Source organism: Urocitellus parryii, chromosome 9 (genome assembly GCF_045843805.1).
Source record: "Urocitellus parryii isolate mUroPar1 chromosome 9, mUroPar1.hap1, whole genome shotgun sequence".
NCBI classification, from domain to species: Eukaryota; Metazoa; Chordata; class Mammalia; order Rodentia; family Sciuridae; genus Urocitellus; species Urocitellus parryii.
The window spans coordinates 17,284,395-17,428,573 of NC_135539.1; the positions used below are offsets into that span (position 1 = coordinate 17,284,395).

Consider the following 144,179-nt stretch of genomic DNA (forward strand, 5'->3'; position numbering starts at 1 on the left):
CCTTGCTCTGTGCTCCAACTCTAGCTCCACCTCCTGCTCTGGCCGTGCCTTCTCTGGCTCCACCCTTTCTCTGGCTCCACCTCCTCTTCTGACTCCAGCTCCTAATCTGCCTCCTGTTCTGGCTCCAGCCCCGCCCCCCGTTCTGGCTCCATCTCCATCTCTGGTTCTGCCTCTTAACTCTAGCTTGGCCTCCTGCCACTTAAATCTAGCTCTGCCTCCTGCTCTGGCCCCACCTCCTCTTCTGGCTCCACCTCTGTGTTCCGCTCTGGCTCCACCTCTGTGTTCCGCTCTGGCTCCACCTCTGTGTTCTGCTCTGGCTCCACCTTCCTGCTGCCTCCATTCAGCCCCTGCAGGAGACACCTCCTTCCTCTGGACTGTCCACCTGCACCCTCAGCATTCTAAGATGTGCTCATGCCCATGCGCTCTCATGGCTCCTCCCTCTCAGCAACATCTTTGTTTCTATGACTCATGTTAGTTCTCCAGGGTCCAGGTCGGTTTATGTGAAGAGTAAGCCCTCAGTATTTACCTGGAGGACACAGAATGAGTTACCATGACCTGGGCTCAGTGCTAAGGGTGCGTATGTGGAAACGTTCATTGCTGATGCGCACAAAGGATGAAAACAAGGTTGGTGAAGTGCTCTTCCACATACCAAACTCGCTCTTGTGCCAAGAGTGTCATTAGCAATGATGTTTCAAAGTGTGTGGCAGATAGGCCTTAAGGTGACCCTCAATGATCCCTACTCCTGTGGTTCACACCCTTGTCTAATTCCCTATCCTTGGGTATAGACAGACCCTGTGACCTGCTTCTGCCAGAACATAGTGACGGTGATGGGATACGTTCTAGTCAACTTTCTCACTGCGGGGACTAAAAGACCTGACAAGGATGATTTGAGGGGAAAAAGTTTATTTGAGGTCTCATGGTTTCAGAGGTCTCAGTCCATAGATGACTGTTGTGGCTTGGGTGTGGTGTGCCCCAAAAGCTCATGTGTGAGACACTGCAAAAAGGTTCAGAAAAGTCAGGATTAACCCAGTCAGCGAATTAATCACCTGATGGGATTAACTGAGTGGTAGCTGAAGGCAGGTGGGGTGTGGCGGGAGGAGGTGGGGCACTGGGGGCGTGGCTTTGGGGTATATATCTGCATCTGGCAAGTGGAGAGGTCTCCACCTCTCTCTGCTTCCTGACCATCCTGTGAGCTGCTTCCCTCTGCCACACTCTTCCACCATGACGTTCTGCCTTATCTAAAGTCCCAAGGAATGGAGCTGGCTGGCTGTGTACGAAGACCTCTGAAACCATGAGTTCCCAAATTAACTTTTTCTTCTCTACAGCTGTTCTGGTTGGGTCTTTTAGCCACAACAGTGAAAAATCTGACTAGAACAATGACCAACTCCATTCCTTGGGGCCTGAGAGGAGGCAGAACGTCATGGCGGAAGTGTGTGGTGGAGGCAAGCACCTGAGGACACGGCACTGGGAAGCAGAGAGAGCTCTGCTCTACAAGGACAAAATAGAAACCCAGAGACATCCCCTCACGGACCCACCTCCTCCCGCCACACCCCACCTGCCTCCAGCCCCCACCCAGCTAGTCCCTATCAGGGGACTGATTAATGCACTGATTAGGTTAAGGCCCTCCTAACCCATTCATTTCCCTCTAAATTTCCTTCATTGTCTCACGAATGAGCCTTTGTGGACACCTCACATCTAAGCCCTACCAGGATGTCACCGTTGTTACATGTTGTTCAATGAATGGTGACCTCAGTCTGTCTTGCTGGGGGACCACACATGTCATAGGGGAAAAGTGGAAGCCACTGGTCTAGAAACATCCCAGTCAATGAGTAGTACTGCTGTCTCCTGTGAGACCCCAAGACTGTAGGTCCCAGAGACCACCTGGAGTGAAGACATAGCAGGACGAGGAAGATCCTAAAAGAAGAAGAGGGTGAAGGCCCCAGAATATGGTGGGGAATGGTGGAAGTGGGCCTCAGCAAGAAAAACCAGGAGGAGGCTTTGATACCTTCAAATATGAACTCACTGGGAACTACAGCCCCAAGAAGAACAAGGGGTCCATCCATGAGACCCCTGGGAACCAGGGCCATAAGACAGTCCAGGGATTGGGTCATTCCAACCACCTCTGAACTCTTGGAGTGACCACGGGGCAGAACCCAGCACAATCAGGGCAGCCAGGGTTCCTCTCTGAACCTCTGTGGCCTTCAGAGTACTGGACTAAACGCATGGGTGCTGAGCTGCAGGGCGTGGGGAGGGGAACAGCTCGGACACTGGTGTTGTAGCGGAGGCAGAAGGAGCAGGGACAAAAGGTCTGCCACACAGGGCTAGAGCATTTTAAGAAATTGTGAAAGAAGAAAAGGAAGCAATCAGGAAGTCAGAAAACCAGCAGGATCTTTCTAGAAACCAGCACCTTTCTGGATGGCCAGGGTGGCTGGCTCTGGATTCAGATTCTGGCCCATTTAGAGCAGTGGGGAGGGGAAAAGAGCCTGCCAAGGTGACAAGCACAGCAGGAGGGACTGTGGGCTCCAGAATGACAAAGAGGATCCACCCTCAGCTGACACAGTGACAGCTCAGAACATCCAATTCTGAGCCACCAGGCCCCTGCTGGCTCATCCCCCCAAAGATGATTAACAGTAGCTTCTGTTTGGTATTTACCTTTGACCCATCAAATAGTTTTCATTTTTACGAAGACTGGAGCTGTTGGGTCAGGAGAGAGCCACGAACAACAGAATAAAACAGAATAAACTTGAATGATGCCCTTAAAATGAGGGTTTGGTGTGTCCTGTATCAGAATCATCAATAACAAACACCTGCTGCAGGCAGGGAGCATGTCAATGCTGTCCCCTTGACAAGCACGTGTTCCGCGTCCCGCATCCCGAGTGCTCGGCTCGGGCATCCCAGTGGAGACCTCTCCGGAGACATCTCCAAGGTGCTGCAGACAGACTCCGGCCGTGCACAGCTGGGCGCCGTGGAGAAGGGGCTGGACACTGAGCCCCAGCCTGCACAGAATCCTCCTAGGCAGCGTTTGTTCTATAGCTAAGGGGGAGGAAGGAAGAGTGCGTCTGGAGCAGACAGAAACTTAACATATGGGGGGGTCACAGGTGCAGATTTTCAATGCAATTAAGTGTGGAGAGTGCTCTGGGGGCACTGGGAACTCAGAGGAAGAGAAAGCTGCGGTTGCTCCTGTCAAGCCAGGTTTAAGTTCATGATAAAAGGAAATTCAGTGTCTCCCAAGCCAGGGACAGGCCACTGACACTCCCAGCTGACAGTTCCAACAATGGATGGCCCTAGCAGTGTGTCCCCCTTTGTGCATATGTGGCCCTGGGGAGGGGTCTTCATGAGAACAGTGGTCCAGACTACAGCCTCATTTGGCTCCAACTCCCCACCTGCTCTTCTCAAGGGTTTCAATCCTGGGAAAGACGTGGCAGGGCAAGAAGGCATCCCAGTCCCTGAAAGGGGGACTCCTGTGGCAGTTAAAGCTGCTGATGTACTTCCTGGCCCTGTGGAGGCCAAGTCTCTGAGAGTGAGCACCCCTAGTCTATGTCCCTCGAGGGACAAGAAAGGGGATGGGGACTGGTGAGACCCCGAGAGCAGCCTGAGCCACAAGACACTCAGCCTGGAGGTCTGGGGGAACCTGGTGGCCTTTTTCACTGCAGCGACTTCACTCTATTTTTTCAAGTGCTTTGAGTTACAATTGGACCTCCTAAGATGACCCATCAGCAATTCTACTTGGCTAAGTGACAATATGCACCCACGTGTGTACGTATACACACACACAAACACACACACACTCTAGTCTGCGTCCAAGAATTATCAAATTTTCATATAAACCACAGAATATATTTAATTCAAATTAAACATGAAACTAGAATAATGTTCGGTCCTTATCAAGGAGCAATTACATTGTTTAAAAAAAAAAAAAAAAAAAGACAGTACATTTCTCTACATTCTGGCAATCTGACAAGGCACAAGTCACGTCCAGTTTGATGAGGTGACAGATCCAGCAGTCACCATCGATGCTCACGGTTCTGAGGGGACTGGGAAGACACAGACCAGACTTAATACAAAACGGTTCTGCAGCAAGTCTGCAGGAGGGGCTCCCTCCTGGTACATGAGGGTGAGCGCCCCAGTAGCAAGCAGCACTGACCTGCATGGCTGAGGGTTTTATTAAATAGACGGCGCGTTGCTTCTCGTTCGCTCCGAGCTGCTGTGGGTGCCACCTGCGTTCACAGCAGTGGCCAAAGCTTCCTATGCACTGCTCGGCAGGAAGGCTGGTCCTCTCCTGGTTCTTCTTTGCTTTTGACTTTTTGCCATGGTTGCCCTCCCAGGTAAAGAAAGCCAACTTCTTCAAGACCCAGGTCATGCAGCTTTGAAGTGTGGGCCTCCACGCTCTCCTTGGGCTGTGCAAAAGGCCAGGTCCTGCGTGGGAGGACCTTTCTCCTCCACTGAAAGCTATTCACTGTCTGGTCTGCCCAGCCTGGTTCCGGCCCACAGGGTGGGGGGGACGGCTGGGAGCGGCTTTCTTCACAAGGCGGTACTTTCCGTGTCATTGTCTATATCCAGCAGAATGTGGCCGGGCAGGTCTTTGTTTGCGGAGTCTGAGTGCATTTCAGAAAAGATGCTGCGAAGCGGTTCTGAAGCCCTAGAATTGGTGTCTGGACAGAAAACACAAGGAGACATGGTATCAACGAGGGGCGACGTGTGGGAGCCCCGGGGACGAGGCTGGGAAGGTGAGTCAGCCCATGCACACAGTCCCCTGCTAGAGACCTCAGCAGCCCTGAGAAGTTGAGTCAAGCCTTGGAGATCCCAGAAAGTGGCCCTCATGGCACAATCCCCTCTGGTGTTCCTTCTTGTGAGCCTGGGCAGCCCTCAGAGGATTTTTGACTGAAGAAAGGAAACCTCTTCCTTATCAAGGCCTCTGATGCACTAGATGAAATCTCCTATCAGCAGGGATTCCTCCTGTTACCAATGCTATGACCTCAACCTTGGGCTAGCAAAATTTGGGGTTGAATTATTTGGGTTGTGGGGCTGTCCTGTGCATTATAGGATATTGAGCAGAATCCATGGACTTTACTTTATTAAATGCTAGATGGCTCTTTTCCCCTAGGGTGACTGTCTTGACAGTCTCCAGACACTGTCAAGTGTCTGCTGGGGGCCCAATCATCCCTGGTTGACAATAACTGAAGTAGACTACCAAATCTCCTATAAATATTAGTTTTCTCTAATACTTATATATCAAATTCCCTTTTCATGTCTTATTATGTTGGCTGAAATTCTTTTAGTTGATCCCCCCTCCCCTCCCCTGCTCTCCAGTGCTGGGGATGCAACCCTGGGCCTCATACATGCCGGGCAAGTGCTCTACCATGAGTTATACAAGTTCCCAGCCCCAGAATTCCTTTTAGTAAGATGGAAAATATATGGTTCTCAAGCCACTGTCCCTCATGCTCATGCTGGTAAGACACCTTCATCCACCACAGCTCTCTTCCCAGAGAGGTTAGTGGGTCCTAAATTCATTCATTCATGAACAAATACTAAATATTTACTGAGCGCTGACCACATGCCATGTTCTACCTGCTGAGGACACAACAGTGAACAATACAGACACGGTGTTAATGAAGCCTGTGGACAAGTGGGGGGCCCAACCCTAAGGTTCCGTGTCAGGTAGAGGTGAGCTCTAGCAAATTATGAGAAAAGCTCTGTTAGGTATTTGAGGGAAGAGAAATGTTTGGCTATGTTGTGATTTTACTTTGGCAGGTTAGAGCTGTCCTGGAGGGTGCGGGGAGGGAACCACATGGAAGGTGGGCTTGCTGGAGCACTTCCCAGGTGGGCTGAAGACGGCTCTCCCTGCTCTTGGCACCGGCTGCCCCTGCTGGAGCTGTTTCTGATAGTGTCTCTGTCTCCCCCGCTCCTCATCCACGCAGACACAGCAGGCAAATGCTGGTGTACCTTCTCACTGCCCTGAGACTCACCCCTGTCCCCAACCCCTTCCACACTCCTGTCCCTATAGTTCTCCCTGGGGCACCCCTTTCCTCACAGTGACTTCTAGGAGGGTTGGCAGACTTGTCCCTCAGGGTTTGCTGTGCATCACAACTCAAATTCCTAGATTTATGGAGGAGCCTGGGTGTTAAAGAATTCAAGCGCTCAATGTCATTTCAGACAATTTAGGTCTTAAGATAACTATAAATCCCACTGCACTGGGCTGAGGCGCTCTGTACAATGGCACCGTCAGAAGCAGCCTGTGTGCACAGAACTGAGGATGTCTCAGAATGGTCCTCAGCAGAATGGAAGTCAACAGGACAGAGTGCACATCTGTCTTGTTCACAGTACATCCTCAGTACCTAGAAGCACCACTGACAAACAGCAGACTTCACACATCGTGGTTGGACACTTGGATGGCTGCATGGAAGAGTCACCCTGTGTGACCAACTCTCCCTTCTTAAATGTCCTTAGGCAACTGTAGCCAGGACTCAAGGCAACAGTGGAACAAAAAAACCACTGGAAATTGTAAACCCTTTCCCTGTCGTCCCGACCCAACAATACAGATGGTGCCAAGCAGCAGTGTTTCCTCTCAGCCCCCAGAGCTGACAAGGAACCTGGGGGGCATGCGTGAGGCAAAGACCCTGTACATACGGACTGGGTTTCTACTTGTTAACATCTATATTTACATATAAGACCTCACACATCATGGACAACATCTCCATTTTTACTTCTCTGAATTTTTCTATTTATAATGAAGACAATTCTATATCCGGGGGAAAATGTGTAGTAGGGCCTAGGGAAATCCCTCAACCTGCTCCTGTCCGTCCCCCCGGCTCCCCAAGCCCCTTTCTCATTCTTCCGTGTATCATTTTGTGAAAGCAAACAGTGGGTCTGTTTGCACACAACAAGGAGGAAGGAGGGAGGCAATGTGTGCAGCGAGGATTCTGAGAGGGAGTACGCCGGTCGTGAGGACTCACTGGACTTGCTAAGTGCTCCCCATGCACCCTGCCAATCAACCCTCACCACTCCACTGGGGAGAGAGGGGAGGCAGACAGCCGCTCAAGGGCTCTGCTCCTTGTCCCAGGGGATGGGAGAGTGCAGGTCTGAAGGGATTGAAGCCACGTGGCTAGAGTCTGGCTATGATCTACATAATGCTTTTTCTCCTCCCTAAGGGAGTGTGGGAGCTCTTCGGTGAGGATCCTGAAAAAGAAGACGTCACCTGAGGAGCTAATGGCTTCAGTCTTAAACTTTCTGGTGCATTGTAATAAAAAGGAGAAAAAATTATTTTAAAGACAAATGAAAGAATCCAAGTCTCTCCAACCCTCCGCCTATGAATATATACACCATCTGCATTCCAAGAAGGGCTGGTCTTTGTGCATATTGCTTGGAATTAAGTTCACAACAGATGCTAACGACCACCAAGAAACTGGAAAAGAGACTCCCAGTAACCAGACTCAGCCCAAAGGCAGAATGGAGATGGTTCATCCTGGGTTTGGGCCTCTGACACACGTAGCCCAGGTCCTCCTGACCTGAGTGTCTCCCTCCAGGAAGCAGGCCCTCTGAGGGCCTATACTGGCAACCTGATACTTAGGGTATGATTCTAGGACAGTCGGTCACCCTTGCGATTTTGAGTGCGTGCTTTTGGTCATAAATCTATCTTTCAAGAGGGCAAGGTCATCTGAGAGCAAGTGGATCCAAATCCACTCTTGAAATGAAGAGTTTCCGGCTCAGCTGCAGAGTGGACAAGCCCTACCACCACTGTCCATCCTTCAGCTCTGACCCAGGGACCACAGGCACGGCTGCCTTCTAGGCCTCACCACCCTTAAGACTACAAGCAATATCCTTATCCATGAAAGACACTGACTCAGCTTTTTATTATTCTAGGAGAGGTTCTGCTCAAGTCTCACTGGATACTTAACTTGACACGATTTCTCTCATCTACTTGTTAAAAGTAAACTGCCAATAGAAGAACAAGCCACTTAGTACTGATCCATCTGCTAGATGAAATATTATGCTGTCATCTAACATAGATGGCAAAGACCACAGATGTAAAATAAAATAACACAGGATTAAAATCTGTATACGTCAAAATAATTGTCACCACACACCTCCTTGCCTTCAGAAAAACCAGAATTTTTAAAAAGTAGAATAAAAATAGGCTTCCCCAATTAGAGAACTGTAAGTTCTTATTATTTCTATTTCTCAAAATTTCTTTTTATATCCATACTATTTTTAAAGAATGTATTATTTCACAATATAAAGAGTTTGATTTTTAAAAGAGGACGCTTGGAGAGCCAGCAAACTGTCCAGTATTATGGGCATTTGAGAGTGACTCCGTCATTGTGACCCTGGGTATTCTCCTAACTCCTCTCCCTACAGTAGGAAATGTCTTCTCCTGCAGGGTATTGTCTTTCTAACCCACAAAAACACTAATAGGAAAACCAAGTGGTGCATGAAATTGAAATATGGACACAGGAGCCCTGCTCCTGACCTCCTGGCTCTGGGTCCTAGAAGGCTGGGTCTAGGCATGTAAGTTCTATAAACGTTGACTTAGGAATCCATCTAATATGTAACTTTGATCTAAAACATTTTCGTTTAGATAAATGTAATAAACAACTGCCATGGATTTGACCCTGTGTGTTATGAACTGTAACAGGTGCTTCCTATTTCACCGAGAATAAGTTCTACCAGGTGTCATCAGTTCTACCAGGTGTCACCACTTCCGAGGTCAACCAGGTTGTCCCCTGCCCAGTGTAACAGAGAGCTAAAATGCTAAGTCAGGTATGCTTGACGGTGCAGTGTATGTTGTTTCTACTACACCTCAAGCCTGTTCAATAGAGGAAAGAATAGAAGTCACAGAAGTCATGAGGCCGGCCCTGTGGCACCTGATCCACATCTGTGCACACATTTAGTACTCAGGATGACTCACAGCAAGCATGGACAAGCCGCCCTCCTTAGTGCATGCACTATTAGTAGGGGTGCAAGCAGGCAGGGTTAGGGAGACTGGTTAGTAACAGGCATTAGTGCACAAATATGATCAGACAGCAGCAAAAATGCTTTGGCCAATCAGGTGCCTTTTCCTTACCATTACATATTCCAATTTCAGTTCTGACTGAATATGGCAGGTCATACATCTAAATTATTTAATGAAATGTTTAAATTAGAATACTCTTTGCTAAAACTTATTAAACACAGCAAGATGAACACTGTTCCCTTGGGAAGTTAAAACCCTACTGATCCTCCATTCTCCAGAGCTCTGCTCTGTGCTGAGCTGCCAGGCACTGGCCACCAAGCCTGCATGGCAGCAGTGATCCCCGGAGAGCTGACCTTGATCCCAGAATCCTCGTATCAGCTCTTTGAGATGAAATACTCTAAATGAAGGGCCTATTTTCAGGAAATTGTCCATCTGAAGTTTTCCAAGTGAAAACAAGATGCCATGGTACAGGACCCTGCTCAAGGAAGTTACTACCTTCTGTAAAAGCCCAGTGCTATGTTCGAGAATCACTAATAGGCAAGCCAACCCCTGTGGGCTCCTGGACTCTAACTGCTGGCTCTCTGTGTACATCCAAGGGCATCCAGAGGATTGTAAGATGTTAAAGGTTAATTCTGTAATACAAAGACAATTGTGGTGACCTGGAGTCTTGTGTTAGGAGAACTCACAGCATAGACTGGCTTTTAAATATTTAGCTAATATCTTATGGAAAAGTTACTTTTAAGTAGGAAATTTTGCCTAATAATTACAAAGCACAGTGAATTGCAGTGTTGTAGCTGATCAACAGAACAACCTTCTGGCATAAACACAACCCAGGTAAGAACCCTATTAAAGGAGACATGGAATTCTGGTTTGTAGTCTTCCATCTAAATAAAAACAAAAGATCTAGAAATAAAATGTTGGTGTGCCACAAGTACAAAAGTGTTAATCCTTAAACAGTGATTATGGCTCAGTTACTTTACACTGTAAACGATTTCCACACCCACTGGGCACTCCCAGACTCAGGTCAGTCACCAGGTAATAAGGAAGGTGGGCTCGGGCCTGTGGCTCCCCCGTGTTTTCAGTCACACTCTAGCCTTCCCTTGTGCTGCCTATAGGAGTCTTGCTCGAGCAGAAGCTGGGGTGCTCTTACTGCATGGCCCATAAAATGCTTCTGGCTGTGATGAAGGCAATCACACTCTTAATGAGAGGCTTCTGCTGAGCAAATGTGGGTTCAAGGGCAGGTTCACAGCGCCTTTTAAAAAGCTCATTGTGGTTTAAGAAAGCAAAATGTAGGCATGCTGGATTACAAAGGGATTCCAAGGAATTCAGTAAAGGATCTTGGGGGAAGACTGGTTTTCCCCCCTGGTCGTGAGAATTTCAGACATCAATTAAGAAGCTCCATGCAGTTAAGATTGCACTTAAGATTGAAAAAAATAAAATAAAAATAAAATAAAGCTAGGACTTAAGGGACACAAGTTTTTGTGCCGTTGTCACTTGAGTCCTCTTGGTTGGATGCTGATGAGTCAATCAGTGGGAGGCCAACTGCACTGGAGGCCAACTGCACTGGGCAGAGCATCGGGCTGTGTTACCAACAGGAAAGACAAGTTTTAGCATCCTCCGTGAACAGCTTGAAAGCAGCTCTCCCTCTACTGACATCTACGCCCGGATTTGGAGCACTGCAGCTCAAAGTGCTTCTGATAAACACCAGAGGAATGTCCACATGCTATGGCACGGACGGCCTGCTGACTGCCATAGCGCGGGTCAAGGGCCACTCTGGAGCACAAAGTCCAAAGCACATACACGAAACATGGCTTAGCAGGAGCATTGGAGCTGCGGTCAAGCTGCTTGGGGGGTACAGACCTTAGTCCTGGACACTTTCCCCACCTGTGAGGGCACTAGGAAGGACATCTATTGGGAAACAAACAAGCAAACAAACCATTGTGGCTTTGTGGTTTTCAAAATAACACTGGTGTCATAAGAAAAGTCATTAACCATTGATAACATGTGCAAACGAGGCATCACATTCCTGGGGGGAAATAAAGCTATTGACAGATTATTTGAAGTTGGTTAACCTTATCATCTTGGGTCCCCATTTTGGGTGCACTGTTGGCTCATTTTCCACTGAGAAGCCACCTGGGATGGTTGGAGAGCCCAGAGGAATATTTCAGTGGCTTCTCCAAAAAAGCCTCCATTTGAATAATCTACAGCTAGAAGAATTGATGTGGAGCTACTAATGCCATTTTTAAAACACTAAAAATCTATTCATACTTAAAATTAAATATTGAATTTGAGTATCTGAGATGAAAATGGTTTTTAATATGATTAAAGAAAATGGTTGTGTTCTAGAGTTCCTGCAAGAGATCCCATTAGGGGTCTGCTCCACTCACACAACCATCCCCTCTCAAAACAGGCTGGCACTGGGGCTGCAGGGAATCTCAGTTCTTCCCTCTTGTGCCACTGGAAGGTGGCACTCTGCTAGGATCAGGCTCTGAGACCTGCCTTCCAGCACATTCAACTTGGCAAGATCAGGATTTTTAAAGTTATACCTGAAATTCTTCATTCACTATGAATGTCTTTACTAAGAAATGATCCACCTGGATTAAAAGTCATCACATTTAGAAACATGCAAATGGAGATAGGTTTGACATATGTAATACAACTAGAAATCTTGAACCAACTTCAAGGCCAGGCTGTGGATTTCAGTTTTGCAGGTCACGTGACCTGCCACGACCACACCACTCTGCTGTTCTAGCACAAAAGCAGCCAGAGACCAGATGTGACTGCTGGGCGTGGCTGTGTGCCAATAAAACCTCAACGGCACCTGGCTGGGGGCCAGCATGGTTGGCAGGGGAGAGTGACTCCTACTTACCTGTCACTATTTTGGAAGCTGTTGGTGCTGCGCTGCTGAGGCTGCTGTCCCCGGCAGAGTGGGCGCCAGGAGGATGGGGGGGCGGGGGCATGCTGGGTCGGTTCCTCGGCTTTGGTACTGGCCTGGGTCTCGGCAGGGTTCCAGCATGTGTCTGCGAAGCCTCAGGGTTACTCACCACCTGGGTCTGAGCAGCTGGCAGGTTGGAGTTCTGCTTTCCTAGGGGTGGAGTACTGGGGGGTGTTGGCGTCTGAGGAGGGGTGTGGGGTGGCTGCTCGAGTCCGTGCTCACTGGGCAGTGTCATGGAGGTGGGTGGGCCCTGGCCGCTCGGTTTGCTGTGCCCCTGCGGCGTGGCCTGGGTGGGCGGCTGTGGCGGCGGGTGGCTGGGTGCTTGTATTGGAGACAGGCTGCTGGAGTACCTCCGGGGTGCAGAGAGCTGGGAGGTGGCCGAGGGCTGGCCTGGGGCTGGGCCTGTGTGCTGTGGGGGAGGAGACGGACTTCGAGCGGATGGCTTTGGTGACAGGCTGGGTGGAAGCTGAGACGCTCCTGGAGCACTCGGGCCCCCGTGATGGCCAGGAGGCGGGTTCCCCGGTTTTGGGGGCGCTGGAGCAGGTTTCTTAACTGCTGCACAAAGGAGAAAAAAGAACTTTTAGTAATAGCAGCAGAGTGACAGCCAGCACCACCTCAGCAAGGAGCAAGGCCAAGGAGCTTGTCCCTGGAGACAGGGACAAGCGGTGCTGACCTCATGTGCCTGCTGGGAGGAGGGAGAGTGCCTCTGTCTCCCTCTCTAGGACCTGGAGCCCCGGTCCAGCCACCAGAAGGCCAGCTGACCACACCAAGGGAGGGACTTCCTTCCAGACGCCTGACCACCCCTCCTCAAGTGGCCAAAGTCAGACCAACACAAGGGAAGACTGAGACAGCGACACAGACCCACAGACCAGAGGAAACCATGAGCATTCGGCACTGGGCCTCCAGGATGGGGAGACAGATGTCACTGGAGTTTAATGAACAGCTGGGAACCAGACTGGTGCCTTAGTTGTGATAAAATGTACCCTGGTGACGTCAGACAGTGACGCCAGGGGAAGCGGGGTGGAGGGGAGTGGGAACTCAACTGCATGGTAAATCAAAAATCATGACAAAACCAAAAATGTATTTAAAAAACATTAAGTGCATTATACACACTCGACCCTTTGTGACCTGTCATTTTAAAAAGATCAGAGGCTGCCACACCACCAGGGAAACGCTGCTCCAGGCCCCTCCCTGGGTGCCCCAGAGCATGGGAAGAAGTGGGGGAGCGGCATGGTGGCCCCCCTCCCCACAGTGGCCTGACCCCAAGCCGTCTCCTCCCAGAGGGCTTGACTTACTGTTAATAACTGAAATTCTATCGATTCCAGAATAACTTGGGTTAACGGATAAATAGAGATAAAAGTACAAATAAATCTGGAAAAGCTGCCTTAGAATTATTTCTCTCAAGAGAGGTGATAGCCATCTCTCTCCTCCTGACAGCTGAGGTTCTGGCTGGGAACTTGACACGGAGGAGGATGGGATGGAGAAAACAGATCTGGAACCTCGTTGGTGTCCGGGAGAGGCGGGCAGAAACCAGGGACCTGAGCATTTCATGATTTCAGCTGAGAGCTCACTGATCCCACAAGAAGGGGAGAAGGAAATGAAGGACACAGAGGAACACGAGTCACTCTCCCAACATCACCTGCACCATCTGAGCACTGTTAGACCCATTTCACAGTGGAGAACACTGAGCAACAGAGAGGGCAAGCATTTCATAAGAGGTCACACAGTGAGTAAATGGCAGAACAGAGATTCACACCCGTGTCAGTGGACTCCCTGGACTCTTTATCCTCTTTCTTCTTCCTACACTGCTTGGGTCCCTGCTCCCTGCTCACAGAGCCCAGAATTCAGAGTTGATAAGGGTGAAGTCTGCTCTGCTATGTTAGCCTAGAATTTTTGATACTGGAACTCAGAAGACCTTTTCCCACAGAAAAAAGCTAATCAGCTTATAAAGGAAGAGATCTCTGGAATATCAGTCATACCCTGGTTGCCATAAGCAACTTTTAAAAAAGGTCCAATTTTCCGTTTTAAGTAATATTTACTTAATTCATATTGAATGAAAGTCATTCCTGACATTTCAGGGTACAGTGCGACTCAGGAGAGAAGCGCCACAGCAGAGTGGCAGGGCTATGGGTGGGGCTGGGGAAGACCTGCAGAAGACCAGAGAGCATGTGGGAGGCGGGGTGGAACCGCCTCCAGGAAGCCTGAGAGCCTCGGCCAGGGAAGAGCCAGGGAAGAGGCGGGGCCTGGAAGCTGAGGCCCCTGGGGCCAGGCAGGCAGGCTCAAGTCAAGGGTGCACATGAAGGCGGCCTGAGGGTAGGAGGGCCTTCAGAAGGACAAAGGAGCTGCCCCACGTGCCTCCTCCCTGCAGACCTCCCAAGGTCTGCGATGCTGTGCAGACCTGGTGCTTCCACTCACAGGGGACTCACCGAACTTAACCCTCGCGATGTCCCCTGAGGTCGGCACCTTTATTTCTGGGTCAGCAGCCTTCAACTAGCCGACTTTAGGCAAAAGCCAGAACTGAGCCCCCAGAGCCTTTCCCCACATCACAACTGCCTGCGGGTGCGAGCAGCCCAACTGCCCGCTGAATACCTCCTTCCTGTGACCACCACTATCCCCAAGTGACCTCGTCACAGTGGGAAGCCTGCAGTGGCCATTACTTGTCACCTTCTGGTAGTGCTACTCTGCGCCCCCACTGCTCCCAGGCCCTCCCATGGCCGCTGGCCTGCCCCGGGCTCACCCGGCTGGGCAGCCGCCTTCCAGACTGACCACCTCTGCTTCTCACTGGAGCAGGATGGGACCCTGCAGACAGCTGGACCAGTCACTGAGGTGTGTGCCGTGCAGTCACCCGGTTTACGTGTCAGGAGCTCAGCCACAAAGCAGGAGCAACAAGGCCTGAGGAGAGCCCGGGGAGGTGGGGACATGGGCTGCGGCCACCAGGGCGGGTCATGGTCCACACACGTCTGAGCCTGAGCACCCTCCACGCTGACTGACTCTGGCCAAACACACATTCTGGGGTGGGGTACAGAGGTGGATAGGTCAGGCGGGTGCCCCTCAAAGCTGGGCAAGCTCAGGGCAGACGGCTGTGCAGGGGAGCTGCCCTCAGGGAGCGTGGGGAGCACAGGAGCAGTGTCGTCAGAAAGCAGCCACCACAGACTGAACACAGAAGCAGCCGCCCTGGACACTGAATGTGGCCCCATGGACACTGAACTGGACACTGTTCCTAAACTCAAGCCAGCAGCCGAGAACAGATCTGATAAGAGAAAACACTGGCTCTGCTGGGTCAACGCACCTCCACACAGGGGCCCAGGAGGTCCTGCTCCTGCGTGGTTTTTGTTTTTGCTGCTCTAAGGCCCTGATCCTGGAGTAGGACAGATGACTTCCTTGTGTGGTGCTGCGGCCCACTCCTGCCTGTGGTGGACTTCCTCTCGGTTCTTCTCTGTTGACCTGCCTCTTTCTGTTCACAGGGGCTGACACATGTCTTGCTGTAACTCCCCTGCACCTGCACATATAACCTGTGCAACATTATTACATGCTTAGTGCTATGGCTGGAGGGTGTCCCGCTGAGTGTGTGTGCTGGAGCTTAACTCCTTGGTGTGGCCGTGCAGGGTGAGGCTGAGGGGGAGCCGCCACTGCCCTTACTGCATGAGAAGTGAGCTACACAGGATCCCTACAGATGCCCACTTGCTCTTCCACTTTCCACCAGGAGCTGAAGCAGCACGAGGCCCTCACCAGAAGCTGCATAGATGTTGGCAAGGTGTCCTTGGGCTTCCCAACCTCCAGAACTGTGAGCCAAAATAAACCTCTGTCCTTTACAGAGCAGCCTGCCTTGGGTATTCTGTTATTGCAACAGAAAATGGACCAACACCTGGCTATTTGTGTGGCATTAGAATTTTTTCCTCTAAGGACTCTTGATGTTTATATGCTCATCATTCCAACTAAGTATAGAGTTTTGTTCAATGATAAACTGTGTTGATTCTACTTTCCCAGTCCTGGTTACAGAGAAGATGATAAGAAGAATATGGACTCAGCAATATGTTCCTCACTACATGAAACCAGCACCTGCTACAATAAACTTGTTATTTTTTGAGCTACTAAAAACTACAAGTCACTTTGCAGTGAGGCTCATCCATAAACTAGCTGCTAGGATGCGGGCATGGCGGCTCCTGTAGGACTATCAGGCTAAGGAGCACCTTCACTGAGTCAGGCCCCTTTCTAGACCATGATCTCTGACCTCAGCACTGCTGACAACCTGGGCCGGGTGCTCTACAGGGTGTTCAGCACCATCCCGACCCTCTGCCCACAAGATGCCAACAGTAGCCCTCTCTCCACCTATCACCACAAAAGTGCCTCCAGATGTTACCGAATGTTTCAGGAAGGGGGGACAATATCACCTCTAGCTTCTCTAGACACACTCTAGAGGCACTCCACCCCCAGACTCACAAGTGTGTGCCGTGCAGTCACACTTGTGACTACTCTGTGACGAGCACAGGACAGGGCTGGGAATGCTGGAGAGTTTGGGACAGGTGAGCACTCAGCTCACTAAGAGGTCTTTGAGGAGCTTCAGAGGGCCTAGAAATAAGCTACAAAGAAACTTGTAGATCGAGAAAAATGCTCTAAAAAAGAGTATCATCATAGAGAATGACTTGTGTATATGGTAGAGAGAGAGGTTGGTTTCACAGAGGAAGTGACCCTTTAAACTGAGGCCTGAGAAGGATCACGTGGAGATATGGGACAGAATGTTCCAGAAGAAAAAACAACAGGTGCAAAAGTTCTAAGGAATGACTGAACTTAGCACATCCAAGGAACTGAGAGCGGAGTGCAGAAAGAAGAGAGTAAAGAGGGGTGCTCAGAAGTCCTGGCTAGTCCAACAGGGTCCAGGAGGGAGGGGGCAAGGAGGCCACAGGTGAGCGTCACCAAGAGATGGCATGGTCTCTATGTTTGAAAGAGACACCTCGTTGCTGGGTGGACTGAAGGGGCTCAGGCAGGAGCCATTCATGTTGTCAATCAGGACCCAGGAAGCCCTGACCCCAAATCAGAGGCATAGTGACTCCCAGCCCACAGAGCTCAGCAGTGCAGACCCTGTGCTGGGTCCCCGTGGGAGCGAAGGCCTGGAAACTGGGAGTGTTTCTGGAGAAAGAGCTTTCTACTGGTTAAGCTTGGAAGCTCCTAAGGGAAACATTCTTAAATGTCTGCTTTTCTGCTACTTTCCCCCTATTTTTCTTAAATGCTTTTTCTCTTTCATGACTAATTTTCCTACTTGCCATTTTATAACAGATAAGGAAAAGATCTGTCCCGAAGCCCCACAACCTGGACCCTGGCACCAACCTGGGGGGACTGAAGCCTTCCGCAAGGGCAACGAGCACAGAGGGTCACTTACCCCGGCGCAGCGTGTGAGGGCTGGGACCAGCAGCGTTGTGAGCTGGGCCGACAGAGAGCTGATGGGAGCTGGCACCTGCCTGGGCCTGGCTTTGGCCACTGGTCATTTGACTGCTATTTCTCCCTGGTGCAGGGACAGCTGCAGATACAGAATCCTTGGGTTTTGGAGGACTAAGGGGAGTAAAAGTCAAGTTAGATGTCAGACGTTCCCTGCTAGAAGAGCTAAACATAGTATAAAATACAGTCATCCCTCAGCATCCCAGGGGGGTTAGTTCTGGGAACCCCTGTAGACACCAACATCCAAGGATGCTCAAATCCCCGATATAAAAATGTGTAGTATTTGAATATAACCTACCTATAACATCCCATATACTTTAAATCACCTCTAAATTACTTCTAATACCTAATGCCATGCAAATGCTGTGTACACAGTTGTACTGTATTGTCTAAGGAACGACAAGGAAAATTGTCTACATTTTTAAAAAGTACAACATAAGAAATATTTTAAAAATATTTTTGATGTGTGATTGGTTGGATCTGTGAGAAGAGAACCCCATGGAAATGGAAGGCCCAGTGCGTAAGATTCCAAGGGCGATCCTAAGGTGGGGAGGGTCTGGTTAACTAGCAGGCCTGGTCCAGTTAGGAGGCACATTTCAGGTCTCGGAATCTGTTTGACTGGGTGAATTAATGGATGAGAGAATGAGTGATAAATGCCAGGAATACTATACCTTGACAGACTTGCTACACTCAAACGCTTGCTAGTTAGCACACTGCGTGACGACAAGCAAACGACACATGAACAGTGACAGCTACACATCACGCAGGTGAAAGGCAGTCCATCATACTTCTAATGCCTATGGCCTCCAGTTTACAGCACCAGAGCAGAATGGCAAAGAACGCAAGCACACGTTGCCTTCTTTTGAAAACAGAAGGAAGCAAGCCATTTGCAGTCTTTTGTTCTGCCCTTTGCCAGTTAGGGGAGTGAGAGCAAGTCTGGTTCACTCTATACCAGAACGACTCTTGGACATGAATGCCATGCCCAAAGGCCACCACCTGCACGAAGGCTGGGCATCCAGCCTCCAGTGCCAGCAGAATCAGCTCCCTTACCTGCTGTCACCCGGGCTCAGCCCCTGCTCCAGTATGCTCGCAGGGGAGGGGACTGTCCCACCCCCTGAGCTGCTTTCAGCCCTAGAGCTCTGGGAAGGGGGCTCTGGGCCTGCTGGAGCCGAGGTGCTGCCGTCCATGGGCGGGAGCGGTGGCTGGAAAGCGGGGGATATGTGCTTTCTATTTAGAGTGCCACCCCGCCGGTGGGCCTGGAAGTCCATAAGCTTCACACCAAAGCTACAGAGAGAAGAAACAGTCAGCACAGCACACAAGCCGACTACCGGACAGAAGCCCACAGTCCACATGTGTTAAACCACACATGGGAACAGCCGCCCAAGTTGCAGGGATGTGACGAGGACTGTACACATGGCCATCCCCAACACCAAAGCAAGCAATTCAACTTAGCACTAGACCTGAGCAAAGCCAAAGGGCCTGGAATGATCAAAGTCCTTGATCCACCTGGTGTGAGTGAGCGGCTGAAAGCGAACAGGCAGGCCTCCTTGAGGAGCCATGCTGAGGGGCCTGCTTCCCTACTCCTCACTCCACCTCAAACCTGCCTGGGAAACGAGGCGGCAGCGGGATCCTGAAGTGGGCAGTGTAAGGCTGCCACACTGTCAGCCTCTTCACTGGGACAAAGGCAGAGACTTGCTTCCTATCCTAGTGAAGAGGCAGAGGCAGGATGTGCAGAGGAAGGGTGCTGGAAAGAGCTAGTTCTGGGAAGGAGATGGCGGCTGGAGGGTGAGAGAAGGAAGTCTCACTTTCCACTTACGCCTGCAGGTATATAAACTTGAAACCTCTTTTTCTCAGTTCAGAAAATAAAAAAAAGATGCAAGCGTGTCAGAGCTCATGTTCAGCTGGCAGGGAGAGTCCACCCAGGCAGGTAACCTGGAGCTGTGTCACGTGATAGGACTTGTAACACCACAGTTTGTGGCTTCAAATATAGAAAAGCTAATTTTGTTATAGACAAAATAACATTCACCAGGAATCACTACTTTAAAGTGTGGATGAGGGTTCAGGTAATGAAACTTCTACATTAAAAAAAAAAAGTGAATTCTGGCCAGGCATGGTGGCACATGCCTTTAATCCCAGCAACTCAGGAAGTTGAGTAAGTTTGAGGCCAGCCTCAGCAACTTAGTGAGAAATTTAAAAATAAATAAAAAGGACCAGGGATGTGGTTCAGTGGTAGGACATCTCTGGTTTCAATCCTCAGTACTGCAAAAAAAAAAAAAAAAAAAAAAAAAGACAACTCCCACACACCTCTCTATAAACTTTAAGATTGGGCAACAAGTACAAGAGCGTGTTGTTTAGTTTTAACGTCAACTATTTCTAGTGACATTATCACCTAGGCACAGGACAAGCAGGTTACTTCACACAGGCCTCCTCACTCGAGCAGTTAGGATGCCCTGGGATACAGGACATCTCATCACACACACGGGACAAGCTGGCATCTGAAGCCAAAAGGCATAGTCTCAATTACCCTTGACCATCTCACAAACTGCCCACAGAGACTAGTGTGGACACACTGCCTCTTACCAAACTGGAACAGCCACATTTTCCCCCCAGAACTGGCAAACAAGGTGATTTCTCCAGCTGAACACCAAGTTCAGTGGTCGGCTTCCACTGCGAGGCCAAGTAACACCAACAATGTGCCTCTTTTAAACAGAAAATCACCACCTCCCTGTGAGATGTGGCTTGTTCTCACATACAGTCATGGACCACAGTCCTACTTGTCAACTGGTTTTTCCTTCCTCTCTTTTTCTGCCAGTCCAACGCATTTAGGTGAGCTTGTGAGGTGTGTGTGATGCCATGGCGCTGTGGAGGGTGTCACGGGCCATCCGGAAAGCGCAGCGCACACGCACGGTTAACTGATAAGCCACATCCCTACTTCTTGATCAGACTAGTGCCTGGAGCGACCTGCATCCTGATTCCTGAATGGTCTGACTCTGATCAGTCGAGGGTGCACAGGAGCTAACAAGGGCCCCATCTTCCTCACTGCCACCCACTCTGCTTGCCTGGGCAGTCTGAACGCACCTCTCCTTCTTCACCAAGTCCCCTTCCATCACCGCCATGCTGGCCGGCCGCTTCCTCTCCAGAGTCCCCGAGTCAGAGTCGTTTCCAGTGTGGGATGAGTGATTGGAATTTGGGGTGGCGAGAGGCACGAACGCTTCTGATACATTAAACTCCACCTCTGCAAGAGAAACCAACAGGAGCATGAGACACGGGGCAGGGTGGGGTGGGGGGCCAAAGCACCCCATTTGAACAGGAACCTCGCCCTTCAGTCCTCAAGCCCTCACTGCTTCACAAAGTGGCAGCCCTGGCACTGTCACCTGAAGAACACTTGATCAACCCAGAGGGAGGTAAAGAGAACCAGAGACAGGGAGGGGGCAGGAGTCAGAATGGAAGTCCCACAGCTCTTCTGCTTCTCTTTTTGTGAAAAGAAATCATGGAAAACAGAAGAGGACCACGAGTGCACATTACTTATTTGATCATCAAAAATGTGAGGAATACTTACACTTTGATAGAGAACAGAAATGAAAGGACTATCAAGGGCTGCTTTTGCAAGATTCCTTTCTTGGAGAGAACTCTTGGGCAGAAGGCTGACAGTCACTCAGCCACCGTATCCTTAGGTGACCAACATGAGGGAGGCATGATTCTTGAGGACAGGGAGACAGTGGAGAAGAGATGAGCACCACCCTGGAGTGAGGGGGCTCATGCTGCTGGGGACATGGGAAGGGAGGCTGCTCTAGGGAAGCCGGGCTGAGGTCTGGACCCTGCACACACCCAGCCAGTACCCACCAAGGAAGTGTGGGAAGCTCTGTGGGTCCCAGGACTGCAACAAGGTAGCTTGAAACTCTCTCCTCTGCGAATGACACCCCAATTCCCTGACACGGTGGACTCGGCTCCTCACTCACGGGCCCCAGTCGCCCCTTCCTGCTTTATCTTCCACCTCTGCTCAAACCCAGCCATCTAGCCAGAGAGACAACAAGCCCTCTTTCCCCCCTGGAAGGTTCCTGGATACTCAAGGTCATTTCTTCTCAAGAGCATTCCCTGGCTCCCTTTTCCCGTGCCTGAGTCTGTCCCCTCTCTCTGGCCCCTCCTTCTAGTAATTTATCTGTTGCACAGCTGCCTTCTCCAGGGGCCCAGTTCCTCCGGGGGAACAGTATGTCTCATCAGCAAGCACACAGCAGTGTATTCACTAAATATTGGCTGAATGTTTTAGTGAAACCAAGTGAAGACAAAATAAAAGGATTATCAGTATGTCAAAAAGGACCGAAGAGGGGAAAGAAGTGTGAAAAGGAAGCCAGATGATCTGGGATCACTATGAAGACCTGCTGAACCATCGCCCACTGCCTGGCAGCCGAGGAACTGAAGTGGTGATTACCTTCAGGGAAGAACCAGTCTGCGTGCTGGATGATGGGCTCAATCACTGCAACCACATGGACGGATGTGGCCGCTGCCATTTCAGCCAGTGTTCTGCAGAGGAAGTTCACAAAATGAAAATGCTTCCCCGAGGCAGCCTCTGACTTTGAGATTGTGTCAGGGCATTTCCATTATTTTTAAAGGCTAAAATATTTAAATACACTGGAAAATGAAATCCACAAGGTCCTAACCATCTCCCAGGAGGAAAAATGACCCCAACTCAATTATTCCTCCTCAGCCTGCACAGGGTCCTAAGAGCAGTGAAGCTGGTTTCAAGATGGGCAATGACAAGGGTTGCCTTTTCCCCCTGGAGCCACATCATACTAAGACCTAAGATCATCTCAAACCACTTTTGCCTATAATGTCCCCAAGAATATGTGCTGCCACAACGTGCCCCAAAAAACATGAGCTCCCAGCGCGACGCTGAAGACCACCTGCATACACCTTTCTAGACCCCAGATGACTGCCCAGAAGTTGAAAGTGTCTGGTGCCAGATCACAAAAGGAAGAAAATGAATAATTATTATTATATAAGGGGAGGGACGTAGCTCCGTCAGGAGGGCACGGGCTCGGTCCTCAGCAACACCCCCCAGATTCCTTCCTGGTTGAGTAGGCTTTTGCTTAAGGGGCTTTCTGGTATCTGGTAGAGAGCCAAAATTACCAACTTTAAGTGCACTGCTTCTTGCTCTGTTTTCATATTTAGAAATTCCTTCTCTGTCCCGAAAGTTACAAAAATGTAACCGTATTTATAAGTCTTTTTTTTTTTTTTTTTTGGAACCAAGGATTGAACCCGGGGCACGCACTTCTGAGTCACTTAACTTCCCAACCCTCTTTATTATTATTATTATTATTATTATTATTTTATTTTAAGAAAGGATCTTAGGTTCTTAGAGCCTCACTAAGTTGCTTAAGTCTTTAATTGGCCTGGAATTTATTTGCCATAAGATATGATCAATGTAGCTAACTGTATATTTACTTACCTTAATTTTGCTTTATGATACTGAATCTTTACTGAATAACCTTATAAATATTTTCTGAAATACGATGGGGCATACCCGAGGGGGTGGGTGCAGGTGCCAGCTGCAGGACAACACTGGTTCACCCAAGTGAAGCTCGGGGGCCACTCCCAGCCGGGCTTTCCCTGTGCTTCTCAGCTTCAACTGTCTCTTCATCAGTGCTGCCATGGAGCTTAGTGAAGTCAGTGATGTGGAAGGCTGGCAGAGTGTGACACCCAAAATACACCCCTATGGCCTGAAGCTTATTTTGAAGTAAAGGCATTTGAAAAAGGGTCCATGAACAAAGGACACTCTGATTTTCCCTTTTCTTCCTCAAGTACGAGATAACTACTCGAATGTGAAAGATGTCCTCTCCAAAACCAGGAGGAAACAAACATTTTTATCACCAGGGTGTCGAGGTAGCAGGAAATCTGCACAAACCAACCTGGTTCCACTCATCTTCATCTTCTGAGTCAGGGCCCACAATGACCAGCCAAGGCCCTTTGTCTTGTCATGCTTGCACAACTTACTACTTTTGTCCAACTCAGTACAAAAGCATCCAGCTCTAACCACCTCTTTGAGTCTGCACTCTCCTATGTGGGGCTACTACGTCCATGTAAAACCTGTATAGTTTCCCCTTGTTAATCTGCATCATGTCAACTTGATTCTCAGGCCAAGCCAGAGACCCTAAGGAAGTAAAGTTGTGTGTTCGTTCTCTCTCTCTCTCCCCCCCGCCCCCATCCTCTCAACACTGTACTATAGGTGCCGAGCTGCCTGGCTGCCCAGGAACAGGGACTCTTGGAGGACAGGGACAAGACTTATATATTTTGTGTCACCAGCATCTGGGACAGTGCTCAGCTTACAGCTGTGCCCTGAGAATATCTGCTGAATGGAAAAGGCAACTTGAAAACACCCTAAAGAACATCTTTATCTAAAATGCATACCATGAGTTATCAGTCCGTTTACCCATCAGGCAGAAGGGAGGAAGTGAAGTACTATGATATGGGAAGTTTACTTACCCTTCATTTTTGGCCCATAACAAATTAGGGCCTAACACGATTGCAATGTTGCTAGGAGTCATTTTATTAATGTCACTAGTCTGAGCGAGCTTCGCAAGGAACTTGATTAAATACCTATGGAAAAAGAGAAGGGGCAAGCACATCACCTCTGAAACAGCGGCAGACATGACCCTTCCGTCCTGTGCTCAACCCCAGCTCACTCAAGGGCTAACTGCAGAGTTCCCACATCAGAGTCTGGCTCAGGGAAAGCATTTTACATATCTCTCGTGTAATTTGTTTTAGAAAAGTGAAAAATTAGGGCTTGAAAGGAAAAAATAGCTTAACTGTAAATCTCTTTGATGTACGCACTCCTTGCTATATATTTTAAACTTAGTTCTGATTCATATCGTATCTATTCTATCCCTAAATATATTACATTGTGACTAACAATGGGCTCAATATATATATATATATATATAATATTTTTTTTTCTTTTTCTTTTATTGATACCAGGGATTGAACTCAGGGTCACCTGACCACTGAGCCACAACCCCAGCCCTTTTTTTGTATTTTATTTAGACAAGTGTCTCCCTGTGTTGCATAGCACCTTGCCATTGCTGAGGCTGGCTTTGAACTCGTGATTCTCCTGCCTCAGCCTCCTGAAGCACTGGGATTACAGGTATACGCCACTGTGCCCGGCACTCAATACATTTTAATATAGTTAAAAAAAAAAAAAAAGCCTAGCTATACCGCTTAAAGGAAACTGTATTTGAAAACTTTACTTTGCAATTATGAAAATATCCAATTTACCAAATAGATATATGCTCTTATGTGCAAGGACAGTAGTATAAAAACATTAGGAATAAACTAGCTCTATCAGGAGCTAGTTAAGTGAATCACAGTATTCTGACAGTGGAATACCATATAACCATACAAAATCATCATGTACTGACACTGAAAAATCTCCAACAGGTATTCACTGCCAAGCAAAGAAGGCAATGGTACACACTACCATTTGGTTTTTCAAAAAGTAGGCAATAAGAGAAAAAATATGTGTGTAGAATGAATACATGAACGTATGTGCTTGCATGTGCAGTGACTCTTACTGAGAAGAACATAAGAAACTATAAACACTGACTGTGTCTCAGGAGTAGGACTAGGTGGCTGGGGGACAGGAACAGAAGACTTTTTCAATGTGTACATTTAGTTTTGAACTATGTCAATATGTTCCGTATTTTTAAAAAGTACAAATTATAGAGCACAATACGCAAACTGAAAGGTCAAATTCCCACATACTAAGAACTTTACTTGAGTTCCCATCATAATGCAGTGAACAGATTAAGAGTGTTGCAATTTCAAGCTGTGTATTAAATTAATCAATGAGGAATATTACAGATACCAGTTCACTAATGAGGCAAGGTTCAGACGTAAGGTATTAAAAGGAAAGAATTAGTTTAGTTTAACGACAGAGCCCAAAACTAAATTCAAGTCAGGTAATATCCTGGGCATATTGCCGGTCTTTAAATAAGTCATGTTGGAAAAATTCCTTGCGTTTTAAATTAGTTTCTTTCCCAGAGCCACCTCTCCCCCTTGGTTCTATGCTCCTTCAAAGTTATGTATTAAGTAAGTCAAAAGGAAAAACAGTGCTTAAATTCCTGAGGTTTATCCCATGGTAAACTTTCTTAGAAACACAACCATTTAACAAAGTAATATATACTCTCCACAGTAGGGTGGTTTGTGCTCTATTTATATATGAAAGACATTACAGAACATATCAGTATCCTTAAACTTTGCAGTTTACATACTGGATAAAATTAGACTCCAAACCGAACTCACAGTTGCCCAGACTTCACAAGAATTATTCTGCAATATCTGCAGTAGCAAAATGACAAGAGAGCTTACCTATTAGCGCCAGACGTGCTAATGCTACATCACATGCGTCATAAAATGTCCATCAACCCCCACTCCCAGCAGCCCCACTTTCCTCCCCAAAGCTTTCTAATGGGCCAAGTACACTTGAGTTAAATGGCCTCTTCGCAGGGATTAAACCCATCTTCACTCCGGGACCACTGCAGCATGCAGACTTGATTTATAGAATGTCAATCATACATACCTAAAATTAACAAAATTCTGTGGTGGCAACTTCTGACATGTTCTCCATAAATCTTGAAGTTTTTTGTCCTGATCCTGCACACTGATAAACAAATTTTTATGTATAAGAATTTATTAGAACACATATTACTGACACCTGTATTCATATGCTGCTGTAGGTTGGACCTGAAGTGTCCCCCAGAGGCCCAGGTGTTACTGGCTTGGTTGTCAGCCCTGGGCCTTGCTGGGAGGTGTGGGAAGCTTTAAGAGGCAGGGCCTAGTTGGAGGAAGCTGGGTCACTGGGGAAATGTCCCTAAGGGAGCTACTGAGACCCTGGCCCCTTCCCATCTCTCTCTCAGCTTCCCTGGAGCCATGAGGTGAACAGGCTTCCTCCACCACAGGCCCAAAGACAACAGGCTAAGCGACCGTGGACTGGAACTTCTGAAACTGTGACCAAATCAGCCTTTCCTGCTTTAAGCTGATTCTTTCAAGGTTCTGTCACAGTGACGGGAAGCTGAGTAAACACTACATCAACTGTGCAGTGCCTGTCACTGTATTCCACAGCTGCAAAACAGCACAGACAGAATTAAATACCAACTAACTCCCTCCTTAGCGCAGGAAGTCAACCTCACCAAGACTCAAGACTCCTGGTCTGCAAAACAGGATAAGAGTGTCGATTCTGCTGAATGGTTTCAAGGCCTCAAGGGAATAGCCTTGCTAAAGCCCTGAGACCAACACTTGGCACCAGGAGACAAGACACCCGAAGATTCCATCTAGGCAATGTGTAGATTTGTAGGTGGTTTTCCTTATCCATGTGCAGTTTGGCCACAGATCAGTCGCCAAGTGCCCAGGCACCCAGACTTCTGGAGACGTCTTAATCACTAATCTGCTTCAAGGCTCCAAGCCAAGAAACTCATTCTGCTGGGAAGCAGTTATAATAGCTCTTGCACTACACTGTTCTAAACACAAATTTCCAGAGACCAAAAGGGGATGGAGCAGAGCCCTGGAGCAAGTCAATTCTGCACACTAGGAAAGAGAGTGCTAGCAGCTGACCACACTTTCTGGTGAGTCACAGGAAAGAGGTTGAATACCTCAGATCCCAGTACAGGAGCCACCAGAATGGAGGCCATGTTGGCAGTTCTCAACTACAAGAGTTGATACAGCAAGACAGACACCTCTTTCACAGAGTTATTCCCCTAAGAGTTTTGAAGTCTTAGAATAGAAATGAGATATGATATTAAGATGATTTAAAGAGGCCACCCAGTAAAAGAAACCGCACCTCTGTCCCCACCTGGCACTGACTGTTGGGTTCATTTAATTCAGTTGCAGGCCAGGCCCAGGCTGGGTTCCAAAGATTTGACAAGTTTAAGAACTTTAAAACCTCTCTAAACTTAAAAACCTCACCATCCGCTAGGGTAAAGTCTCTCATTTCACAATTTCAGAGAAAAGCTCAAAATACACAGATCTGGATGAAGGGACACGGGATGGACTCACAGTCTACCCAAATGTAACGGATGAGAACAAATGGCTTGCATGACAGGAACAGTGACTGTGTCTACAGATGGGGGAAGGGGACAGCAATGGAGGTGAGATTTGCTCCTCTTCCCTTAAATGGTGAGGATTTAGGCCCTTAGGTTAGGAAATGAGCCAGAACCCTGAGGGGAAAGAACTGTGGAGGTGGCTAGCTGGGTGAGGAGAAGCTGCTGCGATGCTCTAAATAAGGCTGATCCTGCTTAGGACCAATGATTGCTGGAGATGGTGAAGCTGGGGTGGAGGGGAAGGGACACAGCCTTTGGGTCAGCAGATCTGGGTCAGCAGTCTGCCAATAACTTGCTACTACCTGGCCCTACTCCTTCCCAAGCCCCAGTCCCTCTGTCTGTAAAATGAGGACAGCAATAACATCAGCCTTTAATGATGCTAAATAAGGATTCCAGGAGGTACTAGGTGTAAAGTGAGGACAGTCCTGGGCACCTGGTAAACACTCAGTGAACATTAATTGGTGCTAATAATGTCCCTATTACATGGTTGCACAGCTGAACCTATAGGCAGCTTGACAGGCACAACTGCCACTCAGTCACCTGTGATACCTGGCCCCAGTTACAGGGCTTTCTTCAATAGAAAGGGGATTTGAAATCAGCCAGTTCATCAATGTAGATAAAATCAATCTTCAACCATGTAAGTCTCCCAAACATAAACCAATGCCTAAGCTGTGACTTTCCTGTAGTAATAACAGTAACACTCAATAGTTTTACTCTAATATAAACAGAACTGGGACACATGGCTTAACAAGCTTACTATTTTAATGTTATGATACCATTATGTTATAATGACTTACAACCTTTGTTTTCTTTAAACTTACCTTGCCACTTGTGTCCACTCCTCATACAGATTAAAAGTCATCAGAGGTTCAGGCAATTCCCGTAGGTAGGACTTCAAAGCACCTGAAAGCGTTCGCATTCTGAGTAAGCAAGGCAAGGCCAGAAATCTCTCTGGGCATATCGTTTTGCAAATTGAAAATATCTCAATTACGATCTTCCAAGGTGCATAAGACAAACCATAATTTGATAGGAGGGTTAGGGAATGACATGTTCACAAAAGGCATTCAGTCCCTTGCAAAAACATATTGAGAGATCAGGAGAAAATAAGATGAACGTTAACGCCACCCTCTAACAGCCAGGTAGATGTGGGTTGTAAGGGTGAAAGAGGGAACCCGAGTATGTCTAAACATATCCACATCAATACATAAGCTCCCTTTACCTCTGTTTAATGGCGGGGTGGGGGGTGGGGGGTACACACAACAATAAACAATAAAAAGGAGAAGAGTTGTATGTTACATCACACATCAGGGAATTTTATCAGAATGACATTTTATCGTTTTGTCACTTCAACCTCTAATTGAAACTGGAGTCCTAAGTGCTGGCCTCCACCGCCTGGAGGGCAGCTGGATCTGCAGACCCTCTTTGGCGCTCACCTGCTACAGCATGGGGGTCTGAGTAGAACTCGTCCAGGTGAGAAGTAGAACAATCCAAAGCGGCTTTCAGCTTCTTTAACTTGGAGGCTCCAGCCCCGATTCGGAAAAGGCCCTGAAGACAAAGACAAATTTCGAGCATGAAATTCAGGTGGTGAGTGACAGCCAGGGATAGCAGCATGGCCAATGGAGCTTCAACCACTGCCACCGCCACCTCTGAGAGCAGCCGCAGTGCAGCCTCACAGGGCCCTGGAGGTGGAGAGGCTGAGGGCACACCCAGGGCTCGGCGACAGCAGAAGGGAGCCGGTTTCCCTCCGATGCCTGCACTTGCCTGCCTCCTCACTAAACACCTGCACCTGTCAGAACTCCATCTGGAAGCTCTTTGACTTCCTCAAGATTTATGCTTCCACAATGCTGACCAATTTAGGAAGTTTTTTTTTTTTTTTAAATTGACATCTTAAGAAAAACCGTTAAGAAATATTGCTATTCACTTTCTCTGCCCTAAATGTGACTTTGGAAAAGGAGAAAAACACATAAAGCATCAACCAAGAGAGGTGGGCGCACGAGGGTTACAGGAGTTAAAGACAGGGCAGGGTCCAGCCTCGGTGCTCCTGACGACTCTTTCCTGTGAGCTGTCCTGGGCACTGTGGCAGGTTCAACCACAGCCCTCCCGATGCCAGATAACCACCAAAAATGTCTCCAGAGCTTGCAAATGGCTCCTGGAGACCAGAGCTGGCCTCATATGAGAAGGACCAGGCTTAGGCACTCAAAGTTGAGGTTGCACTGTAAGAAGTAAACAAGTGGCCTTGATCTGGGTGCTGAGTGCATCAGTCAGTTTATTCTGTGAAAACTCACCAAGCTGCTCACCCACAATAATGCACACTTTTCTATATGTTTGTTATATATCAATAAGTGTTTTTTAAAGGAAAAAAAAAAGACTTGTATTTTGCCTCTGCCTCTGCCCAGATGGGAAATTCCTGTGTGCTGACATCCCTACCTACACAGGGAGAGGAGTGAGAACTACCTGCTGGGTTCCTAGGGATTTTTATTTTATTTTTTTGTAATGATGCCATAAAATACATAAATGTACTCTCTTCAAAAAAACATTGCATAGTCGGGTGCAGTGGTACACACCTGTAATCCCAGCAGCTCGGGAGACTGAGACAGGAGGATCACGAGTTCAAAGCCAGCCTCAGCAAAAGTGAGGTGCTAAGTAACTCACAGAGACCCTGTTTCTAAATAAAAAAATACAAAATAGGGCTGGGGATGTGGCTCCGTGATTGTGTTCCCCTGAGATAAATCCCCAAGAGCTGCTCCCCCGCGAATTGTATAGCACTATACAGATGTGAGATTCTTGCTATAGGCGCCTACTTTAAAAAACTAAAGCTCATGGGAGCTCTGATCCATTCATGCATCATGGAATCCATGACTGCCAATTAATGAACAGTTTACAATGAAACAAACAGGACAGCAAATAGAGTATATAAGAAACAGAAAAAATAAAAATTGTTCTGTGAAATGTGCTTCACTTATTATATATAACAGGTTTGATATATAGGGTCTCAATCTAAAATGTAGGTCATGGTGACAAAAATTTGAAAACACCATTCTATACAATCCCAGCAGTGGTTGTGTAAGAAAAGTGGTGGGGCAGGGGTGGCATCGTGCTATGGGCAGAAAAGGGGGCACAGAGACCTGGCATGCAGCCCAGACACCCTCACCTCCTCCTTCATGCCCGTCTCCAGGAGCAGCATGACACAGGCTTCGATGGGAAGCGCGATCTCACGCCCACTCCGCTTCAGGTGCTCTTCCAAAGGCGTCCCAAAGGCTGGCTTTTCTGCCCACTTATCTAGAGCAGCAAACAGGTCAGTAAGACATCTGGTGACCCCATGCATCACCATCATGTTCTCCTCAAAACCCCAAAGAGGATCTTCTAACAGAATGGTAGCTGGGGCTCTGGGAAAGAGGGAAGCACTTGTGCTATCTGCTTTTGTTATTTACCATTTACCACAGCACAGACTGTGTGCCAAGCTAGGGCAGTCCCTTGTGGAACAGAAGCCCTGAGTGCACACACACACAACACCAAGGACAAGCTTAGCTGCCCAGCAGGAGCGACCACAGTGCCCCTGCACCTGTACCACGTGCTGTCAACACACAGTGGCTGGTGGCCTTGCATGAAAACAGAGGATGCATGTGAACATACTGTTTTCACTGAAAAGAAACTTATTCTAGCCATGCAGAGCAGCACTGGCCTCCCAGCTAGAGGAGAAGAAATAGACTCATTGAATGTGAAAACGAAAACCATTTCTTAAAATGTCAAACATGAGTCAAGTGCTTCTTTCTCTCGACTGGAGATGGTCAGGCAAACTTGTGTCAAATAGGACATCTCCACGACAGGCAGGGCTTCAGAACGCCGCATTCCCAGGCAGGTCCAAGGCATTCGGAGTAGAAAGACTACACCATCTGTGGCTCCTAAGCAGCACAGGCCAGGCTGCCGTGACGGCACCCAGCAGGATTTCAGGTACTGTCAGGTCATATGCCTGCTTCATTCCACAACAGATTTGAGCAGCTTAGCAGAAATACATACAATAAGGCAGTCAAACAGAAAGAAGAATTCATAAAATGGATATGCTGAATGAGAGTAAGAAGGATTTGGCTGGCGTGGCCTGCATGCCTGTGGGAACGGCCGAGATCTAGAGCTTCTGGGAAGCACACAGAGGTCCAGGGGGAAAGCCCACTGGGGGAAAACACTCAGAGAAGCACTTGGATCTGTCCATCCTGCTCGGCACCCCCAGTGGGCATCTGTCCAGTCACTCTGCTGTAGAAGGCTGGTTTGAAGAAGGCAATGACTGACTCTAGTGCGTTCTCTTACACCTTCACCTACCTCGTGGAGGGGACAGGGCCTCACACAGTCTGCACACAGGGGAAGGAAGAAAAGCAAATCCATGGGCCTGAGAGCTCATGACAGACAAAAACTAACGGGAAGAGCAAGTGGGGACAGACTGAAGAGAAGAGGCGAGGGCAGGAGAGGCCAAGAGCCAGCCACTTGCCACCCTCAGAACTGCAGGAGCCCTTCACCTCTGGCCTGGCCCCACTCCAGCCCCAGGGGAAATTCTAACAGAAAAAGCCTCTTGGGGGGCTGACCCTTCCCAGAAGACAGAGCTCTAGGACACTCAGATCTCTCCCTGGCACTCTGTCCCTTTTATCTGAAGAAATGATTCTGAGAATGGCCACATGAGCCCTCTCCTGGGGGATACACCAGAATCATCAGGGGACTTCTGCACATGACACCAGCCATCATCTCCACCACATGCCCATGCTCCCATCATCAGCTAGAACTTTCTAGTAAACACTGAACAGAGCATGCCCCATCCCTCACCCTGGTGTAATGTGGGCAGCGGGTGCAAGTGAGAACATGGCCCTAGAGACAACTCCCATGGCAAACTCCAGCACAAGTGCTACCCTTTCAAACAACAGGCCTACTACGTGCCAGGCACTGCAGTGGACACCCAAGTTGTCAGGGACTCCCTCCCAGCATGAGAGCAATCGAATTGTGAAGATAATACAAGACATACATGGAAACATGTAACAGTCACTAACAAGACGTGACAGTCTGCTAAGTCATGGCAGGTCAATGGTATAGACAAGAGTCGAAAACACAGTGTCTACAGGGACCACACAGGCCGCCCAGGTGCGTGAACCAGGCTGAACAGCCATGGTCTGCAAGGGCAGCAGCAGCCACTCCTGGGGCCAGACCAACGTCTCTGGGCAGGGCAGCAGACCCAGTAGCACCAGGCCTTCTAAGCCTCCAAGAGAAGGCAACAATCAGGACTGCTGCACAAAGGCATCTGGTTTTCACATGATGGCAACTAATTAAAAAATAATTTATTTTTAATGAGATGCAGTTGTTTGTGACTTCTGGTGCACATCATCAACACGAGAACAATTCAGGAGACAAAGCGTTCACTGCTGGCTTTGGTGGTCAGAGAAGGCTTCTCAGAGTAAGCAAGCTTGGAAAGGTCCCAGAAGATGGCGGGATTAACTGATCAAGAGCAGGCAAGCACATCTTGGGGAGGGCAACAGGCTGTGAAAGACCAAGGACTGTGAGTCTGGAGACATAACTCGTCCCAAAGCTCCCACCAAGGAGATGAGAGTACAGAGCAGAGGGGGACAGAGGGGCATGGGGACACAGAGGAAGGCAGAGCACAGGGTGAAATGGACGAAGCCCAGGAGACAGGTAAGAGGAAGGGGAGTGGCACCAAGGCTTCAGAGCTAGATGGTCTGGAGAAGGTAGCATTGAGGGGACACGGAGGGGGCAACCATAGCTGGAGTCAGATCCCTGAGCTGAAGGGAAGCTGCATCAAAGGAACAGAAATTTAAGATGCAGAGGAGGGGATTCTCAGGGAAAAGGGACAAGTGGACAGGGAGAAGAGCCCTGGAGCAAGGACAGACCCCAGCCAGGCTGACCTCAGATGGGAACACAAGTGAAGAAACAGAGTCCCACCAATGAAAGCAGACAATCAAGGGGCAGGAGGAAAGAAATTTTAACAAGGAAGAGATGCCCAGGGCATGTCAAATGCCAGCATCTGGCAAAAGGTACCTTGGGAATTGTAATTTTTTTTTTTTTTTTTTTTTAATAGCAGAGTGGGGTAGAATCCAGACAGCAAAGGGCTAGGGGCAGGAAGGGGGTGAGAACACGGGTGGCTAGGGGAGAGGAGTCAAATGGCCTACAGAGGAAGGAAGGAGGCCAAGAATAACAGGGTGCCCTGTCAGGACAGGCAAGTCCCCATAACCGTCAGAGCACTGAATGGTCCCCAGGGGCATGGGGAGCTGGGGTCAAGTTACACGATCTTCCTATAGCAAGAACTTTAGCCCCTCAAAGGCTGAATGATGGAGTCTGCTACTGTGCCCCAGGCAGGGCCCAACCCACAGTGGCTATCTCATAAATACCTGCTCTTGGGTCTCGAGTCTGCCCCTCAGAAGCCTGAATGTCACAGTGACTCAGTACCATCATCCACAAACTAGAAAATTAGATGATTTAAGAAAATGAGGGTAACTTGTCCTGTTAACACGGAACCAGAACCGGAGACTGTTGAAGCCCTACTAGTCAAGACAGAGAATCTTCTAATTCTATCATCTAAAAACTTCCAGGCTCACAACCAGGACCTGTTGTAACCTCCTGAAGTTCAGTGGAAATGACACATCTTCCTTAAGGGTGCCTATGCGCTCACCCACAGAGCACCCACACTCCTGCCCACATTCTTGCACAACTATGTGGTCACCATATTCAGCACCTGGCCTGATCCCCTTTCCGCTTAAAACTGAGGATTCTGCAGGGAGAACCAAGACTCTACACGTCAGGTCTACATCACAATCAAAACCGTCAGCCTCTGTATACATGGGTTCTGCATCTACAGGCTCAACCAACTACAGATTGACAACCGGCATGTATGTGTGTGTGTGTGTGTGTGTGTGTACACGGATCCCTGTTCTGAACTAAGCATGTATAGACTTTATTTTCTTGCTATTATTCCTAAATAATATAGTGTGACAACTATTTTTTCAGAGTTTACATTGTAATGTGTATTACAAGTAATTCAGAGATTATTTGGAGTTTAGGGGAGAATGTAGGTAGGTTATGTGCAAATATTATACCATTTCACTTAAGGATTTGGGTCTCTGAAAGGGGTCCTGGAGCCAATGTTCCCGTGGAAAACAAAGGATGACTTCCGAGTACTAGACCCAAACACAACAGAGCAATTGCTGCCTGTCTGCTGGCAAACACCCTGATGGTAAGTAAGAGACGTAGAATCAAAGCTATAAAAGCTTAAATACATCAGGGGAAAGGTCAAACCACGCATGATCCGGGCATATATCTGCCATTTGCTTGAATAATTTAGCAAAATATTAGTGTTAATATGAACAAGAGAAAAGACAGAAAGGGTTTGAAAAGTGCGGTTGGTGTCTGGTGATTCATCACACTGAGTGATCAATGAGGTAGCATTGAAGACCGGCTTATAATATTCTCTCCTGGAAAATCTGAAATAAAGTTTCCCTAGAATGGATGCTCTTTGAGTCACAGGGCCAGAATTAAGCCCAACAAATGATTGATTTGGAAAAGCATAATTAGATGCTAGAATTATTCAAGCCAACAGAAGACAGAAAAACATATGCACACTCCCCAAAGGAGCCAGTTTTACCTTCAACTGAATGAAGGTTTCAGAAGAATAGCAAATGTTCCATTAGTATGTTAATTTGGGTTTGGAAGGAATTAGAGAATGCTGCAAGAAAGATGAAATTATGTTGGGACATATATCCTCTTAGCAGAGAGGCTAAATCCAAAGGAATGCATGCAAAGGAGTCAGGGCAAAGAAGAAAGGCAGAAGGGGCAGAGGCAGGAGGAGGCATCGCCACACGCAGTTACATTACCTTGATGGGCTCGCATTTCGGGAAGGGCCTTTTCTAAGACTGCTAATGCTTTTCTATGGTAATCTGCTTGGGCTTCTAATAACTGAGAACAGACCCACATTCAAAAACAAAAGTCACGTTAGCGTTGGATGGACACAACACAATGGCTGAGCAAACTAAAAACAAACTCTTTTGCAAAATAGCTAAGATGACTCAATTTTTTACAACAGGTTAATACCTTGTCAATGGGAGGTACTTACCGTAACAAAGAATTTGCCTAACTCCCCTTCCTTGGCCATGAAGTTGTACATGTCTGCTGCAAGTTGATCCTAAGTAAGAAAAGAGAAGATCTGTCATTGAAAAGAAATGAAAGAAAATGGTAACTGAGGAGAGTCTCTGTGAGTTCTCAGACCAAAAGGTAATGAAGAGAGGCACAGGTTGAAGTCTTCAGCTAACTGTACAAGCACACATGGGGACAGCAAGAACATATGAAGGGCTGCTGTGCCGTGAGCTCCAGAGCATGCTGTTCAGGTGCTATCAGGAAGCAAAGGTACACAGCACCGCTCAGGGCCTGTTACCAGCTGAGGAAAAAGAAGACGGGGACAGTCAGGTGCCACAGTGCATGCCCGTGATCCTTGCAATCTGGGAGGCTGAGTCAGGGTCACAAGTTTGGGGCCAATCTCAGCAACTAAGCAAGGCCTTAGCAACTTGACGAGACCCCATCTCAAAGTAAAATATACAAGGGACTGGTTAAGTGTCCCTGGGTTCAATCACCAGCATCCCCCTATCCCCTCAAAAAAAGTGAGAAGAAAAAGTATATTTTTATTGCTGTATGTCTGGAAGGTCAGACATGGTGGTGACCCTAGTAATCCTACCTACTTGGGAGGCTAGGGCAGGAGGATCTCAAGTTTGAGGCAGCCTAGACAAATTAGTAAAACCGTGTCTCAAAATAAAATTCTAGGATGCAGCTCAGTGGAAAAGCACTTGCCTAGCATTCATAAGGCTGGAACTTAGCCCCCAGTCCTGAAAACCACCATCACAACAAAAAACCTGGGGATGTAGCTCAGTTGGTAGAATGCTCACCTTGCATGCACAAGGCCCTGGGTTCAATCCCCAGCACCATAAAAAAGAAATGAAAAAAAAAAAAACTGGAATAAAAAACAAATATTAGAAAGAGCAGTTTTCTTCTGATAGGCAGAGGAAGGAGAAAGGTGGAAGAAAGACTTCACTCCTCACTGTTTACTGTTTTATACTTTTCAATATTTGAACTAATATAAAATAATTACTTATGTAAAATTTAATGATCTATTAATCAAACCATTGGATATACATTTCTAATCTTATGTGTATAGGAATTCTACCTACACATAGAAAAACATAAATTGGGAAATACATACATACATACACACACACACACACACACACACACCCCTACCTTGTTTGTTTTGAACTTTTAAAAATGTCCTGCCTTCTATTTATGGACACCATGTCTTTATTTATTTATTTTCATGTGGTGCTGAGAATTGAACCCAGTGCCTCACACATGCCAGACAAGCACTCCACCACTGAGTTACAGCCACAGCGCTTTCTATTTTTGACATGAAATTGTGCAAATTATTGTGAAGACCCTTTCGTTCATGATAAACCTGGAATTCCAGTTGTATGTAACATCCTTTCAGAATAATTGGGAAAGGAAGAGCAGCATAACCACCTTCCCCACCATGCCCTCCCTCCCCCCACAAAAAAAAGAGAAGGAAAAAAAGAAACAAAAAGTCAGAAAGCTCAGCATGAATGGCAAGAATGGAAGCTGGAAATGACCTGGATTGATCTGTGCCACCACGGTGGCCAAGGTGTGTGGACCTGGCTGTCACATGGGGCCAGCAAAAATGAAGCCTGAGGCATGGTGAGCAAGGAAGCAGTGCAGACACTATTTCACACAAAGGTAAGATTCCCAAAGAATTACCCTCAACAGAGGGAGGTCAAAACAAATTACTCATCAGCACATGGAAATCTTAGGGAACTTTAAGTATTTTGTATTGGGCTCTGAATCTAGGAAAGAAAAACAAAGCCCTTGAAATTTCAAAAACATACCTGCTTTTATGAGGGATTAAAGTTTGAATTTACTATATTTACAGCCCAGGAAATTCCAAACTGAAAAAGTTTGATTAAAAATAGATCTAAGGGGCTGGGGATGTGGCTCAAGCGGTACCACACTCACCTGGTGTGCATGGGGCACTGGGTTCGATCCTCAGCACCACATAAAAATAAAATAAAGATGTGTGTCCACCGAAAACTAAAAAATAAACATTAAAAAAAATAGATCCGAGCCGGGTGCAGTGGGGCATGCCTATGGTTCTAGCAATTTGGGAGGCTGAGGCAGGATTTTGAGTTCAAGGCCAGCTTCAGCAACTTAGTAAGGCCCTAAGCAACTTAGTGAGACCCTGTCTCAGAAAAATAAAGGGGCTGGGGACGTAGCTCAGTGGTGAAGCACCCCTAGGTTCAATTCTAGTACCCCCCCCCCAAAAAAAAAGACCTGAATTGGTAATAAATACTCTCTAGGACACTCATTCTCAATCTCAATTTGAATTCTCAAATTCACTGAAGACCAGTTTTTTACCATTTTGAATAGTATTTGGAATAAACACACACACACACACACACACACACATATATATATATATACACACATTGATAGATGCATAGAGAATAAGATCACTTAACCAACTAATTAATTTGGAACTTGTTTTGTTTTGTTTTTAATTTTAAAAAATTTTGGGTATTTTTTGGCTTAGGGATTGAATCCAGGGGCACTTTACTACTGAGCTACACCCCCGTCCTTTTTCATTTTGAAACAGAGTCTAAGTTGCTAAGACTGGCCTTGGACTTGAGTTCCTCCTGACCCAGTTTCCTACATCACTGGGATTATAAGCATGCACCACTGCATTTGGCTAAATCTTATAATACCTGTTCTAGTAAACCTATACAATTTTACTTTTATATTTTTATACCTATTATATAGTTTTAATTATCGTAACTTCATGTAATGTCTTGCAATGATTTTGTTTAAAACCGTGATCTTTATTTTAAATAAGCTTAGTCAAGTTTTTAAATATACCCCACTTGAATACTTTTAAATAATGTTTTATTTTGATTATAAAATAGTATAGTCTTGAAAAATAAAGAATATAAAACTACTTTTAATATCATTCAGAATATTCTGATGGAAGTTATGTAAAACATTAAATAATTTGCAATATTTGGCTTTTATTCATCATTTGCCAAAAAAAAAAATTGACACGTGTTATATTTATTAGGGAATTCTTGTACCTTGCACTGTTCTACTTTATTTCCAGCTTCATCCATCTCTTCCTTTAAGGTATCTATTTTTGATGGAAGCCCCTGAAAGTTGGTTCCTGAAGATTTGTGAGCTTGGTTCCACCTGCAAAACAAAGGGGTAGCCAGTCTGAGAACTAGCTATACATACTCAACCTTACAGGGTCAGGACCTAAGGAGATCGAGCCTTCCCCCACACTGACTGTACCTGGGATCTGATCAGCACCCAGGATGGCTGCTTCTTTTGAGTTTAGCAGACAGTAGCTTCCCCCATGCCAGGGTTCCCCTACTGCTGGGGCTGAAGTTTGCTTTGAGCATAACCCGACACCTGCTCACACAAACCCCTGTGCTGGAAAGCCATCTGTGGATTGTCTTTCCTGTAGTGCCCAGTTGTGGAATCCTTGCTACAGAGCACCTCTTGCTCTCCTGCTTTGATCTAGAATGTCCCCTGTGCCCCTGGGAACCAAATCCTACTCTTGAAGACTACTTATGATGCATTCTCCTAATATCTTGACCTGGGATTATTTTTTGTTCTGGCTCTTACCAGAACTACCTTTCAATAATATAGTTATGGGGGCATTAGAAACACATACAGTAACAACAGGGGGACAGGTGAAGAAGAATAATCAAAGATCAGGGTTTTCAAATGTGCTTTGACCTTCTGTTTGTACAGGAATACATCTGCTGCTACGTAAAGTTCTAACACTTCAAATCTGAACACAGATATTATATAGCTGCAGCAAAAAAGACCCACACTAGCAACTCCTCAAACTTCCCAGACTGTTGTATTGCCCCCAAAACAACTTGTGTCCACTTCACACTGCTGATACGGTACACCAAAAGGCTTCGGCAAGGCTGCCAAGGCAACACTGCAGATGCTGTTTCAGAAATATGTGGGCTTCAGAGTCCACCATGCGGCTCCAACTGAACCACCTGTGACCTCGTTAGTAACCTAGCCTCTCTCGGCCTCAGGGTCCTCCTCAGTAAGACTGAGATGATGAGCACTGTCTGCCTTGCAGAACTGCTGTGAGGAGGGAAGGAGAAATCAAACACAGGTGTGCATACAATGGACTCCTGCTCACCATTAGTTCTTATCATTTTCCTATAGGGAAAAGTAAGTAAAAGTAAAGAAGAAACATTCAACTGTTTCCATGTCTCCAACACCTACTTTGGTTAACAGAGTGAATAAGATCAAGAATCAGCATTGAGGGCAGGGATGTGGCTCAGTGGCAGAACATTTGCTAGCAGTGTGAAGCACTGGGTTCAATCCTCAGCAACACATAAAATAAATAAATAAAGTTATTTTTTTAAAAAAAGAGTCAGCCTTAAAATCCTCTCTGGGATACACATACTTGAGATGTATAATTCCTGGCAGGTAGGACAGCTATAATATTGCTCAACCAACTCCAGTGTGGGAGCATTGTTTAATCACAGCCTTATTTAATTACTCATTAGAACATTCTTCCTTCTCTTGAGCAAAAATGCACAACATAGCAGCCTGTACTCTCTGCTGCAGTCCTGTCACACAGAATTCTAATGACACACATACCCATGATAAGGAGACGGCAGACGGTGCTGTCCGAATCCTACTCTGCCATTTATTCTAAGGCATGAAGAAAGTCAGACAGATGAAGTATACAAGTCCCTTGTCTGTAAAACAAGTCTCTTCTTAAAATTAGGGGATGTCACATTGGCCCCAGGCCCTGTTTCCTCCCCAGCTAGCATAGAGGGACCTCTGCATTTAGTGTCCAGCACGATGTCTGCACAATTGATTGCTGAAAACAAAGCAAATGAACAGGATTGGAGGAGAATTGAGCCAATGTACTGATGCTCAGCACATGGCAAGCACCCGGTAAGTGACCCTCGTAGTTGACCACTGCACTATGACTATCTTCATCCTACAAGAATGCCCACACGGATCTTTTGTCATTTCAAAGAGGCTTAAATAACAACATTTTTTAATAACTGGTTTGTACATTTCATGTCCTGGGCTGCTTTTTTCCCAAAACCAGTGGATTTTAAACCAGTGATACATCCAAGACTCAGTGGCATCTGAGAAATAAGGGAATGAAGAGTCATCACAACTGCTCCCAACTCTGCAGACAAAGCCCCTGGCTCAGAAGCACTCCAATGGTAGCTGATCCCCATGTTCCTGCCAAGCAAAACCGATCACATGTCCTTCACAGAACTGCAAGGAAGGCGGAAAGATCTGATGAAGCAAGGGTCAGCATGGTCACCTGATTTACAGCCAAGCTCATTCATTTATGCACTGCCCATGTCTGCTTTTATTTTTTGCAGTGCTAGGAATAGAACCTAGGGCCTCCTGCAAGCAACCCATGGCTGCTTTTATGCTACAAGAGCAGAGTTATGGGGTTATACCAAGGACATCGGGGTCGCAAAAATATTTACTGTCTGGCCCTTTATGGAAGAAGTTTTTCAGCCATTGTAACGAAATTTGAGAATGGCCTCATCTCAAATTTGGTTGTCTCCTTATTTCCAGTTCTCATATGCCCAAGAAGAAAGCCTGCCAATCACTGATACAAACGCCATCAAGAGCAGATGGTGGAGGCAGTCCTGCCAGGGACCACCTCACGCTCCACTGAAGACATCAACTCATAGGTCACAGTCCTGTGGACTTAGTTACTTGGGTTACATGAGACCCTGCTTCCCGAGGGCAGCATTTCTTGATCATGAAGGGTAATTATAGGTACACGAAGTTTGTGACTTGGCGGGACCTGTTTATTTTATATTCCACAATTCCAAGAGCTGTTCTTAGAATGGCAGCCCCCTCCTCCTGCTAAATACATTTACTTAACTTTGCTTATTTTCTGTTTCCTTTCACCGTGGCTCGTAAGGACAGAATGTTCTAACAACACCCCTCCGCCATGCTGGGAGAATGAGACCCGGAGGAGGGTAGGCAGGCTGTGACTGGGGCAACAGCCCTAGCTGTGATTCACAACAGAGCCATCTTGTTCTACTAGTAGTCTTTCTCTTGTCCATGGTAGGGTGAGTGACTCTAGGGAGGTGACATAATAGTATTGCATTAGTGGCCACCTTGACAACTTCAACTTACCTGGCTCGGACCGAGTCCCAGTCCAACACCAATTTAGCCAGCTGTTTCCTCTGTTTCTGGATGTTGGGAATCTCCACCTAGAGGGAAGAACATATCAAATGAGGTGCACTTTGGATTTTTAATTTATTTACAAATGTTTTCTCTTAGGCAAAAAATTTTGCAACCTCAGTTTACTCTCATTTCCTAAAAGAGCGGCTGATCTCTGTTAACACTACAGACATGGGATGCGCTCACCGCCCAGCCCGTGCCAGCCTCGGTTCTGTGTCCAGGGCACAAGCACCCACCTCTGCTATGCCATAGAGAGGGTCCACGATCTCCTTCTCAATGAGGACCTCGTGCTGAGAGAGCTCCAGAGCCAGCTGGTGCTCAGCGTCTCCGCAGGTCTCCAGCATCTTCCTTCAGAGACAAGACAGCCAACAGGCCAGCACCAGTTAAGCTGTGGCCGCCACTCTGCTTGCCATGTGGCAGGATCACAGCAGAGAGCTGCCCAACAGCCCTTAAAATATTATACATTCAGGGTTTCCCCTAAAAACGTGTGTCTACAGATTTGTGCTTTAAAATGAAGATGATTATCTCGGGTGTGGACCCTGTGCTGGGAGGAGGTGGGGGTGTGAATTGTGAGGTCGCAACTGAAGAACTAGGTTCTCATGTCAGGTGGAAAATCAAGTGTTCTCAAGTTACCCTGGAAGTCTTCTAAAGGAGACATAAAGTACACCACAGTTTCACGTCTGCTAGTGAGTGTAGCCTTAGTGGCGTATCCTCCAGAATTAATGCAAAGGCTGATTCTTCTGTGCAGATGAGGTGGCTGGCCAACACGGAAGGGCCAGTCACATGAGTGTAGCCTTAGTGGCGTATCCTCCAGAATTAATGCAAAGGCTGATTCTTCTGTGCAGATGAGGTGGCTGGCCAACACGGAAGGGCCAGTCACATGAGCCTCAAGTTTGCTGTTCTCCTGTGAACACACAGCTGCTGTCATATGTGCACATGCAAATGATGCAACTCCACTGTCGCTGGTCCCCTTATCTCCTTTCCTTTTTGCCCTGCCCCTCCAGCTCCCTATAAGTTCTTTTGGCATCAGAAAGTGTGCAGCCTGCTGTGAGGTAGCCATGGTGTCATAGTTAAGCTGCCTGAGTTTGAACGCAGGCTTTGCTATTTTTCTGTGTGGTTTCTGGCAATGTTCTTACCCTCTCTGTTGGCCAAGGTTCACATCTGTAAAGTGGGAGCATTCATGTTACCTACCTCCCAGGTTGTTTGGGGGATTAAATGAGCTATTCTTTGGGAACACACTCAGCACAGGGCTGGCGCTCTGGTGTGAGGACAATGGCAAGAGGATAAAGGGAGCGCAACATGGAGACACATTCAAGCCTGAGGGAGCAGGGGTGGGCACATGCCATCCTCCCAGGGCCAGTGCTCTCAAATGTGGAAGTTCAGACAGGACAAGAGAAGGCGCAGAGCAGGAGCAACAGAGCTAGGGCGGTGAAGCCCAAAGACCGTGGCAGCAGGAGGCAGGGCCCTGTACAACAGAGGGCAGACTGGAGGGCAGTGGGGGAAGGCGCACACCGCACAACCCAGACTGCTCCTGCCAGACTCACTATGTGACGAAAGCCCCCTGTGACCAAAACGCAGCCCCCTTGGGGGAGGAGGGAGAAGGGGGATGGCTGCCAGGCACAGGAGGGCAGCTGGGCAGGGGGGGTGACGCCTGTGTCCTGTGTCCTAGGACACAGTGGGCAGCTATGGCTGGCAAGTGGTTGTACATTTCAAAAGAGCCAGAACAGGGCTGAGGCTGGGGCTCAGGGCCAGGGCGCCTGTCTAGCACGTGTGAGGCACTGGGTTCGATCCTCAGCACCACATAAAAAGAAACAAATAAAATAAAGGCATGATGTCCACCTACAACTACCAAAAAAAAAAAAAAAAAATTAAAAAGAGCTAGTAGAGAGGGTTTTAAATGTTTCCCAACACAAAGAAATGACACCTGTTTGAGGTGACAGATACGATCAGCACACACTGTACATGTATTCAAATGCCACACTGTACCCCATAAACATGCATAATTATGTGTCTGTTAAAAACAAAAAAGTATTAAAAAAAAAGAAAGATAAGTCAGACATAAAGTTTTAAGATGAAACAACCAAGGAAAATCTAACTAGTTCAGAAAATACACTATTTTGAAACACCCACCACTGATATTTTGGTGACCACCCTTAAAGGAAGTACCTCTTCAGCACTGAAAGGCACTGAGAGAGTTTAAGTTGACACCTGGAACAGGGAAGGGAGCCAGTTGTTCATACCCCAGGCTTAGGGGAATAAACATGGCCCTGTCACTGGTGAGTTTTTTTTTTTTTTTTTGGCAGTGCTGTGGACCCAGGGCCTCCCTCCTACTGGGCAGTTTGCTCTACCACTGAGGCATATCCTCAGCCCCCATCAGCTACTTATGCTAGTGACTCTACCACCACTCCAGCCTGACACCCAGGAAAAGATTCTCCAGCTACCCAGAGGCTCAGACCCACTTTCTCCTGCAAGGTCGAGGCCTTCTCCTGGCGGATGAGCCACGCCACCATGCTCATGGCCCCTCACCCACCCACAGGTGGTGCTGGAACACCACCAGCCCACGCTTCTTCCTGACCCAACAGCCACTCCTCTCTGAAAGCAGCCGACTCTTACCCCAGGAGAGAGTCTTCCAGCTGAGTGGATGCTTCTTGCATATTCTGAGAGAGAGCTGTCAGAGGGAGTTTTTTCTGGAAGAAAGAAAACAGCATGTTTTTTCATTATTATTTGATGCCCCTGCTTAATGATCTGCTTCAGTCACTGGCCATTGATCTCTCCCTCCAGGCACACTGCATGAGTAAGAGGCAGCGGGCGCCAGCTCTGGTCTCACAGACCTCACTTGTGTCGTCTCACCTCTGTGCCTAAGTTAGGGGCCGTCTGTCAACCAAGCAGATAATTCAACATCAAGTGGCTGGTGCATAGGGAGTACTTGTAAACATTAAGTAAAACATTAGCGGCTATTATTTCTTGTGGCTGCCATTACTATCACTAGTTAATCAAATGCATGTAGGTTGAGTAGCTCTCATCTGAAATGCCTGGGATGAAAAGCGTTTCGGGTTTTGGAATATTTGTGTAGACTTTCTGGTTGACATCCCTAATCCAAAAATCTAATATCTAAAATGCTATGAAATCTGCAACTTCAGATTACAGAGCATTTTGGATTTTGGTTCAGGGATGTTCAGTCTGTATTGTGCTCCATACCCAGCCCTTATTCTTCAAATGCTCATCACGAGTAATGCAATGAAATGGTCAATTTCAAAAATTTGTGCTATAACATTCTTAAACTGGGTCTTAATTTGGCTATAATCCTAAAATTTAGTGATAGTTAAATATCTAAAAGTAAGCCAGCTAAATATTCAAAACAAAGCGTGGAAATGTTTTTAGGCACAAAGCAAATCATTTTCCTATTAGTGGTTTGTTTTCTTAGCCAGCAATGACCACAGGAACACCTGACCTCTATAATGAAAAGAACTCAAAAACCCAGAAAGATTAAGTGGCACTTTGCAGTGGGGAGGGAGAGCCACACCTCTGTGACCATGGCCTGAGCCCAGTTCCTGAGCCCAGTCTTCACTGCTGGCTGGTGGCTTATCTCAGAACACTGGCAGGAGAGGCCAAGAAAGCAGCAGGTCGGCAGGGTGCAACACTACCACCTGCTAAGAGAAGGTGCTTCAACGTGCAGCACCACGGGTCACTGTGCCTTCCAAGCAGAAAGGGCACTCAAGCCCAAGACACAGGGTCCATTCAGCGCATCACTTGACTTCTGCCTCTGAAGGACTCACTCTGATATACTTGTGCACACACCAGCTGGTGGCATAGAGGATAGCCCTGGAAGATTAGCCAAAAGACTGCTAATGCTGGTGACTGAAGGATAGCACAGTGTGCCTAGAGGACAAGGTGGCAGACACTTCATTTTATGTTCTTTTGAATATTCTGTGGTCTGATTGTGCAACTGCACAACATATTCGAAGTAATAAATTGAAATTTAAGAATAAATAACAATAAGGGCTGGGTTGTGGGTCAAGTGGTAGAGCGCTTGCCTAGCACTTGTGAGGCACTGGGTTTGATCCTCAGCACCACATAAAAATAAAATAAAGATATAGTATTCACCTAAAACTAAAAAATAAATATTTTTTTAAAAGAAAAAACAAACAACAATAAACATATCTACCCATCTCCCTTCCCTCCAAGTTATTTTCTAAAAAATAAACAATGGACTCCTTCTGCCCCATGAGGAGGCTGCTCTTGGCTCCCCAATCTTGGACTTGAAAGATATGAGAATAGTAGAGGACAATTCCTATGTTCTAGTTTTTCAAAAGGCGGTCAACTATAAGATAAATGTAATAATAAAAAAAAAATACACTTTCTCCAACTCTGGAACTCCATAAGTCTGTGGGATTTTTTTTCATAATTCAAGATGCCAGTCTGGTAAGTAGTCTGTGGCTTCCATGCCCTGACCACAAAGCCACAGTCCTGCTTCCTGGAGTACGTGAGTGAGGAGATTCTGCTGGATATGTACACTCGATAGCAAAGGTGTCGCCCACCAACACTCAACTCCACAGAAGGCCTCAGGCTTCCTAGGGGTGAGTAGCTACCACCAGGGAAGAACGTAAAATCTCTTAAGTCTCAATCTGTAAAATGTATGAAAATTACAAATAACAAAAATAATTCTAAGGGAAGCAGGGAATGGGAGTAGGAAAGACAGTGGAATGAATGGGACATCACTTTCCTATGTTCATATGTGAATACACGACCAGTGTGACTCCACATCACGTACGACCATAAGAATAGGATCCTTATTAGAATAAGTGATACGCTGTGTATGTAGGATATGTCAAATACAGTCTCCTGCCATGTATATCTAAGAAGAACAAATAAAAGGAAAAAAAGAAAGAATTAATTAATTCAGGTCTCCTGTGACCCACAACATAAGCTGGACCATGTTAAGAAGGCTCAGGCAGAGAAAGCCACCAGCTCCACCTCTCTTCACACTCAAGGGAGCTCCTGGCAGGGCTTTTGGGAGACCCCACTGAGTTTTCCAGAGACTGCTGTGACTTTCCTCTACTGCATGATCTCTGTGGTCACCATCCTCTCCCACCGTTGTCATGGGGATTGCTCTTCCCTCCACTCTGAGCCCTGTCTTTGACCTTTGTTTCAGGATGAAAAGAGGAAAGCTAATGCAGTAGGCTTCAGAAATGAGGGCCAGGCATCTCTGTTCCTGCTTCCTGGAAATGCCCACCACTGCCAATAAGCTCCCCCTTTCCCAGCACAGGCAGGACCTCCTCCAGGAAGCCTACCGGACTGCCCCTCCTCCTCTGGTGCCCACTCTTGGCCCCGATTACCCACTTGCATGTATCTACCCCCCAGGCTGTGAACACTTACATTTTATTCATCTCTCTAGAACTCATACATAGAAGATATTTGATAAATTATTTTTATACCTTTATTTTATTTATTTATTTTTATGTGGTGCTGAGGATCGAACCCAGGGCCTTGCATGTGCTAGGCGAGCACTCTACCACTGAGCCACAACCTCAGTCCCATTTTTATATGTGTGTGTGTGTGTGTGTGTGTGTTTTTTTTTTTTTTTTTTTTTTTTTTTTGGTGCTGGGGATTGAACCCAGAACCTCGTACATGCGAGGATAGCTCTACCGACTGAGCTATAACCCCAGCCATTTTGTTTATTTTTAATGAATGTATATGACAGTTGGGCAGCAACTTGAAGCAGACAATAGGAACAACAGGACATAAACTGTGAAAGATGATGACATCTTTGGAGACTACAATGAGAGAAAAATGAGAATGAGAGAAAACGGGACAAAGGAGCTGATAGGCAAAATGGGATCAGATTATAAAGGTTTAAGACATGCTACAGAGCGTGGACTTTGTCCCAAGCAATGGGAACCACAGCACTGAGGGGCACTGGCCGCATGGAATTACTTCACCAGGCACTAGAGAACATTCAGCATCTTGATTCCCAGCCTCCAAATGCCAACAGTGTCCCCAGTCCTATAGCAATGCACACTGACTCAACACATTTCCAAATATACCCAGGGCTGTTTCTGGTCCCTAAGCTAAAGGCCCACTAAGCTAAAATTTGCTTTTAGGCAGGAGGATGACACATTTGATTTGTGTACTAGGCAACTGACTCTGGCGATCAGGTTGGAGACAGAATGGAAAGGAAGGAAATCAGAGGCAGGAAACAGCGCAGGAGGTGACCCAACAGCCCCGGCAGTGGTTCATCAGGTCTTGCATCAGGGCAGAGGTAGGAGCAGAAGTGAGGAATCTAAAAGGTATCCACAGGGAGAATCAAGGGCCTGTGAGTCAGGCAGCTGTGGAGGGTAGAGATGGCATAAAAGGGAACATGCAGTAGCCCCACAGTTGTATGTACTGACAGGTTCAAGAGCATCAGCACATGGCGAAGAATTGGTTGTGTGTGCTAACAGATAGAGTCTAGGGCTGGGATTTTCTGCTTGTTTGACAATGACTGAAAAGTAAACCCACTAGCTAGAACCCGCAAAAACAGAGGTGGCCCAAAGAATGTGACTTGGAGAGCAGGGAGAAGCACCTGAGAAGGCAACAGTAAATAGCTAGACACAGCTGCTGCTGAGGCAAGAGAACGAGGAGCAGAAGGCAGTGGGCGAATATCGGGGCTGGCTCAGGGGCAGATGGGCAGCAAGCATTTCTGGACCACAGGCCATGTGCAAATGTCTTTTTTTTTTTTTTTTTTTTTTTGGTGCCAAGGATTGAACTCAGATACTAGACCACTGAGCCACACCCCCAGCCTTATTTTGTGTTTTATTTAGAGACAGGGTCTCACTGAGTTGCTTAGTGCCTTGCTTTTGCTGAGGCTGGCTTTGAACTCAAGATCCTCCTGCCTCAGCCTCCCCAGCCACTGGGATTACAGTGTGCACCTCGCCAGCCAAACATCCACTCTTACCAGACAAAATTGCATAATTCTAACTATTGTGGAAGGGAGGGATAACCCTGGTGTCGAGGTGTATTACAAATATCTGTAGGAAATACAAAAGAAGGGTGATAGATATCTGTATAACTGTTCTTCCTTTTGAGAAATCTAATGACAAACAAAACATAGCAAATCCTAGCTTCCCAGTGAACTGTCACTTGAATGTGACCCAACTCATAAGGATGGTGCATGCTTGTAAGTCAGGAGCCTGAACACAAAGACAGAAGTGCTAGGTGAATACACACTGCTGGGTCTACTGGTGGCCCAGAGGTCCCAAATGCTATGAAAAATGGCATGCAGCAGTAAACACAGGATGGCTCTCCCAAAGGCCACCGTTCCTCTCTGTGATAGTACCCTGGTTTTTCTTAGGGATTTTTTCAGCCTCAATAAAGCCTGTGAGCAGAAAGTAGACACAGCCCAGGCTCCAGGGCTGGCCCAACCAGTTTAGGTCAACCAGTGCCTCCCTCCCCTCAGCCAGCCTCACCCCTGCCTACGGTAACTAGGGAATGTGGCTTGACACAGATCAATGCAATGGACAGGAATTTCTATCTGGCAATGGCGTGGGAAAAGGCACTTCCTTACTCCACCAAGAAAACTACTAGAAGAGTTTCTGCTGGAACACACAAGAAGCAAGAAGCCCAGGAAGGTGCTGGTGCCAATTTGCAGCTGTGAGGTGCCTGTCTCAGATAAAACAGGTGTAAAGAAGGTGGGGGAGAAGCACGAGGCTGAGGTTTTGGTTGTATTAATTATTGAAATGCGAGGTGAGCCCACCTCAACCCCATTCCAATTTCTGGACTTCTCCTTTCTGAGTCAACTTAAGTAGCATTCAGATTTTTGCCATCAGGGATTCCCAACTGACATGTCCATTCTCTTATCAATGACAAATGGTTCAAATCCTTAAAGGCACTTGGAAGAGATTCAGGGGGAGCTGGGCTTTTAGCCTGGTGATGTCTTAAGCAAGAAAACAATGCTATGGCCAGGGAGCGTCACAGGACAAAGGGTGACAGAACATACCCATCCAAAGTCAACCTGCCAATGCTACTTGGGAAAAACCAGTCAGTCCAGGAGGAGATAAGCCCCAAAAGACAAGAAAGGTGCCTTGCTGTGGGTCACATCTGATACTCACATGTCTTCTCTCGGCATCGGTGCCATGCTGGCCCTGGAAGCATGCCATGAGCCGCTTATGGGAATGGTGACACATTGACCGCACAGTGTCCAGGCGCCGCTCGATCTGACAAGGCAGAAACAAAGAGTTGTTTGCAAGGCCTGAAGACAAACTCACCTCCTTCCACCTGTCTGCATGGAGGCAGGAAAAGCATTCTGCAGTAAAATCCTACAGCTCTTGTGTCTGAGTAGAAATGGCTCCCACTCGCCACTCCGGGATTCTCACTGTGGACATTCTGGGCTGGGCAGCTGCAGGTTGGCAGGAGCCAACAGTGTGTTCAGCAGCACATTGGCCTCTGCCCATAGTACACCAGTAGCACCCACTCTCCAAATTGTGACTACCAAAAATGACTGCAGATATTGTGGGATGTCTCCAGGAGGGTGAAACCACCCTGTTGAGAACCCTGACCCTCCTGTACTGAAGGCTTCGGAGGCCTCTGTCTGCAGGCTAAGGGGACAGTCCCAGTTCAACCTTACTGTCAGAACAAGTGGTGGCTGTCCGTCCACCCGCTATGCACCAGCAAAGCCCTGAGTGCAACCAAGCAGAATTGCAAATGACCAGTCCAGGCCCAGACCCAGTGCCAAGTGGGAAAAGCTGTCACAGAGACAACCAGAGCCTGGTCTCCAGCACATGGCAACGGAGCCTTCCACACACAGGACATCAGACTGACAAATCAAATGTTCCACCATTTAGACTCCTGATCAATGCTCAGAAAACTATTCCTTATTGGGTTTGGAGTGGGTTTTGTTTTGAATGAATCTCTAGAGCAGAATAGATGGCCAGCAGTAAGAACCATGACTTGGGGACCCACACGTTGTGAGAAGCTTCCCAAAATACTACTACTGGGATATGGCTGTTTATGGCAAAGAGAGCGGCTTCTTACAGGAAGGAATGCCAGAAATGTGCACTCTGATGACTCACCAAGGAGCACAGGCCCTTGGGGATGCTTTCTATTTTAAAGAAAAATCAACAAATTCAAAGCAGAATACATCTTGACTCCCTCACAATATCTTACCCCATGAGATATTTTGTGCCTCTTTCTCAAAGGTCCCCACAACACCAGCAGCTTTGCTTCAGGTCTGAGCCCCAATTACCAAGACCCAAGTCTCACAATGGCTTTCCTTAATTCCATTTTTATTTCCACTAGAATGTCAACACTGCAAAGACAAGAGCCCTGTCTGCTTTGTCCACTCATCTCCCAGCCAGCGTCTGCACTCTGTCTGTCACAGGATCAGAAGGCACTCGCTTGACATTTGTGAACAAACTGGAGGCAAATCTGCTGAGCCCCTGTGCCAGGTATTGGAAAAATAACAGTAAGTCAGTCCTGGCTTCTCCCTCCAGGGATCCATAGTCTCGCAGGGCAACTTCACACAAACAAAACAAAAGGCAGCCCTTAACCACGCCTGTCATTCCAGCTCTTGGGAGGCTGAGGCAGGAGGCAAATTCACAGCCAGGCTGGGCAATTTAGTGAGACCCTGACTCAAAATAAAAAATTTAAAAGGGCTGGGATCTGGTATGTAGCTCGGTGGTAGAGCATCCCTGGGTTCAATCCCCAAAACAAAAAAGGAAAAAAAAAACCTTCATATTATTCTAACAGAGATCTAAGAGATAAGTAGGAAATCAAAGAGAAAACCGAGGGGCTTTTCGCCAGGCACACAAGCCGGCAACACGCACCTCTGTGGCTTGGTGTGGTGGTAAGAACAAGTAGTCACACTGCCTGGTCCGTGATCAGTACTTTCCACAACTCACTAACCCTCCTAACAACCCCACAGTGTGAAGACTGCCAAGACCCTGGTCGCAGAGGCGTTGAAACTGAGGGGAAGGTAAGAAAACCACGAGGACACAACGCCAGTGAGACACACCTGGGGCGGAACCCAGAGCTCACGCTGGTCGCCACTCTACTCTCCACATTAAAAACAGCAGACCCCAAGGTGCGGAGACCTCTGTGGCAGTGGCGGCAGATGTGGACTCGGAACCTGTGCAGTAGGGCAGGAGTTTCTAGAGACCGGCAACCCTTTCAGATGCCAGTGACTGTCTGCACAAAGGGACAAGGATGAGGACTGTGCCGACCTGCAAGGTCCTCTGCCTGTCTCAGGACCTCAGGGCTAAGTGACATGATGCATATGACTGATATGGGATGTGAAGGGAAAATACCAATATGAAAACCTACTTTGGTTAACATTTAAATGGCCCAACAGTATTTCTGAAAGTCTGAAAATTATTTTAAAACATGAAAAGAAAATCAACAAAAAAATAATGAGTAAGATTCTTTAATAAGTCTTTACAAAATTCTATCCTCTAATTTAAAAAAAAAAAGATTCTATCCTCAAAGCAAAAAAACCTTACAAACAAACAACGGGGGGGGGGAGAAGAAAAACCAACAAGTGGGGTGCAGTGGTGCATATCTGCACCCCCTGCAACTCAGGAAGCTGAGGCAAGAGTATCACAAGCTTCAGGCCAGCCTAGGCAACTTAGCAAGATCTTGTCTTCAAATAAAAAGGGCTGGGGATGCAGTTCAGGGGCAGAGCACAGGCCCTGGGTTCAATCCTGAGCACCAAAAAACAAAAAAAAATCAAATGGCCCTCTGTTTCCAAGGGTTCTGCATCCACTGATCCACCATGTATCAAAAATGTTTGAGAGCCAGGCACAGTGGAGCACACCTGTAATTCCAACAACTGAGAGGCTGAGGGCAGCCTTAGCAAGGCCTTAAGTTTTAGCTAAAGGCCTTTGTTTTAGCTAAAGTCGCCCTGAATCTAAATATAATACAAAATAAGGTCTGGGGATGTGGCTCAGTGTTTAAGTGTTCCAAGGTTCAATCCCCACTACCAAAAAAAAAAAAAAAAAGAGGGCTGGGGCCATAGCTCAGTGGCAGAGCGCTTGCCTAGCATGCGTGAGGCACTGGGTTCTATCCTTAGCACTGAATAAAAAACTAAACAAATAAAAGCATGCTGTCCATATACAAGTATAAAAAAAAAAATTTTAAAAGAGACACAGAGAGAAAGAGAGAGAGAGAGAGAGAGAGAGAGAGAGAGAGAGAACAAAATTCCATCTGTACATAATATCCACACTTTAATTTCCTGTCCTTATTCCCTAAATAATACAACTATTTATACAGCACTTGGACTGCATTAGGTATTATATGAAAATAAAGGGGGGTGTGCAAAAACTAGGACACTTTATGTTTGGGGTAAGCACAAATTATGAACCCGTTGGGGAGCCTGGAAACAATCTGCTCGTGGACACCAAGGAACACAGTGTTCTACCTGAAGATGGTTGTCATCATTAGAAGGTTTTGGCCTGTGTCGTGGTGGCTGTGCCAGTCCCTCCTCTACACAGGAAGGGAGAGAGTCACCTAGGAGCAGACCCTGGCTCTCAGGAACTCTCCCAAGTAAACCTGCTTGCAGTTGCAGGAGGAGGCTGGCCAGGTCTGCCCTCCCCTGGCTGCTCTGCGACTGGTGAAGGGAGGACCTTGGAGGCCCAGCGTCTGCCAGGAGAAGCTCCCAACCCCAACGTTAGGGCACCTATTGACAGGTTGAGTACAACAGCCCTGGCCAGAGTCCCCTGGCAGAAGGGAGGGCAGAGGGTCTGGGCTTCTGAGCAGAGGCTCCTGGGCCTCAGGTAGGTCTGGGCACTATCACTGAAAGCACAAGCTCCTCAGGACGGGGCCCAACGGTGAGAGGAACGAGCTGGGGCTGGTGGGGCCTCTGCCTCAGCCAGGGGGCCTGTCCCACCAAGGGCCTCAGCACAGCAGCAGATCAGAGCCTCGGCCCACCAGGGACGTAAGCAGGCCCCTCCCCACCCAGCACCCCGCACCTGAATGTGCACCAGCCCCGTCTGAATTTCATAACCGACACCACGGTTTCAGATCCCCTTTCCATCACCAGCCACTCCACCGCCGCTCCCTCCTGCTCATTTATTCTATTCCACTTAAAAAGTAAAACCCACAAGCTTCAATTCTCATTTATAGTTTTTGTTTGCTGGTTGGTTTTTGTCTTTTGCGGTGCGGAGGACCAAACCCATGGCCCCATGCTCTCTACCACCGATGTACACCCTCAGCCCTGGACTCTTTCCTCACAGTGTGACTTTAAACAGGTTATTTTAAGAAAATTTTACTTTGTTACCTGTAACAGATCTTCACTGAGGACTTCTGTTTTCTCAGCTCTGTGGGAAAAAAATCAAAAATACAGAATCAGAAACCCAGGGAAGAAAAGTGACTCATGAAACTAAAAAATTATTAGCTTCCAGTTTAAAACAAATAAGGCAGAAATGAATGCTAAGGGGGGAAATTCCACCGGTGTTTACATCAGAGGGTGACTTTAGCTAAAATAAACAAAAATTTGCAGAGGAGAGACCCAACACAAGAACATGGTGGTTCTCAGCCTTGAGCATCTGCAACATTCCCAAAAGTGGGGCTGATGGCAAGTGCCAATTTCCACATGGCACCACAGAGGACTCTCTTTTGAGCCAGCATGTCTGGAGTGAGGGCCTCCATTCCTAACAGGCCCCTTCCTGCTCAGAACTCCCTTGCAGGAAGTCCAAAGAACATGCTCTGAGAAGACTCTTCTCCCAAAACTTAACCTTCAGTCTTTTTTTTTTTTTTTTTTTTTGATGTTGGGGATTGAACCCAGGGCCTCAGATACGCTAGATAAGTGCTGGACCACTGAGTTCTACCCCCAGCCCAACATTCAGTTCTTAAAATGATAATTTCCATGTTTCTTTCATAGCCTTCCCAAAACAAGTTCATCACAAATCTAGAAATAAGCAATGACACAAGTCTAAACCACCAGGTTTCTCCCTAACTTCAAAAAGAAACAAAGTATTTTCAGAACTTTCCCTAGGCTATTTTTGGAACTACTACTCACTTCACCAACCTTTCCAGAAAACCAAGATGATAGCCGCAATCAGAAGAGGTGCATTCTAAGATCCTGAAGTCTTATTTGCCCAAGCAGAATAATTTTTGAAGACTGCTTAGTTTAGGTCTGGAAATATCCCCCAAAGGCTCATGTGTTAAGGGGTTGGTCACCTGGGAGATGGCAGAACATTTTGTAAGTAGGGCCTAGTAGGAAGTTAGCTCATGGGGGCATGTCCTTGAAGGGCATAGAGACCATAGGTCCTTGTCTCTCTCTTGTTCCTGGGCCACCATGAGGTGAACAGGCCTCTTCTATCATGTGCTCCTGCCATGATGTACCATGCCACTCAGACCCAAAGCAACAGGACCAAGTAACTATGGACTAAAACCTCTGAAATCATGAGCCCAAATAAACCTTCCTCTTTAGAATTGATTTTCTCAGGTATTGCATCACAGTGACAGAAAGCTGACTAGCACTTTTCTCTGCAGTTCAGAATGGCTGCATCATTACCATAAATAATACCCAGCAGTACTACAGTTTAAATGCCATTGTAGACTTCTGGTACAATTAGTGATTTGAGCCAGGTCTTTTAAAACTTCTATCAAATTCCCATTAAAATGAACAAGTAAATTCTTAAGAAGAAAAAAGACCATTTCAGCACCGAAGAATGAGCAGAGATGGGAAGGGGCCAAAATAAACCAGAAATCTGGCCTTTTATAAACTCTACAGCAAAATGCAGAGCTGCATGGTCTCAGCCATGAGTAAATGCAAAAGAAACACCAAGAGGACCCACAAGTAAACTCAACACGAAGCTCAGAGAAGCACCAGCTATGGGCAAAGGGACAAGTATCTTCAGGAAATGGCATGTTGACCAAGCTGGGCATCAACACAGAGGATACCAATACAAGTCACCACAGTAGTGTCCTAGTTAACCTGGAGAGGCCTACAGGAGTGGCTCACTCATCAGTTTCTGCAGAAAACCGGAACTCTGCCAGGATTCAAACCTCCCAAGGCCAGAGAATCAGAGGCTGGCGAGCAAGTCAAGGCCGCAGCTCCCAGAAGCTCAACTCCATGAACAAGTTCCACTAGCAGCAGACCAAATTATGCCATCATAGCCCTTGCTTGGCACATGTGGTTCTGGGCATTGCTGACCTGCTGAACACTAGCAGCCACGCCAGTCAGGGAAGTGGAGCAGGGTCCTATTGACTTGGGTCAGACTAGCTGCTTCAAAATGAAACCTGACGGTCAGCCTAGCAGGGACCAGGACCACCAGAGCTTCCTGGGATCCCACCACACCTCCCACCAACAGCCTCACCCTTCCTCTAGCAAAATACCTCTGCTGGCTTTTGTAACTTTTGCTTTTTTCTTCTCTAGCCAAAGTCTAAAACTCCACACAGTCCCTAAAAGCCCCCATTTCAACTCTGAAATCTCTTCCTTATGTAATGTCTAAGTATACAGAAAAAGGTCTCAAGGCCTATTAACACTCACAAGTTCAAAAGCAAACAGTCAATCTGTGAATCAGCAGATTTGTCCTATCAGAAAACAAATTATTTTTAAAATAACAAGAGGAGAACTTGCTTTACTTTCCCACTGTGGGCTACCGGAGAAGAGTGAAAGCATGATAGTGTGCTGACACTAATGCTGGCTGAGGACAACCACCTTGAGCTTTTCCAGTGACCTCACATTGATAATCTGAAATAAAAGATCAAACACAAGGGCTAGGGGTATAGCACAATGGTAGAGTAATTGCCTAGCACATACAAGGTCCTCAGGATTGCCCTAGCACCAAAAGAAGTGTGGGGGGGAATATATCACACACATACACACACACACACACACACACACACATATATATACATATATAAACTTATACATAGATGTACATATTTAAGTTAATATAATTTATGTACTATAAAAAATATATATTTTTTTAAATCAAATACAAACCAATTTCAATTAAAAAAATTTTCCTCCTTTCAAACCATGGCTTTTTTGAGAGAAAGAGCCAGGTGTTAAAGATTTCTGAATTTATGAGCACAGTGCTGCAACAGCCACTAAAACAAACAAATAAATAAATAAAGCAAATGCAAAAACAAAAAGCAAGCATTAACTTCAGGAAAAATAAAAAAGTCTATTAGGAAGATAGTTACAAAACACTACTATGCTTAGTTGCAAATAATTTTTTTTTTTAAAGAGAGAGTGAGAGAAGAGAGAGAATTTTTAATATTTATTTTTTAGTTCTCGGCAGACACAACATCTTTGTTGGTATGTGGTGCCGAGGATCGAACCCAGGCCGCACGCACGCCAGGTGAGCGCGCTACCGCTTGAGCCACATCCCCAGCCCATTTTTTTTTTTTAATATTTATTTATTTTTAGTTCTTGGCGGACACAACATCTTTGTTTGTTTGTGGTGCTGAGGATCGAACCCGGGCCGCACGCATGCCAGGCGAGCGCGCTACCGCTTGAGCCACATCCCCAGCCCCATCCCAGCCCAGTTTCAAATAATTTATTGGACCTAACAACGCAAATGCCAAACACTGACATAACCAAACTTTATAACATAATAATATTGGAAGGACGGTGGTGCGGAAGCAGAGGGAAAGGGTGTACAGGGGCCCTAAACTCTCATTTACCCTAACAGAAAGTCAAGAGACAATAACTACACTTGATCCACAGCACAGCAGTGTAAACATGTTATCTGTAAATATGGATATGAGTGAATTCCAGAATAAACAGCTAAACTTTCATACTAGTTGATTCTGTAGTCGGAGAATCTCTGAAAGAGTAGAGAGAGACCCCACTGTATTTTGTAATAAACCTTGATTACTTAACTACTTTTTCAACTACATGTATACATAGTTCCACATTTTAAAAAATACTATGTTACTGGGCTGGAGATATAACATAGTTTGAAGAGTGCTTGCCTTGCATGCACAAGGCCCTGGGTTCAATCCACAGCACCACAAAAAAATAAATACAATGTTACATTTTCAAATAGTTTGATTGATATGGTTAAGGTACCTCAAAGCAGGTACAACTAGCAATCTACAAAAGCACAAGAGCACATGTACCTTGAGTATCCAAAATGCAAAGAAAATAAATATATTTACAGTCCTTTTTCCAAAGGAATTGGACCCTTTGTTTTAAAGTGACTTTATCTGAAAAGGTATTAGCGACTGAAAAATATTGAACATATTACATGAAAATGTTAACGCACTGTTTAAAAATAAATTTGCCCTATTTTTTCGCTTTGTGGATCCAATGTGTCTGTCTTCTTAACCAGATTTCAGAGTTCAAATGAAACTATTTAAGTGAGCTACATCGACTATCATCACTTCTAACAGACAGATCACGACAGTGGTGGGTAATGTGCAAATCAGGGCGCTCTCTGAGCACCTCAGCTATAATGGTAGGAACCGCTCCCAAGATGGGGTCCGACTTCCCTCTTCACTATAACTGGTCCAAGGCCTTCTATGCTGAATGATTTTTAGGGTGTTCATCTTTACCAAGAATTTTTACCTAAGAAAATTCAGCAATTATTCAGATATATTGGCCAAGGTGCTCATTCAATAGCCAAGGGAATTAGCCATAAAAACTTGCTGGTCTTTCCTGAGATAAATTATTTTTGCTAATCATGGTACTTCCTCTGCCAGCTAAGTATAAGGTGAGTTATCTTTGACCAGTTGTTGTTGTTTTCATTTATTAAATTTAAACGGACTGAACATGTCAAGGCACCTGAAGGGAAAAAAACAGTGGACAGAGTGACCCAACAATAAAAATAATGCTTGCCAAATCAGGCTGTTCTAAATCAGAGACTCTGCTGCACAGACCTCAACTTTGTGCTTTGTCAGGGCCTCCTTTGTGTCCAATGTTCCGTGCTTGAAAACACACTGGAGTGTTTCCTGTCTGCAACTGGAAAAACAATGCGAATCAGGAAGGAACTTCCCACTCGCCATGTTACTCTGGGCTTTGTTTTTTCCTATGCGAGCCACCCCACAGTTCCACTGGTCATTCCAACCAGGACTCCATCAGGGAGGGCTTTTGATCTACTTTTTGCTAAGGCATGAGACCTTGCCCTCCTTGATCTTCCAAAGCCTCAGGAGAGCAGTGCTGTGCAGGCCAGAACAGGCCACCTTCCCCCTGACTCCACAGAGTGACATCCAACCCTCCAGTTATGGCTGACCGCATGCTACCTTCACCCCACTTACTAGGCAAGGAAAAAACAGAAATATTCCCAATCTTAAGTAAAAATCTTAAAAAATTATATTTGCTAATCATGGTATTTCCTCTGCCAGGTAAGTATAAAGTGAGTTATCTTTGACCAGTTGTTGTTGTTTTCATTTATTAAATTTAAACGGACTGAACGTGTCAAGGCAGTGGACAGAGTGACCCAACAATAAAAATAATGCTTGCCAAATCAGGCTGTTCTAAGGACAGAAAATGCTCAGGGCTTAGAGTCAAAGGAAAACTTCCAATTAGCCTGACAATTTCCATGTCTTAGTTATGGACCAATTTCTGGCAAAGTAGTTGTTATCCCAACACCCAAATGCCACTACTGTGAACCCCAGGATACTGACTACTGACTACTCCACATGCTTTCATAAAACCTCTATTAAGGGAGCCCTGGACTCTCAAGTTCACAACAGAAATGGGCTGGCCACACCATCAACATGGGCTGTGATCTCCAAGCAGAGACTACCGACCCCTGCCTGCCAGACAGCCGCCCCCATGGGGGCTGAGACCAGATCCAGTCATCACTGTCCCCCAGCACCTGTCACACAGCAGGTGCTGGAGGAAAATACAGTGAATGGACACATGGACAGATGTTGCCAAAGAGAAAGGTTTGAGGGCTGGGGTTGTGGCACAGCAGATCGCTCGCCTCACATGTGTGAGACCCTGGGTTCGATCCCCAGCATCACATAAAAATAAACAAAATAAAGATATTGTGTCCATGTATAACTAAAAAAAAAATTTTTAAAAAAGAAAGGTTTGAAAGGCCAACTTTTACCTCACACGAGGTAATAAGAAAAAAAATTAATGAAACTAGATACAAAGCAGAAATGTGGGTACAGAACTGCCTTGCACAGTAAAACTCACAATCACTAAAACTGGGGGCAGGGGACACAAAAAGTAAAACTATCTATACTATACTAGTATACTACTACTCCATGTCTCTAATCCCGTCTCTCAGCAGGAACTACTGTTAGCAGTTCATGTGATCTTCCCAATGTGCTCTAACTTTTAGTGATTCTCAACTGGAGGCAACTGCCCACCCCAGGAGAGACGTGGCACTGTCTGGAGACATCTGCAATGTGTGGCTACTGAGCAGAGGCCAGGGTGCCTTTGAGAATCTTCAGTGCATCGCTTTCCATAACTAACATAAAAGATTATCTGGCCTGTATTAGCTTCCTATTGCTGCTGTAACAGACTGCCACAAACTCAGAGGTTTAAAATTTTGTTTTCTTATGATTCTAGAGGTCAGAATTTCAAAATAGGTCTCACTGGGCTAAAATCAAGGTGTCAGCACTGGCTGAATTCCTTTCTGGACACTCCAGGGGAGAATCCGTTTCCTTCCTTTTCCAGCTTCTAGAGGCCGCCCACATTCCTTGGCCCCTTTCCTGCATAGCCAAAGCCAACTCTCATTTCTTCCCTGGTAACAGCTCCCTCTGAAGGACTGTTTGCTCCCTAGTCCACAGTCACCGAACTGGGTCCACCTGCATAATCCCAAATCATCTCCCTCTGTGCTAAGAGGCAACGTTTATTCCATCTCCAACCTTAATCCCCACTTAAACCCAATCTAACACATTCACAGGACAGGAACATCTTTACAGAGGGGGAGCACACTCTGCCTGCTAGTGGTCCTAAATGTTAACAGTACCAAGGGCAAAAAATCCTGATTCCAGGGACACATTAACACACAAGGATACACACATCATACACACACACACACACACACACACACACACACACACACACACACACACCAGGGGCATCTTTACAGGTCAGAACAAAAATCTTTGTTTTTGATGAAAGTACGTAAACCCATCCCCTTTAAATAGATCAATCTTTTTTTTTTAAGGGGGGGGAGAATTTTAATATTTATGTTTTAGTTCTCGGCGGACACAACATCTTTGTTTGTATGTGGTGCTGAGGATCGAACCTGGGCCGCATGCATGCCAGGCGAGCGCGCTACCGCTTGAGCCACATCCCCAGCCCCTAGATCAATCTTAACTGCATGAAATTAAGGTAGCACCAAACCTTCCACCTTCCTGTTATACTATTCCAATGGTGGACTGAAGGCTGCCAAGAGTGCCAAACCTTCCTGTCATAAATGGTTCCACCAAGGCTCTGGGGTCCCTCTAGAGACTTAATAGCTAAGAACTGCTGCAGCTAACATTTACAGAATGCTTCATACACCCCAGGCACTGAGCTGGCACCTACATCTATTCTCTGTTAATTCCCACATGGACCCTATGGGGTAGGAGCTACAATTATCCCCATTTTACAGATGAAGAAAGTGAGGTACTGAGAGAACTTGCCTAGGACCACATTACTAGTGGAACACAGCCAGGCTCAAATTTGATACCAGAATGCCTCGCTATGGAGCCAGGGACACATGATCTATTAATCCCAAGGGTCAGCAAACTACACCTGCAGGCCAAAGCCAGCTCATGGCCTATTTCTGTATGGCCTGGGAAGCTAAGCACAGTTTTTATTTTTAAGTGGTTGAGAGAAACCAAAAGAGGAATAAGGTTTTGTGGCACATAAAAATCATATGAAATTCAAATGCCAGCATGTATAAATAGTTTTCCTGGAACACAGCCAGGCTCGTGTTTATGTATTATCTGTGGCTGTTTTGGGCTATAATGGCTGAGTTGAGTTAATGTGACAGAGACCGTATGACCTGCAGAGCTCAAAGTACTGGCCAGTGGGCTGTTAGTGGAAAGTGTTTGCCAACTCAAGATGCACACCAGTGATTCTCCAGGAAGTGGTGGGCAGCCTTCACACTGGCTTTTAAGAATCACTCAGGACTGTCATGAGGCCAGCCTGAGGTGCAACTTTCTCTTCCTCAACATTCTGCCTTACACTCAAGGAGCAGCTGGCAAAATGGACAGGAGTGGCTGCCCCTGGTAATACTACACCAATGTGTAGGCACAGCCCACCGTTGGTGACAATGTGACAGAAAGAAATCAGAAACTACTCTCTCCTCTACCTCCCAGAAAACTGTAATATAACAGGGTTTTCTTCATGATCTCTACCCATAAACATATTTCAGGACAAGATCTAAATAAATACAATCTCCTATGTAATGGTTTATGGCTAACTTTTTCTGGGAAGAACAATGAATACATGTTTCAGGCCTGCAGATCCTCTCGTCCATCGGAGCTACGACTGCTCTTACCCTGAAGCACAAAAGCAGCTGCAGATAACACATCCATGACAACCCTGACTATGTCCCAATCAGACTCCATGGACACTGAAATTTGAATTGCACCTGATTTTCCTGTGTCAGAAAATATTACTGCTCTTCAAATTTTTTTCAACCACTTCAAAATGCAAAAACCACTCTGAGCCTTTTGCAGCTGAATTTGGCCCTTAGGCCAGTTTGGTCACCCCTGATCTACTTTAAGTATGTTTTCCCAAGAAACTTCAATCCCTGTTAATCACTTCCCAAGTCCACATCTTTCTTACTTTGAAGGGAGATTTCTGCACTTTCTCAACTAGCACTTTAGAGGTCGAGAGATGCTGGCTTGTCAAGACTTCACCAAATTGCTCCCTTTGAACCCTTTCAGCCACCTGCGGCCTCAGAGCAGGGGCTTATATTTCCAGCACGCAGGCACTGTCTACACAGGGGCAGCAAACATGTGGCTAGGCCACCAAGGCTAATATCACACACCAATGGCACCCCATTGCACCCAAGATCACAGTGCTGCAGTTCTGTGGTTGATACATTCACAGTGAGACCGTGGCTCTGCTGGTCTTATTTTTTTTATGCCTCCCTTCACCCCAAATTACTGCTAGTGCAGCAGTGACTGAACATGTCATAGTCACATACATTGGTGCTGAATCAATGAGTATTTAAGCCACAATTATTGAACTCTCGTTGCCTTCCAGGCACAGGGGGTGGTGGGAACATACAGAGATGGGAACATGCCAGAATCTACTCTTGGGAGGCCACCAGTCTGGAAAGGTCGCTTATATTTTAGGGAAGAATTCCTTCTCTCCAAAGCATCCCCTTAGAAGCCTTTCTGAATACCAGGCCATCAGCAAAGGCGAAGACAGAACCAAATCAGAAGTGGCCCTTTACCTTGGTGAGCAGATAACTGATCAGCACAATCCAAGTCAGCAAGAAAGACACACCAGGCCCCAGCAAAAAGACCAGACTGAGCCCCAGGGAGGCCAGGGAGAAGGACTCTCCCAGAGGTGGGCATGTGTGGTAGTTAAAAGCTGGGACTATGGATCTAAACTGCCCTGGTTTCAAGTTCTGACCCACAAGCACAGTTTTTTTTGCCAGTTTCTCATCTAGCAAATAGGTTTGTAAGAGTTAAATCAATCAATAAAAATTAACCTAAGGTTGTGCTAGTCTGGGTAACAAGCCTTATTTAAATAGCAAGGAAGGGAGGCTTGCTTTTACTAACAAAAAAGGGAAAAGAAGATGAAGAAGATGAAGAAGATGAAGAAGATGAAGAAGATGATGAAGATGGAGGAGGAGGAGGAGGAGGAGGAGGAGGAGGAGGAGGAGGAGGAGGAGGGTAAAAGCCCTGTAGGGGGCTGGGAGCAGGAACCCAAAGCAGGAGCTGGACAGGGAAGGGCGGGCAGCCAAGGCTTCCTTAGGCACATGCCCATGACCTCCATTGGTTTAAGAAAATTAATTAATAAAAAAGAAATGGGACCCTGAGAGACCATTTGAAAAACTGATTTTAAATTCTGGTTACCTGGAAATATCTGCCTAGGGCTGATCAAGGAATGAGAACACTGCGCCCAGGTCAGCAACACTGCTGCCCACAGTGCATTTCGGTTCGGTACTGGGGAATTCCAATTTATGCAACCCTGTCATCTACTGTTACAAGTGCTTCTGAAATCCTCCCGAGCCTCTGCCTCTGTGATGGGCTGGGTGCAATGACTTCATTTCATGGTGACCTGGCAGATTGCTGAGTGAGTTCTTACTGCTGTATCTCATTAGATCAGCTGTCCTCTTACATTTCTGGGAAGGAATCTGAAATCTACTTAATTGGATTTTAAAAATAAAGGACCCTCTGACACTTAATACATAAAACAATTTGTTACACATTCCACAAAGTAGTTTAGAAAGTCTTAAAAGACTTTACAGAATCCTAAAGGCATAGCATTAGGAAAAAAATCTTCCCATGCAGAACATGAAAAAGAAAAAGATATTTCTCAGAAGGAGAAGGATCAAATACAGATTTAATCGTTCTATACTCTGAATTATTTCCCCAAAAAGATGGGATTTTGCCCACATATTTACAAGCTTCTCTAAGATAGAATTTCCACTTTTCATTTTAAACATCAAAAAACCCTTATCAATCTTAATCTTCATAACGTTAATTGAATTCCAATCAAAAATGACTAAGATGAAGAATTACAGAAACGGAATGGAGTTTTATCATTTTCCTGCACATGTAAGCTTATCCACTTGGTTTTTTGTTTGGTCAGTTGGCCTTTCTCCCCTCTGGCACATGGAATGGAATCTATTTCCTAGTCCTACTTTAACCACGTGGGTTGTTTCACAGTTCCACCAACAATTCCTGCTTATACAGGCAAAGTCCAAGGAAACTTCTCCGCCAATCACACTCTTCAACCTCTCTCAACTGTCTCTCCAGGGGACTTTCAAGTGCCCCATTCTTCTCAAGTCATTTATGGTACCTCCTTGAACCAGGAGGCAGCTGAGTTTGAGATTTCAACATTTATTTAAGCAAAAACAGGTGAGAAATATTTTGCAAGATATTGCTATGCGGACAGTGCATACAGCACTATGACCTATGGGGATATGTTACAGGAAGCGGAGTCCCATTTACTGCTATGGTAAGACCACATAGAGGTTGAGGAGGAGCTGAAAAGCCACACCAAAAGTCCACAGCAGAGTGTCTAAGCTGGGCTGAGGGTATAGCTCAATGGTAGAGCACTTGCCAGAAATATGTAAGGCCCTGGGTTCCATCCCATCACCAGAGGGAAAAAAAAAAGTGCCAAAGGCAAGGCACAAAGTCAAGTGCTCAGCTCTCCACACTGGGCTGACTCAGTGCTGTGGCCACAGCTGGCAGGGAGGCACTCCAACTTGAGACAGGTTCTGCATGCTCCCAGAGAAAGGAGGTCACAAATGATCATTAAGTTCTCAATGCAGCTCACAAGCAGCCATTTAGCTCCCTGCTTATCTAAGAGTCAGCCCTGGGAGGGGCCTATGATTTTATTTTGTTTGTTTCAGTTTTTTTTGTTCTTGTTTTTTCCTGAGCCACTCTGAACTGAGAGAACAGTAAGGAAAAAATTTGGAATAAAAAGTGGCTTTTAACCACCTCAATTAGTTACAATGCTGGGCAGTCTGAAAATAATATAGATGGCTCCATTTGTACAAAGGGGCAGAGAAGGCATGAGTGGCTGGCTAGGTAGGATGGGAACGGGACCTAACTGTGAAGGGCCACAGCGGAGCTTATCTGAGGTGATCAAAATGTTCTAAATCTGGATTGTAGTGATGGCTACATAACTCTAAATTTACTAAAAATCACTGAGTTGCACACTTGCAATGGGTGAATTTTATGATACATAAAGTCAATGATGGGCCACATGTGATGGTCCCATAAGATTATAAAGAAGCAGAAAATTTCTGATATCTGATGACGTTGCGCTATGCCAGTGTAACACACTTCTCACATATTTTCAGTGCGGTTGGTATAAATAAACCTACTGCGCTGCCCACCACACAAGAGCAGAGCATACTTGATACCTCATAATAAGCCACTATGCTACTGCTTGATGTATCGACTGTACCCTTTTTGTATAATACTGGAAACTGAACCCAAGGGTGCCTAAACCACTAAGCCACGTCACCAGCCTTTTTATTTTCTATTTCTTGGTGCTGGGGTTTGAACCCAGGGCCTTGTGCATGTGAGGCAAGCACTTACCAACTGAGCTATATCTCCAGCCCTTTTTTAATTTTTTACTTAGAAATAGGGTCTCACTAGGTTGCCTAGGGTCTTGCTAAATTGCTGAGGCTGGCCTTGAACTTTCAATCCTCCTGCCTTAGCTTCCAGAGTCACTGGGATTACAGGCATATACCACTGCACCTGGCTTTACTGTATTTTGGATCATTACTGTAGAATGTACTTTTACTTACAGGAAAAAAATTTACTCTGAACAGTGTGATGTGATGCCAGCAGCAGCCTCAGACGCCTCAGGTTTACTGCACCTCTCAGCTGCATCATTTCTCCTGGCTTGATTTAATCTGTGCTGTGCATCTCGGCCCCAGGAGCATCAGGCTGCACTGCAGATCTATACCATTTGGCCCAGGTGCATGGCAGGCTGCACTGTCTAGGTTTGTGTAAGCACACGCCATGATGTTCATGCAATGATGAGTTGCCTGACATTTCTCAGAATGTGTCTGTTTTTCAGTGACACATGATTCAATAAAGCAGTTTAAAAATGATAATACCAATGACTGGACCCCCAACTCAGAACACCTGGATCACTCCTCTGGGGTAGATCCTGGCCCTTTTGGAGGAAGGAAAAAAAAAAAAAAAAAAAAAAACTCCCCAGGCAATTCCCTAGCATTGGTGGCACTGAGAACCACTGTGTAAAAGGGTGAAGAACCACAGCTCAGGTGAAGGCAGGATAACTAACAGGGCAGGGCACGGGGCCCAGCAGGGAAGGGTTGGCAGGAGCATAGCAGAAGCCTTCCCAGGTATGGACAATCAGTGCTCTCTGGAGGTCAGTGCTGCCTGAACCCACCTTGTGTGCATGAGTCACAACTGATTCTTTCTAGCCTTCTAACCTTTGCAGGCAGTCACTGAGTTCAGATAAGAAACGGGTGGATACAGATAGCAAGTTTCAATTTAGGGAGAGGATAGCGAGGACAGGAATACAGAATATGGCAGGGGCTAAGGGCCAGGGCTCTGGGATCAGACAGACCCCAGCGATGTCACCTCTTAGCTGCAACTATGGGTGTCCATCTGCTCCACCGTAAAAAAGTAATTCTAACTATAAAAGAGAAATAACAGCAATGATACACCACTGCAGAAGGAGTGCAGAAACGCCATCTTTTCTATTATTCATCACATTGATCGAAGTTTCTGACACCTAGTGAGGGCTACTGGCTACTCTGAGAGGTACAGCCAATTACAACAACCTGCAGATGATTCCCGAGGCTTAACCAAGAAGGGCCTTTCCCAGGTTAACAAGCTGTTCTAGATTTTCTCTGGAAGAAGTTACTGTGAAGCCCAGACCACACAAAACCAAAAAGCCACGTCCACCCTCAAGCAGGAGCAGGAGCAGGACAAGCAGGGCAGGCAGGTCAGCTCAACACAGGGCTGGTTGTGACAATGCTGTGTGGGATGAGGCCACCAACGAATCACAGGCACACAATAAACAGAAACTGAGGAGCGGAACCCTCCATCAGAGGATCAACGCCTTAAGCGGCAGTGCCTCATGCTACTGACGAGGAGGCTGTAAAAATGCCTGCACCAGCAGTTCCTGGGTGCACCCACCCCAGGACGAACTTGCTCCCAGACAGTCAGATTTTAGACCCCATCATTCACCTCGTATTTATGGGGTTTTCACTAAATGTCAAGAACTGGGGACAGGGAAAAGAGAGAGAGAGAAATGAGTCAGTCCCACCACTGGGAAGCTCCTGGGAAAGACAGAAATGTAAATAACCGACTTGTCCAGAGAGGCCTGGCAACACAAACAGAAGAGTAATGGTCCACGTGGCCAAGACAGGCTTTCCAGGGAAGCAGTCCACGCAGCCCACAGCTGAGTCAGGGCAGGGGGAACTGGGAAGGGGTCTCACCAGGGCAGAGAAAGGAGGAGGGGGATCTGGCTACAGAGAAAGGCACTGTCTGCTAAGGAAGCAGAGGCATCGGGAGACACTGGAGGGTTTCCAATAATGGACTAGCATCAGGTTTGAGTTTTCAAATGAAAACACAACCTGAGGTCTCTACAATTATGCGGGGCAAGGACAAGAACAGAAACCCAGAACCCTAACTTTCCCATCCCGGCATGACATGAAGCTTCTTAACAGAAGCAGCGCAACACAATCACTGACTATCAACTATCAACTTGAAAGGTCCTTCACAAAGTACCGAGGAAATTTATAAAATATAAAGCTCTCTCTGGTTAAGAAATTAATCTTAAACAGAAACCACAATTCATAGACCACAGCATAATTCATTGAGAGACACTATCATTTAATACCAAATTTCCAATGCTAAAGTTAAAAAAAGTTTTTAAATAGCCATGTTATAATTATACATTATTCTCTTTTATGAAAACACTTTCACTTGTTATTTCATACTATTATAAGTATCCTTAAAGGGCAATTTTTATTTTCCTGATTTCTGGGTTTAGAAACTGAGGCAGATATCCATTAAATGAATGACACAATGTGAACCAGTCTTTGAACCCTCAGAGTACTTTCAAACTGGGCATGTAATCCAGCTCCTTGGGAGGCTAAGGTAGGAGCAGGACTGAAAGTCCAAGGCCAGTCTGGGCAGCTTAGTGAGACCCTGTCTCAAAACACAATTTTAAGAAGGGGGTGGTCTTGGGATACAGCTCAGTGATAGGGCCCTTGCCTAGCATGCACAAGGTCCTGGGCTCATCCCCAGTACCAAGGAAGGAAGGAAGGAGAAAGGCAGGCAAGAAGGAAGGAAGGGAGGAAGGGTAATTTCAATGTCATGAACCAAAACTGGGTTTCTCTTAAATTTTCATGCTAGATTCTGTTCCTAGTTCCACCACAAACTAATCATATGATCTAAAAATACATCACTTGACCTTCCTGCCCCTCACTTTATTTATATTTGCATCAAATTCTCACGTGACTTTTAAAGAGACTACAATAGCAAAAAAAGAGAACATTCTGAAACCTTCTAAACTACTTTGCAAATGTAGGACTGTATCTTTATAAACAAAAATGTTTCATATTTTTTAAAGGCATGTAGCACTGACACTTGGATACTCAGGGACCCTAGCTTTCTACAATGAGTACCCATCAGATGCAACCCAGGAAGTTCCACCATGCAAGTTCCAGTATACAAAGTGGAGGGGAAACTATTCACCTGAAAAATCAGGGTGAGGCCACTTTTGATGGATGACAAGTAGAATCTGGGTGGGGAGGATCATAAATTTTTACTTGTCCTATTCTAAAGGTCAGAGAAAAGAGTGCCTGATGCATGAAAGAACACTATAAATGACTCAAAACAGAAAGCTAATTTCTTAGAAATGAGGCTTTTCTCAAAAGAGTGCTTGGAATATCCAACGTTTACCGAGTAGAGCTGTGCAGCCCAGCACCAACTTCAGTGGCAGGCTGCTTCCCCACTAACCTTTTCATGGTGTTAGTCACTGGACAAATATTTATTTGGTTCCCTTCCATGAGCCATCATGAGTAAGAGACTCGGCCCCGGCCCTGAGCGAGCTCGAGGACTATCGAGGAAAATAAACCATCCTGTTCTGGCTCAAGGAGAGCTCCAACAGGGGATGCGCAGGGCCCTCCAGGACTTGTCATCTTCTCCACGACTGATATTTCCTGAGCACTGCTCCAGGTGCTTTGCAAGAGCTAATCCATTAAATTTCATAGTAATTTTGTGAGAGGAATCATCCCCACACTACAGATGAGAAAAGTGAAGCATGGAGAAGTGACTTGCCAAGATTTCACCTGTAGGTGTTGAGTCTGGGCACTATCACTCTAGAGACTTGGTTCTTAACCATCTAGTTACTACTTTATGCCCACCAGCCCATTTAAGTCTCAAGATGACCATGAAATTCACAGCATTTTCATGCCCATTTTGGAGATTAGATAGCCACTCAGAGAAAAGTTAATTAACTTGAAGAAAGTTACAGGCAGGAAAGGAGGGGCTCTGAACACAGACCTGGGATAGCAGAGCGGCTTTCTGAATCTGGTGCTGGCTTCTGGAGCCTAATGATGGGTGTGATGCTGCACAGTACAAGAGTGTGTGCTATTGGCTAAGTTATACTGTTATGTGCACAGAGGAATATGTGACAATGAATCCTATCCTTATGTACAACTATAAGGTACCAATAAAAAGTTAACATTGATAAAAAGAGTATATAAGGCAGGGAGAGCAGAGGGGACAGTTCACAGGAGGAAAAGACACAAGGTGATCCTGCTGGGGAGACACTGGCCCTCAAACTTGGGTGCATGGGGCCTGGAGGAGGCTGAAAGCGAGGCAGGGGGCCAGGAGAACCTTGTGGTACCCTGGGCCTTGCACTGCATAGGAGGCAGCTGCAATAGACCCCTCAGGAGGGCCAGTGCTGAAGACATCCCCTCCTGGAGGCCAACCTAGGGGAAGGAGGGCAGAAGTTGTTGAAGGCAATAGGGAAATCTGAGAGACCCTGCAGGACTTGGTGACTCTGAATGGGCATCAAGCAATGGGCTTCTACCATAGAGAAAGCAAGAGAGAAGCTCTTAGTGCAGCACACAAAGCTCCCAAGTTTGAGGATAAGATAGGAGAACTGGGATAAACAAGATCTGCCAAAGGGAAGAGCCTGATCCCATACTGTGGCAAACTGAGTATGTCCAAAGCAACAATGAAGCCCAGGCTCCTGCAACTACAGACCAGACTGGCCTTCAAGTCCTCACACGGACCACCTAGCAGAAGAAGGGGCACGCCATTCTCTCCTTCTAGGCACATCTGGCATTCAGCCAAAAACTACCACAGGAAAAACAGCAAATACAAAATGTCATTAAGACAGTCTACTCTCAATAGAACTGGACCAAGAGAAGATTGGAATCATCTCACAGGGACTTTAAAATACAAAATAAATACAAAAAAAGGCTTTAGTGGAAAAGGTAGACAAAATGTGTGAACAGATGAGAGATTTAGAAACATAAAGGAATTACCCCAACTAAAATTAGGAGGGGGAAAAGAGCAGGGAAAACTGGAACAATGTGTCCAAGATACATGTAATCAGTCCTAAGAGGAAGAGTGAGAGAAAGTGGGGTGGAAGATTTGTAGAGTCAACACGTACGAGTTTTCAGACCCAGGGTGCTCAGAGAACCCCAAGTTGGATAAATGAAAAAAAAAAAAACTACAATAAAAACCCAAGTAAAAATATCAAAGCCAAACTCTTGAAAAACAAAGACAAGGAGTAAATCCTAAAAGCAGACAGGAGGGAAAAGCATTTTACAGACAGGGAGCAACAATGGAAATCACAGTTGATTCATCATCAGAAACTCTAAGAACAACTGACAATGGAATGACATTTCTAAAGCCCTGAGAAGAACAAAGTGTCCACCTACAACTCTACAACAAACTAAAATTTTCCTTAAAAATAAAGGCAAAATAAAGACATCTTAGAAAAACAATGGTTAAAAAGAATTCATCCTCCGACAACCTCAATACAGTACTACAGTGGGAAGGGAAAGAGGAGAGGAACTCGGGGTGGTGACATTCATGCTTAAACCAATGTGGGGGAAAGCCGCGGATGGGAAAGGTGGCGGTGGTTTGCGCTCCTCAGGCCAACTCTCAGTAGCCACCGTTTTCTGCAGTCCTGGCCAAAAGAAAACCAAGAGGCTGCACCCAACTCCCTGGGAGAGGCTTGATGAAAGTGGGAGAGTTCTAAGAGTTCACCACGCAAGCAGGTGAGACACAAACAGTGAAGGTTTTATCTACTTTCCAGGAGTGTCAGGACAGATCAGCTTTAATAACATGGCCGATTTTCAACTTCAACTTCAACTTCCGTGGTCTCTAAGGTCTTGAGAGAGAAAGGAAAGGTTTGGGCCATAAGTCTGCTAGGCTCTTCAAAATGCACTGTCTGGAACTTGGTACTTCTGACATCTTGGTCTGAGTGATTCCTTCCTGTGGGGGGTTGACCTGAGCACTGTAGGATATTTACCAGCATCTCAGCCTCTACCCACATGGAAGTGAGTGACAATGAGTTCCAGTCTTCCCTTCCCCACAGTGGTGACAACCCAAAATGCCTGGAGAGATTCCTAAATGTCTCTGGGTGGAGGGGGAGCACTATTTGATTATAGAAAGAATCTTCAGAGTGGCCAGAAAGGAAAGGCCTCTTGACACTAGGAGCTGAAAAGTGGCACTCTTTCTATGTGAGGACCATTACAGCACACTCAAACTAACAGCACCAGAGTCTACAAGAAGAGGGACGAGGCTTTTCCGGCTCTACAGTGACCAATTAAGTAATTGCTCTTTATTTTATTAGTGCTACTCCTGATTCCCTTAAATTTAGGGAGACCTAGATCCTAGAAAATAAAGAACAAACATGTTTCAGTTTGTTTCCACAGTTAGTTTCCTCTTTAGTTTCCTGAGACTTTCTCTGAATGGGTAACAATATTACAGCTTTGTAATTGCTATAAACTCTAAACCTGGCTTGGAAGTGCACACCTGTAATCCCAGCAACCCAGGATCCTAAGGCAGGATTGCAAATTTTAGGCCAGCCTCAGCAACTCAGAAAGACTTGCCTAAAAATAAAAAAACACAGGGCTGGGGCTGTAGCTCAGTGGCAGAGCACTTGCCTAGCACGTGTGAGGCATGAGTTCAATCCTCAGTACCACATAAAAAAATAAATAAAGGCATGCTGTCCATCTACAACTATAAAAAAATTTTAATAAAAAAATAAAAACACAAAAGGCTGGGTTCAATAGACAAAATTTTTTTTAAAATTTTTCTCTAAGAATTCTATTTTGTTCTTAGATGCTTGCTTTTCTTAAAAAAAAAAAAAAAGGATATAATCTCTTTTCTGAAAAGTTTTTTTATACCTACTGCCCTGCCTTGGATGATGAATGAATAAATACAACTATACTTATCTGTAGACCTATTTATTAAATACACCTGAACTTTTTCTAAATGGCTTTCAGTACTATACGTTTTTAAAATTCGTAAGATTTTTTTTAAATGCCTTTTATAACATATAATGAATTTTATGGGGGAGAAAAAAATAACATGAGTTCCTTCAGTCAACCATCTTGAACTAAAATGGGTCCCATAATGTTGTGAGGTCCTCTCTTCACTAGAAAATTTTCCTACAACATTAATAATTTCAAGAACCTATGATTAGAGACATCACTTTGTTCTGCTGTGCTATATTATGGCAGTTATACTCATATGAATTCATTAAAAATTAAATTAAAATCAATTACTGCAATGTCAAGAGAAGAAGTTATAGGCAGGGAGCAGGCAGAACACTATAACCTGGCAAAGGAATTCTCTGGCATTACAGGGCAAACCTAGCATTTTATTTTATCTGTATATTGTTCAAACAGGACACTGGTCTTTTCTTACAACCACAGGAACTTTTTTTTTCTTTTTTTGGTGATAGGGACTGAACCCGGAGCTGCAATCTCTGCCAAAAAGCTCCTGCTAAGGAACACATCTTACACACACATCTCCTTGTTGCCAACAACTCCAGGGTGGAACCCAAAGCACCCCAAAGGAGCCAGTAAGGCCCCTGTGGATATAGGCCAATTGCTAATTCCAAGAAAGCTCAAAAAGTGCTTTTGCTCTTGGTATTACATAGTGATTAGAGTGTAGACTCTGGAGACAGGGCACTAAGTCTGTGGCCTCAGGCAAGTTCCTGAGGGAAGGATGGAAGGGGGCCCACACTGAGCTGCAGGTGCATGGAGGAACAGGGAGAAAGTCCAAAGGTAGCTTAGACAGGCAAAGCGACGCGACATGGGGATGAAGTGAGCCGAAAGAGCCCAGGACGACTGCTGGGTGTCTAGCTTGAGGGCTGGCTGGATAGATGCTAGGACCCTTTGCCTGAGAGGAAGTCTGGAGGACTTGAGGGTGTGGCACATGAGGTCAGCTCTGGACATGCTGAGTTGAAGGGATCTGCTGACCCTTCCAGGAGACAGAAGGGGCCTCTCAACATCAATGCCCAGCTTGCTCTAAGTACTGGCAGCCAGAGTGGGTTTCTGGGCATGCACTCAGAACACAGTTCCTGCAGAGAAGATGGAAGCCAAGGACAGAGGACTCAGAAGCGCTAAGGCGGGGAATAGAAAGGAGTCCTAGCGAGGTCAGAGAAGCCACCAAAATGAAGTACAAGCAAAGCCAGGATAAGTGATAGCTGAAAAGTGCCAACTGAGGGCAGGAGGGGTGAGGAAGGGAGTGTGGGCACTGGAGGCCAAGATGCAGGTCCTGCAGGGAGGAGAAGCCATCTTGACCCTCCAATACCATTTTCATTTTCTTTTTTCTTTTTGTACCGAGGATTGAACCCAGGGGAGCTTAAGCATTGAGACACATCCCTGACCCAGCCCTTTTTATTTTTTAGTTTGAGACAGGGTCTTGCTAAGTTGCTGAAGCTAGCTTTGAATATGCGACCCTTCTGCCTCAGCCTTCTGAGCTGCTGGGATTATAGGCATGCACCACCGAGCCCAGCATTTTTTCCTATTTGTCTAAAAACAAATATTGGAATCACTTCTTTTCTAGTTTCTACAAAAATTAATTTAATATTTTGATTGGTTTGGGATTCATTCATAAGGTAGTAGTGATCGGGTGCCTCCTCTGGTCTAGGCCCTGCAGATACAAAACAAATGAAAGGGGTCCTGGAGACCAAGATGCAGGGCACTGAGGGGAAGGAGAAGCCAAGAGAAAGCTGAGGAACCCCTGACCATGTCAGCCACTGAGAAGGCAGAGGCAGGGGAGAGAGAGAGGCTGGGAAGGCAAGGCAGAAATGGAAGGTCCAGTGAGACAAAGCGTGGGACCATGCCCAGGCTGGAGGCTGGCCTTGGGTGGCAGGCTCAAGGCACACAGGGCCTACACAAGCACAGAGACTGGTCAACTTGAGCAGTGGCATATCCAGATTTCTCTGGAAATTAGGAGCCAGGTCATCCAAGGAGAGTGGGTGTGTCTGGGGCAGGGTGGAGCAGCTTTGAGGAAAGTGAAAGTCTGGCAGAGGCACTCAGGAAAATGGGAGGGGAACTCAGCTAAGGACTGGGAGGCAGTGTGAAGGCACTGGAGGCAGCGCAGCCCAGCTGGCAGCCCTGACCTGCACGCCCTGCATCCCAGGTACAGGAGAGAAGCAGCCAAAAGGCCAGGCTGTTATTCTGCAGATCAGGTGAAAGGAAAAGGACAGCTGGGCAGAGTATTAAAAGCCATGTCCAAGAGGAGCAGGCACCACGGACTCTGGCTGGAGAGGTAGTGAGCAGGACTGTGCGAAGCTGCAGAGAAAGAGGAATCTGGAAGAAGAGACTGTGGTCAGACCTGACAGAGGGTCAGGGCAAGATTCCAGAGGTGCTTCTTACAAACACAAGGGCAAATTTCTTTTCAGAAAAGAATGCCAGTTCACATGCAGCCCCCACTCCCCCCCCCGCCACTCGCAGTGTGTGACAGACTCTTTTCTCTCAACTCCTAAAACAGTAACATACCATCATCTTGTACTGTGATCATTTTTTTTTTACTTGTAGTTGGACACAATACCTTTATTTTTATTTATTTATTTTGATGTGGTGCTGAGGCTCGAACTCAGCGCCTCACACATGCTAGGTGAGCGCTCTACCCCTGAGACACAATCCCAGCCCAAAATGTGATAATTTAGTAAGTGAAAAATAGAATCGTGAAACTATGTTTCTTAAATGACTATAATTTTGAAAATAGTCTCATATGTTTCCTGGACATGTCTTTCATCTGTGAACTTTCTGTTCATGGTCTTTGCTCATTAGGGGGGCATTCTTTAGTTCTTTTAGAACTAGATACACTAAAGCTGGATACAGTGATTCTCTGTTGCCCTGGCTATCAGTTTTTTCCAATTGGTCACTCAAGGTATTTTTAATTATGATATCATAACATATGTAACAGGATTTTTTTAATTGTTTTTTTTGTTTGTTTGTTTGTTTTGCAGGTTTGGGGACTGAACCTAGGGACTTATGCATGCTAGGCAAGTGCTCCAGTACTGAGCTCCACCCCAGCACAGAGTTTATTTAATGTGGATAAATATACAGGTTATCTTGTATTGTTCCTTCTCTGTACTTCTATGCCAAACCATGAAGTACTTTCCATGATAAGCCTGATTCTCTTCTACATGTTTTTCTTTTTGTTTTTTTGTGGGGGGCATTTCTGGGAATTGAACCCAGGCCTCACATGTGCTAGGCCATCTCTCTACCACTGAGTTACATTCCCAGCCCCTACACAAAACCCTTAATCCATCTGGAATTTATTTTGGCCTGTGGTGATGAGGTGAAACCGAAACCTGGCTATTTTTCCCAGTACCAACCTGCCATCTCCTACTATTTCCTCACTGTCTTATGATGCCTCTTTATCACAAGCCAACTTCTTAAACATACCAGGGCTTGCTCCCCTGCGGTGTCAGGAGTCTTGTTTTACAAGCAGGAAACACAGCAGAAAGGCTGGCTGGGCCAAGGTCAGACTCAAGCCCAGTTCACTGTCACTATACCCCACTGCCCTGAAGCAGTATTCATTTTAGTGAGCCATCATCTAAATTTTAAAAAACATAATTAACTAATTGCCAAGAAAGCTGATCCTGAAGGTAAAATAAATTGATGATCATGAAATCTCATCACTGAAAGACCACTTCTTTTTAGAACCTGCATGTGTGCTTGAGACTACCAGAACAGCCCCCGCCTGCCCCATGCAAGATGTACACCTGAACTGATGACAATTCTCCAGAGCAGTTCCCAGCATGTGAACTGCCAGCCAGTCAGGGGGGTTTGTTCCTCTGGGGATTCTTGTTCATAGGCTTGAGGATGACTCAAAGCCCATGAAATCACATGCAAGTATGTGTATATAGGTGATTTTTTCTGGCCAGAGCATTGTTAGAACCTCCATCTACATCTGTAGGCAACAAAGTTTCTTTTCCTAAAGGCTGCCCTAAAACGCAGAGGCCACAATTAAGTCCACTGTCTTGTGATCTGCTAACCATTTCTTTAATGGTGACATTAATATATTGCCGCATATGCTCCACATACATCTTCTCACCCTTTCTCAATTTTTGCATTCAGTTCCTTCTAAGTCTGAAGTGCACTGCAATTGTTTTTGACATGTAGTTGGACCACCATAGGTTCAGCATCCTGCACTTAAGATTACCTGCCAATCTTACAATTAAGACACAGAATAAAAGCTCAAACATCAAATGCACTCAAAGATGTATGGCTCAAAAAAGGGAAGGATGAGCTGGGGTTGTGGCTCAGTGGTAGAGCACTCGCCTAGCACGCATGAGGCACTGGGTTTGATCCTCAGCACAACACAAAAATAAAATAAAATAAAATAAAATAAAGATATGGTATCTACCTACAACTAAAAAATAATTTTAAAAAAAGAGAGAAGGATGCTTTCAGGCTTTCACTAAACACTGTCCATATTACAACACTTGTATTTACCAAGATTCCTATCATGTCTTTGGAATGCCCGATAAAGAAACAGATCTACAACTACAATTGCTTTACCAATTGTAGCAATTAAATAAAGGATAAAAAAGAAATCACTGAAGAAATAATAGAAAATAGTACTGCACTGCTATAGGCCCAGCTACACAGAAAGCTGTGGCCGCAGGATCACTTAGGCCCAGGAATTCAAGGCTAACTTGGGGCCACAAAGAAAGAGCCTGTCTCGCAAAAAAAAAAAACAAAAACAGAAACATTACACAGATAATATTTTGTACACAAAACTGTTAGTTATAACTAGTTAAATAATTTAAAATATAGAGAACATTAATATTACCGAGATTCACCAACTAAAGTAGTAAGGCCCTATTCTCAACAATACAGAAGAGACTCCTTGCTTTGCACAGAGTACCACACTCCTGCTGTAAGCATGATCAACCTTCCAATCTTCCCTCAGGACATCTCACAACCTCTATCAGTTCTCCCCAAGGCTTAGGTCACACATTTACTAGGCCATAAATGCCTGTGTTTGATTTATTTTTTTTTATCCCAAGGCCTAGCCCAGAGCAGGCATCCAATGAATATTATCATAATAAATAAACCCCAAACCAATCAAAATTGTTAAGTGAGTTTTTCTAGAAACTAGAAGAGATACTGATATTCATTTTTAGACAAAAATGGGAGAGTGTGCTAAAAAGATAATTTGAAGGAGACCATATTAAAAAAAAAAAAAAAAAGCACTACAAAACAAAGAAAGTGGGGCTGGTGGATATGGTTCAGTGGTAGAGTATGTGCCTAGCCCTGGGTTCGATCCCCAACTGGGGGGGAGGGGGGGCAGGGGGATAAAACAAACAAAACGTAGTCAATGACGAATTATTCTGCTCCCTACTTCAGTAAAGAATATCCAACCATAACTTAAACCTCAACTCTTTTTTTCTCTTTTCTTCAACCCAAATATTACAGGGTTAAATATTCTTTCCAATCAATCCCCAATGCCTCTGGCTATCATCCTCTCTTAGACTATTTTAACAGCTTCTTAACTAGTCCCCACTCCATACTTCCATGTCTTAACTAGGTTGCTGCCAGACTTCTCTTCCTAAAGCGCCACCCTCACCTTCTCAACCTTCCCCTAATTCTACCCAAGTATTCTGCAAACAGAAGTACTAATGACAGGGACAAAAGTCAATCAATCACCTATCTTGCCAGGTATGGTGGCACACACCTGTAATTTCAGCTACCAAGGAGGCTGAAAGTTCAAGGACAGCCTGGGCAACTTATCGAGACCCTGTCTCAAAATAAAAAATAAAAAAGGCTGGGGATGTACTACAGTGGTAGAGCACCCCTGGTTTCAATCCCTAGTACCACACACACACACACATACACACACAAAAAAACAGTTGGTATAGTCAGTCAAGGTAGGTCATATATTTTTATCCTGTCATCTTGGGGTTTTATTAATCCTGGCACATCCAAAAATGCAAAAGCAGCAACAGTATTAAAACGATTTTAAGATCAGGAGCTGGGGTTGTGGATCAGCAGTAGAGCCCACGCCTAGCACATGCAGGGCGCTGAGTTCGATCCCCAGCACCACATAAGAATAAATAAAATAAAGGTATTGCATCCAATTACTACTAAAAAATAAATATTTTTAAAAAAATGATTTTAAGATCAGATGAACAGTTGTTATGAAAATAAAAAGGTACACTGTGCAAAATAACACAATACATTTTCAATGTACAACAAAATTGCCCATTATGGGGAAAGATGATCATTAGTTAACATAAGGGACAAACATAAGTATATGGTGATTCTAAAGCTTTGAAGAACCAACCTACACTTTCTACAGGATGGAATGCACCCAGGGGCTGTGAATTTAAATACCACAACCGCTCTGGACTTAAGAACAAATGGATCTATAATAGCCATTCTCTACCCAAATGATGTGAAATAAACCAGCTAGAGAGGATTGTTCCCCTAAGAAACCTGATAATGGTTGTCTTTTTCACATTTATAGATAAAACATCCAGAGTGTTAAGTTTCCCCAAAGGAAAACTGTTAAAATCTGACCTGTTAAAATTCTCTATTGCCTGCTCTCTGCCTGCCTGTTACCTGGATCCCTCAGGTGTTACATGTCCAGAGAAGCCGGTATTGAACCCCCAGGCACATGAGACCTCCCCCCCCCCACCTCCCAGGCTCCCTGGACCCTAGCACTCACCACATCTAGTGATGAAGAAATACTCTGGTGTACCTCTCCCAGGTCCAGCTGGGCTTGGTTTCAAGTGGCCATCCAGGCAGCATATCTGCAAGCATCCAATGACCAAGTGAAATCCAAGACGGTCGATTGTAAATGTTTGCTCTGACAGGTGACATGCTTTCCTGAACATTTATTTATATAAATATTTGTATTAATCTGAGCAACTTTATTTGGCCTACAACTTATGATTTCAACTTCTTAAGAAACATGAATTTGAACACTGGGGAAGAATGCTGAGAAACTGCAAAAGAAATGCTAATGAAACATTGAAGGCGAGATCAAAGAGACAAGACCAAGAGGCATCTCTGACAAGGAAGATCCAAGAAAGAAAACTGGGAAAGGAGAGGAGAAAAACACATCTCTGGACAATTAAAAGGAAATAGCTGTTACAAATAATCAATACACTGCAATCGACATGAAATATCATAACACAAGATGCCAGGTTTGACAATCTCGAGTGCTGAAGCAAACTTAATACTGTTTTCCTATCGAACATACCTCTCTCTCATTTCATTTGCTACATTAAGTGTGACCTATTCAAAAGACAGTTTCTAATAAATGTCAAAGACTTGACAAAATCTGCTTCATATTCTGAAACTTATATTAAATTTGCACCTAGTCAAGAATAAGCTGTTTCAAGATTCCATCAATGCATTCTTTAAGTAATGTTTGAGAATGTCAACTTGTTTATACTAAAATGTATTAATTAACCAAGGAATGATAGATATTTCATTAACTACACCTAAGACCCACTAGACTAGGTTTATCTTCCCTACTTATGTTCTTAGAAACTGGTTGTAGTTTGAGTAGCCACTAGCATTTGGCAGGTTTTCAACAGACACTTGTCAAAACAAACTGGTAACTCAACAATGAAATTGGTAACTAAACATCAATGCAGTGACAACTAAATAAACAAATGATACATACAGAAAACTCAGATAAGGAACCACAAATACACAGACACATTCACTTTGATCTTGGTGAATAAAAGGTAAATAAGTGGCAAATTTTTTAAAAGACAGTATCTGATACCTAGGGAGACAGGGAAACCTGATGTTCTTCATGTTGTGAAGGACAGATACATTAAGGTAGGACAACACTTTCTGCCCTATGAACTAAAGACAGCATGATCACCTTAGAAGGCAATTTGGAAGTACTCTGGCCATACAAATATTAATTTCCTATAAATGTTGATGCCGAATTCAAGGAGTTCATCAAAAAAATAATAATTTAGAGGGGAACAGCTATTATCAATAAAAGGGTGACTGACCCTCTAAACAAAAGAGGAGGTGGGGCTAGATGTCCAACAGAGAGGATGCAATCCAGCTCAAGCCAGCAAAGCCAGCTGAGAGACAATTTTGAGTTCAGGTGAGAAATAAGGACAGGCTGACCAGGCGACACAAAGGATGGCCAGGGAGAAGCAGAAGCCAGGATTAGCAAGGAGGTAGACTTGGCAGACCCCAGGTACAAAGAACATGGAGGAGAAACAAGACTGGCAGGTGGGGGGTGGCATTCAATGCCCTCAGGCAGGGGTCAGCAAACTTTCTACAAAGGGCAAGACTAAATACGTCACTGTTACAACTACTTAACTTTGCCCCTACAGTGTGTGGCTGTATCCCCATAAATACTTTTTTTTCCCAAAAAACACAGGGCAGTCTGGAATTAGCCTGCAGGCAAAAGCTTGGTGACCTATAGACTATAGAAAACAAGGAAACATGACAAATTAGAGGATGAAATTCGTACATTTCAATGGGATGTTTAGCAGAGACTTCAAGACACAGGTGGCAACATCAATGTGGAGATGGTTAAATGCCAGGGCTAGAGGCAAAGCACTGGAGTCATGGACCGAGGGGTGAGACTAAGGGGCTGTGATCACTCAAGGAATGGTCTGAGGAAAGGAGTCCAAGGACTCTTTCTACACAAATGATCTTCCCCATTTCTGCATCTGCAAATTCAATCCACGAATATTTAATTTTAAATATTAGGGGGAAAAAGTTGCATCTGTACTGAACATATACAGACTTTTTTCTTGTCATTATTACCTAAAACATATAGTAAGACAATTATTTGCACAGCATTTACATTGTATACTAGTTACTAGACGCAATCTTGAGATAATAAAGCTCACAGGGAGGCTGGGTCGTAGATTACATGCACATACCATAGGGACCTGCACAACTGGCCAGTTTAGAATCCATGGGGGGGCCTGGGCCAGCCCTAAGCTGACCAGGGACAAATGTGCAAAGGTGGATATGTGGACATGTTACCTAGGATCACTATGGCCCTGGAACCTCATCCTTTTTAAAAAGGGGGCTCCTATTTTCAAAATGGGCTTCCATTTCCTTTTCTAAGGTAAATAACTTCAAATTTGTATATGGAAAGGAAATCTTCCTAAAGGCTAGGAAGACAGTTCTAAAGTAAAGTGCCTCCCAACTTTATTAGAGTTTACTAGGAAATATTTTGTATACAAAAGAGATCACAGGTCTGTAAAGAGTAATAAATAGTAAAACAAATCAGCCACACCATCTCAAGCAGGGGTCCCTCACCAACACCACTTACAACTTTTCACACCACAGCATCAGTCTCCAAGCTAGAGGTCACAGCAGGCAGCCCAAAGCCAGAAAGAGCTCACAGATGTTTTCTTTGGCTAACAGAATGTGATTTTCTTTTCTTTTTAGTTGCCAACGTTTAAATAACAAGAAATTTCACATGGATAAATTAGCATCCAGGAGCATGATTAAAAGATGTGGCTAATGTACACCCACAAAGCAACAAGTGGCTAGAGGGGAAGAACAACTCTCCCCTTTAAATAAATATGTATTTGAGAATTCACCACAGTCCCTGCCATTTTTTTAACTCATTTGGCTATAGAACATCCCCCGAACTGACAAGAACTATTTATAACCATTACATATTTGAAGTATATTCATACATTTTGATACAGAAATAATGTGCTGAGTTATGGGGCACTACCCCAGACTGCTGGAGGTATCATACAACTCCAGCCTATGTCCATGTTACTCTTGAAAACCTGAACGATTCTGAAAACTGGAACATTTGAAAAGTCCCAAGGGTTTTGGGACTGTATCTACTTAAAAAAGATACTCCCAGGGCTGGGGATGTGGCTCAAGCGGTAGCGCGCTCGCCTGGCATGCGTGCGGCCCGGGTTCGATCCTCAGCACCACATACAAACAAAGATGTTGTGTCTGCCAAAAACTAAAAAATAAATAAATAAATATTTTTAAAAAAAAAAAAAAAAAAAAAAAAAAAAAAAAGATACTCCCAGCCAGGCATGCCCCATAATCCCAGCAGCTCAGGAGGCTGAGGCAGGAGAATCACAAGTTCAAAGCCAGCCTCAGCAACTTAGCAAGGTCCTAAGCAACTTAGAGAGACCCTGTCTGAAAATAAAAAATGAAAAAGGACTGGGGATGTGGCCCAGGGATAAAGCACCCCTGGGTTCAATCCCCACTACAAAATTATAATAATAATAATCACCCAAAGCAGATGACAGTGGGATAATATTATATGTTTAATCATATTTATATACTTAATTTATTACTGTGGCAGCTACCTACAATTGAGAAATAGAATGATAAATGCAGAACATTCTGTGGTCTGACAGAAATGCAATACTGACTCCAGGACCACAGTCTAGTCTGATGGCAAACCCCAGTGGAACACACTGAGAACCTCTGCCAGGAGGATAACGCCCTAACAGGAAGGTACGCTGCCTTTACAGACATGACCATGACCTTTCATGGTTTATTTTTTCCCCCAGTGAAGAATGGATTTTCACCTGTAAATAACCTGTCTGATATTTTAAGGTTTCACAGCATAAAAACCACATCATAAGACCATGGAAGATCAGATTGAGAAGTTAGGAAGGCAAGGGACTTCTCTCCCACACCTGCCCTATGCAAAAGCTGGACAGAATCTACTTAGCTTGGAGCAAAGCAAGAGTGAAAATCAGTATAAGAAAAAGAAACAGTGCAGTAGGTAAGGGGGGGGGCAAAATGCGACTGGGGGCAAAGTAAGGGTACAGTGTGTGATGGCCAACTATAGGAAGGATGCCTCACAGAAGAGAGAGGGTAAGATACCATGGTACCAGAGGCTCTGAGATCAGCAGGTACACGTGCATTTGGATTCAGTGTGAAAGTCATGCTGCTGGTAGAGAAACCTGGGTTCGGATGCAAAGCTCTGTCATTAACTAGCTCTATGACCTCTTTGATCTCTGGCTTCCTCATCATTAAATCAGGAATAAGTGACAGCACCTCTGGGCACAGCATCTAGCCCAGAAGCTTAATAAGCACAGAAGCTGATTAATAAACATTCGCCAATGTTGTCTTTCCTGATGAAAGGGCAGCTCAGCCTCTGTAGTCAAAAGCATCTGGGGTCCAGAGTCAGCAGGCCTACACCCAGGTCCTGTTTCGGACACTGAGTAGCTAGCTGTACCAACTTGGCAAGTCATTTTTCCTTATGAAGCAAAGGTTATAATCTCCTGTAGGTGAGAACCAGGCCAGGTGGTCCAGCACGGAGCTTTGTAAACCAAACTACTCTGGATGGTCTCAGTAAAGGAAAGAATGAGCTCTTCAACAAATCCAAAGAACTGAGGATATAGTGACAACAGGATAAGGAAGAGGGAAAATAAAATAACAGGGCCTGTTAACTTGCAGGTCCTCTGTACAAGTGGTTGCCAGCTGGTGATCCATGGGACATATCTGGCCCCAAAGTATTTTGTGTTGTCCCACATAGTGCCATGTCATTTAATTTGAATTAAATGCCATCTACTATTCATTGAGAACCATACATGTCAGGTTATTCTTGAAAACTCCAGCTGGGCCTTCATTCCCAGAGAATCACGTTGTGGGTCATGGCCCTCCAAATCCCCTGCAGCCCCTACCTGGACCAAGTTACTCATTCATTTTACTACCCTGGCCCTCCAGGCACTTGGGTTTGAAATCTTGACTTACCTAAAGACAATTATCTAGGAAAGTACTGGGACCTCCGGGGAAGCTTTGATCACTGCAGAATCAAGAGCCAGTTCAGACATTCCCTCCCAGAGCCCCAGGACCACACCTTTCTAGTTCCATCCCTCAGGCCCTCCTTGACATTTGCTCTCACAACTTCAGGTTCCTCATCTTGGCTTTCCCCTGTCTCTATTCAGGACACCTCTAAACCTGCATCCCCGGATGATCTGCACTAAGGGTTTTCAAGAATCAATCTCTCTGTAGCACCAGTGCATAAAGCATGAGGGGACATTCCTTGCTTGGCCAACCAGCCCCTGATCTCCTTCCTGCTAGTGATAGCACCCCAGTTTACCCTAGGGAACCCGCGCTCCTGCACTCTCAATCCACATGGCTTGGGTGGAGCAGACTCCATTCCATTTCTGGGGAAAGGCATGTGACCCAGAAACATTCAGAGCCAATTCTGGGACTTTGGCCACAGTCACAAAGTATTCTTTCCCTCTGGGACTTACACGGAGAATAATGGAAGACCTGGGGGTGGAGGAGGGCGACCCCAAGAACATGGCCTATCTAGAGTGGAACCCTTAGATCCAGCCAAATATAAAACCACGTTGTTCTTGGACTCTTCTGCTCACATTTTTGAGTCAATGAATTCCTCTTTGCTCAGGCAGCTTGAATTGGGTTTGCTTCCAACCAAAAGAGACCTAATCATTACAAGAAAAATTCCAAATAAGTGCTTGAAGTTAGAAGAAAAAGAAAAGGCTCTGCTCACACTTTTCCTTCCAAGAGGCTTTTGCTCCTTTCCTCCAACCAGTTACAGCTAAGTTTTCCTCTGTGCATGAGCTGTCCTTCTACAAGTACTTATCTCATGTATATAATTATTTTTGGTTTGCCTATCTCCTCCACCTATCTATTGAGCAGCTTCAGGGCAGAAAGCATGTCCTATTCACCTTTTATTCTTTAATACCTTGCACAGTGTGCCTGGCTTGGTCTCAAGTTGTCTATTGAATGTATGACTCAACAAAAAGCAGGTGGATAAAAAGAATCATCCTACTTCTCTGAGACACCCACATCATGAGTCCACCTCATAAGCCTTGCCCATTTTCTCTAATAGACTCATCCAGCCACTATAAACAAATTGCATCATGAGAACTCATTCCTTCCAGGCATTACTAATTCTCCACATGCTGGTCCATGGAACCCCACCATGAGTTACTCACAAGGTCTCCATCCTGCAGGAATACCTCATTGCAAGACACAAACTTAGAGCCCTATAAACTGATAAAGCAACACATAACAGGCCTGACACTCGCAGATATAACTTCCTTCTCCATCCAAATTATAGGGGGAAAACCCTTCTGTACTTTCTTGCAAAAATTCCTCTAGACCCCAATACACCCAGAATTCTTTCTTCTGGTGCCCATCAACCATTTGCTTCCTAGCAGTAACAATTCTAGGGTCTCTCCTGCCTCCAATTTTCCTTTCTAGTCCTTTATGATTAATTAAATAAAAAAAAGAAAGAAAGAAAAGAAAGAAATATCTAGGAAATCAACAGCAAGAAGGCAATAGGTTCCCCAGTGAAAACAGATGTTCTGACTTTGGATGCATAACCACCACACCCTTAATAGCTCTGTAATAGCTGCAGCTTCCACTGGCATCTAGCAGCAAAGATTTTCAAACAGTCAAAGGTCAGGCTGAGAATTACAGTTCTAGTATGAATCACCAGCTGCTCTATCCAGTTCACATTTTCCCAGACTTGGGCTCACACCACCAGGCAATCTAGTAAGAACCAGAATCCTGGAATTAACCACACTGATTGAATATCTGCCATAGCAGACTCTGGCAGTAGGAGGAGACACAGCCAGGACTCTCAAGGTGTGTAAGCTGATGGGGACCCAGGCTAGTAAAGAGGCAATTCAATGACAAAAAGTAAGTGGTCTATGGGATTATGACAACACCTAGGAGGGACATCCATTCTAGGCTGGAATATCAGGGACCTCCCAGAGGCACTGAAACCTTCACTGGGAGATCTGAAGGATGAGTAGGAGGTATCTGTAAGAAAGGGTGGTGAAAGAGGCTTCCAGGAGTTCCAGGGAGAGGCTAATGGGTTTTGCAGGGCCTCCTCTGGAAACTGAAAGTAGGCAAGTATGGCTAAAGTGTAAAAGTGGGAAGAGAGGCTACCAGGAAGCAGGAGCCAGGGAGACCCTAAATGGATTTCCAGATAGAAAGCACTCTGAATTTTGTATCAAAAGAGCAAATATCCCTTGCCCGACACAATGCAAAAACAGATCAAAACAACAATCTAGCAAATGTATCCTGACACTAAATACTGACGCCACGATGCACTTTGCTGAAAACTCTAAGAAGGGTAAAAAACTCACAAGAAATGATCATTTGCTTATCATGCTTTTTGCTTGAAACATTAGCCCCTTTCCATTTCTAATCCCATCTATCTTCTAAGCTTTACTTCTTCAATTTTCCTACAAACACCAGAAAAGTAAGCATGTCCGGGCTTTAGAGGCAGGGGGTAGGTAACTCTGGAAACAGAATAAACGCACACCGAGAAAATATGGTAGGATATTGTAAAAATCAAACAACACAACTAAGCAAAAAAGTTGAGGGAAACGAAACACTGTAAGAAGCAAATTTAGAAAACTCAAGAGGAAGTAAAAGTATTTTCATACAAGCTAAAAACGAAGTGTCTCACGTGCTTCAACCAAACCAAACTCCCCTTAACTGTTAAAAAAAAAGAAGAAGAAAAAAAAAAAAGCAAGAGCTGTGAAAAAGAAAAATCACATCTCTTTCCAGAATAAGCAATAAATCGGTCCCGTGCAGCTCACTGCCCTGCAAGACCTTGAAATATTTGCTCCAGATAACATGGCACCTGACAATTACCTACAGAAGCGCTCAAAACCACAAATCGTTCCTGTGCAGCGGCCCGAGCGCCTCCAACCCTCTATTCTTTCATTTAAAAATCAATGCCTCTTGTGAGGCATTAGAGCAGTCCGAGGAAACAGGGAGGCGTACTTTCCCACACCCAAGGTGAGAAAGACTTCTTTCCAACCAACGCAAGGCGTCTCCACATCCTTTTCTTCCAATCCCAAGTTTCCAAATGTCAAGAACTTGCACTCGAGTTCCCATTCGCCCTGGGACAGGGACAGCCCGCTTCTCAGCTCCCGCAAAGCGCCTTCTGGACTCCGCTAAGCCAAGCCCCCCACCGGGAAGACCCCCGAGGTGGTTCCCGCCGCAGCCGCCCGCCCCGGAAAGGCCAGGATCGCCGCCCCGAGGACCCGCGCGGGGCGCGACGCCGGGCACGGAGGTCCTCGCGAGCCCCAGAGGAGGGCACAGCTCGGGCGCCGTCCCCGGGGCAGGGGCAGTGGGCCGCGGGACCCCGGGACAGGCTGCCGAGGAGGCCGCGGGGCTGCGGGGGGACGGCGCCCAGGCCGCGGCGCGGAGCAGCCCCCGGCCCCTGGCCGCGCTGGCCTCGGGCGGGGCGGCGGCCGGGTCCCCAGCCTCCCGGCCCTCGGCGGAGCCGACCCGCCCCCCGCCCGGCGCGACCCCCGCAGGCCCGCCCGCTGGCGCACTCGCCTGCCCACGGTCTGGTTGGCCAGCTGCTTCATGCGGTTGAACTGCTTCTTCATGGCGGCGGCGGCGGCGGCCCGCGGGGCTCGGGCCGGGCAGGGCGGGAGACGGCCTGGAGGCTCCTACATCGCTTCCCGGCCCGGGCGGCAGCGGCGGAGGCGGCGGCTACCTCAGCCCGGCCCCGCCCTCGCCGCGTCACTTCCAGCAGCGCCGCCCGCCCGCCCCTCGACCCGGCCGAGTGGGGCTGAGCCGAGCGGGGCCGAGCCGAGCGGGGCCGAGCCGAGCGGGGCCGAGCCGAGCGGGGCCGAGCCGAGCGGGGCCGAGCCGAGCGTGGCCGAGCCGAGCGTGGCCGAGCCGAGCGGGGCCGAGCCGAGCGGGGCCGAGCCGAACGGGGCCGAGCCGAGCGGGGCCGAGCCGAGCGGGGCCGAGCCGAGCGGGGCCGAGGCGGGCAGAGCACAGCTGAACCCAGCCGAGCCCTGCCGAGTGGAGCCGAGCCCAGCCGAACCTTGCTCAGCCGAGTCCAGCAGGGCCGAGCCGAACGGAGCCGAGCAGAGCCGAACAGGCCGACCGAACGGAGCCAAACAGAGCTGAGCAGGCCTAGCCCAGGTCTGCCAAGAACTCCAAGCCAAAGGCGGCTGTGCGACCCCCTGCTGTCTCCACCCCCAGACCCCCAAGCAGGTCCCATTCGGGTTCCAAACCCACAAACCTACTCTAGTTGATATCGACTCAGGAATAGTCGCCTGTTCCACCTGGCTTTGTGGCCCATTCCTGAATTGCAAACTACTCAGAAGACTGAGGCAGGAGGATCCCAAGTTCGAGGCCAACCTCCGCCACTTAGCAAGACTCTTCTCATAATGAAAAGTAATGCAATGAAAGGGCTTGGGGATGTAGCTTGGTAGTAGAGCACCCCTAAATTCAATCCCCAGGAGGCGGGGGAGGGGAGGAAATCGGCCCCTGTGGATCAGCAGCTCCACAATCTGTGGTGGTAGGTAGTAGTCACCAATGAGCGAGAAATGCAGGCAAGGTGACAGGTGTTCTTTAAATTATTTTAGGGTCTTCTTTGAACTACTTTTAAAGTAAATAAGAAAGCAAAGTGTGGTAGTTAACTTGTAGAAAAGAAACAGAAGCAAAAGCAGCTAATCAGGAACTATGTCAAGAGAAAAGTATTAACGGGACTCACTCTTGATAGGCTCCATGGACGACGTTGACATGAAGCTAGGAATTATAGCTAAAGAAGTCTCCGTTTATGTGGGGAGGAAGATTCCTTTAACAGCTCAGGCGCGCTGACATAACTTCTGACCAGCTATTGACCCTAGTGCCCACATTAAGGTGGGATTGAGTTGTATATGAAGTCCCCCTAACTAGGATGGCCACCATGACAGTTCTGGAGAGGACCAACTAAGGTCAAAAGCTCCACCGCCCAATGTGAAGGAGGAGTTGAGAACACAGGATCAGCAAAGCCTACAGAAGGTTGTCCCCAGCTCTCCTGGTAAACATCAAACAGTAATAATATTGGGGACAATGGCACGGCCAGTTATTGGAGTTCTGCTCCTCACATGTTGAAATCTGAACATTAGAGAAGCACGCAGAGGCAAGCATATAAAGCAGGATTTATTTACAAAGGGGTAACATAGACTTCCCCCCCACACCCCCGGGAGGGAGAAGGGGGCCACAGCTTCCTGGTATCCCAAGAAGCGCAGTGTTCCCCCTTTTTATAAGTCCTGGGCTTCCTTTGTTCTGCCCTCTTCCCCTTATCTCTCTCCTTCCTGCTCACAGGACTAAGCCTAGGAACCCCTCGGTGGGGTGGCCAAAAGGTGGGAAAGAGGTGGGCTGAAGGGGGAGGGGCAGGATGGTGCAGCCAAAGACAGATTTACAACCTTATAGCTCCCTGTAGGGAGAGGCAATTCCTGGGACAGGTTACCTTGGCAACAGGTTGGAGCAGGGGCAGGTTCTTGATAAGGGTGGGGGAAGGGCTCTGAAGGAATTAACATTTCAATCCTTCAGGGGATAGTCTCCAACTTCCCGGACTCAAAATTGACCTCCTTGATCCGACCAGACTGGACTTACCTATCTCTGCTGCCAGTCTCATTCTGGCTTCAACTGCACTGTCTCCTTCGTCCTTCTCTGCTTGGAGACCGCCCACTCTCTCCCTTAAGAGTGCTTTTTGCTTAAGCCTCACTTTTCTTTTACATTATTTTCACCTCACTTTCACTTCTAATAAAGTTCCCTTGCCTGACTTTTGGTGTCTGACTTTAAGTCTTCTTGGGTCGAAACACAAGAACCCAGGTTTGGAGTTTTGGCTCCCTGCTTTCCTGTGATAGTAGGACTTTAACTTCTATCAGTAGATCACTCTCTGCATAATTAAAGTCACTGCCTTGACAAGATCTCTAACTCATGTGAAAAGCATCCAGACACAAAGCATAAACGTGAAGCACCCTGTGTAGGATGTTTGGGAATTGACAAAACTCATTCCTGGGTACTGATACCAGAACAGGGCCTGTGGGGCATGAGGGCAAAGGTTGAATGGAACATTCCAGATAATGCAAATGTTCTGTATCCTCCTTAAGGTAGTGCTTATGTGTATGAGTAGACATTTGTCAAACACAATGAATTGAACCTGTCAGATGGATGTGTTTTACTGTGTATATTTTACTGCCACTAAGAAACAAGTGTGAACTGGGGACATGGCTCAGTGGTAGAGTGCTGGCCTAGCATAAGTGAGGCCCTGGTTTGGATCTTCAGCACTGAAAAAAAAAATCAATCAGTCAATCAATCAATAAAATAAGGGGCTGGGGATATAGCTCAGTTGGTAGAGTGCTTGGCTTCCATGCATAAAGCCCTGGGTTTGAACCCCAGAACCAAAAATAAATAAATAGACAAAATAAAATTTTAAAATGTGGTATAAACATAGCCTGAAGAATAGGCCCATGTGCACCCCGTGGAAAGGGCACTTGGTGGCTCCTCTGACAGCAGGAAGAAGACTTTTTTGTCCTAGATATTTAACCCAGAGGTGCTTTACCATGGAGCTACATCCCTAGCCTCTTTTATTTATTTTTTTTTTTTTTTGAGACAGTCTCACTAAGTTTCCAAGGCTGGTCTTGAACTTGCAATCCTCTTGCCTCAGCCTCCGGAGCTGCAGGGATTTCAGGAGCATGCCCCCACACCCTTCAAGAAGGCTTCTTAAAGCAAGGCAGATAGGGCTTCTGCAGTCAGCGACTGAGTCACCACATTCAGACATTGGCTGTGTACCATCCACTACTGTATCACACTTGGGTGTGGTGCCAATCAAGCATCAGCTTTCCAAGCCAATAACATGGATTTTAGTGACATAATTTAGTCACAACAAGAGATGAACAGATTGTTGGAGGAAGTTTTTTTTTTTTTTTTAAGAGTTGAGTCTCAGGGCTGGGGTTATGGCTCAGCGGAAAAGTGTTCGCTTAGCATGTGTGAGGCCCTGGGTTCGAGTCTCAGTACCACATTAAAAAATAAATAAAATAAAGGTATTGTGTCCAACTACAACTAGAAAATATATATTAAAAAGAGAGAGAGAGTTGAATGTGAGCTGGGGAATGGGGTACATGCCTATAATCCGCAATTTAGGAGGCTGAGGCAGGAGGATCAGAAGTTCAAGGCCAGCCTCAGCAATTTAGCAAGGCCCTAAGCAACTTAGCAAGACCTTACTTCAAAATAAAACATAAAAAGGGTTCGAGATGTGTCTCATTGTTTAAGGAGCCCTGGGTTCAGTCCTTGATACCCCCCACCCCCAAAAAAGATTTGAGTCTAAGGTTAAGCATTGGAGATTTATTGCTTACATCGTAGAAGGAAAAACTAGCAGGCATACATGAACTCTATCAACTGCAAAATACTGAAGTGGCACCCCCTTTCTCCACAGAATAGCCCTCTTCACCATGGCTGATTTTAGTACTGACAGCAAAAGAGTCTCTGAGAAAGAGTCCAATGTAGATAAATTTCGTATTTTCATGTGGCCCTGTTTTCTTGGCCACTGGCCGAGAAGATACCAGCACTCCAGGTGCTGGACACCCCCGTACTGGTTTTTCACAAACATATCCAGTGTAGTACTTTGAAGAAATGTGCAAACAAGGCCTCTGGCCTTGAGCTGGGCTTCACAGAGATGTCTACATTTTTAAGATAAGTTACAACTGGGCTCCATGGTAACAGCTGGCAGGGGGAGGAAAGAAAGGGGAGAAGAAGCTCTCCCCTTCTCAGGTGTTGTCCTTGAATGGTTAACTTGCCCACAACAGTAAGAGAAAAAGCTGCTTTTGTGCCTGGAGCTCAGTGGCAGAGAGCTTTCCTTGCACACATGTGGCACTGGGTTCGATTCTCAACACCACATAAAAATAAATAAACAAAATAAAAATATTGTGTCTATGTATAAGTAAACAAAGGTTTAAAAAAGAATATTAAAAAAAAAAGCTGCTTTTATGTGAACTTCTGCAGACTGTGAACTTCTGAGCCCCTCCCCTTACATGCTGGGTATAAAACTCTGAAACTCCCTGAACTTGGGGTTCAGGGGATTAATTGATTACAGCAAAAGCTGTGCCCTCTGAACCTGGCTGCAGCCAAATAAACTGTTTCCTGCTATCTTCAGTGCCTTGCCTCCTTTGTCCCTACAACAATACCATCAAGGAACCTGAACAGAAATCAGGAAATTGCTGACAATTTGAAATGTCAGAATTACAGAAACAGAGATTAAACAAAATCAGCTACAGGATTCAAGATTACCTCAGCAACCAAGAAGAAAAACATTAGAAAACATGTAACAGCAAGGTGGCTCAAGAATTAGAGTCACTGACATCTGTAAAATTCAAGAGATGGAGACAGCGGGCGTGGTGGCACATGCCTATAATCCCAGTGGCTCCCGAGGCTGAGGAAAAAAGGATTGCAAGTTCAAAGCCAGTTTCAGCAATTCAGTGAGGCCCTAAGCAATTAGAAAGATGCTATCTCAAAATAAAACATAAAAAGGGCTGCGGATGTGGCTTGGTAATTAAGTACCCCTGGGTTCAATTCCTGGTATCTAAAAAAATAAAATAAAATTTAAGAGATGGGGGAAAAACTGCTCAAGTCCTAAAAACTGAAAAAAAATAAAGTCTACCAAAAATATTGAAGAACAGACTTAGAGGCTAAAATAACGATCTTCTTAGAAAATTACAAAGATCCATCCAAGTGGAAGAAGGATGAATGTGAATTGAATTGAATGTGAATCTTAGTCTTATGTGATGAAGCAAAGTGAAACTGTAATATAAGAGGAAATAATTGAATAAAACCAGGGAAACTCAGCGGTTCCAGAGGAATTTGATAAATTCATTCAGGACTTCAGAAAAAATGAGCCGGGCGTGGTGGCACATGCCTATCATCACAGATCATCCTAAGTGGCTTGGGAGGCTAAAGCAGGAGGATGACAAGTTCAAAGCCAGTCTGAGCAACAGCATGGCTTGCTAAGCAACTCAGTGAGACTCTGTCTCTAAATAAAGTACGAAATTGGGCTGGGGATGTGGCTCAGTGGTCGAGTGCCCCTGAGTTGAATGCCTAGTACCAAAAAAAAAAAAAAAAAAAGGAAAAAGAGAAAAATGAGATTTTTTTTTTTTAAAACACATGAAAAAGACACAAGTCTTGCATCCATGAAAGAAAAATAATCACCTGAAAGAAAAACTGGAACAATTCAGAGAACAACAGAGTGGGGGCGGTAGCTCTGACTGACCCTAAAATCACACTATCCAGGAACCAGAAGCTGGGGTTTCTCAAATGAGTGTAAGGAAAGGTAATAATCTGCAGAAGGAAATCAAACATCCACAGAAGATCATTGAAGATTAAAAGCAGATAAGATGCACCCACTACACTCTTTACAAGAAAAAAAAAAAAAAAACCAGACAATGAAGAATTTTAAATACCAGCATGACCAAATAATGATTGCACAAACCCAGCTCATTTCAGGGAAAGATGAGAAAAGGAAGAATTTGCAATAGGACAGATCAAGACCCAGCTGCAAGAAAAAAGACAAGAGATTCAAACAGACCCTGGTGTTTTTCAAGTAGAAAAAAAGTTTGATAGCTGGATTGTAGAAAAAGGAAGTGAAAAGCATGGTTTATCTCAAGCTGAAACTAAAAGATTAGTAAAAGGAAGAAAAGAACAAGAATTCAATTGTTCAAGTTGGACATTCAACATGTAAATGGAAAAAAAAAAAAAAAAAAAAAAATATATATATATATATATATATATATATATATATATATATAAGCTTTTGGCTGAACAGGCTGATCAGCTGTCCACCGATGAACACGGTAAACTAACTCAGATCTGCCAGTGGAAAGATTTAGAGATGCAAGGTCTTCACACTAGATTAGCTTCATCTACTCACACGGGGGACACTGTTCACCTTCTGCGGCTGCTGCAAATGTGTGCTCTGGAATGAAAACAAATGTTGGCTGTTTGGAATGAGAAAGCTAGGGAAAAGAAGTACCTAAAAAGAGAGTATCAGCAAGTGTGATGAATACTGTGGGTGCCAGTGAATCAGCCCTCATCAAACTGCAGGATGAAAATAAACCGTTGTCTGACAGACTCGAAAGTAGTGGTCAGGATATGTTTAGAGGACAGTGCAGAATTGATCCTGTCTCCTCTGCAAGAATTGAATGACACAGATAGGAATCAATGTGTTGAATCAGAAATGTCAGAGTTTACTGAAAATTTCGCAAACATCCAACACTAGTAGTGAGGTTTGGGGTATTAATAGGAATCAGTTTGAGGAGCTTCTAGAGATCGATTAAAACAGCTAGTTAAAAAGATGGAAGAGTCAGAGGCTGGGGATGTGGTTCAGAGGTGGAGCACTCTGCGTGAGGCACTGGGTTCGATCCTCAGCACCATGTAAATGTAAATATAAAATGTAAGATATTGCGTTCACCTATAGCTGAAAAATAAATACTTTTTAAAAATGAGATAGTGGAAACAACAGGTAGTGCGACCATGAGACAGTCCAAATTCAAGAACTTCAACAGGTTCAGGTACAGATTTTAACTAACATTGATCCTAATTCAAAAATACAGATGAATTATACTGACCTGATTCCAAAAACATGAAGGAAATGAAACCAAACTTAAAAAGTTGGAACAGGAATTGGCACAGCATAGAGTACCTCTGCAATGCCAAGGACACTTTCTTAGGACAGCTTGATATTTCACTTTCCACGAAATTATCACATTCTTCACGGCCCGTGGAATCTGTTGAGACAAGTGAGTCTCATATATTGACTGAAACTTCCAGATTCTTGCTCCAACAAAAGATTGAAGAACTCAAAAAAATCACTACAGGAAAAAGAGACAACCATTATTGGTCCCTCTGGGAGGATAACCAGAGACTTCTGATTCAAATGCTGCATCTCAGAGCTAGAGAGAAAAGGACATGAACATATGGATTTAGGGATTAAGCAGCTAAAAGAGAAATAGGATGTTTTCCAAAAGTTACTGAAGGGAAAAAAGAGCTTCTCATCAAAGGCAAAAGTTGTGAGGGAAAAATCTTACAAAGGAAGTCAATAAAAATAAGCTGTTAGCAACCTGAAGGAGAGAATGTCAAGTTTAGAAATGAATATGGATTCTCTTAAAAGCAGGAAAATGAGCTGGGCGAGGTGGCATGCTCCTGTCATCCCAGTGACTTGGGAGGCTAAGGCAGGAGGATCACAAGTTCAAAGCCAGCCTCAGCAACTTAGTGGGCCCTAAGCAGCTTACTGAGACTGTGTCTCAAAAAAAAAAAAAAATAATAGTGCTGGGGTTGTGGCTCAGCAATAGAGAGCGCTCGCCTGGCATGTGCAAGACCCTGGGTTCGATCCTCAGCACCACATAAAAATAAATAAGTGAAATAAAGGTGTGGTGGCCAACTACAAATAAAATAATAAGAGAAACAATAATAATAATAATTTAAAAAGATAAATAAAAAGATCTGTGGATGTAGCTCAGTGGTAAAGCACCCCTGGCTGCTTAGCCAACAGAGAAAAATCACAATCACGGAGGACAAGGTAGTTTTCTATGCTACTGAGTTGGAAAACGGATGGTGTTACAGTTTTCTGTCTCCAAGGGATAAGACGAGTCATAGGCTCTACCTTGTCTGAATGGGAAGAAGAAGTAGAAAATCCAAAAGGAAACCTGACAGAAAGGGATCTGGGGAGAAAGTGAATGCTTCAAAAACAACCTAAGGTCTGACAGGAAGTGCTGGCTGGATGCTGGATGAACTTCACCTATGACCTGGAAGAAAAAGCAGACAAAGTTCTAAGGAGAAAGTCCTTCCTTGGATATCTTCAAGCACCACTTGAAGCAGAGGAAGCCTCACAACTAAAGGGAGGCATGCTGGGTATGGAAAGGTAGGGGAGGGAGCAGTTGTTCCAGGTAGACCAAGGCCATGCATCCAGGTGAGTGTCCCCAACACACCTCCAAAACCCAACCAGCACTTTGTGCTTAATAGTTGCTCTTCAGAGATTTTGGTTGAATTTATACACATAGGATCTCATTCATCTACACCACCAGCAAGCCTTTCTCCTTGTAAGAAGCTTCTAGATGCAGCAGGAGAGAACAAACAAGCTAGGAAGGTACCAGGAAGTTTGAAAAAGACTCCAGGAGCCACACCCAAATGAACAGATGTGAGCTGGGCTCCATGAGTTATGTCTCTCACCAGCCCAGCTGGACTTGACATTGGTGGGGCTGGACATCTTCACTTTTGCTGATGTCACCTGACAAGAGTGCTGGAATTGTACCGAAAGGACTTTAAAAGAAATAGAAGATTCTCAAGATAGAGATGTTTAAAAACCAAGCCACCATGTGTGTACTACCTTACAAAGTGACCTTTTGAAGAAGAAGAAAAAAAAAAATCTCACATATTTGTTTTCAGTTTTACTCTCTTTAAATTTACACGCAGGTGTAGTGGCACCTGCCTATGATCCCAATAACTCAGGAGGCTGAGACAGGAGGATGGCAAGTATGAGGACAGCCTCAGCAATGTAGCCACTCAAAATAAAAAATAAAAAGGCCTGGTTCTAAATAAAAAATAAAAAGGGCTGGGGATGTGGCTCAGTGGTAAAGAACTCCTGAGCTCAATCTCCAGTGCCAAAAATAAATGCTTTTTTAATATTTATTTTTTAGTTTTAGGTGGACACAATATCTTTATTTTATTTTTATGTGGTGCTGAGGATCGAACCCAGTGCCTCATGCATGCTAGATGAGCACTCTACCACTGAGCCAAGACCTCAGCCCCCCAAAATAAGTGATTTTTTTAAAAAAGTGTTTTTAAAGGGCTGTAATAGTATTTACCAAACTTAGCCAGTGGCTGTTCCTTGGGAGGAAGGGTGTGGGTGACATGAGAGACTATGGTCAAAGGGTACTTAAGTATTGTCTGAATGCTTTCATTTTTAATGAGGGGTAGGTGTTTAACTTGGGTAAGTAAAACATTAACTTGGGTTAGCATTAACAAAGTAAAAATATGCCAGGCATGATGGCGGCACACCTGTAATCCCTGTGGCCTGGGAGGCTGAGGAAGGAGGATCTCAAGTGCTAAGCCAGCCTCAGAATGGCAAGGCACTAAGCAACTCAGTGAGACACTGTGTCTAAAAAAAAAAAATACAAAATGGGAGTGGGGATGTAGCTCAGTGGTTGAGTGCCCCTGAGTTCAATCCCCAATACCGAAAAAAAAAAAAGTATAAAATATGTGAGTGCAACCTCCCTATATATGAAAAAATGGTGAAGAGTTCTAAAGTACAAGTTACATAAAATTAAAAAGCAAGTCCCTTTCATGAATAAGTCCCATTCCCCTTTCCATTGCTAGGGAAACCACTCTAGTGGTTTTTCTTTTCATTTGTTTTCTTTCAGATCCTTTAGAAATAAATGTGTATGCCGGGCACAGTGGTACACACATGTAATCTCAGAGACTTGGGAGGCTGAAGCAGGAGGATCTCAAGTTCCATATCAGTCTTAGCAACTTAGTGAGACCCTGTTATTAAATTATTTGTCTTTGCTCGCTCTCTCTCCCCCTCCCCCCCCGCCTCTCTCTAGATTTCTAACTTTAGACCTTCTTAGTCTCTTTATGACTTCTTATTTCTGACCATTTTTTTGTTCTCCAAGTTTCCATCTTCTGCTAATGCGGTCTTCGATTTTTCCCTGTAGTCTCAGGACAAGCACCTCTACTGAAATCAGTCTTTCATTGATGTTGGCTAAGTTGATCCCCAGGTCACTAAAGAGTCTGGGGTGACCTCTCCAGCACCTTGTCATCTGGAGACAGGAAAGACCACCCCCACTTGAAGGCAGAATATGCCCAAATTTGGCTCCATCTATAGCAAGGAGGTCTTGGCACCATGTGGAACTTGTGTGGTGCTGCCTCTGTGACCCAAGGAATAACGGGGCAGTTGGGTATGGGGAGCCACAGGCTCAGGGTCTGTGAAAACCTCTATTTCCAGAATAGCCTAGACTGTGGCCAGTAACCATTCTAATGGCTGAAACGCAGGTGCAAAAATGGCAGTTTTTGCATCAGAAGTCCATGGGCATCTTATGATCATCTTAGGCCATCCAGAGACTCCAGGAAGTATGAGCAGAGGTCACCACATCCTCTTCACTGCAGGAGTCTCTGAAGGCAGTAACAAGAGTGCTTGTTGATTTGAATTTGGACAAATTCTAGAGCCTCTTGTTAGGGGAACCCTGCCCAAGCTGGGCACATTGCTAATTTGCAAGTAACAGCATAAAGTGTGTTTAAGTAAAATTTGTAAGTAACAATACTATTAATAATATTACCTCCAGAATCCAAAAAGACCTAAAAGATGTTGGACATGTATGTCCTTAATAACTGTGTCCCTCAAAAAAATGTCCTCAAAGGAGGATGTCATAAAGGTAATAAACTTGTACTGCTGGAGAAAGGCAGAGATGATTAGGACCTTGCCTGTAAATATTGTATACAGGAGCAGAATTGTTTAGGTACACAGTGGGTAGCCAGGTCAAGTCTGAACTGTGTCCCTTTGAAGATAAAGGCAAACTGTGGTTGAGAGGTCATTGAAACAGGCAGATCTTACTATCCAAATCTAGACACTGTGATCGGTACCTTATACTACTTGCTGTTGACATTTATTATCCACTAACACTCATGGAACATGTATACTGCCAAGCTGGGACACTACACCTGCTCAGTGCTTTGTAGAGAACCACCCTTTGTAGAGGACCAGGCTGAGAAAAATGCCCTCCCCTCGCCACCCTCCCTGGCAAATCTTAACCTCAGCTGTTCCCCCTATCATTTCCAGAATGCTAAGTGAATATTTGCTATTTGCGCTGTTTTATTTTGCTTTTTCTTGAGATGAGGGGTCTCATTATATCACTGAGGATGGTTTTTGAACTCCTGAGCTCAAGCAATTCTTCTGTCTCAGCATCCCAAGCAGCTGGGACTATAGGCAATGGGCACTGGCGCCTGATATATACCCCACTCCCGCCCCGGGCTGTAACCCAGAACCTTCTGAATGCTAGGCAAGTGTTCTACCACTACACCCTCCAGAACTATTCTGCTTTTTTTTTTCTTTGTTTTTTGTTTTGCTTAAATAGGTTATAATTAAAAGTTTAAAAGTTTGAATATATCCCTTCCCTGCTTCCAACACAAAGCAGATACAACGGAATATATGAACACATTTCTTGTTTTTCTTTTTCTTTTTAATATTTATCTTAAGTTTTAGGTGGAAAACAATATCTTTATTTTACATTTATGTGGGTGTACTGAGGATCGAACCCAGTGCCTCAAGCATGCTAGGAGAGCACTCGACCACTGAGCCAAACCCAGCCCCCATATTTCTCTTTAATTTATAAAATGCTTTACAACAAATCCAAAACAAAATATCTGTAATGAACATTTTGACTATGTATAACAATGAAACAAAGGCGTGAACTCACTCCTAGTTGAGAAACTGAAGATATGCCTATGAATCCCCCGCCCTGCCAACCCAGTGCCTTTCCCTAATTTTTGTGTCCCACACTCCCCAGGCCTTGATTCCTGGGACACTTTCCCTTGTTGCTTTGCCTTTCTATACATTATTTTATCATATACATAATTTTCTCTAATCAACATTAGTTTTGCTTGGTTTGCACTTTATCATTTTATCTTTCACCGAATAATTTATTGTTCTAACATTTAGCCGTTTATTTTCATTGTTACATAGTTTTTCATGCACTACCTCCTCCACAACATTTCAAAGGAGATTGTGTGTGCAAAGACCTCCGCACAGGACCTGGCAGAGAGTGTCAGCCCTCCCTAAAAGTTGTTAAATCGTTGAATAACACTGAGCCTTTATTTTTTTTTAATTTTTCCTGGCTGGATTCTCTGCCCTTCGCTCCAGTGCTCAAGATCCTGCTAGCTCTTCTGCCCTGAGTTAATCATATTTACAAAATTTTGTGACCAGCAACCAGGAACCAGAAGTCCTCCCAAAGCAACTCGGACTACCCTTCCCAGGGAGCATTCCGGCACTCTTAGGTCATTTTCAATTTCCCTGATCTTGAGGCACACTTCCGGGTCGCGTGGGCGGAGCCAGAAGAGTCCTCCAATGAGCAGCTCCGAGGTCTGAAAGGGCGGGGAAACAGCCCAATGAGCGTCACTGCAGAGGAGCCAATCAGCTAGAAGTTTGCTGGGGCCGCCTGCGGGGGCGGCGTCACTGAGCCGCGCCAGCTAAGCGGGTGGAGACCGGCCCCCCTATCCTGCCTCCTTGGAGTGGTTTGCTCCTTGCTCCGCCACCTGTGGACCCCCGCTTCCATGTCCCTGGTGGGCACAGCACCCCGTAACCTCCACGCCCATGGCTGCTAGCCTGAGGGAGCCCTCTTTCATCTCCTCTGCTTCCTCGTCCACCTGCGACACGGACGACGAGGGCGTGCGCGGCACCTGCGAAGATGCTTCTCTGTGCAAGAGGTGCCCGGTGGGCGCGGGGCTGGGGGCGGGCCCCGGGGTCGGGGCCTGGGTGCGGGGCGGGCCTGTGTCTGGGGACTGCGCCCGGACTCCGGAGAGGGATGCCGCGCGCAGCTCCAGCGACCCTTGGTAGCACCTGTGAAGCGCACGGAGCAGGGATTCCCGGCACGTAGGAGCCTCGGTACTGGGAATGGGAGGACGGCGCTGGACAACGCGCACACGGTCTATGCCTTTTCCCTGGCAAGAGGGACGGACATGTTGCACACAGTAGCTACAACCTTGCTGGGTTGTGGGAAGTGTAGATTTCCCCTCCTTTGTAGGTTACATTTGGGGGGTGGTCGTGATCCCCATTGTGCCCTTGAGACTCATGCCCATGAAGGGGAGGTGACTGTCCAGGGCCACATAATGTTTGTTTGTAGAGCCAGTAGCACAGAGAGGCTTGAGAATTGGTGGTGTGGAAGGAGGTGTGTGTGGGAAGCATTTCCAGTGCAAATGGACCTCAGAGAAAGAGAACACGAGGCTGGTGGGTCCTCTTTTCATTCATTCAGCTTATTTATTGGGAGAGGACTTCGCGCCAGGTCCTTTCTTGGGGCTGATGAGTGGGGTTTCAGTCATTGTGAATAGATGGCAAGGAAGTATGTGTGGGACATACTGGAACTCACAGCCTCGTTGGGAAAGACAGAAAACAAATTGTTACTCGTGAAATCTATAATTATAACTTTGTGTTGTGTTGTGTTGTGTTGTGGGAGATGCAAGGTGCCATTAGCGTTTGTAATTTAGACCGTGATGTTTAGGTTGAGAAGAAAAGGCTAAGTAAAAAGGTGTAGGAGAGTGTTCAAGCAGAGCAAGAGAGGAGTATGGATTGTTAGAACAATAGAAAGAACTGGAAGAAGCAGGCAGGGTTCAGGGTGGTATTGTAGAGTGGGGAATTCCAAAGTTTTGGATGAAGGATTGTACTTTTAATAGGTTCTTAGAGAATAAGTATAGTCGTTTGGGGCTTGAACCCTGAAGCCAGACTCTTGTGAAACTGATCTCTGCCACTTACAAGTTGTGTGAACTTTGGGCAAGTTCCAAACACATTGTGCACCACATTTTTCTGATCTGTAAAATTGGTATGGTATTAATGTTCACTTGAAGGTAGTTTTGAGGATCCAACGACATTTAGTATTAGTTTAGCAATCAGAGCAGTGAGTGAGTTAGTAGGTGTTAGTGGTGGTTGATTAAATAAATGAAAAGATCCATATGTAGTCAAGTCTTGGACACAGTTCCTGATGAGATTTATGAATTTGAAGAGATTACATTTGCCTTTATTTCTCCTAGCTTTCAGGTATCTTTGATCATATCTATAGCACTGTTGAATCAGTAATGTATTTTTCTCATATTGAGTGTCATTTTCTTTTTTAAAATATTTATTTGTTTGTTGTAGTTGGACACAACACCATTATTTCACTTATTTATTTTTTTATGTGGTGCTGAGGATGGAATCCAGGGTCTTGCACATGCGAGGCGAGCGCTCTACCCCTGAGCCACAACCCCAATCCCTTGAGTGTCATTTTCTAAGAGACTCTTTAGTTCCATCAAAAGTTTCAGAGAGAAAATTCTTTTCAGCAGTTCTTAGGGTCATACTAATTTAATATTTTTGGTAATTTTTGTTGTTGTTGTTGTTGTAAACTTGCTTTCTTAAAACAAATAATGAACCGGGCATGGTAGCACACACCTGTAATCCCAGCGGCTCAGAAGGCTGAGGCAAGAGGATCACAAGTTGAAAGCCAGTCTCAGCAATTTAGTGAGGCCCTCAGCAACTTAGTGAGACCCTGACTCAAAATAAAAAGGGCTTGGAATGTGGCTCAGTGGTTAAGCGCCCCTGGGTTCAAGCCTCGATAACAAAACAAAACAAACAACAACAGATGTTGGCCTACTTTAGACCCATGAATCAGAATCTTCTGGAATATGTTCTAGTTATGAAGACTTCATGTTTTTGCCATCTGGATGCATTTCATCAGTGTTTTGTTTTGTTATCCACTGAGTTTTCCCTTTCTGAAAAAACATGCCATGAGAGTTTTTGAGAATTTTAAAATTAATTTTCTAATTATATTGCAGGACTCAATGTCTTTCAGTTTCTATGGTTCTGTGATCGACATCTGTACTATAATACAGTAAGCCCTTAAATTTTGGCAAAATTTATGACATTAGGATTTCTTGCATAAATTATGGACAAATTATTCTCCTCGTTGTGCCTCAGTCTTCTCATCTTTAAAATGGGGACAATACGGGTAATGTATCTTTTATGTGTGATGATCCAAATGTGATAATTAATGCAAAGTTGTTAGTACATGATTTGGTACAAAGTGAAGCCCTCAATTATTAGTAATGTTTTTTCCTTGGTACCAGAGATTGAACCCAGGGGCGCTTTAGCACTAAGCCACATCCCCAGCCTTTTTTTTTTTTTTTCTTATTTTGGGACAAGGTCTCTCTAAGTTGCTTAGGGTCTCACTAAGTTGCTTAGGCTGGCCTTGAACTTACGATCTTCCTGCCACAACTTCCCAAGTTGTTAGTATTACAGGTGTGCACACCATACCTAGATTATTAGTAGTTTTGATTTCCCTTTAGTCTGGTATTATTTGGTTGAAGTTGCTGAATGTGTAGTAGCTGTGAGTCTGGTTTTTCTTGTAACTGTGGCCTGTAACCTTGACCTAGAGCCATAAAGTCCCATTGGTCAAACACCTGGTATGTCTCATTTTCCGGGCAGAAAATGGCTTATTAAGGCATTTCTTAAGAGAAGGAGTTTTCGCTCTTATGGAACTTGATTGGTCATGGTGAGAGCGATTATGATAAGGGAAGAGCGTACCTTCCCTTGCTTTCTTTTATACATACCCTCTGTTTTAATGAGCTTTGCATCACTGTGACCAGAATACTGATCAGAACAACTTAGAGGAGGAGGAAAAGTTTTTTGGGGGGGCTCAAGATTTCAGCGGTTCAGTCCATTGCTGAGTCCATTGCTCTGGGCCCAAGCTGAGGCAGAGCATCAAGGCTGAAGGGCCCCTGTGGAGGGAAGGGGTTGGGGTGGGCCAGGAGATGCACCCTTCAGCACGCATACCCCATGACCCACCTCCTCTAGCCACTCCTTTTATCTGCCTATAGTTACCACCCAGTCCATGCAAACTAGCATGTTACTGATTAGGTAACAGCTCTCACAATCCAGTGGTTCCACCTGTGAATATTCCTGCAGAAACATAGGGGCTTTGAGGGGACACCTCATATCAAAACCATGACACCTTTACCCACCCGTCTGCTCCATGTTCATATTCTGACTCAGGCAGGGGACCTTCGCCAGGTTGGCAGCTTGCTGTTTCAACTTTCCAGCCACCAGAATTGTGACCTGGATGAACTTCTTTGTCTTATAAAGTACCCAGCCACATTTATTTATTATAACAACAGACGCAGATACCCACCCCTCCTTTCCTCACTCTGCGTGTCATGCTCTGGCCCAGGTCAGCTTCCTATTCTTTGTGTACCTGTGACTCAATGCTCCTGCAAAATGAGCAGTGTGTCCTTTGAAGCTGCTACTCCATAATCAACAGCCCTCTATTTCCTCGACCCCTCCTTAGCCACTCTGTCTCCTGTTGCCTTAACCTTGACACAGCCCTAAGGATGTCCTTTTCTTGAAGTCCTCTCAAGTGATCCATCTGTGCGCTTCATCCTAGCGTGTTGCAGAATCAGGGTGTTGGAGATAGCATTTTCCCTGTTGTTGGTTCCCCACCCCACTTCTTGGGATCCATCAAACATAACTGGACCCTTGCGCATTGCTGCAGTCTGCTCTCTCCTGGCCACTACCCTAATTCATTAAAGGTTGGAGTCCTGGCCCATAATCCTCTACCTACCTCAGTCTTTGACACCATCCTTGGTGAATTTGGTGACCAGCCTACATCTGGGTACTCATTTCCTGAGTGCCTCACCTGCAGTGATCTTCTTCTCCTCTGCCTCCATCGTCCACCGCCACCGTGAAGTCCTGGATTGTCCCACTGAGGCTGCAGTGTCCTCTTGAGTGGCCGCCCTCTCCCGCCCCTTCCTTTCCAGGCGCTCCCTCAGTTTATGAACCCCGCCCTTTTCCTCAGGACCTCCCTGGTTTTCTCTTCCTTCAGCCCCTCCTCTGCTGTTACCTCTCCACTGAGCTTAGAGTTCCTGGTCACCATTCAGTAATTCAGTTGGCAATATCTGTTTCTCTGGCCCTTTAGTCACAGTAGACCCAAACGCCCACTTGAGCCAAACTGTCCATTTTTCTCCTTGAAGACTTAGGGTAGAAGTCACACAACAGGCAGCTTGACACTTGTGAATTCACGTCAGCCAGCCTTACTGTGCCCTCAGCAGAGCCTGACCATTTGTCTCTTTGGTCAATTATTTCTCCTATTCTTCCGAATACTTGATTCCAGCATTTTCTACTTTCCTCAGACTTATGATTTATCTTGATCCCCGGTTGCCCAACAGAGAATGGACACCTCAGGGTGGAGCACTAACTTCCCTCTAAGAACCTTCACCATCCTTTCCTACTGTGACAGGTGTCACGTCCTCCAGAGACATACCTATAGCTACACGACGTTGGCATATCACCCGTTTGCAACTAGGGGGAACACAGGCTGGGGGGGCTGAAGGTCATATCAATAAGAGGGTGTTGAAAAGAGCTTTTAGGATTTGGGTTTGGCTGGGTGATTGGGGAAGCAAAAATTAGCTCTGGATTGGGTGCTCATAGGAAGAGGGGACAACTCTGTGATCCTGTAGCCCACTAGTCTTTTCTAGAAGGCGGTTTGGCTGAGTAGGACTGAAGCTGTTACTCACAAAGAAGCCAGTCACTCGCCAGCTGGGCCCGAGGGGTGTTTGGTATTTTGTGGGTGGCACAGTGACCTTGTTTTTATCTGTGCTTAGACAAAGTTATGAAGGGCCCTGTTTTTGTCCTTCCTCTGTGTTGCAGAGTGCCAGTGTGTTGGTGTTCTCAGAGGTTGTTTGTGTCCAATAGGAGAACACCGCCCTGGTGCCAGGCCAGCCGCCCACAGATTGAGGCCCGGCTCACAGTGGCAGGCCGGCTCCCGGGCATCAGGGCTGCTTTTCTCCTTTCACAGAGAAAAGGTGGATCTTGAAAAGATGCTCGGGGGTTTTCCAGGCAGAGGAAGATGGCTGATCAGAGCCCTTGAGGTGAAGCAGAGCAGAGTAAGGGGGAACTTGAGGGGGCCAGCAGCAGGAGAGCATCTGCAGAGGTCATCAGGGAACGAATCGTGGAAGGTCCCAAGGAGTGTGCGTTGTCCTCGGGATGTTCACTGGGGTACTGACGTGATCGGGGCATGTATTTTAGCTAAATCCCCAACAGCTCTGCGGGAGACGGGCCGGGCCGTGACAAAGGGGTGTTTTGCCCCTTCCCATAGCCCCAGTTCTTGCGTAGGCTCTCCTCCCCGCCTCAGCCCTTCGTGGATTCATCCTTATTGTTCTTCCTGCTGCCGGGGTAGTTTTCAGAATCACAGGATCTTGTAACTTACTTCAGTCTTTGGATTCCCCCTCAGTCACAGGGTACAAATCTGCACTCTGTTGCATGACCCATTGCACCTTTTTCATGATTTGGTCACCTCGTCTGGACATTTGACAGCCACCTGTAGCTCTCTACTTGACTGTCTCAGAATGATCTCAAGTCCCCTATTTCCAAACCTGTGCCCATGATTATCTTCACATGTCTGTCTCTCTGCCACCCACCACCCTCAACTTAGCGACGGGTGCCATTCTTCATCTAGTTCATGTGTAAGACAGGTGGGATCATCTTGGCAGCACCCTTTCGCTTTCCCCTTATGTGGTCAGTCTCATGCTGGTTCCCTCCTGAGTATTGCTGGGATTTGCTTCCTTCCTTCCACCTCTGCTTCTGGCATCTCAGCCCAAGGTGAAGTCAGCCGTGGCCCAGCCAAGGCCCTGGTCAGCCTCCTGCGCGCCACCCCCATCACTCTTAAATTCTCCCAAACCATATCTCACAGTGGAGCCACAGGTTTGGAAAAGGTCCACTTGATTATGTCGCTTCCTAGCTTAATGGCTCCTGTTGCAGTTTGAAAAAGACCAAAGTCCTTCCCCAGACTTCAGGAGCACTGCCTGCTCTGCGCTGTGCCGTCCTTCCTCAGGGCCATCAGCATGTCATTCCCTCTGCTTCAGATGCTTCCTCCCACCTTCCTTTGACTAACTGGTTCCACGTCAGTTCACGGAATAATACATGCATTCATTCAACATTCTTTTATTGCGTGCCTGCTTAATTTATGGAGGTGCTGTTCTTGATACCGTGGATACAGAAGTGAACAAACCAAATGAGCTCTTATGGACCATTGATCCCAGTGGGGGAAATAGCCAGGAAACAAATAAGCCAAATACCAGCATGCCAGTTGGTGGTAGATGCATTCTTGTTGGAAGGAGTTGTGATTTGAGAGGTGGTAACCAGGGAAGGTAAATACAGTCTCCCAGGTAGAGACTAGAGAGTGGAAGGCCCTGAGACCAGAGCTGGCCCTGCCTGTTCCAGGAAAAGCAAAGCCAGAGTGAGAAGGTGAGGGGTGTTGGTGGAGAGGTTGCAGGCCATGCCTAGTAGGCTTTCTTTTTTTTCTTTTTTATATTGGGGATTAAACTTAGGGACACTTTACCACTGAGATACATCTCCAGCCTTTTTTTAAAATTTTGAGACAGGGTCTTGCTAAATGGCTTAGGGCATTGATGAGTTGCTGAGGCTGACTTGAACAATCCTCCTGCCTCAGCTTCCTATGTTGCTGACATTATAGGCCTGCACCACCATGCCAGGCTCTACTAGGCTCTAGTAAGGATCCAGTTTTTACCCTGAGATCAGAGTCATGGAGGATTTGGAACCCAAGAGTGAAAAGATCTGAATTGAGTTTTAGCAGGATCAGTGCAGTTTCTCTGCTGGGAACAGACTGTAGCAGGCGAGGATGGCGGCAGGGAGATTAAATCTACCAGTGCAGGGAGCATCCGAAGTGACAGATGCTGTGCTTGGTGCAGAATGGTAGTGGAGGAGGTGCTGAGAAGCATCAGGCTCTGGATGCATTTGGAAGATGGAGCTGATATAATATGCTGACAGATGGATGTGGGGTGGGACTGAGGAGTCCAGGATGGCTCCAGGGTGCTTGAATAGCTCAGATGTGGCTCTGTCAAAGAGGTGCTCTGACACCACAGATCTCCGCCTAGCATCCCCTGGGTCTCTTTTGTAGTCAACAGCCCAGAAGTTCATTACTTAATGTTTGTCCACCCCAAACTTGACACAGAGCAGGGACCATGCCTGCCTGTGTGCCATCGACATTGAAGACACACAGTGAGTATTTGTCATGTTAGAAGCTGAATATGCACATGTTCAAGATTACATTTCCTGGTGAGGTCTTAAAATTCTTTTTTTCTCTTTTACTGGTTTTGAGCAGTCTATATATTTTTAATTTTTTTGTTGTTTTTTATTTTTTTGTATCTTTATTTATATGTGGTGCTGAGAACCCAGTGCCTCACACATGCTAGGCAGGTGCTCTCCCACTGAACTACAAACCCAGCCCTAGTCTATATTTTTTAAGAAACCAGATCAGGGCCTGTAAGGCTGAAATTTCATTGTGAAACTTACAGCCCTTAATTTAGTTTCTTTACCAAATTGAAAAATGCCCTCCCTTCCTCCTGACCTGGAAGCAGGTCCCAGGGTCACCTGCAGGCAAAGCCAGATTTTTCCCGAGGGCTCTGGCCCTAGGCCTTTCCAGCACATTGCGTCTTATAGCTGAACCCCAGGGAGCAAGGTAGAGATTTGATCTGAAATGTTTTCAAGGTAGGTACTATTTTCCATTCCCAGAGAAGATTTGCCACTTTAGAAGTAGAACATTCTGTTGAAGATGAATGAGCTGCAAAACTTGTCCATGTGTAAAGTATAATAAATTATGGAGGACTTCTTTCTTTCTTTCCTTTTTCATTTTTTTAAAGGAACAAATTCAGTTTTGGAAAATATCTGTCAAAGATAATGATCTTGGATCTAGAATATCAATATCCCATAATGTTTTCCTCTTAAAAGCTTAATTTTGTAATGGCAGTGGTGAGTACCTCCCTGCCCCCTTTAGTGCTCTAATGTAGGCATTTGGCACGTGTCATTTCACCCAGGCTTGCCTCATTCTTTTTTAATGGCTGCACGGTGTTCTGGGTGTGGTGGTGCTTTAACCATTCTTCTGTTATTGTACTGAGATGGTTCTGTTTTTGCTACTCAGATCATGCTGTGGTCAGCATCTTCCCACATGTGTTTGAGTATTCCTAGGAAAGATATTTGTGGGATGAAATTTCTGTAAAATTGTCCCGGGAAGAGGTTGTATTAGTTTCTTTTTCCATTCACATTGAATGAGATGCAAATATTGAATATTGTCAGTTTCTAAATTGTTTCATGAACTGGCAAGTGGAAAATAATAGTTTTTAAATTTGAAATTGGCAGATTTTTGTGTGATCCCTATCTACATATCTCCATATCTCTTCTTATTGGGTTGTTTGGCTTTTTCTTGTTTGTTTTGTTTTGTTTTGTTTTTTGGCAGTTCTGGAGATTGAACCCAGGGTCATATGCATGCTGTGCAAGCACTTTTTTTTTTTTTTTAAACCACTGAGCTTCATCTTGTGTGTTTATTATTGGTTTGTAAGAACTTTCTCTATCAAGGATTGGACTCTGTATTTGTTGCAGTGTTTTCTGGAAACCTGCTACATGTCTTTCAGTTTAACTTGTTCAGTGGGTTTTATAGTAACAGAAGTAGTAAAGCTTTATGTTGTGAAATCTGACAATCTTGCCTGGCATGGTGCACACACCTGTAATCCCAGCTATCAAGGAAACTGAGGCAGGAGGATTTTAAGTTTGGGGTCAGCCTGAGCAACTTCATGAGATCCTGTCTCAAGAAAACAAAAATAAAAAAGAAGGGCTAAGCATGTAGCTCAGTGGTAGAGCACTTGCCTAGCATGCAGGAGACCTGAGTTCAATCCCCTGTACCACAAACTCCTCCCCCACAAAGTCTGACAGTCTTTTTATATATATATATATATATATATATATATATATATATATAAAATTTTTTTTTTGTAGTTATACACAGTAACTTTTATTTATTTTTATGTGGTGCTGAGGATCGAACCCAGGGCCTTGCACCTTCGAGGCGAGTGCTCTACCACTGAGCCACAACCCCAGCCCTCCCCCTGTTTTTTATGAAGTTATATTTTAGACCAAATTCAAATAGGACAATTTAGTAAGATTTCTAATCACTTATAGAATTACACTGGGAACTCTTTATACGTAATGTGCTACTGAACTGTAGACATGAACTAGCACTGTATTTATTGACTATTGACTCCAAAATCACTCCTACTATACACTCCAACTTAAAATAAACAAGCATTTCCATTTGTGTGATTAAATATTAGTCAATATAGCCAATGTAATTGATGCCAAATATTGGAATAGAAAGCATGAATCTAAATATGCAATAATCATGCACAATTAATCATGAAGATCCATTTCCAGTAGTCCTCTGAGGTCAGATTTTATGTACGGTAATGGCATCTGTTGAGGATAATTCTGTCTTTCTTTGACAAAAAAAGTAAACTATGATGTCATGTTATAAAATGTAAATTAGTGTTTAACAGTTAAGGAATTTCTTTCCTTTTGATTTAATATATTCTAACAATTTTGAGAATTTGGATTTTTTTTAATATTTATTTTTTAGTTTTAGGTGGACACAGTATCCTTATTTTATTTTTATGTGGTGCTGAGACTCGAACCCAATGCCTCACGCATGCTAAGCGAGTATGCTACCACTTGAGCCACATCCCCAGCCCATGAGAATTTGGATCTTGAGATGATAAGAACCAAGCATAAAAGCCTGATCTACTTTGAAATCAATGTATATATATGCTTTATTTATTTATTCTGTATATATTTTTTGGATTCAAAAGTTCCTTTTAGGGGCTGGGATTGTGGCTCCCAGCGATAGAACACTTGCCTAGCAAGTGTGAGGCCCTGGGTTCGATTCTCAGTACCAATAAAAATAAATTAAAAAAGTATTGTGTCCAACTACAATTAAAAAGTAAATAAATAGGGGCTGGGGATGTGGTTCAGCGGTAGCGCGCTCGCCTGGCATGCGTGCGGCCCGGGTTCGATCCTCAGCACCACATACCAACAAAGATGTTGTGTCCGCCGAGAACTAAAAAATAAATATTAAAAATTAAAAAAAAAAAAAAGTAAATAAATAAATAAAAAAATATATATATTTTAAAAGTTCCTTTTATTTATCCATGCAGCTTTTGAAGTTACACATTTCTCTTTCTTTTTTTTGGTATTGGGGATTGAACTCAGGGGCATTTGACCACTGAGCCATGTCCCCAACCCAATTATTTTGTATTTTATTTAGAGACAGGATCTTGTTGAGTTGCTTAGTGCCTCACCATTGCTGAGGCTGGCTTTGAACTCACAATCCTCTTGTCTCAGCCTATTGAGCCACTGGGATTATAGACATGCGCTACTGTGCCTGGCTACATTTTTTTTTAAATTTGTTTTTAGATATACATGACAGTAGAGTGTATTTTGACATATTATACTTACTCTAATTAGGATCCCATTCTCCCAGTTGTACATGATGTAGAGATTCACTGTGATGTATTCATGTATGAACACAGAAAAGTTATGTCACATCTGATAATCTTTACCTTTGGGGTTGAGAGTTATTTCTAAACATCTTTAGAAAGATGTTTCTAATCATCATAACAGGTTCTATTGTAAGATGCAGTCATTTTGTCCCTGGTCATTATTGTCTATCTTTGTATGTTGATTTGAGACATCACTTGTATTATGTACTACATTCTTACATATGTGGTAATACAGTAATGTGTGTGTCTCCTTGATTTGCAGTTGACATTGTTTTTGTTTGTTTGTTTGTACATTGAGTGAGAGCTCCCTTAGCTTGTTTTTCAGGGTAAGGATAGGTTTGTAGTAAGGAAGTCAGGATTTTCCTAGTTCATTTTAACAACTGTTCTTCAGGAAGGCAGAGGAAATAAAAGGGATGCTAGCTAAAGACGTGTGTTTTGAGCCCATTCCTTGTCATCAAGAAAGCGAGTTCTTTTCAGGAATCCCTAGTCTGTAAACTTCCTATTGGCCAGGCCTAAGATCCAGGGAGGGAAGAATTCTGACCGGGCAGATTGATACCGCAAACAGAATCTTAGTAAGAAGGAAGCAGGTGGTAGAGGTTAGAACGTGCTGTGGTCGAAGGTGACCCCCAAATTCATGAGTTGGAAACTTAATTTCTGCTACAGCAGTGTTGCTAGTGGGGCCTTGTGGCAGGTGTTTAGGTCCAGAGGCCTCTGCCCTCTTGAGTGGATTAATGACACTGTAACAAGGGCTGGCTAGCGTGGGTTTGTGCCCTCTTCCCCTTCCTTCGTCGTGTGGATGCAGCAAGAAGGCCATACCAGAGACCAAACCTTGGTCTTGAATGCCCCAGCCTCCAGATCTACAGGGAAATAAATTTCTGTTGTTTATGAATCTACCACGCGGCCTGCGCAGTGGTTTCATTAATGAGGTTCTAGGCATAAAGTTAGTTAGACGAGATCGAAATAAAACACAAGACTCAATTACCTTAATTCTATTGCCAGGTCCGAGACGGCTCCCCTCTCTGGTTCGCTCCTCTAGCCGCCCAGCAGGGCAGCAAGGATTCCTCAGGGCTAGCAGGAGAGAGAGACAGAGCATGCCGGGGACTAGCCTTTTATTAGGGAACCAGAGATTCAGGGGAGAATTCCATCCAATGAAGGTTGAGGGGGGGCTGCACTCCAAGGTCAGGGTCAGCGATTGGGCCCCCGGGGTCAGTGGTCAGGCACACCCCCACACGGATGGGCTCTCTCATCAGGAAAGGGCCGGGAAAAACTTCGACTTTTGCCAAAGTGCCTCAGACCCTCAACGGGAGGCACCCGATCACGTGTGAGAATGGCTCCCCACATATGAACTATTCAATCTCAGGCATTTTCTTATCATATCACAAGGCATACTATGACAGAAGGGGAACTTGGATGGTTGGCTTCATCCCCCTCCTCACCTCCTCCCTCAGGTACTCTCTTTTTTTTTTTTTTTTTTAATGTGGTGCTGACACTTGAACCCAGTGCCTCACACATACCAGGTGAATGTGCTACCGCTGAGCCACAGCCACAGCCCCTCCCCAGGTACTTTTGAAAGGGATGAGAGAAAGGAAAGGTCGGGGGCGTGGGGTGGGGGATAGGGGAATAGAGGGAGATAATTTACATATAATAAAATGCTAAGTCTTCGTGTTTTTTTTTTTTTTTTTATAAAGAGCGAGAGAAGAGAGGAGAGAGAGAGAGAGAATTTTAATATTTATTTTTTAGTTCTTGGCGGACACAACATCTTTGTTGGTATGTGATGCTGAGGATCGAACCCGGGCCGCACGCATGCCAGGCGAGCGCGCTACCGCTTGAGCCACATCCCCAGCCCCTCGTGGTTTGTTTTGATGAGTGATATAATTATATGCATCTTTGTACCACCACCCAAAACATGTTTCTGAAACTCCAGAATGTTCTCTCATATCTCCTTCTAGTAAGTCTCCTACCCACCATTTTCTGATTTTGGCTACTGTTAGAGTAGATTTGCTTATTCTTGAACATCATATACATGGACTTGTATAGAACATATTGTTTTGTGGGTTTTTTTTTTTTCACTCAACAGGTTACTTGAAGTTTATCCACGTTGCGTATGTTGTCAAAGAAAAACAAAGCCAGGTAATAAAGTGCTGTTGGGAGATTTTAATCAGTACTAACTCTTAGAGTTCAGTTTAAGCCAGCATGAATTGAACTAACTGAACTTGAGTTTGAGTAGAGGTGACTAGTTATTTTAGGGGGAACGATGAAGCAGGGAGGTGAGCAGGGGCTCAGTAGGTTCAGGAGGTGAAAAATTACAAAGAGCAGGAAGGCTGGTTGGTTCATGGACACCCAGCTGGCTTTGCTAACTGGTGCTTTTGGAAGTTAGGCTCCTGCTTCCCATGGAGGCTGAGGCCAGAGCCCTGTCTTCAGGTATTGAATGAAATGGCCAGTTCTTTTGGCAGCCTTGAGTTTCCTCAGGCGGGAACTTAAAGGGGTGATGGGCTGTTAGAAATTATGTTAGTGTTTGCTCAGATCTTTGTAGGCCAAGGCTGAGGCCTGTCAGGAAGAAGGCTCAGAGGAGCCTGGCTAGAGTTGGGTCCAGGAGAGAATCTTTGTCAATGTAAAATGATTTGCGTCTTTTTCCTGGTGTGTGATTTTTTTTTTCTTCCTGAGCATTTACCTGCTGATGGACATTCACACCGTGTCCAGCGTGACCATTGTAAATGGGCTGTGAACATTCTTGTATAAGACTTTTCATTTCTCCTGGATTCTCCTTGCTAGGAGTAGAATTGCTTAATCATAGGGTGGTTGATACTTAACTGCCAAACTAATTTCCAAAGCGGCTTATCAGTTTACACTTCCACCAGCAATGTCTCAAAACTCCAGTTGCTCTTTATCTTGTTAACATGGGTATTGCCTAGAGGTGCCAGATAGCATCGAATTATGGCTCAAAATGACATTTCCATGGTGACTCATTTTTCACATTGGCCGTTTTGATATCTTTTATGTACTGTCTATTCAAGTCTTTTGTTAATTTATTATGTATTCTAGATAGGAATTCTTTAACAGATGTGGGTGTATTATACATACTTGTATAGGAAGGTAAAATTTAAAAATATAATTTACAATAGCATAAAAAACTGGGAGTAAATTTAATGAAAGACAGGGAACACCTTTACACAGAAAATTATAAAATGTTACTGAGATATTAAGGACTTAAATGGGAGATACATTTTGCTCAGACATTAGAAGATGTGATATAAAAACCTTAAGGTTTTTATTCTTTTCAATTTAGTATATACTAAATTGAAAAGATCCCATTCAAAATACTATCCATGTTTTTTGAAGAAATTAACAAATGTATATAGAATAGAGGATCTATATCATTGCCCCCTACCCTCCCTCCCTCTGCAAAAACAAAACAAAACAATTTCAAAATAACAGAGTTGGAGAACTTATACTGCTCAGTTTTGACATTATTAAGTTTTAAGATTTGCTGTAACACTGTAGTAAAAAAAATAGTGTGGCCCTGGCATAAAGATGGATGAATTGATGAATAAAATGGAACGGATAATTCAGAAATAACCTACATATGTACTGTCAGTATTGATTTTAGCCTCAAGTAAGTCAGTTCATTGGGAAAAGGAGACTCTCTTGACCTGGTAATTCTGGATCATCTGGATCTTCAAATGGGAAAGAAAGTGTTGACCCCTACTCATTCCGTATGTATGAGTCATGGGTGGATTATAAACTTGTACGTCAAAGCTAGAATCATAGAGCTTCCTATGAAAAGGAGAAAATATTTGCAACATTGGAAGACCAAATGTTTCATAGACAGAATGCCAAAAGCACTAACTATAAAGGAAAAGTAGATATTTTAAGAAAATGAATAGGCAAACCTTGTTCATGATATATGTTCTTAAATCCTTTTTTCCCCAAAGTAGTTTAGCATTATTTAGATCCAGAACATCTTGTTATTATATTACATATTGGTTGTTGTTTTATAAAGTTAGAGATGGGACTTTGACCCAGGGAACTCTCTAACTGGATTCCCCTTTTTATTTCATCGTGTTGTGAATTTTGATCCCTTTTTCATTTATACTTTGCCCAATAGCAGAGCGAGTAGATTTTATTTTTAATTGACACATAATAGTTGTGCATACTTACAAGGTATAGTGTGACATTTCATTACATGCTAAAATGTGTAATGATCTGATCAGGGTAGTTGGCATATCATATATTTACCATTTCTTTGCATTAAAAGCATTCAAAATCCTCTCTGCTAGCGAAATTAGTTGTGGTCAACAATAGTCATCCTATTATCTGTAGAATATTAGAAGTTATTGCTTCTATTTACCTGCACCCCTGTACTTGTTAACCATCCTCTATCCATTCTGCCCCACACTCTTCCTGTGTATGGTAAATAGTATTTTCCATTCTACTTCTCTGATATCACTTTTTTAGCTTCCATATAAATGTGAGAAGGGACAGTCAATTTTAGATCACATTAATTCATATAAAATAATTATATATTAGATGAAACCAGAAGACAAAACAGATAGTATTTTGGGAGATGGGGAATAATTGTTGACTGAGTCTTCTTAAGTGTCAAGGCCAATTTTTTTAGGTGGCTCAAGTAAAGACTGGCAGATGAACTCAGACCTCGTAGGCAGGGCAACAAATGCAATCTCCATTTAGGTGTAGTCTGTTGCCCTTAAGATTTAGCTTCCTGCTTTCCATTTATAGTCCAAGAATAAAACCATCAGGAAATAGAAACTAAAGATGTGACCAAAAGAACTGAAAGAATAACAATAAAATTCAAGTTGGAGATAGTACAACATCTTAAAAGACCACAGCAGTATGCTGTTAAAACCCTAGTCTTTAAATCTTAATGCTGAGAACAGTCAATTGATTTTTGTATTCACAAGTACGTACCTGTATACACACATAGGCATACACACACACACACACACACACACACACACACACTTTAAACAACCAAAGTGTTAACATACACACTTTAAGCAACCAAAGTGTTAGGAGGGAAACAAGAAGTGAGGATAGGGGAGATCTAATCCAGGTGGGTAAGTAGGTTTGAGAGGTAGTAGAATCCCTCTACATGCCTAGAAGTTCCATAGCTTGAGGAGCTGCCTGACTTTGTTTGCAAAGCAGCCTTCCTCCTAGGCTTTTCCAAGGGTGATCTGTGTTCTTGTTTGTCAAGCATTTGGAATAATGCCTGGCTTGTCCTAAGCCCTCAGTGAGGTGACAGCCTTCCTCCTGGCAGGGACCGCAGGGAGGGCCCCTTCCCTTCCCCAGCCTGCTGGGAGGGATCTTACACCTCTCTGCTGAAGGACCCATTGTTGGAGTTGACACTCATGCAAAGGGATGCGGCCTGTAAATGCTCCTGGAGTGAATGCCTGGTTGGACTGGTTCTCACAGAGGAATGTGGAATGATTTTAGGTGGGACCAGCCAGACATTTTACATTTTAATAGGTAGGAATTTATTAGTGTCTCCCTAGGAGAAAATGCTTGGGGCCAGTCAGCCCTGGGAGTTAGGCAAATGCCTGGGGAGTGAAAAGACTGAGGAGCCAGTGGTAGGTGACTGGAAATTGAGAGCAGTGGCAGGTTGAATCAAGACTGGAAAATGTTGAAGGTCTTTCCAAATCTGACAGTTTTGATTCTTCAATCAGTTTTAAACAGGAAGTCAGGATATATGGAAGCAAGGGAAGTTGTTTGGGTTTTTATTTTGAGCAGAGGAGCGCAGTGGAAATGGACCGCAGCATCCAGGATGGTGTGAGGACACACTGTTGGCAGCACTGGGTGACTCGGTGCTCGCTGTGGGCAACGTGTGTGTGTGTGTGTGTGTGTGTGTGTGTGTGTGTGTGTACATACAGTCATAGAGATGGCTATACGATACAGATACATTTTTCTAACTATTAGGAACATCCTCTGCATATAAGTTTTAGTCTGCTTTGTTCCCGGGATGTTCATACCCTCCTGTTCAGTGTTCCTGGAGAAAGCTCCTGTGCTATTGCTGCCTTTCGCTTAGGGTGAGCCGTGAAGTGGACCGGTTAGGTCTGGCCCGTGGGTCGGGCTGTTCTGCCTGTTGCCGCAGCGCCTCGCACACGGTTGTGTAGCTCTTGTTTCCAGCCGCAGCGCTCGAGCGCCCTCTTCCCCCTCCTCCTACAAAGCCAAGGTCTATTAGAAAATGGTTTTGTTGCCGGTTTGTTAAAGGAAATATTGCTGTTTTTGCTTTCATTTTGCGTTTTCTTTGATCATCAGTATTGTTTTCTTTGGGGCGGGGAGTACTGGGGATTGAGCCCAGAGACGCTTTTCCACTGAGCTACACCCCTAGATCTTTTTATTTTTTGTTTTGAGACAGGGTCTCAAAATAAAAAGTTCAGGGGGCTGGGGATGTGGCTCAAGTGGTAGAGCGCTTGCCTAGCATGCATGCGGCACTGGGTTTGATTCTTAGCACCACATAAAAATAAAACAAGATATTGTGTCCACGTAAAACTAAAAAATAAATTAAAAAAAAATTAAAAATAAAAGTTCAGGCTGGCCTCGAACTTGCTATCCTCCTGCCTTGGCCTCTGGGATTCAGAGGTGCACCACTGCGCCCCATCGGCAGACACTTTCTAAATTCTTTCCTGTCTCCTCTCAGCAGAAGGCACAAATGAGCTCTGTGTCAGTTTAGGGTTGGACAGAACCTCAACTGCAGATAGGGCTTTCCCCCACTAGATGGCACTGGAAGACCCTTTGAAATCAGCGTTGAACAGTGGGAAAGCATGTTTTCCGTTGCACCTAGATCTTCAGCTCAAGCCTGAGACAAAACCTCCGACAGCTTTAACCCTTACTAGTGCATGCTGATATTTTCTATTTTACTTTCCTTCCTATTAAAAAAAAAAAACAGGATTGCACACTAATTTCATGACAGTGGGTCACAATTTACTGTTCCCAAAGCAAATCATTTTAGATAACTGAGAAAGTTTACTGTTGTAAAACTTTGCAAGTGTACTGATTTCCTTTGGGAAGTTTGGATCACCGAATCCTACCTGTCAGTGAGTGTGTTTTGCACGTTTGTGTATTGAGTTTGCTGCGTTGACCCATGTGCTTCCCTCATGGGTGTCTGGATGTGCAAACAGTTGAGAGAGACTGTGGGAGACAGGTCTGCACAGAATCTGGCACCTACTGTAGCAAGGTAGGAGTAAGCCTTGATGGTGGTACAGAGACAAGACAAGATATGACGTCTGCTTCAGAAGCTTAGAATGCACCTGGGAGACACCACACGTGCATGCACACACACACACACATACACATACTTAAGTTCCTTCCTAGTTGTGTAGGAACATGGAAATGGAGGTATGCAAAGGGTACCAGTTAGGATGTTTTAGGCTGCGAGTAAGAGGCCTGCCTTAAATTGCCTAAACGATAGACGTGTATCACACAGACTATATGTTGACAGCAGAGCAGCTGCAGTTCCACAGAAATTTAAGGTGGCCTTGGGATCCAGGCTCTTCTTGTCATGACTTGTCAGTTGTCCTAAGGCCAGCTGTCATGGTTGCCAGAAGGTGTCCAGAGCATGGTCAGGGCTTTAGCTCCTAGACTTGGAGTACTGAAACTACTCCTTGGAGTACAGATACTGCTCCTGGTATGTGGAACTTAGACTTTGGTCATGTTTTCTGAGTTGGTTTATTTGTTCCTGGTTTCCCCGTTGTGATCTCTAAAGAAGTGTCATTACTAGTACTTGATTCAGAATTGGGAGAAATACCTAGGTAGCAATTCCTGATGCTCACCAGTATCTTTGGTACTTCCTCTGGGCCCACACTGTTTAGTTTTGTGCAGCTACCTGGTCAGCTCTGACCAGTGAGTTCAGAGTAAACAGAAGTTAACAGTGTTCTCCATGAAGATGAGTGGGGTTTTTGCTGTTTAGAGTCCTAGGGAAGGAGAGAAACGACCATTGTGGGATCCGTAGTGGGCGGTTTAATGTGACAGTGGATGGATGAGTCTATTTAAAGGTGCAGTGGGGCTCTACGTGTACATTTATTGTCCTTTGTGGTACAGTTGTCCTCTATACCTGGGACCTGGGCAGTGGAGTCTGGGCCTGATCCACCAGCTGCACTCATGGCCTACTCTTTGGCCCCTTCCAGGTTTGCAGTGAGTGTTGGCTACTGGCATGATCCCTACATCCAGCACCTCGTGAGGCTGACTAAAGAGAGGAAGGCCCCTGAAATTAACAGAGGCAAGTACCATCTCCCTCCCCACCACCTGCTCACCACATAGGAGACCTGAGGTTTTAGGGATTCGTTCTTAAAATAAGTTCTAGCAGGCACTCCTTTAACAGAATATCCTAGCTAGGAATAATCCTGGCTTCCTTACCAACACACTGTGCTATGAAACTTTATTTGTAGGTGAGGTTGAAGGTCATTTTCTTTTATGAAAACCCATTTATATATCTTTTACCATGAGCTGTTTGTTCATGTATGGGATTGCTTTCTACTTCTTTGTTATGGTGTTGGTTAGTGACACTATCAGGCTTTGTAAGAAATTTTCATTAAGAAAAACCAAGGACTCGATGCAGGTGTATGATTTATCCTCAACCCCACAAAGAAATTGGCTGAATGACCGTAATTCCCCTGTGTGCAGGGAATCTTGGCCCCCAAAGAGGAATCCTTTGGGTAGGGTCTATAAGAAATGCCAAGAAGCAGGGCATGTGGCACCTGCCTATTATCCCAGCTATCTAGGAGACTGAGGCAGGAGAATTACAAGCTGAAGGCCAGCCTGGGTGATTCAGCAAGACCCTGTCTCAAAATAAAAGTAAAAAAAAATATATTTTAATTTAAAAAAGGGTTGGGGGTATAGTTCTTTGATGGAGTGCCCCTAGGTTCAATCTCCATATTGCATAAAAAGTAAAAAAAAAAAAAAAAAAAAGAAAGGCAAAGAGATTTTAAAAAGCAGTGGTTCCTGAGCACATGGGTGAGCTGTTTTCCTTTGCATCTCTCCCATGGTCTTACGGCAGATTTCCTAACAAATGTTATAGAGATGGGGACCCCTCGTGGTGCTTGGTTCTGGTGAGGTGGGTTTGTAAGAAAAACCCTGGGTGATGGCTTTTTCTCTGTCCTCTCAAAGGATATTTTGCTCGAGTCCATGGTGTCAATCAGCTTCTAAAGGCTTTTCTCCGGAAGACAGAATGTCATTGTCAGGTTCTTAACCTTGGGGCTGGGATGGATACCACCTTCTGGAAACTAAAGGTAAGTGAAACCCCCCTCCCGCAACCTGTCCAGTTGTTTCAGTTTAATTTTTTTTTAATGACAATACCTGTATTTTTATTTATTTATTTTTATGTGGTGCTGAGGGTCGAACCCAGCGCCTTGCACGTGCTAGGCAAGTGCTCTACTGCTGAGCCACAGCCCCAGTCCCTCAGTTTAATTTTTTGAAGACATTTACCTCGGTCAGAATTTTTAAAAGTATTTTAAAAGGTACACAGTGAAGCCTGTCTCCACCCGTCGCCTGCCTGCAGGCTCCCCACCGCCACTGTCTGTCTCAGGTTTTCTCTCAGCAGGGTCCTAATGAAATCAGGTTGTTCCTCATTGCTGTTGTTTCAAGTGGGATTAGAATAAAAACCCATGTATTTCCCCTATGTGTGTGGATATATATCAGGAAGAAAATTCTATCAGAATTCCTGGGCAAAGAGCATTTGTAATTTTTATAATAACCAGGATCTGTTCTCTACATCATGACATCTTGTAAAATTGGGAGGTTTGCAGGGCTGGGGTTTGACAGTCAGGTGCACAGGCCTGCTGTGGTGGCTGTCCGATGGGATCTTTGCTAGGGCTTGGGGGCCAGTCTGATTGCACACACTCACGTGGAAGGAAACCTGGTTCTAGGTAGCAGCAAGATCAGGACTAAAGTGCTGCTCTTTTGACTCCAAGACTTGATTTTTATTGCTAAGTCTTTTCCCTATAATATCTTTCCTGGTTCCATATTCTTTTTTGTAGGTTTTTTCAGATTTTTCTTGGTTCTTCTGTGAGGTCAGTCATGAAGCAATAATGGGTACGTGCATTTCCCCAGTTTTCTGGCAGGTCAGACCTAGGTGAATTAGAGTGCGTGGACATCACCCGATCTGCAAAGCTCGTCCCTAATCAGCTCACCTGATAAGGTTTTGGTCCTCCAGGTTCCAGCCTTTCTCTTACGTGAGAAACCAGTGGCCTCAGCGTAAGTCTTGAGGTACATCGTTTGCCTCTGTGTTCTTTGAGATAAGATAACTAACACTCGTGAAATGCTTCAACACACATGACCTCATGAGCTAACATGAGAGCTTTGGGAATGGGGGTCTTAGAAAGATGGCAGAAATTGGGCTGTGAGAGGTTTTTTCATCCAGGATCCTACAGTCAGGCCTTTGGATTAGGGAACACATAGGAATCAGCTCATCAAATCCCAAATCCCCTCTTCTTCACATATGGCCCCTGTGGTTGCTCAGGGGGTTCTCTCTGGTGACATCCCCTCTTCTGTAGGTCTGTTGTGTCTTTGTAGTGTGGTGTAAGGGCCTGGAGCAGACACCACGGAAGAGGACATGTTGTTATAAGTCACTGCAGAAATCTCTCCATTGGGCCCAAGACCCCCCATCTCATGATTGACTTTTTACACCATCTTGTAGGTGGGTTAATAATTAATCTGAGATTTTAATTTCTGAGCAAAGTACGCTGAGGTTAATGTACCCCTTCCAAGAAAAAATGTTGTCTCTCAGTAGTGAGGAAGGAGAATTACAGAATATCTAAAAGTCCTTTGTGGAAATTTAACACTTTTGTTGATAATTACATTGGTCTGATATAATGTTTTTGTGGGGGGGTTATTATTTTTAAATATTTATTTTTCAGTTGTAGTTGGACCCAATACCTTTTTATTTTATTCATTTATCTTTACGTGGTGCTGAGGATCAAACCCAGGGTCTTGCACATGAGAGGCGAGCGCCCTACCACTGAGCCACAACTCCAGCCCAGGTTATTTTTTAATACGTGTAGGTAGTTCCCTTGTTTGGTCTTTTAGAGTAGGAGTTGCAAACTCTAGGCCATGGACCAATCTGCTTTACCACCTGTTTTTGTGAGTAAAGTTTTATTGGAACACAGTTACTTCCATTTGTTTGCGTATCGTGCTCTGGCAGCATATGAAACGATGACAGCAGAGTTGATTAGTTATAACACAAACCATCTGGTTTGCAAAGGCTAAAATATTTATTTTCTGGCCCTTTGCAGACAAAGTTTACCAGTCTCTGTTTTAGAGTTATATGTTTCGGTGAAAGTCGAGGGAAACTCTTATCCATGATCCTTTTGTCTCATGCATCCTCACACCCTCCATCTGGGATGGTTCCTTTGTACCTGCAGAGTTTAGCAGGGAGTCATGGGCTCTCTGCGGCCACTACTGCCTGAGCTCCTTCCATGTCATCTCGGGAGATTCCTGTCTGCAGGAATGCCAGTAATTCATAAAAAGAATAAGAGGGGAGCGAAGTCCTTTAAGGTGCCTCTGCTTCTTGATGTTTCCATACAAAGGCCCAGCTGTGTAGGGGAGGCGGCCGGCATGTTGGATCCCCTTTGTGTCTGAGTGACGCTCTGTTGCCAGCTGTCCTCGGGCAGTGGTACTGGGTCTTAGCTGTCTTCCACATCAACTCACGACTCCCAGGCTCTTTGGGTGTGGAATGTCAAAGGCGTAGAGAATCAGAAGCAAAAGTCGGGACATCACTTGGTGAAGCCATTTTTCTCCTGTCAAAATCGAGAAGGAAGGGGTCTCCTAAAAGTGCCAGCGTGTTGTTTGGAAGTGCTCCTCTGCAGTGGCCTCTTGTTCAGAGTCTCAGGTGAGCCGGCGCCAGGGCCAGCTCTTGAACAAGGAAGCTCTTCTGTAAGAGTCGGGGGACGCTCTGCTGTCCCCTCAGCACTGGATGTTCGTGTTTCTCATTGTCTGTGGAATTTCAGATGACTCTTACCTCTTAGTCCCCTGCGAGTAAAAATTTGTTCCTCTGTGGTGCTGGGAATGGAACCCAGGGCCTCCTGCATGCCAGCCACTGAGCTATGTCCCCAGCTGTCAAGGAACGTTCTGTTTTGCTCTTGAGGGGGCGAAACCCAGGGCCTCACAAGGGCTAAGTGTGTGCTTTCCTGCTGAGCCCCACCGGCCCCGAGTACACAAATCCTTAGGCGATCTTGTGGAGTGTCTTAGCAGACGTGGCTTCTGTATCCCCTCTACACATGTCCTCTCAATATTTTCAAGGCCCAGCTCTTCAGGCCACAGGTGTGTGCTTGACTCTGAAGTGTGGATAGCTGAGGCTCAAGACCCCAGGTCTCCTAGGATGCATCAGGGATGTCTTTTCTTAAAAAATTAAGCCCCAGGCTCTATCCCCTGGGATTTCAACCTGAGGACCTTCTCAGGTGGACAGTTAGACCTCACAGCCTCATGTTTGCTCTAAAGATGGCTTTCCTGCTAGGAATGAGTGCTGTGACTTCTGCTCCGTCATGTTGTCCTCGGTGTCAGCTCCTCTGAACGTCCGCCTGCTCCTCCGTACCTGGTCTCCCTCTCTTGTCGCTGTCTTCTAGGTGGTTCCCCTGTGTGCCCAGTTGCTCAGGTTAGAACTCTCCTTTCCTTCATTGCATATTGTACCACTGGAGCCATCGCCAGGTTCAAAATATCGGTGGTTTTCTTTTTCATCCTTTTGAAAACCATAAGGAGTTCTTTGTTCCTGGGGTATAAAAACAGATGGGAAGTGGGATGTGACGTGAGCGAAAGGGGAGAGACTAGCCCTTGTTTCTTGCAAAACCTTAGAGGCGTGAAGAACTGATGTGGGCGACATGTAGTGTGCAGCTGAAGGAGACCAGGAGGGGTGCTGTTGGAGTGGGCAGGAGGTGACCGCTGAGGAAGAGTGGCTGGGTTTGAGAGCTCAGTGGGGCGAGTGAGTGGGTGAGCCAGAGGAGGGTGGGCAGGCGGCTGGAGGGACCATGCACCGCTGGACGGGGCGTGTAGCCAGCAGTCAGGGTAGGGAAGGCGGACGGGAAGCAGGGCCGCGGGCGTGTGTGTCTTTCACACTTGCTGTCTGTGGCCCACAGTGAGAAGCTCATCCCGAGCCAGGACCCAGGCCTGTGCAGCTGTGCCTGTCAGCAATGAAGGCACAGAGGGGAGGTTGACCAGGGCAGGCTGCCTTCCGAGGGCCCGTTATCTCTGTAAGGCTCACAGCCCCGAGGTGTAGTCACTTTCTTTACTTTTTAAAGGAGGACCTCTTGGCTTAGGGAGTTCAGCGATTTCCCAGACCTCACCACAAGTAAGATGTGGAGCTGGGATTTGCATCCTGCCCTGGCTCTGGAGTGCCTGTTCCCCACCACGTCAGCATAACATACACAGAACATACACAGAACAAACACAGAACACAACCACCAAAACTCAGCTCCAAAATAATACTTAACCCTCACTGCATTTGTCATAGTAGCTATTTTATTCTATTTCATCCAGGAAATGCTGGTCATGTTGGTTTCCTGACCCTCTCTAGTTGTCTCAAGCTGCTTTTGAAGAAAACTATGTTTGTCCTACTTCCCAGGTGCCTCCATTGTAGACGCCCCCTTTAGGTCAGACTCCCTAGGCTTTCTTACGTGGACTCTATAGAAGCCTCCTAATGTTACCTGCATCCAGTCTTCCTTCCCTCAAATCCGTTCTGCTTATTGAATCCAAAATAATTTGAAAAATATGCTTCTGACCATACCAGTCCCCTGACTTGAGACCTGTATTCAGCCGCATAGCTCTTCAGCACTTAGTGCTTGGCACATGGAAAATGATCAGTGAGTGGTGAGTAAAGAAATGATTTTGTGTGCTTTTCCCCAGGATGAAGATCTTCTCCCATGTAAATATTTTGAGGTTGACTTTCCAATGATAGTCACGAGAAAGCTGCACAACATCAAGTAAGTGTGGTTTCTTGGAGGGGAAGCCAGTGGAGGTGAGCCCCCCTCGTGGTGGATAGGAGGTTTGCATGCTGGAGACTTCATTCCAGGTCACTGCTTTCCTTGGACCTCCTTCCCACTTACTTTCCTGCCCTGGGACCCTCGTCCCTATATGTCACGTAGACTTAAGCAAGGATTGCACCTTCCCCTAGGACTCTTCTGTCCGTTGATGTGATTTCTGTGAAAATGGCCCATCATAGTTGAATGACCTGAAATTTTATCTCTTTGTTTACTTTCTCTCTTGGGCACAGAAAGGTACCCGACCAGAATAGTTGTACAGTATATATTCTGTTGTTTCTTGTGTGAATGAGTATTCGTGAGACCTGTGGTGGTCTGAGTTCAATACTCAAGGGGTTTGCAGGGTTGTAGACAACAAGTCTGCTGATCTTTCCTGGGAGCTTTTCTTTGCCTGGTACCACATTCAGTGCTTCGCTTGGGTCGTCTCATTCAGCCTGCACAGCAGACTCAGTGAGTGAAGCTCTATTCCAGTCACCTTTTGGCAGTGAATAATCATGAGCTCAGAGAAGTTCATCCGCCCCAGGTCCCTGACTAGGAAAGGATGGAGCTGGGGTTTAAACCCTTATCTGAAGACCACTGTCAGGGCTTATAGTTTTTACTACCCTCTCCACCTACCCCTCTTTAAATTAGTAACAAATAAAATTCTAATCTTTGCATTAAAAGTTTAATAGACATAAGTTTCAGCTTGTTCTTCAGACATGTCTAATCTCTGCCAATTGGGAAATATGTTTCAAGCTTTATTTTTTTCCTAGTCTGTATTATGAAAATAAGTTTTTAATTTTTTCTAATATAAAATTACATTTTATATTAAAAATACTTTTAAAATGATGGCAGATCTAATGCTTTTGGAACTGCATAGTACTACTAAGCTAGTTAGAACTCTTCAGTGAAACAGGAGTACATTGGCCTGTGATGTTAAGCTTAGAGATGGCTTCCTGGGAAGAAAAATGGATTAGGATTTGGTTGTTGTGATAGTAAATTTGGCTGATATCTCATTTTTTGTATTTTCTGGGTTAAGGGAGTTAATCACATAAATGTTCCTAGACTTTGGATTTAAGAGTCAATTCTTGGCAGGCACGGTGATGCACACTTGTAATCCCAGCAGCGCAGGAGGCTGAGGCAGGAGGATTGAAGGTTCAAAGTCAGGCTTTGGCGAGTTAGCAAGGCCTTGTGCAACTCAGTGTAACCCCGTCTCTAAATAAAATACAAAAAATGGCTGGGGATGTGGTTCAGTGGTTAAGTGCCTCTGGATTCAATCTCTAGTACCAAAGTCAATTTTTTAAATTAATTTATTTTAATTAGGTATATATGACAGCAGAATGCATTTTGATTCATTGTACACAATTGCAGCACAACTTTTCATTTCTTTGGTTGTACATGACGTAGCATCGCTCCATATTTGCAGTCATACATGTACCTAGGGTGATGATGTCCATCTCATTCCACCATCTTTCCTGCCCCCATGCGCCCTCCCCTTTGCCCAGTTTCAAAGTTCCTCTATTTTTCCCATATGCTCCCCCATTCCCCTGCCCATTATGGATCAGCATTCGCTTATCAGAGAGAATATTTGGCCTTCGGTTTTTTGGGATTAGCTTACTTTGCTTAACATGATATTCCCCAACTCCATCCATTTACCTGCAAATGCCATAATTTTATTCTCTTTTAATGCCGAGTAATATTCCACTGTGTGTATATACTACATTTTCTTTATCTTTTCTCTATCAAAGGGCATCTAGGTTGCTTTCACTGTTTAGCTATTGTGAATTGAGCTGCTGTAAACATTGATGTGACTGTGTTACTAAAGTATGCTGATTTTAAGTACTTTGGGTATAGATCAAGGAGGATAGCTGGGAAGAGTCAATTCTTACAACTACCTGTGACAGAGAACAGCTATTACAGATTTGGGGGGCGGGATAAACAAGAAACAAGAGATGTTCTGAATACTGGAACATTTAGAATATTCTTGTTAGCCAACCATTAGCTATTTCTGAGTTGAATTACTTCATGATCACTGTGTGATTTGGACATCAGATACAGAGCATAGTGCTTGGCTGTCCTATCTTGAAACTTGTATCTGCTGAGTTTTTTTTTTTTTTTTTAAAGAGAGAGTGAGAGGAGAGAGAGAGAGAATTTTTAATATTTATTTTTTAGTTCTCGGCGGACACAACATCTTTGTTGATATGTGGTGCTGAGGATCGAACCCGGGCCGCACGCATGCCAGGCGAGCGCGCTACCGCCTGAGCCACATCCCCAGCCCCTCTGCTGAGTTTTTTATTGTACGTGCACAAGGTCAAATGTAATTAATTGAAAGCTTTTGGGAGGGCTCTGGCTTTGAACAGAAGCAATGTATTCAGGTTGAATCTATCTAATCAAAAAATCTGAAATCCTAAATGTTCCAAAATCTGAAACTTTTTAAGCATCACATCAGATTAATAAAGTAATGTGCCAATAAAGTCTAGGCAAATATTCCCAAATCTGAAAGAAGTCTGAACTCTCTAAAACTTCTGGTTCCAACCACTTCAGATAAGGGATACTCAGCCTGTATTTTCCATTCCCATAGTGGGTATCTGCATTTTGGCAGTAAATGAGCTCATGAGTAAATCGGTGTATAATTCGACTCATTATTTTTTTCTCTTTCCCATTTATGCATAGAAACAAGCCTCTCCTGTCCAAGCCCATCGTAGAATTACATTCGGAGGACATGCTTCATATGGGCAAGTATCCTTAATGGTAGCACAGTCTGGATCATCTAAATATTTTTGCTTCAAATCCGCCCTCCCTTTTTCTTTTAATAGATGGTCTGAGTTCTGTCATACAATGCTGATACATTTACATTTATATCATGGTTGCCATGAAGAAATTTAAAACAAGCTTCTGTATGACTCTTTTTAGATGTCCTTGGGTTTCCAATCCAAAATCTTTTATTAATTTTAATTAGTTGCCAACATTTCAAAAATAGATTTCTCATAAAATATTTGCGGGGTAGGTATCAGGGATTGAACCCAGGGGTGCTTAAACACTGAGCCACATTCCTAGCCATATTTTAATATTTTACATTTAGGGACAGGATCTTGCTAAGTTGCTGAGGCTGGCTTTGACCTCGTGATCTTCCTGCCTCAGCCTTCTGATGAAAATAGTGGTTTTTCAGCTTTCTTTGGAAAAATCAAGATGTAGCAACATTAGACCCCAATCCCTAGGTGGTGATAATTAGTCGTGCCTGCCCCATTTAGAGGTGACCTGCCTGCTGCCCTCTGTTCCCACCTGTCTGTTGTCTTGACCTGCGCCACTCATTTATATCATTTGCTTGGCTCCTGCAGTCTGTATTTCCACCTGGCATTTAATTATGCATGTTTCTAACAAAACTTTTCTCATTTCTGAACTTTCCAATTTGTGGTTTAAAAAAATCTCCCTTATGGGGCTGGGATTGTAGCTTAGTTGGTAGAGGGTTTGCCTTGCACGGGTGGAGGCACTGGGTTTGATCCTCAGCACCACATAAAAACAAATTAATAAAATAAAGGTTAAAAAAGTGAATTAAAAAAAATCTCTCTTACTAGAATATTTGTGTTTAGTTTGTGCCTGACAGAGACGTTGAAGGGGTTTATAGTCATTTAGGTCAGAAAACTTGCTCAGAGAGGATGGCCTTCTTGGATGGTCAGCACAGATAACACAGTAAACATTGGGAAGCTGGATAAGCCTCCATTTACGTGTAGCTTTAGTCATCCTTGTGACTGGAGTCCCAATAAAGTTTGTCCAGAAAATATCTTCCCAGCCTTTGCTTCACACTCAAATTATCAGTAGTACCTATTCAAGGTTTGCTATTTCCTGGACTATTTGCTCTCTCCCGGTTTGGCTGTTACAGTTTTCTATATTGGGTTAACATTTCTGTCAGCTTTATGGTCTGTATTGAAGGATCTACTACTTAACATTACCTTTGGTCAAACAATGTGGACATATGTGAAGTAGAAAGTAAAGACCCCAAGGGTTGGGGTTGTGGCTCAGCGGTAGAGCGCTGGCCTAGCACATGCGAGGCTCTGGGTTCGATCCTCAGCACCACATTAAAAAAATAAATAAATAAACAAATAAAGGTATTGTGCCCAACTACAACTTAAAAAAAATATTAAAAAAAAAAAAAAAAGAAAGTAAAGACCCCAAGAGAGCCAGTGCTGGAGTGTTTTCTTTCCACAGATGTGCAGTGGTTGTCTTTTTCTAGAGGAAGACAGACAGATGCATGGATAAGTACACCCCTGTGCCTAGTGCATAAAAGGTTCAGTACATTTTTGTTGAATCAATGTATAGACACACTGAATGAATGTGTATTGTAGCTCAACATGTACTTGCTGAATGAGTCTCTGCTTCTATATGTAAATGTCGATGTTTTGTAATTTTAATAAACAGTGAATAAATTATACACACTGTTCTGTAACTTGCTCTTTTGTGTCCTTGTAAATCACAATTATTCTTTTTGTGTCAGACTTTATAGATTTGCATCATTATTTTTATGGCTTTATAGAACTTGTTTGCATGGAAATTTCATTATGTTTGGTCTGTTTTCTACTGATGGTCATTTAGGTTGCTGCCTTTTTTATAAGTTTTTACATTAAACTATATTGTAGTAAATGTATGGATATGTGCATATTTTCAGGAATTGCTAATTCAAAGAATTGCACATTATGAGTTCTGATAGCTATGGCTGCCCTGCTTTTCAAGTCTCTTTTTATGAATTTATATTTTAGTAGAATTGGTGAGGATTCTGTTTCCCTATTACCCATACTGGGTTTGATCATTTTAAAAGTTTTACCAGTCTGATAGACTGGAATGTTGCCCTATTATTTTAAAAACATATGTAACTTTGAATGCTAGTGAATTGGAATATCTTTCCCTGGTTATTTAAAAATGTTTTTATTAGTGCATTATAGTTATACATAATAGAGGGGTTTATTTTCACATTTCCATAAATGCATATAATATCGTTTTTTCCATTTCAGTCCCCATTCAGTCCCCAGGGGCTTTCCAAGTTTTGTTGCTCTTTGAAATTTTTTTGGTTTCATTTGCTTTGATGTTTTTTTTTTTTTTTTTCAGTTGCATCACTTCTGTTTCTTTTTAATTTGTATAAACCATTTATAATAAATGGATGTTCTTTGAGAAAGGTCCCTTATAAGCCTTTGTGGTTTTGTTTGGTACTGGGGATTGAACCCAAGATCGCTCAACCATTGCATCACATCTCCAGCCATTTTTATTTTTGAGGTAAGATCTTGCTAAAATACCTAGGACCTTGCTAAGTTGCTGAGGCTGGCTTTGAACTCGCCGTCCTCCTTCCTCAGCCTACCAAGTTGCTGGGATTACAGGCATGTGCCACTGCGTGCCCTGTAAGCTCTGAATGTGTGTGTGTGAATTTTTGTTTTCTGTTTTACTTGTCTTTTAACTTTGTGTTTGGGTCTGATGTAGATGAAGATTTTAGTTCAGCTGTTCATACTTTTTGATCTTGCCACCATTCTTCTAAGAGAATTTGAATAAAAATGAAATAAGAATGTGAGTGGAGGGCTGGGGATGTGGCTCAGGCGGTGGCGCGCTCGCCTGGCATGCGTGCGGCCCGGGTTCGATCCTCAGCACCACATACCAACAAAGATGTTGTGTCCGCCGAGAACTAAAAAGTAAATATTAAAAAAAATATTTAAAAAAAAGAATGTGAGTGGAAATTTGAGGAAAGTGGCAGGTGCTAAAAAAAAGTTGCAGAAATTTTGTTTAAAAGTAAGAATTATTGTTACTTTGGGCCTGGGAGTGTATGTAGTTCAGTGGTCTATATGATTCAGGGATCCAGCGCAGGGACCCCTGCTGGCCTCTGCACGTGCCACGCGTGCTCTTCCCTCCTCCTGGCTCTCTTCTCCTGTCTTTGTAAAGGGGCTCCTTCTCATCACCGGGCTCTCAGCCTAGCTGCCACCTTCTCAGAGAGGTCCCTCCTGACCCCAGTGACCTCCTCTCCCCACTGTCTGTGGCACTAGCCACTTGTGTTTGTGTGTTCTTAGTTTTCTCTATTGGATTATTATGGTCCCTGGGGGCAGGGCCTCTACCTTTCTGTTCATTAGTACATTCCCAGAAATGGCTCAGTGCCCCACTCATAGTGAGAGCTCAGTAAGAGTCAGATGGGTAGACAGAGGGACAAATGAGTCTTCTCTACGGACCAGGAACCTACCTGGGGCTATCTCCATTTTACTATAGTTTTTACATTTTTAAAAAGATTTCCCCCAGTACTGGGATTTGAACCCAAGGTCTTGCACATGCTAGGCAAGTGCTCTGCTACTGACCTGCACCCCGAGCATATTTTTTTTTTTTTTTAGATGAGCTCCTGGCTTAGTTTCCCAGGCTTGTCTTCTTAAACTTGAAATCCTCCTGCCTCGGCCTCCTGAGTAGCTGCAATGACTGATGTATAACACAGCACCTGGCTTTCTTTTCCTCCTTGAGTTAAGGAGAAAATCCTATGAGCAGAAAAGAATGCTTTGCAATCTTTAAAAATAATTTCTAATCTGTCATTGAAGATATATGAATGGGATTGCTGGGATTCAGTCCACATCTCTCTTGAAATACCTGGTGGTGATAGAAGAGATCATTAATTGTGTGATTAAAATCAGCACCGTGGAGTCACTGTTGGTGTGTGCATGTATATGTTTAATGACTGTGTTACATTGTGTAAATTTCCAATTTTCTTAAGCCTTTTGCAGAGCATGTGAGGTTAATGAGGCAGATAATTAAAGTATGTATCAGGTAGCTTTTGCTCTGTAACAAACTACTGCTAAATGTGTTCTGAAACACTAAGTATTTATTTTGCTCCTAAGTCTGTGGCTTGGCAAGTTCAGTTGAGTTCCTTTGGGTGAAATCTCTGCTTGGCTCATTCAAGCACTTGCCTGGATTGAATTATCCAAGTCTTGTTTTTTCCTCCATTTCGTACCAGGTGTCAAGTTAGGGGGAAGTGTCCCCATCTCTCTGGGCTCACAGTGCCCTGAATGTCTCAATAATTTCTTCGCAGTGCTCTAGGCCAAATAACATCCTGCACAGTTCTGTTTATTAATTAGTCAGGTTCAAATATCTTAAGTACTTATGTCTTAACAACTTACTATTCATTTGAAAAAGGTAATAGATATGAATCGGAAAAGCAAATACTATTTTTATCTCCTTCTTAAGTAACCACAGTTACTATTGAGATGTGTGTTCCTGCTGGGCACTTCACAACTTCCTGGATCAAATTGGATGCTACCCCATGTTCCATGTTCACCTGGGACTTGATTTTCATTCACAGCAGCATCTGAAAACTTAGCTTCCCAAAGAGATGGTGTTTGGGAGGAATGCACGATGATATCATGTTGACACTCTGCTTTGAGCAGGTAGTTTGCTTAAGTTTGACCAATGATGAGTATCTCAGCATTTCCCCCAGGAACTGAAAATACCCCGCCCCATCCCTATATATTCGCCATCCCGAAGCCACCTCAGTACATGGTTTGGGAACCACAGAGCTTGTCACCTTAATACTGCTCGAGTCACTTGAACATCGCCTCACATGGCATTGTTCGTATTTCATGATGAACCCACCAGATCCCAAGCTCTCAATTCTGTGAATGTAATATTCAAATATTATTTCAGAGTTACCATAGTGATATTGTTTAATATCAGTTTTCATAGGTGTTCCACATCTGGGACAGTGGCACAAAATAGGTTAAGAGAAAGGTAGTCTCGGGTGGTGTCCTGCCTTGCCAGAGCCGGGGCCTGGGAGCAGGTGGAGTGGGAATGTGCTCTCAGGGCTCTTGGCCCTCCGGCCCGTGCTCGCACGCTCACTCCGGAGAGGAGTCTCGAGCTGGGTCAAAACCACAGTGTGTCACATTTTCTCTCAGAGTAATAAGGACTATGTAAGGATTTGTATGTGTGTGAGGGGTCCTGCCGTGTTGCCCAGGGCACTCACAGACTCCTGTGCTCCATCAGTCCTCCTGCCTCAGCTTCTTGAGTATCTGGGACTAAAAGGATTTTTAATAATTTAATTCATAAATTTATAAAAATTGCACCACCCCACCCCCCAGAATAATGAGGTTCCTTTGGAACTTGCTCTTAGCCTGTGTCCTCCACAAACACATTTTGTTCCCTGTAAAATGGGAAGGCATCCTTTGAGGGCAGATAAGGACCTGCTGTTTCCGCACAGCTTGAGGAGCCCTGACCTAAGAGGAGTGACTCAGTCGTGATGGTGGTGTGTCATTCTCAAATTCTGTCATTTAAATGGACATCAAGGTCAGCGGGTGCAGTGCTTCCTGGGTGATATGCCCACATGCCAAGGCCAGGGCTGGGCCATTGCTAGGTGATGGTTGAGCCTCCAGTCACTGTCCCCATTCAAGTCTGCTGTATTTCGCACTTAATTATAGGAATGATCATGGTGATGTGTGATTTTTGCTTCACATTCTCACTTTAGATCCTAATCTGTGCAAGCTATATCCCCCCTGAACCACAGGGTGCTCAAGAACTGCATGCTTTTAAATTCTGGTGTGTTTTTGTTCTTGGTTTTTGTTGGTGTTTTGGCTAGGCATGGAAATACTCATTTCAAGCAAGCTTATCATTGACACATGTGTTATTTACAAGAAGGCACATAGACACGTGAGAATTGCTTCTTTTCATAATGGGCAGACAAGTGCCCTCATATTCTTGATGTTATTTCTGTGGTCTGGGCATGGTGGCAGCCTGGGGCAGACTTTGGGTTCCCTGCTTGCCTTTCATTGCTTTCCTGATATCTGTTGGGCTCCTAGGAAGTACTTCCTGTAGCTTCTCAAGTGTGGTCAGATGTATTTGAATCAGCTGGATGGGTTTTTAAAGACAGAGAGGGAGAACCTTCCAGCATCTTTAGCTGGGGGTTCTCAGAGCCAAGAAGACCTGCTATCAGCAGTGCTACAGGACGGCCATTGGGCGCTTCAGCTCCTTGGCTGGTTTGTTCCATTGAGGAAATTGAGCACATGATGCCTGTGGTAAACAAACTCTTCTTTTCTATTGAGAACTTTATTGAACTTTGAATTAAAAAATTTAAGCAAACACATACATTGTAACTAGACGGATGAACCTCTATGGACCCCTCATCCATGTTTATTGCCAATGTCACTTTATTTGTACCAGTAGTTCCCCAGACCGAGCATCGAGACCATCTGAAAATGTATTAGAAATGCACAGCCTGTTGATCTGTGCTGCGCTAGGCCCCAGGGGCGAGGTGACCTGTGGCTGCTGAAGCTGGAGAACACCACGTCCACCAGTGCAGGCCCCCTGCTGGGATGCTTTAAGCAAATATCATTGTGTATTTGCAAATGCCTTAGTACATAAACTATTTTCTTTTAAACATGTCACAAATGGTTGCAACATTTCGAGAACTGCCTCTCAGTGGGTATCAATATTTAAACAGGCTTCACCTTTATCTCTTAATTCGACTCAGTGATGTACTTTAAAGAGAATAACAGGACAGGTACTCCATTGGTATGTATACACAAGGATGCTAGTTGCAGTGTCCAAGATGAAGGAAACTTGGAAATACCACATGTCCAGTATGAGGGATTGGCTAGTAAGTTATGTTCTTTTTCCCCTACACAGTGGGATGTTATGAAGCCATTAGAGAATTATGTTCCAGATGCTGTTATTAAGTAGGAAAAGCAGTTTTCAGAATGGGTTTTGTGTGATCTCATTTCCTTTTTTTCTGTTCAGGGTGTATGTGTATGAGAGAGAGAAAGAGAGAGAGAGTCTCTCTCTTTCTACCCCCCCCCCAAAAAAAAAAAAGAGTTTTTGTTGTGGTATGACTTAAACACGGAGTAAAAAGGCTGGAATGTTAGTTACCAAAACACTCGTACTTACCTTTGGAAGATGTAATTTTGGTTATGTTCACACTCTTCTTGCTTGTTTTGTTTGTTTTGTTTTTTTTTTTTAAACAACAAACATGTATTTTTTTTTTAATGGGCCCAATCATTGAAGTTACTTTAATTTTGGAAAACTCATTCATTGAAATTTAATCTCCTCTTGATTAATTTCAGTTGAAACAATCTCCTTGCATTTGCAGATGGGCACACACTGGATTCAAAGAGATATGCCATTATTGGAGCAGACCTCCGAGACCTATCTGAACTGGAAGAGAAACTAAAGAAATGTAACATGAATACACAGTGAGATTTCTTTTTAACCTCTTCTGCATTTGTGATTTCATGCTAATTATGAGATGTGGCCTGTTGGAAGTGCAGCTTGAGACCCAGTTTTTCATTTTGATTTTTATAAGTTTTGTCATTTCCTTGCTGCTTAGTTGCTTGCTGAAGTTTTTTTGATTTGTTTGCTTTTTTAAAAATCCGCTGTTTATAGATCTGCATGACAGTAGGGTATGTTTTGACATATTATACATACATGGAGTGCAACCCATTCTAATTTTGATGCTGAAGTTCTTAAGCAGTGTTGTTTCTCAAGTCTGTTTGCACATCATAATCACACGTATTAGCTTTTATTTTTATTTATTTTTTTAAAGAGAGAGTGAGAGAGGAGAGAGAGAGAATTTTTTTAAAATTTTTTTTAAGAGAGAGTGAGAGAGGAGAGAGAGAGAGAGAGAGAGAGAGAGAATGAGAGAGAGAGAGAATGAATTTTTAATATTTATTTTTTAGTTCTCGGCGGACACAACATCTTTGTTGGTATGTGGTGCTGGGAATCGAACCCAGGCCGCACGCATGCCAGGCGAGCGTGCTACCGCTTGAGCCACATCCCCAGCCCCGTATTAGCTTTTAAAAATACTGATGCCTAGTATCAAAGTTTGAGAGAAGAGAATTGTATGGACAGAAACAAATCTAGAATATATAATGTACAACTGCCATTAAATAGAAGTGCTTCATAGGAGAAATGGGCAAAAGATAACCAGGCAGCTCCAAGAAGAAACTGAATATCATGTAATGCAGAATATATGACGTATGACTATCCTATGAGGATATCAAGCCTCAGGAGGAGTCAGATGGAATTCTGTTTTCCTCCCACCAAGTTAGCAAAAACGGACATGGTATAACCATTGGTGGAAGCAAACTTGGTACAACCATTATGAGGAACAATCTGAAAGTGTCTATACTAAAGTTGTAAATGTGTTGTCATACCTACCACAGATCTACTTTGGGGTATATTCCCTGGAGAAGGTCTTGCATAAGAAGATTGTATGTCATAGTCATTACAGTGCAGAAAATTGGGAATGTTTGTCAATGGGAGACTGGATAAATCAAATGAAAAATGAATGGCCTAGATTTATGTGGGGAGAGCTCAAACCTAACGTTGAATAAAAAAAAATACACAAAATCAAGTTGCATAATAACAGGCACGGTGTGATCCTAAATACATAAAACCAAACCCCCACCATATTAAATTTTTATGGTTACATGCTTTCATGTATTTTATAAATGGTCCAGAAGGATTCACACCAAATTCTTGAGAGTGGGCACTTCTGGGAAGATGAGGAGGAGTGAGATGCATGGTTTTAGCATGATGCCACTGGTCAAAATCGGATTGGAGTTACAGAGGTAGTGAGAGGTGAAGATGACATTGTCATGGACATTTGTGATTCACAGCATAAGATGGACGTTTGAGGGGACACACCACACCTTGGCAAAGGGACATGTGAACTCCATGGTTTCCTCAAGCACATGTTTTTTTCAGTGGATGTTAGTGAGTGAATCCGTAGTAGACTGGCTAAAGCTGGACTCACTGGTAACCATGGTACCCTGTCCAGGAGAGTGCAAGTCTTAGCTTCTTGTCCTGAGTTCAACTCTAAGCTTCCTCCTTACTAGTTAACTAACAGGAAATGTTTTGTATTTTTTTTTTTTTAACTTCTTTGAGCCTTGTTTTCTCTTATCATGAACTGGGATAAAAACTACATCACCATATAGATGAACTGAAGTAATTCATGTGAGTGTAGCTGAACAGACATAGTAGACCCTCAGTAAGTGACTTCTGAATCCAGCTTTGCTTGTAGTGACCGGTAGATTCTGAAAATGATATGAAAGATCAGGGAAATAATCACTTATAAAGTGGGCTAGCTCTTGATGGGAACTTTGTCTCCCTTTTAGAAACTGACAAAATGGATGAAAACAGTTGAAATGACAAGTTTTAGAATTCTGTGTCCAGTTCTTCCACGTGGTTTCATTGTGTTCTGTATTTTTTCTTTATGGGCTGGCTTTTCGGTTTTCTTTCATTTATGTTTTGAAAAAATATGAATCTTCACTTTTAATGCTAATGATCACCTTTAAAATAGTTCTAAAATACTTTTAAAGTTTTCAAATAATTCAGACTTATAAAAACTTAAATGCCAAGATTTCCTAAAAAAGTGGTCTTTACCAGTTTTCCTCACGTTAGTATCTTATGCAGTAATGGTTGCCTTTTATATTAAATAACTTCTTGAAACTTTCTCTAGTTGTCAACTTATTCGATGAGGTTTTGGAATATTAGTTTTTCATTCATTCACACACTGTAATCATTTCAAGTGACATAACCTTAGTTTTTTTTTTTTGTTTTGTTTTGTTTTTTTGGTACTGGGATTGCACTCAGGGGCACTCGACCACTGAGCCCCATCCCCAGCCCTATTTTGTATTTTATTTAGAGACAGGGTCTCACTGAGTTGCTTAGCAAGCCTCACTGTTGCTCAGGCTGGCTTTGAACTCCCAATCCTCCTGCCTCAGCCTCTTGAGCTGCTGGGATTACAGGCGTGCACCACTGCGTTAGGCAACATAATCTCAGGCATTACGTTTAGATCATTATTGTTAATTTCAAAAAATTCTTCGTTTAAATGTTTTGTTTTTTGATGTTTCCAGTGTGTGCAACATAGACGGTTCTTTTTCTGGATTCAGTGTTCTGTGTTTCTTTGTATCATGATTCAGTCCAGGCCACGTTGAGTTTATGATGTCAGGTGAGGGACAGGTGCTCCAAGGAGCACTTGGATATAAATTTGTAACTGTCTGAGTTATCTAACATTTCATTGTTAAAAAACAAAGTAGAGGGGCTGGGGTGGTGGCTCAGTGGCAGAGCACTCGCCTAGCGTGTGTGAGGTACTGGGTTCGATTCTCAGCACCACATATAAATAAATTAATTAAATAAAGATCCATTGACAACTAAAAAAATATTAAAAATAACAAACAAAAACAAAATAGAATCCAGATGAGCAAAGTAGCTGGCTAGGAAGAGCTGAGGCCCCAGGCTTCATTCCTGTGTGGACAGGGGCAGGCCAGCAGGAGGCTGCCAGCTGGGCTGCCTCATTCTCTTCCCACAGCAGGCTGCCTTGAGTTCATTCAGTGTCAGGGTTCCAGGTGGAGCAAGAGCAAGTGCCAGGAGAGCCAGTGCCATTCATCTCCAAACTTGCATCCTATCTGCTGCTATCTCCTTGACACACCAAGTGCCTGACTAACCCAGGTTCTGGGGTAGGATCTGTAGTGTTATGTTACCACTGTGCCATGCACAGGAGGGACAGTGCACACCCTTTTAACAGTCCTCCCCACACATCAGCTCAGTGTCATTAGCCAGACAAATCACTGCTCCTGCTCAGCTTCTCACAGTGCAAGGCTTTGGGTCCTAATGGTCCTGTGTGTGCTGACTTCTGGTTTTCTGGGGGTGGGACTTGCCTTGCCAAAACTGCAACATATGTGCAAGTTCTCACTTGATAAAAACGCCTTGATTTTTTTTTTTTTTAAACTTCAGATTGCCAACACTCCTGATAACTGAATGTGTGCTGGTTTACATGACTCCAGAGCAGTCGGCCAACCTTTTGAAGTGGGCATCCAACACTTTTGAGACAGCCATGATCATAAACTATGAACAGGTAAGAGGAAGCCAGAGATCGGGTTCTCCTCAGACCCCAGAGGTGGCTTTTTCTCTTGACACCTTTGCCATATCCTTCCCTGTTCTTTTCCTTTTGCCTTCAGCCATTTATCACTTCTTTATGAGTTGATTCCAGCAATCTTGGTCAATTCTTGCTTGTCTTCTTGCAAACTTTGAGCCAGAGTTTTAGAACTTCTGATTTGGTCTTTATAAATTTTTTTCCATTTCTTTCTTTATCACTGTATTTTCTGTAGAATCATAGAGCGTTCCCTACAAAGGTCTTTTGTTAGTGTGTGACTGACTTTATTTTTTAAAATCTTTTTTCATTACAGATAAGGGCAGTAAAGAGACGTGCTCCACATCATGTACTTATGGGTGGATCTAGGCTAGACTTGTCTCCACCTCCTTCCCTGCTCCTGCCCTGTTCATGCTCTTGTGTTTGGTTCTTGGTTGGCTGGTTTTTCTCCCTTCTCTCTCTCTCTCTTTTCATTTATTTATTTATTTATTTTACAAATTAGTGTTAGGTTTTTAAAAAAAATTTTAATTGATTTTTAAAAAATAAATGACAGTGGGATACATTACAATTTTTATTACACATACACAGCACAATTTTTCATATCTCTGGTTATATATAAAGTATGTTGACACCAATTTGTGTCTTTATACATGTACTTTGGATAATGATGACCATCACATTCCACCATCCTTGCTAACCCCCTGCCCCCTCCCTTCCCTCCCACCCCTCTGCCCTATCTAGAGTTTGTCAGTTTCCCTTCCCTCTCTTAACCTGGGCATGTTCCCCAGCTGAGCTGAGGAGTGGATTTGGTGGAAGCTGCCTCCTGTCTTGTCTTTTTCTTTTGATAATTTCTTACATTTTAATTTATTTATTTTAATTAGGTATATATGGCAGTAGAATGCATCTTGATTCCTTGTACACAATTGCAACACAACTTTTCAATCTCTGATTGTACACAACGTAGCTTCGCACCATATTGCAGTCATACCTGTACCTAGGATAATAATGTCCCTCAGATTCCACCATCTTTCCTGCCCCAGGTGCCTTCCCCTCTCCACCCTCCCCTTTGCCCATTTTTCCTGTGCCTCCCCTCCCCTGTTACTGGCTCAGCTTCCACTTATCAGAACGAACATCCAGCCTGTCTTTTCTTTTTCTTTTTCTTTTATTTATTTATTTATTTATTTTTTAATTTTTTAGTTTTCGGCAGACACAACATCTTTTGGTTTTTTTTTTTGTATGTGGTGCTGAGGATCGAACCCGGGCCACACGCATGCCAGGCGAGCGCGCTACCACTTGAGCCACATCCCCAGCCCAGCCTGTCTTTTCTTTTGATGTGAACAAATCCTGGGCAGCTGTCTGCTTTTGCCCCCTGTGCTTCCTCTGTGTGTGCTGTCCCACTCCCACTCACACAGCCTCAAATGACAAATGGCAGGTTAAGGGAATTTGGAGCAGAGACCCTGTTGCTTTGGAGGACGCCTCGGAAAGTACCTGTTTTCAGTGTGTTGTCCACAGCTGTCCCTCACCTGACACCCTCATCTCATCCACATAATTTAACTTAAGTCACTAACTTTCTATCAAATACAACATCACCAGCAGCCTCATTACACATAATTGCTTACATGTCTTACGTCATATCCTGATTGTTTAAAATTACAAAAGCACAAGGATGATGATAAAGTAATGACAGTGAACTGCGAGATGTGCTTGCTATGTACCAGGCACTGTTCTGTGAGTTTTACATAAATTAATAATTAATTATGACAGTAGTCATCAGGGTAGGTACTATCACTGTCGTGACTTTACAGGTGAGAGGATAGAGCACAGAGAGTTAGCTAGCCAGGGCCTCGCAGCTTGCAAGCCAGAATTCAAACCTTGGTAGTAAGACAATGGAGTGTGTGTTCACAGTGCCGTCTGTCCTGAGTGGGTGGCGTGCAATGTGATCATTAGTGCTTCATGAAGGGAATAGTACTGTTGCTTGTCTGGCATTATTGTCATGTCAACTCTGGGAGTAATTTTACATATTGTTCCAGTGAGGTCTTTTTGTCACCTCATATATGCATGGCAAAGCCATCGTCAGTGCTACAGTAGTGAGTGGCAATGCGTTTTCTGGCGTTTGTGCATATATATAGGGTAGTTGTGGTTTTTTAAGATTTTTTTATTCAAAAAACTAACACCACATGCAGAACAGAAAAATCAAGCAATCCAAAGATTAGATAAAAGTAAATCTCTCGGGGGCTGGGGATGTGGCTCAAGCGGTAGCGCGCTCGCCTGGCATGCGTGCGGCCCGGGTTCGATCCTCAGCACCACATACCAACAAAGATGTTGTGTCCGCCAAGAACTAAAAAATAAAAAAAAAAAAAAAAAAAAAAAAAGTAAATCTCTCTCCTACCCTTGACCTCAGTCTTCTGATCTGAGAAGCAGTGGTCCTGCGTTCAGAATTTCCCTAAAAGGAGAGAGATCCATTTTCTCTGGAAGGCAAGGGCTTTCTGTGCACACCCCTCCATGGCTTCTTGGGAGTTAGCTTAAAGTCCTCTGCGTCTCTGTGGCTGTCCTCCTTCCTTTTCACAGGTTTGTGGTGGTTCATTATGTGAACGTGATAGCATTTAGTTAACCCTCAAATGATGGTCATTTCTTTCCGGAATCTTCCCACTTCACATAATACTGTGGTTGATTGCTGCATCTCTGCATGTGAGTGAGTACACCTGTAGGGGCCAGTGCTGTGTGGAGTTGGCGCAGCCCAGGTGGAGCTCTGAGGTGGCCGTGTGCTGCCCAGGGGCCGCCCACCGCACGCTCCCAGCACACGGCGCTGGTGCCACTCCCTCCCTCACCTGTGCTGGCAGGAGCTCTCAGTCAGCCTCGACTGGTTAAAAACTGGATGTCATTGGGTGTTTTTAATATTTAAGAAACAAACTCTCAGGGTGATGCCAGCTCTCTCTTCCCTGCTCAGGTGAACATGGGTGATCGGTTTGGGCAGATCATGATTGAAAACCTGCGGAGACGACAGTGTGACCTGGCGGGAGTGGAGACCTGCAAGTCCTTAGAGTCACAGGTCAGAGAGCAGACACGGGGTGTCTGTCTGTCCTCTTAGCCATCAAGAGGGGCCTTTCCCTTGCAGATGAGATGATGCAGGAGGCCCTGTGACTACCTGCCGACACGGGCAGCTGGGGCTCCCTGATGCTGGGACAATCCAAGTCTCCTGCTTCCACATCTTGGTGTAGAAAACAGAAACATATTTATTGTAACACTATTATTTATATCATCAAATCTTATTTTATGCGAATTTTTCTTTTATTATGTAATTTTTGAAACTAACATAGAGTCAGAGGGGATCGTGAGCTGGATGCCCATGTCCCATCAGCCGGCTTCTGTATTTAGTAATGTCTTCATCATTTTTGTTTCTAAATCCTCCACAGTATTTTTTTTGTATGGGTAGTGGCATTGGAATATTTTCAGGCAAACCCCAGTTGTACATGACTTCACCTTCAGTGTTTCAGTGCAAATCCTCTACCAGTAAAGACTTTCTCCCCCAGGATAATGTCAGAACCATTATCACCCTTCACAGACAGACATTAACTTCATAGCATCCAATATGTGGTCCATGTTCTTCTCCTCAGTTGTGTAAAACAGTTTTTATAGTTGGTGGGTCTGAATCAGGATCCACCCATGGCCCTCACTAGGTGAATGATGAGTCCCTTGTATGTCATTGAATCTGTAGTATTCCACCTCCCTATTCCAAATGTCCTTTATTTGCTGGAGACACCTCCTAGCCCTGCCCCATTTAAACAGGTTAGTTTTGACATATCTCGAGTACATGACCACCACATGCTTTCAGAACTGTTACTCAGAGAAAAGCCTCTTCCTGTTTGTCTCTAAATGTACTTCAGTTTCCTCCATGATAAAAGTATATGCCCAATATAGAAAATTTAAAGGTGAAAAGAAGAAAGATGCAGGGGACCAGAGTGGCTTTTTGAAGGAATCATTTCAGAAAAGTGCTTAGGAGGGTCTGGGACTTACTCAACGGGCCTTGTGATTTTCCCTCTCTTTTCACCACACTTCAGAAAGAGCGGCTCCTGGCGAATGGGTGGGAGACAGCATGTGCGGTCAACATGATGGAGCTGTACAGCAGGCTACCGCGGGCAGAAGTGAGCAGGTATGGGCCGGAAGCCCTGGCTCTGCGGTGGTTAATCGGGAGTGAAAGACACGCTACCTGTGGTCTTTACTATAAAACACAAAACAAAGCTTTATCCAGACTCTTTTTTTTTTTTGACAATTTTTTTAATATTTATTTTTCAGTTTTTGGTGGACATAACATCTTTGTTTGTATGTGGTGCTGAGGATTGAACCCGGGCTGCACACATGCCAGGCGAGCACGCTACCACTTGAGCCACATCCCCAGCCCCTATCCAGACTCTTTTTGAAATCAATTAAATACTGGTAGCAACCTGAGGGTAACAGATTAGCTATTAGGGGAGGTAGAGCTTGTGCCCAAACAGATGAGCAAGTGCACCTGGAAAATTCCCAGAGCAACTTCTGCAGTGGAAATTTGGCATGATCCCTGTTTTGGAGAAGGAAGAAAATGACATCACCCTAGCATTTGTAAGGGAAAAAGACCTCTGACAGCAATTTTAAATGAATCTTCCTGCATTATAAAAGAAATACATGTTCGTTCTGAATAGTTTCAAGCAGTGCCAAGGCTGTGGGGTAAAGCCCGCGCTCTGCAGGCACATGTACATAAAGATAAATATTTATTGGTACATAGGTTTTTT

General features: G+C 44.8%; 2 protein-coding genes across 12 annotated transcripts in view; one reads left to right on the plus strand and one right to left on the minus strand.

Annotated features, from left to right (window-relative positions):
- Positions 1 to 3,833: 3,833 nt before the first annotated feature.
- Positions 3,834 to 88,181, minus strand: Arhgap17 (Rho GTPase activating protein 17). Of its 11 annotated transcripts, none has more exons than XR_013344277.1 (22): positions 88,015 to 88,181; positions 53,946 to 53,985; positions 49,786 to 49,890; positions 44,312 to 44,385; positions 41,935 to 42,046; positions 41,651 to 41,727; positions 38,572 to 38,683; positions 35,505 to 35,573; positions 35,266 to 35,347; positions 30,558 to 30,685; positions 28,840 to 28,951; positions 28,228 to 28,309; positions 25,891 to 25,971; positions 23,799 to 23,912; positions 21,748 to 21,839; positions 20,397 to 20,553; positions 18,369 to 18,602; positions 17,263 to 17,432; positions 11,820 to 12,440; positions 10,811 to 10,858; positions 9,062 to 9,110; positions 4,566 to 4,652 (listed from the first exon to the last, which is right to left on the minus strand). XR_013344277.1 is itself a non-coding variant. In XM_026392068.2 (22 exons), exons 1-21 carry the CDS (start codon positions 88,065 to 88,067, stop codon positions 9,103 to 9,105), a joined length of 2,547 nt encoding a protein of 848 aa, XP_026247853.2. In that variant the 5' UTR covers positions 88,068 to 88,181; the 3' UTR covers positions 4,566 to 4,652; positions 9,062 to 9,102. The 11 variants fall into 11 exon arrangements, 9 of the variants coding, with proteins under 9 accessions (XP_077658529.1, XP_077658528.1, XP_077658532.1 ...); XM_026392068.2 differs by having other exon boundaries at positions 10,835 to 10,858; XM_077802403.1 differs by lacking the exon at positions 9,062 to 9,110 and having other exon boundaries at positions 3,834 to 4,652; positions 10,835 to 10,858; positions 11,820 to 12,437.
- Positions 88,182 to 100,663: 12,482 nt separating this feature from the next.
- The window catches only part of Lcmt1 (leucine carboxyl methyltransferase 1), a 46,655-nt gene continuing 3,139 nt past the window's right edge, over positions 100,664 to 144,179 (plus strand). Inside the window, exons 1-9 of the mRNA XM_077802605.1 lie at positions 100,664 to 100,929; positions 119,730 to 119,821; positions 120,709 to 120,830; positions 125,434 to 125,510; positions 128,220 to 128,281; positions 135,631 to 135,733; positions 139,278 to 139,398; positions 142,361 to 142,462; positions 143,472 to 143,563. Coding sequence (XP_077658731.1) covers positions 100,817 to 100,929; positions 119,730 to 119,821; positions 120,709 to 120,830; positions 125,434 to 125,510; positions 128,220 to 128,281; positions 135,631 to 135,733; positions 139,278 to 139,398; positions 142,361 to 142,462; positions 143,472 to 143,563 — 884 coding nt within the window. The 5' untranslated portion in view covers positions 100,664 to 100,816. The remainder of the gene's footprint in view (positions 100,930 to 119,729; positions 119,822 to 120,708; positions 120,831 to 125,433; positions 125,511 to 128,219; positions 128,282 to 135,630; positions 135,734 to 139,277; positions 139,399 to 142,360; positions 142,463 to 143,471; positions 143,564 to 144,179) is intronic.

What these genes read in the sequence shown, in the direction of transcription:
- Arhgap17 (XM_077802402.1), bottom strand. Translation starts at nt 88,067, where the DNA reads ATGAAGAAGCAGTTCAACCGCATGAAGCAGCTGGCCAACCAGACCGTG. An exon ending in TGGGACTCGGTCCGAGCCAG is followed by an intron (nt 38,684 to 41,650) that starts GTAAGTTGAAGT and finishes TTTGTTTTGCAG; the next exon opens with GTGGAACCAAGCTCACAAAT. An exon ending in TTATGGGCCAAAAATGAAGG is followed by an intron (nt 21,840 to 23,798) that starts GTAAGTAAACTT and finishes CTTCCTCTGCAG; the next exon opens with AACACTGGCTGAAATGGCAG.